Source organism: Dendrobates tinctorius, unplaced genomic scaffold (genome assembly GCF_039654945.1).
Source record: "Dendrobates tinctorius isolate UK_male_01 unplaced genomic scaffold, ASM3965494v1 ptg000020l, whole genome shotgun sequence".
Lineage (NCBI taxonomy): Eukaryota > Metazoa > Chordata > Amphibia > Anura > Dendrobatidae > Dendrobates > Dendrobates tinctorius.
The window spans coordinates 13578312-13688658 of record NW_027361688.1 but is presented as its reverse complement, the minus strand read 5'-3'; the positions used below and the strand labels follow the sequence as shown (position 1 = coordinate 13688658).

The window sequence follows — 110347 nt, the reverse complement described above, 5'->3', positions numbered from 1 at the left end:
GAAGAGAGCTTTCGGAATCTCACTGGCTTGCATCAGGACATTTAGACAATGTACAAAATAACCTGAGATTTTCCCAATATACTTTGCCTGCTATAATGTTTTCCTTGTTACGGCAAACGCCCTAGAAGTCTTAGACTACGGGTGAAAATGTGAAGCATGCAAACTTCTTTTCAGATGACGATAGCCTGCTAAAAAGCTTGTTAAATTCCACCTGCAAAACAATGGTTTACATTGAAATGAAAGTCATCCGAACACTCTTGATTTTGTTCTTAGGACAGGCCAAACATCTAATGTTAATAGTGGCCTTTATGATTCTGATGTTGGGGAATTTTTCCCTAACAGATGATGTTTGGAAACTGTAGCATTGGATATTAAGTGTGCCCTGTAATTAGCTTCAGAGGTGTTTAAAAACATGTAATCAATCAGTTTGCCTATTTAAAGGGTGAAAAGTAGTCAATGTGCTGTTTGGCATCATGGTGGGTAGAACACTGAATATGAACCAAAGAAAGGTAAGGAGACATCTCAGTAGTTTAGAAGGGAAATTATAGACAAACATGTTAAAAGTAAAGGCTATAAGACCATCTTCAAATAGCCTGATGTTCCTGTTACTATAGTTGCTTATATTATTCAACAGATTATGGTCTGTGAGACTGTAGCCAACCTCCCTGGACGTGGTCAGAAGCGGAAAATTGATGATAAATGGAAGAGATGGATAATTTGACATGTAACCAGAGAGCCCTGAAAAACATCCAAAGAGATTAGAGGTCAAGGTACATCAGTATCAGATCGCAACATCCCTCGCTATCTTGACCAAAGTGGACTTCGTGAAAGACGACTTAGGAGGGAACCACTGTTGAAAGCAAATTATAAAGTAAAAAGCAAGATGAAATTTGCCAAGATGCATATTGACAAGCCACAGAGCTTCTTTCTAGGAGAATATCCTTTGGATGGATGAGACAAAACAGGAGCTTTTTGGTAAGTCACATCAGCTCTATGTTTTCAGAATCCAAAATTCGAAGAAAACATTGTACCTACTGTAAGACATAGAGGAGGCTGGGTTATGTTTCGGGGCTGCATTTGGCACAGGGTGTGTTGAATCTGTGCAGTTTACAATGAGATATCAGGGTTATCAAGGCAATTTGGAGAAAAATATGCTGCCCAATGTCAGAAAGCTTGGTATGAGTCACAGTTTATGGGTCCTCGAACATGATAATGACCCAAAACCAAGCTCAGAGCAAAGCATTGGACTCTTCCGAAGCGCCTTCTATGAATCCTGACCTAAATCCTATTGAACATGTGTGGAACAATCCTAAACCTCAGGTCTGGAGAAGGCGCCTTCACACCTGAGACTCAAGGAGCAATTTGCTTACGAGGAGTGGACAAAATATATGTGGACGGGTGCAGAAGTCTCATTGGGACTTACAGAAATCGTTTGTGATTCTCAGGTAATGAAGAAAATCTTTCATTCTACTTCCGGCAATTTAGTGTCCTAAAAGGAGAAGGCCAAGAAGAAACTTTTTTACCAATTAAGTAAACACAATGATATCGGTTTCTATACTGAATGTGCGCAGTGTATAGTATCACTAGAACGGCTCTTGAAAGCTTTCAGACTGAGGTCAGTGGTCATTTCAGCTTTTATTGCAGTTAAACAGCGGCCTTGGATCGAATCCGAGGTCCTGTCGCCCGGGATAAGTGACGGTTAAAGTGAATTACTTTATTTTCAACAAACGTCATTCAATTGTTGTCCTACATTGACCGGAAAGAAAATCGGTAATGGTTTATTGTTTCTGTGATGATCTGAGACCGTGAAGCTGCCGGATAGAATAGAAAAAATTATACAGACACAATTCTACCCCGTTCTACCCTCACTTTACATACAGAGGTAATTTAATGGTCAAGGTAGTAAGTCTACATTAGCCTACAAGTGCCTCTTTCTAGCGAGAGATTAAAAAAGTGATTAACAAGAACTCCATTGAGACCATACTTATGCAGAGAACATCGTCGTTAGTGGAAATCAGTCCAAGTGCAAAACAACAAAAAAGCAGATGTTTTGTAAGGTAAAAAAGTAATGAAGGTAGATGCAAGGCCATATCGGCAAAGTTAAATGGGTTGTTCAAGTTTGTGGAGAAAGTCTACAGTTGCTCTATGTGACTGCATGCTTACATACTATGTAGGTGTGAGGAGCTGGGCATACTGCCCATGTTCCCTCATGAAGAAAGAAGTATTTGGTTTTATTGTGTAATGTGAATAGTGATATGCGTTGATGATATTTGTATGTGTAGTGATTTGTGTTGTTGGTGACGATGCTGTATTCTGCCCAGTAACAGTTGACAAGGAAAGTGATAGTTAATGTTTGGGACTAGCCCAGAATGGGAAGGGGCTAAGTTGAAGGAAATTGACAGTTTCCTGTTAGAATGTCAGATAGTGTCTGAAGTGCATAAAATGATGACTTAATGTCCATTGTGAGCAGTGCCTCATTCTGGAGTATCCCTAAAGTGAGAGAAGCCTAAAGCAAAGAAATAGTGTGATCCGGAGGAGAAGTGACTAACAGATGAGTGATCTACTGGAGATGGGTCCTGGAAGAGGACGCCTATGAGAAAGGCCTCTGAGTGGCTTACAGCTCTTGAAGGTAATGGGCCTAAACAGGACTGAGTAGGTGAGATGAGTAGACGGTCCTGGGCGGGAGTAACAAAGCATCAGCACTAGAGAAGATAAGTACCGGCCATACTGGCACCTTGAAGGGGAAGAAGCCGCAGAACCGCAGGTCAAGTAAAGGACTCTTGCGAGACTGCACTGTAGTGGCGAGCTGGATTGTGGTGAAGTACTGAGAAACAGTGGATACTGAGGACAAGTAGAAAGACTAAAGAGGATAGGTGAATATAGAGAAAAGAAGGAAGGAAACTGTGTGGAAAAGACTTCGAGTTGTAAAGCAAACATTCAGAAGATTGTGTACCTGCTTTCTCTTGTATATATTCCCTTTCATGTTCCCGTTCAGTAAAAAGTTTATTTTGACTAGTTGTCTCCCTCATTGAGCAGCGCTTGCACAGTAGACTCTATCGGTAAGAGATAGATGCTACTACGCAGGCTCCGCCGCCATTTTGCTAGAGGAAATAAATTTTGGCTGCAGCAAAATGGCGCCGGTGGCGCCTGCACAGTATAATCAGTAAGAGATAGATGCTAATGTCAGGCATACATTTTTTTTGTAAGCTAACAAAGTTATATGCATTATGCAAAATAGGAGGTCTGTCACTGAAAGATCAGTGACCTATCATAAGCCCAAAAAGATGAATGTGTAAGCAGAGCACCACATGAAGCACTGCCCACAGGCCGCCCTGGAGCTCCAGAATCTCATTAAACAAAAACTACAAGTACAGATTAAACAACAACCACAAGACGGATTTCATCACCCAGGTATCATTTTAATCATTGCAATGGCACCAACCTGACAATGTCTGTAGTTTACTTAGAAAAATCCTGATTACAGGTTTGCTTTAATTGAGGGTGTGGTTGCTAATGATCCTGCTGTGTGTTCCTGAGCTCTGAGAACCAAGACCTCTCCATCTGGGGGTCTGCTCTCTCATTTTACCCAAAGAGGGAGTAAGTTTCCCTGGATATGCGATGGAGCCAAGACCAAGTCTTCTGTTCCCCGAACCAAGCCGGCGGGGGGACAGGCGAATCCAGCAACAGGCCTGCACATTGGAGGACTCGGGTGAGGCGCTCTACAAGGAGCTGCAGCAATGTGGCTCCTACTCCCCCCAGGTCTGTGGAGACCCAGAGAAGCCGCAAGACTTCCAACACAGAGGAAAAGCCTGCCAGCGTGCATGATAGCAGTCCTTCCGGGGGAAAGCTGAGTGCTCATAGAGGTGAGGATGACCTCTCTGAAGAAGACTGGGGCTGCAAAGACCCAAGAGTCTGTTTCCATCAATGGCTCCCGGGTCATGATCCACCTCCGTGAGTAAGAAGAGGAGAATAAGGCCATAAGAAGACTCCGGGAGGAGCCGAGCTGCACATGCGTCAAAGCTGCAGATGCCTCCAAACTGAGGAAGACACAACTTCAGATGTAGGTAAAGAGATATAAGCTTGAAATTAATGAGCTGGAAGTCAGAAAGGCTTTTATTAGAGAGAAGGGTGGTTCTTTCATGGAAAAACTGGTGAACGAGGACCGATTTAGAGATATGGCTGATAACAGAGAACAAAGGCAGATGGTGCTGCAGCCTAAAGGTACTGTCACACTTAGCGATGTACCAGCGATCCCGACCAGCGATATGACGCTGTCAGGATCGCTGGTACATCGCTAAGTGGTCGCTAGTGAGCTGCCACACAGGCAGATCTCACTAGCGACATTGCTGGGGACGGGGGTCGCTACTTACCTGTCAGACGAGGCTATCCTGCGTCCTCCCGCCCGGCTCCACGCGTCGCTCGTTGTCACAGCAGGAAGCGTCGCAAGAAGCAGACGACGAGAAACAGTCCAGCCTGTTCTCGCACGATCAGCGATAACCAGCGGGGGAGCCGGTCGTAGGTAAGTATCAGACACAGCGATATCGCTAGCAATATCGCTATAACGTCACTAGTTATAGCGATATTGATAGCGATATCTCTTAAGGTACTGTCACACTTAGCGATGTACCAGCGATCCCGACCAGCGATATGACGCGGTCAGGATCGCTGGTACATCGCTAAGTGGTCACTAGTGAGCTGCCACTCAGGCAGATCTCACTAGCGACATCGCTGGGGACGGGGATCGCTACTTACCTGTCACACCAGGCGATCCTGCGTCCTCCCGCCCGGCTCCACGCGTCCAGGACGTTCTCGCGCGATCAGCGATAACCAGCGGGGGAGCCGGTCGTAGGTAAGTATCAGACACAGCGATATCGCTAGCAATATCGCTATAACGTCACAAGTTATAGCGATATTGCTAGCGATATCTCTTAGTGTGACATGCCCTTTAGTGTGACATGCCCTTAAGAGCCAGGAGGATGATGAGAGTGATAATAACCAGCAGAAAGCCCCACCTGACAGCCTGCAAAGACACGTGCAGCAAGCTCCTTGCAAGACAGGCGACATTGGTTCTGGGGAAGACAGTGACAACAGCCGCCAAGGAGGGGCACTAATGTCAGAGATAAAGCTCCTGGAGTCCCCAGTGTGTCTTCTGATTTTCGATCTTGGTGACGATTTACCAGAGGAGGCACCTGGGGGCCAGAAGAAAAAGGCAAAGACCACCAAGCCAAAGCTACAGGAAGCGGTAAGCTATGTATATGTCCCCCTCCCTGTACACCCTGAGTCGTCTGCACCATATAAGCCCCGTTGCCCAGCCCAGCTCGGGTTCTGCTGTGACTCCATTGCAAAGGTACGGGGAGATCACAAAGCGTGTTAGTGAGACACAGAGCTCTGTCGCTGCTTGTAGTAAAAGTAACCTTGGAGCCTCTGAATGCTGTTGTCACTGATAACTTAGTTGATAAGGGGCAACAGTGTAAAGGGGTTGCCGGGAATGGGAGGTACGGTCGTTCCACCAAAGTGCTATTCTGCGTTTTCACCACTGGTCAGCAAGGTCCTGATGCTAAAGATCACTGGCACTTCATAGCAGCTAAGGATTAGCAGCACCTGGTATCAAATGTTAAGCAACGCAAATTATCAACTGATGACACAGAGTGCACACGTAAAACCAGAGGTGAGGTTGCCTCCTGTTCTTTGGAGGCGGCCAAGCCCTTTGTGCCTAATGATGCTGAGGTCAAAATGTCACTCACTGTTGTTACTGGTCCAGAAGGATTGAATGTGTAACTGAGTGTGAATGAGGCAAATTCATTGTCTAGTGGAGTGGTTGCTGGCTTGGTGGAGGGTGAGGTTGGTGATGGAAGTGCATAATAGTGATGCTGTTGGGGTTGATGTCATTATTCTGGTTGTCCCCTGGCGGTGGCAGTGCCTGTTGGGAGTTATGCCAGTGTCACCTCCGGAGGAAATAGGACATCATCCTCGTTCTGGGCTCTGGAGACAGCATGTTGCAGCAGCTTCTCCTGGAGGTGCTAAAGAAGGGGGAGAGATCACTAATGGTAGACGGTGGAGAGGTTGATTATCCTTTCTGGATAGAGAGGCATGGCCTCAGGGCCTTCAGAGAACATAAAATGGGGGATACGGTATGGTCCCGTCCAACAGCTGGGCCAGGCAGTGTACGTAGGAATGTTGTCCATTTGCGGTGGAGGGGCAGTGATGCGTGTCCTCCAAAGTCTAAGGTTGTGGAGCTCTTGCTAAGGATGGTGGGCTTCAAGGTAATTGACATAAATGCCTTGATTCATCCCTATTCCACACCTGAGTTTGATGTCAGGTTTGTTAGGCCAGAGGGGCTTGAGCTCTTCTGGTTGAAGTATGAGTTGGCAAAAATTTATCTGGTAACACTTAGGCATTCAGGCAGTGTCTCGCCAAAACCAAGTCAACAAAGTAATCCATGATAACGTGTAATGAGTCGCTCTCTTCTTATGACATAATGACGTGGCTTGGCTGTTAGAGAGGTGGTGGAAATGCAAAAGAAAAACCGCAGCAAGTTGGGTATCTGGTCAGGAGCCTAGACATTTATCATAAACTAAAGTGTTCAGGTGGTATGGTTGCCCACATTCCATCATCTGCCTTCCTGGGTAGGGTTTGTATCCTGATCTTCTAGCAGGGGCAAACGAAGCTCTATCACAGGTGCTACTACCCCACACACTTCAGTCCAAACTGCAGCGCACAGAAATGTGCATTGTGTGGGAAAGGGACTAGCAGAGGTGAGGGAGCTGAGGGATCAGCGAGGAAAAGCAATAAAAAGATGCCTGCCCAGCTGGACAAGTGGAGACAGGAGAAGGAGCTGGGTGAGCCCCGGGCTAATGGGGCGGCCCCTGTCCTGGATGCCAGTCTTGCTGCTGAGGCCCCAAGGGATGAAGAGTTGGACGAGATCAGGCAGATCCACATGGAGGAAATGCGCCTCTTAATCAGAATCCTCCCATTGTGAAAGTATGGATGAGGATTATAAGCAGTGGTTAGAGTACAAGCATAAGCTCGGCACCAAAAAGAAAAGATACACACGAAATGAAACACCTTCTCCCGCTCTGTCAAAGGTACCTAAGGAAGGTAAAACTGACTCCCCTCTGGTTGGTCTTTCTAACCGGTTACAAGCCTTTGAGAACATCTTTTCCTCTGAGGAGGAGGCTGAGGGTGAGGTTCCAGCTTCTGTGGGGCTTACAGGGGGCGCCAAGTCTCCTTCTGGGGTTGCAAGGTTTTTGGGGGAGGGACTGGCCCAGAGTTGGGAGACGAGGCAATAAAAGTGGGAGTGGACACCTCTGTGTCATTAAAGGAGATTCCTCCTCTGAGGTGGTGGATAAGAAAGGGAGTGGGAAGAAGAAAGCCATCTAACTCAATCACCAATGATGGCGGTACCCACTCCGTTGACGCTGGTTTTCCATTATTGTCGCCAGAATTAAGTCAAATACAGCTAGATTTGCGACCTTTGATTTTTTTCAGCTGGGTTGTAGCTGTCATTCTCATTTTGCAAGAGACCAGGCTGCCAAACCTACCAGACGTATTTAAAGCTAAGAGGGAGTGGAGACTGGGGCCCTCCTATTGGTCTCTTGCGGCCGAGCTGTATAACGGTGTGGTGGTCCTTTTTACAGAACCAGTAGAATGCCGATGAGTTATTGAGTTAGAAATGGGGAGGTGCCTGATCTTAGATGTTCTCATGAAGGGACAAGAGCTCTGGCTCATTAACATTTATGGAGAAACCAAAAGTGGGACCAAAAGTGTTTCTTTATGAGGATCAAGCCCTACCTTTTTCTAGTCGGCAGGTCGTCTTTGGAGAGCCTTTCAACACTTTTAAAAGGCCCTTATTTAAAGGAAGAAGCTGTCTCTTAAGCAGTTTCTGTTGTTGAGGTGGAGTTCTATGACCACTGTTTGACTTTGTTTTCTCTGTTACAGAGTTCCCCCCCTCCGGATGGGAAGAGGCTTTTGGAAGCTCAATATGTTTCTCTTGGAAGAAGAGGAGATAAGACAATCCTTTCAGGATTCTCTTCAGAGCCAAGTACTGTTATCAAATCTTTAAACAATGTAGAATTGATCTTCAGCTCACCTGGTTCAGCCTGCCCAGTCCTCCTTTCCATAATCTCGGTGCACGGAGTGGATCCATCCCCATCTGGGAGAAATGCTCAATGAAAAAAAGTTTTTTATGGTTCCAGCACACGATGAGAAAAAATTAAGAAAAGCCTTTATTTAATCCATAATTAAAAAATGCAATTCCAGTGATGATAAAAGCATGTGTAGGCTTACGCGTTTCGGATCATATTTGACCCTTAATCATGATTAAGGGTCAAATATGATCCGAAACGCGTAAGCCTACACATGCTTTTATCATCACTGGAATTGCATTTTTTAATTATGGATTAAATAAAGGCTTTTCTTAATTTTTTCTCATCGTGTGCTGGAACCATAAAAAACTTTTTTTCATTGTTATCAAATCTTTGTAGTAGTAAGTCAGAGTAGTGGGAAATGTTCAAGAAAAGGGTGGCAAGATTATTACACCAACTCTCGAGCCTCCAGAGTCTGGACAGGTACTGCCTGTATCAGGGCCTGAGGAGCAAACTCGAGCATCTTGTCTCAACTGGAGGTAACCGCGAGATATCCAGAGTGAAATATTTGCTAATAAAGTGTCAGTATGATAGACACGCATCTTTGGTTTTTGAGAGGGATTTTGAGAAATACCACTTACCCGACCCTTATAGAAGCCGCAAGATGTCAATGAATAGTAAAGTAGTTACAGAACTAGTTGACACTGCGGGGTCTCTGAAAAGATCCAGCTCAGAGAACTTGGAGGCTGTCAGATCATTCTACTCACATCTCTTGGGAAAGTGGGATTTGGTTTGAGTTATGATGTCACCTTTCCTGGGTGAAACTGTCCATGATTTAGGGTAGACCCCTATTTTGATTATTCAAGAAGAGGTTATTGAAGTGCATGCCATAAAATAATAGCCAACTCCAGATGGCTTAACATCTGAATTCTAAAGACCTTTTAAGCGCTCCTTGGTTCCACTCTTGACTGAGATATTCAATGATTGTCTTACCTCGCGCACTCTGTCGACGTCAGTGAGGAGGTCAGACCTGATCATCCTTTCAAAGGATAAGGACCCATCTTGAATTCAGAAATTGAGTCCTATAGTGCTTCTTAATATGGATAGAAAGATTTTGGCAAAAGTGCTGGAGGAGGGCAAGTAAAGGATCTTCACACACCTCTTGGACAACTTCCGGCTTACGCTACTGCGGTTCTGAATATAATAAACCTGTGAGTCTCGAAACGCAGGAGATCAGAACTTTGTTAAAGAAGCTTGACAAAATGGTTCTCTTGACCTATTTCAGATGCCCTTGTTGCTCAAGGATTGCACAAGTTGGAATCTTCAGGGAGATAGACATACTAATAGAAATCAAAAGTAAGCGTATATATTGCTTATAGTCTATAGACATATATGTGGTGGAAAAAAGGAGGAGGTGAGTACTCCTTGTAAGACTTTAGGATATCGGGATGTTTGGGTAAAAAAACAGAACAGGTCTATGAATGTTGGGCATGGACTGAGGCAGTAAACAAAGAACCAGCTTTCAGGTCAATGAGGGGGTTGGAGTTTGTGGGCTCAGGAGTGGAGAGTGAAGTTTATAGTTTAGTCCTGGATTGTATGTATTTATATTGTTAGTATCACAAAATTATGTGTATGTATGTACGGTATATGTTTTCTAGGTACGATATTGTTTGTTTCTTTTTACATTGGTTGTTTTTATTATTTTTGATACTTCGGCAACTGAATCAGAATTAGCATATATAATTAGTTATATAGATTTGTCTGTATATATTTGGTTTATGGTGTGTGTGTGTATATGTATATTAATAATATGTGTGTATGCTTTTAGAATGAGTGGCTGCACTAACTTTTGTTTTATTGATGGTTACTTTTCTAATTGATATGTTTGCTATGTTTCTGCAGTTATGTTTTTCATTTTTATAATAAATGATCTATAGAATGTAACTCCGGATCAGTACAATATTAGTAATTTTTTTCCATAGTGACTCACCTACATTAGGCATATTCACTCTTCATCGTTCAAATTTCAACACCAGAGGAGCATGCATGGCTTATAAGTCTCCTCACTCTGACATGTCAGGCTTGGTTTGATACTCTCCACGAGGAGAAAGGTTAGCCCTTAGACCCCAGTCCAGAGCCTCTCACCTAGCCAAATCAGATCTCATACTTTGCACTAGGCATCACCCCGAAACACCGTGTCTGCAAATTGAAATTCTTATTTTGTCTTTTATCCTAAGTCATATTACAAGGTGCCTTAAAGAGTCAATATTGAGTTTTAGGAAAGCTGCTTCCAATAGCTGGCACTAGAGTTCTAGTCCTCTTCCTCTCTAAAGAGACAATTTGCATATTTTATTTCCCAGAGGAGCATGCATGACTTATAATTCTCCTCACTCTGACATGCCACTCTTGGCTTGTCACTCTCCACAAGGAGAAACGTAACCCCTTAGATCCCAACACCAAGAAGTAAAAGTCATGGAACTATGAAAATCACAGGATTGCTAGACATGTTAACAATCTGCAAATGAAAAAAAAAAATAGTTAACATTTTCAAAACATCTCGATTTATTCAGTATAGAGTCTGAGTACCACTTGCAGAAACCCCCCAGATTGAAGATTACAGCCTTGGCTTGTATCAATGAAGTAATTACTAATTGTGTGAGGAATGTTCTGCCATGCTGAATGTACTTGGGGAAATCATCAAGATCCACTGGTAGCAGCTCCCTGTGCAATTTCCGTCCAATGATGTCTCTGACGTGCTCGATTGCGCTTGTGGCATGGCTTTTAAGTGTTTACTACATATCCTGTGATATTTATATGCACTTTTGATTTTTACTTATGTGATGAAACAGCATTTATTCTTAATTACCCAGACATAAATTCAGTAATACAGGAGGCATAGACTGTTATCTTTATGTTGACTCTGCTTGTAGGTTGAAGTGATATTTGTAAATTGATGAATGGTTGTAATTTATCTCTTATATCAGCTCCTCCAATTTATTGTACGGTTATCTTTGCAAAACAGGGACGCAAGGTAACTGAACAATGTTTACTAATATGTTGATTACACATTATACTAGGCACGGTGGCTCAGTGGTTAGCGCTGCAGCCTTGCAGCGCTGGGGTCCTGGGTTTGAATCCCACCAAGGACAACATCTGCAAGGAGTTTGTATGTTCTCCCCGTGTTTGCGTGGGTTTCCTCCGGGCACTCCGGTTTCCTCCCACATTCTAAAGACATACTGATAGGGAATTTAGATTGTGAGCCCCATCGGGGACAGTGATGATAATGTGTGCAAATTGTAAAGCGCTGCGGAATATGTTAGCGCTATATAAAAATAAAGATTATTATTATTATTATTATTAGGCGATGCAGTTTGTTGACTTTCAAACATTGAAGGATAGACTATAAATAATCAAACAATGTTGGTTAACCTCATCACCCCTTCCACTTGACCTGTGGATGATGGCTTGAAGGACTACAGTTATGAACTATAAAATTGCGATATGCCTCTGTAACAGGCTATTCCAGGGATCCAAAGAACCAGAGACTCTTTACAAAACTACAGCCAGGAACACTCTACAGGATAGCTGCCAGATCATGGCTCCATCATGAGGGACATAGATTTGACATTCTACAGGATGCCAGCTTAGGTGACCATGGCCAGAGCTGAAAGGCTACAGAACTGCTCCATTGACCATCACTGAACCCATGGATACGTTTGGGGTATTCAGGATTTGGACCCACCGGTCACCTGAGTCCCATGGATATGTTTGGGAAAGCCAAGACTTGGACCCACCGGTCACCTGGCTCCATGGAGATGTTCGGAGAAGCCAGGTTGTGACCCTCCGATCACTTAGTCTTGTACCTCAATGGATTGTCAGCTTCTTAAGCTTGTCTTTACTTCCTCTGTGCGTGCCACTGGTGGGGGTAGTCTGCCCTGGAAGCTCTGAAGTAACAGCTGCTCTTATCCTGGTGAATCAGCGAAAGGGTTAAACTCTGTAATTTTGCACCATCTTGGGTATTTTGCTAGGAGTGTTCAATATTGCCACACTGTTTTACCCTCACCCTGTGTTGTCTGAGTAGTATTACGCTCACGATAAAAGGAGAGCGGATGTTCCCTGGGATGTTCCCTGGTCCATGCTGTTTCAGGCTACTAGACTAGACTAGAGCACTCGCTGACCCCCGTGTCTCCACAACTTAATTATAGTGGGGTATATGTTTATTTTGTTTCCATTTTAGGTTTTGTTTGATGTTCCAATTGTAATGTAAATTGCACAATAGTGCCATGAAATTGCCCTTTATTAGGAAATTGCCCAATTAATACTGAATTAAATGCCGAACCATCAATCATTGTTAAGATCTCATTTATAATGTTTAACTTACTATTAATCAGAATTTCTTCTGCAATTGCAGATTTTTTTTTATTTATATACAGAAGAAAAAAAACAAAAGATAACAAACAAAAAAAAAGTTTTTCTTTTTTGCATTCAGAATGAAAGAATAATTCAGCCCAACACGACTAACGAGAACTGTGCTTGCAAAACAGGCACCAGCAGCACCGGAGCTACCAGTGAGAGATGGAAAGGAAGGGGAGTCAACATATATAAAACAGTCTCACTAGAGTTAAACCCTTAGCAGCCAGTAAGGAGAATGTAAGAGGTCCTCAGCATTTTTTTGGCATTTAATGTCCATTTCATTGATTCTTGCTTATTCTAAAGTATACAAAAAGGTTTTTTTAAGCTTTTTTTAATCTCAGTTTACTGTGCTTTTAAATAACCATAGCAGCAGCATGGAAATCCATTGACTTATGTGCAGCCTGATGACATCATTATGACATCACAGTTCTCTCAATAGCAATGTCCGAGTGGTTGATGTCAGGTTTAGCTTGGTAATGATTTTTCATGCTATGGGCTTGCGCAAGAACTAGCCACCTGAAAATCCCATAGAAGTAGTCCATATTCAGCGCTATGTAAGGTTTAGCTTGGTAATGATTTTTCATGCTATGGGCTCGCGCAAGAACTAGCCACCTGAAAATCCCATAGAAGTAGTCAGTATTCAGCGCTGGTATTTACAACACGCGTGTAAGCAGCTTCCATGGACCAGCTGATGAGAAGGATGATGAAGATGTAGACAATGCATGAATCACGTGTTCCTTGGGTTTGGCAAGTCAATAACTATGGGTGGATTTACCGGCTGGTAATTGACAGTACATACTGAGGAGTTGACGTATGTCGTGGTTCCATCTGCCATGACGCCATAACCTAAAACAACAGAAATAAATTACAATTTATAGTGTTTCATTAGTAAGGGGCCTATGGCCATGTCAAAATGTGATATAGATTTTTTGTAATTTGCTTCTGAAAAATGGTGACCTTATGCAGAACCGTCCCGGCTGAGCTTGAGAGGCCTGGGGATTCCAGCATGAGTGGTGGGGAATCAGAAGATGTGGCAAGGACAGGACGGGTGATGGTGGCGCTGCCGTTGGAGGCCCCTAACCTCTCATGCTCAGCTGGGACTCCCGACTTTCATAGGGCCCGGTAGAGTTGTGTGCATGAGCACGGACGGTCATGAAGCTGTGACCTTCCCCAAACTTACATAGAACCGTCCCGGCTGAGCGAGAGCTACAGGGAATCAGAAGATGTGGCATGGCAAGGACTGAATGGGTGACCATGAGGTGGAGACGGGCCAAAGAGGTGAACGTTAAGGTAAGTATAGGGATTTTCCTTATATTTTTTTTTACATATTATGTTTATTATTTTCTGGGGTCTGTGGAGATCTAAGAGTATAACATGGGACATCAAATGCCAGAGAATAACTTCACCGCACATCGAAATTCCTGGGGAAAAAAAGCGCCAACAGGCGAATTCGAATTTTGACTGATCCGCTCATCTCTATTTTGGTCCTAAACCACTTTTACTTTATTATGTGGTCACTCTATGTATAGGTTCTATTTTTTAAATAGGGTTTAACATGATCATACCTTCATGTATGTGACCAAACACATGTAACCTAGGCTGGACCCTCCTCTGCACCGTGTTTAATAATTCTACGCATCCCACTCTCTGTAATTTCTTCGGCACCCAATCCAAAAATCCTGCAATGAAAATGTAATATGTTAATGCTGCATATTACCAACAACATACCGGAGATGTACTAAGATGTCAGAAGAAATGTTACAATGAACACCGTGTCCTATCTGCAAGCATATCAAATAAACTTAAGTTTCAGCTGTCAAACCCCTTAAATGCTGCAGTGATTGGTGACTGTGGGATCTTAAGTGGTTAGAATGAGGGACAGAGCTCACTTGGTCATCCCATCATAATTTCATCATTTTTAAGGTTAAAGGTAGCTGCCTTGGTCATCCCATCATAGTTTCATTGTTTTTAAGGTTGAAGGTAGCTGCCTTGGTCATCCCATCATAGTTTCATAGTTTTTAAGGCTGACCGTAGCTCACTTGGTCTTCCCATCATAGTTTCATCGTTTTTCAGGTTGAGGGTAGCTCACTTGGTCATCCCATCATTGTTTCATTGTTTTTAAGGTTGAAGGTAGCTGCCTTGGCCATCACATCATAGTTTCATTGTTTTTAAGGTTGAAGGTAGACTTAAGTCCATCTAGTTCAACCTATGGCCTAACATGTTGATCCAGAGGAAGGGAAAAAAAAACATGGGGTGGACATTAGTAACTTCATATTAGGGGTAAAATTCCTTCCAGACTCCACAATACAATAGCCAATATTTTTCACTACGGTAGTTGGAGACCTTACAACGCCCCCCTGAGTCTGCCATCTTAGTACAGGTATTAGGAGAATCCATTGTCAGTCCTAAAAGGCAATGAAAGGAGCGAAAAAACGCATCTCATGCATTGAGGCAAGATTAGCACTAGTCAGGGTCACCAGAGCCTGGCTGTAAAGATGGTCCTACCAGTACCACGTTGACTGCATCCTTTTGTTCTACAAAGTTGCAAAATGTGGGTTGGATTCTGGTAAATCCAAAATTTCAGGGATTTGACTCAATGGATACTTTCAAGACCTGGGAAGACATTAAAATAATAAGATCCATTATACTCACCTTCTAGATCCACACCGGTCTTCAATTCTTCCAGTGCTGAGGTCAGTAATTGGCCTCACGTGGTCATATGGTTGAGACGCAAGGAAGAGCAGAAGACCAGTTCAAAAGACTGAGGAGTTGTGGTGGGAGGGGGAAGACTGGTGAGGGTCTAGGACAGGTGAGTAATTTTTTTACCCCTTATCTCTTCTTCATTTATTATTCCTGGAGAGACCTGAGATCTTAAACATCTTTTACGGCAATCTGAACATTCTTGAGACGGATCGAAGTGAATCTGACCACCAAGAATTTCTCAATATTCGCTCATCTCTAAATAGGTCACACGACTAAGACGATTCCACGCCGCAAAGTTATGTGACCAACTCATATGAAATTACTATACAATTTATATGGAAGTTCATTGTCACAGTCTGCGTCAGCACCGTATAGGTTAAACTGGGACAATATGCCGGATGACAGTCAATCAACGCCGAGCAATTTCATCAGCGTCATTTACATCCTGTAAATACGAGGATAATTGTTCCCTGACAGTCTCGTCCTATAGAACGAATCTCATTGGTTTTCTTTCTGCGCTTCCAAATTTATCATCAGTTTCAAAAGCAGCTGCCATCAAGAGGAAGACAAAAAAGATAAAACCGCCTCCTAAATGCAACATCCCAGTTTCACTAAATCAAAATGTCCGGGGGGGATTGTAAAGCTCTGAGGCCAGGAAAAATGATCAGATAGATTTATTTTAATATGGCATCCCACTGAATATGACAAAAAAAAATAGCAGGATGTGTTAAAGGGGACTCCAGAAGCAATGCCACTTTTGATCTTAGGCACGCGGCCATATTTATAGAAAATGCTACCTTAATTCACCTCTATTAAAGGCCCTTTTACATTGCCACTTATGGCACTATTGTGCTGCAAGTCTGTGGCGTGCACTAACACCATGTAGGCTGCTGACTTGAGAAGCTAGTAGATAGCGGGGCTGGAAACCAAAGGCTCTCTTGGTCCGACCAAAATTCACCTCTAGAGCTTCCCCCTCCTGGATCAAATCAATCCTGCGAGAGGCAAGGTCTGTAAAAAAAAAAAACACCTTTTTTATGTGAGGTCACACCGCCCCTGATAAATCGTCGCCCTAGGCACTGGCCATCCAAGGCTTAGGAAGTAACCAGAAATACTATGAGAGACACTTGCTGTAAAAAAAAAAAAAAAAAAGCCCTTTTATTATGTGAGGTCACACCACCCCTCATAAAGTGCCGCCCATTAATGACCTAGGGCAGAAGTCCTGAGAGAGGCAGGGGCTGAAAAATAGCATCCCTTCTTAGGTGAGGTCAGCCCTCAAAGTGCCGCCCTAGACACTAGCAATCAAAGGTATAAGGAGTAATCAGAAGTCCTACAAGAGGGAGAGGCTGCAAAAAGCCCTATTTTATGTGAGGTCACCCCGCCCATCATAAAGCGCTGCCCTAGGTACTGGCCTTCCAGCACCTAAGGAGAAATGTATCCCTTCATTGGAAATTTATCTCACTGGCATTCAGTGAAAGGTGAAGAGCTACAAGATTGATGTTTTAGGAGAATAACCAGACCATTTTTTTTTTCTTTAAAAGCTCCTAGGCCACAATGCAAAATGTGTAACGGCCCTAATTTATATTAGAGGGACTAAATGCGACTGCTACTTCTGACCCTTTATGGCTTTAAAATGTTGAAATTTTAGGGTTTCTATATCTTTCTATTTAAGTTATTTTTTTTTGTATACCTTACCAAGAGGCGGTCCGTGCGTTATAAGGATGTCTGTAGCCTCTGGAATGAGGTTCCACTTGTCTAATAAAGCCTGCCCACGAGGGAGGTTAAATCCCCATCCATAAAACCATGGTTGCCTGTAAAAGAAAAGAACATATCGTCAGAAAGCGCCCCCATCACATTAGTTGGTCTGAACTTCCATACCAGACACATTCTGTAGATAGGTGTGGTGCTGTTTTTAGTAGAATGCATGTTTTTTTTTAAATCCTGTACCATCTCTTTAACCACAATGGTGGTGTATGATTGCCTGGTTCATGCTTTGTAAAATGTGTCTTAAAAGTTGGTGATGATTAAGCCATGGGCTTACGTAGAAATGTTTGGGTCCCATAGTGAAGGGACGAATTTTGGTTTACAGCAGATGTTCAACAACTCGATGGATTCCCTCAATCACGAGTTGAGGTCTCCAGGAGGGTGATAGAGGGACACTTCAAATTTGGGGCCTCCTGCCATCATCAGACAAAGCATTGGGTAGAGGTCACAAAGGGCTCCCTCATCTAACCACTTAGATGCCATGGTCTCTTTTTGTTGCAGATATCTGCCCACCCCATATAAATCCTCCTAGCTCCTCACATGTATGCCGGATGTAATGCGAAGTTGATAGACACCATGCTTGGGGTAGGGCCGTTCAGCACCAGGCCCACCTTGTTGCCGAGCCCCAATGGCCTAGTCATGTGGCCTACCACCAATGGCGGTACCCTACTGGGCTACTCATATGTTACCCCAATATGGCCATTTCTGGTAAATATTGGGCATGTGTTAGAAGGGAAAATCAGGGTGGAGCTTAAAATGTCTCGTAAGCGGTAAATCAAATGTTGAGAGACACGATCTGTGTCACTAAAATGGTCTATTACGGCCAAAGGGACGTTTGTAAGGTTTCATATATAGGGATCATCCATGACTTTAGATCTTGAGGAAAAAAAAAAAAAACAACTACTCAGTCCTGACTACAAACAAAAACAAATGTAGTCAGCAGTGTCCATAGCAACATCCAATTAGATTTTGGTTTCTCATTTCTGTACTCCATAGCTTTAACATGAAAGCAGCGACCTGATTGAAAAAAGCATATATAGAATGGGAGGAATAGGGCTAAGTGACAGCACATGTGAAAAAGACTTGGGTATACTAATAGTTCACAGACTGAATATGAGTCAACAGTGTGATGCAGCAGCAAAAAAGGCAAATGCAATTCTAGGATGTATTAACAGAAGCATACAGTCTAGATCACGTTAAGTCATTATTTCCCTCTACTCCTCTTTGGTCAGACCTCATCTGGAATATTGTGTCCAGTTTTGGGCACCACATTTTAAAAAAGACATCAACAAACTGGAGCAAGTTCAGAAAAGAGCGACCAGAATGGTGACCGGTCTGCAAACCCTGTCTTATGAGGAAAGGTTGCAGGATTTGGGAATGTTTAGTTTGCAAAAGAGAAGACTGAGAGGAGCCTTAATAGCTGTCTACAAATATCTAAAGGGCTGTCACATTGTAGAAGGATCAACTTTATTCTCATTTGCACAAGGAAAGACTAGAAGCAATGGGATGAAACTGAATGGGAGGAGACACAGATTAGATATTAGAAAAAACTTTTTGACAGAGTGATCAATGAGTGGAACAGGCTGCCACGAGAAGTGGTGAGTTCTCCTTCAATGGAAGTCTTCAAACAGAGGCTGGACAGACATCTGACTGGGATGATTTAGCGAATCCTGCCTTGAGCAGGGGGTTGGACCCGATGGCCCAGGAGGTCCCTTCCAACTCTACGATTCTATGATTCTAATTGCCTCGATCCACACAGCAAAAATGACGTCTAATTAGTCGTCTCGTTCACAAATATTTTAAGATTTGGCTAAGGAGAAAGCGACACAAAGGCTAATACTAATATTCACAGGCTCCCGCTAAGATTCTGAGGTAACCATTCAACTACACTTCATACGCAGAATGATGGTTACCATGGAAACCATCGAAATTTCTCTTCTCAGAACAGATGTCTCATTTAGTGGAAAATTAGAATGTAAAAAAACCAAACCCAGGGGAAAATTAATGCAAACTTTACCTATACTCCGACGGCTCCTATAAAAGCGTTCGCGACAGAGCGCAAAACTAGTCCGACCGTGGAGTGATATCTGTTATTTTCCCGGTAACCTTCATATTTATTGCTTATTAACCCCAATAATGGCTCCTAGGAAACCGCTATTATCCTACATGGCCTACAGCACGGAATTAGTAATCCCTATTTACTCCTTTATGCTCTTACAATCGACTCGATTAATTGCATGGAGGTCATTCCGAGGAAATCTGGCAGGTTCAGGACACCCTCACGGCACTGCCTTATATCCAATGTCACTAGGCCCTGTTATGGGGAATCTGTAGATGACACTGATACAGGGGTCTGTGGATGATGCACTATTATGGGGGATCTGTAGATGATGCACTATTATGGGGGATCTGTAGATGACACTGATAGGGATCTGTGGATGACACACTTATGGGGATCTGTGGATGATGCACTGTTATGGGGGATCTGTGGATGGTGCACTGATTTGGGGGATCTGTGGATGGCACACTGTTATGGGGATCTGTGGATGATGCACTGTTATGGGGATCTGTATATGACACACTGCTATGGGGGATCTGTGGATGGTGTACAGTTATGGGGATCTGTATATGACACACTGCTATGGGGGATCTGTGGATGTGTACTGTTATGGGTGATCTGTGGATAACGCACTGTTACCTGGGAGCTGTGGATTACGCACTGTTATGGGGATCTGTGGATGACGCACTGTTTTGGGGATCTGTATATGACACACTGCTATGGGGGATCTGTGGATGGTGTACTGTTATGGGTGATCTGTGGATAACGCACTGTTACCTGGGAGCTGTGGATTACGCACTGTTATAGGGATCTGTGGATGACGCACTGTTTTGGGGATCTGTGGATGACGCACTGTTATGGGGGATCTGTGGATGACGCACTGTTATGGGGGATCTGTGGATGATGCACTGTTATGGGGATCTGTTATGACACACTGCTATGGGGGATCTGTGGATGGTGTACTGTTATGGGTGATCTGTGGATAACGCACTGTTACCTGGGAGCTGTGGGTGACGCACTGTTATGGGGATCTGTGGATGACGCACTGTTTTGGAGGATCTGTGGATGGCACACTGTTATGGGGATCTGTATATGACACGATGCTATGGGGGATCTGTGGATAACGCACTGTTACCAAGGAGCTTTGGATGACGCACTGTTATGGGGGATCTGTGGATAACACACTGTTACCAGGGAGCTTTGGATGACGCACTGTTATGGGGGATCTGTGGATAACGCACTGTTACCTGGGAGCTGTGGATGACGCACTGTTATGGGGATCTGTGGATGGAACACTGTTATGGGGATCTGTATATGACACACTGCTATGGGGGATCTGTGGATGACGCACTGTTATGGGGGATCTGTGGATGACGCACTGTTATGGGGGATCTGAGGATGACGCACTGTTATGGGGGATCTGTGGATGACGCACTGTTATGGGGATCTGTGGATGACGCACTGTTATGGGGGATCTGTGGATAACACACTGTTATGGGGGATCTGTGGATAACGCACTGTTACCTGGGAGCTGTGGATAACACACTGTTATGGGGATCTGTGGATGACGCACTGTTATGGGGGATCTGTGGATGGTGCACTGTTTTGGAGGATCTGTGGATGGCACACTGTTATGGGGATCTGTGGATAACACACTGTTACCGGGGAGCTGTGGATGACGCACTGTTATGGGGGATCTGTGGATGGTGTACTGTTATGGGGGATATGTGGATGGTGTACTGTTATGGGGAGCTGTGGATGGTGTACTGTTATGGGGGATCTGTGGATGGTGTACTGTTATGGGGGATCTGTGGATAACACACTGTTACCGGGGAGCTGTGGATGACGCACTGTTATGGGGGATCTGTGGATGGTGTACTGTTATGGGGGATCTGTGGATGGTGTACTGTTATGGGGGAGCTGTGGATGGTGTACTGTTATAGGGGATATGTGGATGACACAATGAGCGATATGTGGATGTAGTATTATAAGAGATCTGTAGATGACGCACTGTTATGGGAGCTGTGGGTAATACATTAACATGGGGGTAACTGTAACTAATAGGCTGTTATTGAGGTATGTTTTGCTCAAATGTAAAATCTGTAACAGCCCCCCAACAATCTGTGCTTTCTATAATACCATAATCTTTATATGATGGAGCGGCTTACGGGTATGTTCCCACGGTCAGTAATCGCTGCGGGTGTGCAGCGTCCAGATGTTCCAGCATAGTGGATGGGATTTCAAGTAACCCCATGCCCACTATGCGTCCACATACATCCGCTGAGACGGACATGGGGTGCATCTTTCCAGACCACAGCATGTCTATTCCAGCCTCCGCAAGATAAATCTCACTCGTACAATGTATTGGACGCGGTGATTCCGCACGGTTCAGTGATCACATGCGGATTCACCTGCGTCCAATAGCCGGCAGCGGACATGTGCTGCGTCCAAAGCGCTGCCAATTATTGACCGTGTGCACCCGGCCTTAGGTTCCTCTTGGGGTCTGTACAAAAAGATGAAACATTTTGGTGGCACGTTGCATGTATGTTGTACATGTGCATTGGATTTTACCACATATTAGCGGGTTTAAGATTGCGCCCAACTCATGATTCACTTCTATGGAGTGAGTGGACCATCGTCAATCATTTTGCCATTTTTCCTTAAAAAAAAAAGTGCTTCCAAAGGTGAAGGTGGGCTTTGCCATATGAAAACTATTTCCTCCATGTTTTTTTTTGGAAGGCACAGCATCTGAAAAAAATTCACCCGCAGTGTGAAGCATGGGGGAGAAGCTCTAAGAGCGAATCTAGCTAAGCTTCCCAGAGCTAAAACAAATCAGGAAAAAAAAAGATTATCTAATTTCGCCCGACTACTCGACTATTTTATACGTTTTCTGAATTGACTTCCACTTTGATAATTGCACATAATGAGCTCAGGACACAGGACGCACGTGGCAGACATTGCCGTCTTACCGCACATATGTCAGCGAGCGTCACGGTTATTCCCACTTGTAGCGGATAAAACCACAGTAATCATGACATAATTCCTGCTGTGTGCGGCTGGCTGCAGGCAGCGCTCAGAATAAATGAGATTTGTCATTCTCTCAGAAGGAACGGCAGCCTTAGTACTGAACGCTTTCACCGCCGACCTCTTAAGGCTTCAATCTGAAAACTATTTTGTGGAACTCTAAAACTTTTCCCAGGGAGTTAAAAAAAAATGTGCCAAACAAACTATATAAAGGTGGAGATGGGCGAACCTGAATATAAAAGTCCAGGGTTCGTACCGGACAATTAGTGTCCGGTACTAAACGCTGAACACGAAATTCTCCCGATAGTCCGGTGCAGTGTTTGGAGTTGCAGGGGGAGTCCGGGAAGAGAGAGAAAGAAAGAAATAGGGAGAGAGAAAGAGAGGAAAAAGAAAGAGGAGAAAGGTAGAGAGAGAGATAAAGAAAAAAAAAGAGAGGAGAAAGGTAGAGAGAGAGGAGAAAGAAATAGAGAGAGATAAAGAAAAAAGAGAGAGGAGAAAGGTAGAGAGAGAGGATAAAGATAGAAAAAGAAAGAAAGATGAGAAAGGTAGACAGAGAGAGAGAGAGAGAAATAGAAAGGTAAATAGAAAAAAGAAAGGAGAAAGAGAGAAATAGAGAGAAAGAGAAAAAGAGAGAAAAAGAAAGAGTGAGAGAGTAAGAGAGAGAGAGACAGAATAACTTAAACAGATCAGCTCATCCCTGTACAAAAGTTAAAAAAAAAGTTTAAAAAAAAAAAGTATTGTAAAAAGCAAAAGTTATTAACTACAGTGCCTTCCCTCATGGCGTTGACTTTGACAGTGTCCACATAAGAAATAAAATAGGGTTAAACAATGAAATTGTCAGACAGCTAAGACCCAGTGCCCCCACCACAATAGCAGCCGTTACGGCCAGTTGACACTCCTCAAAAAGCACAACAGTACCAGTTATGGTGCCCCCAGTACCAGAGCCAGTCACAATTCTTTAAAGATAGTGTTAGGCACAGCGTCCCCGTAATAAACTAGACAGGGAGCAATGCCCTCACAAGTAGCAGCCACGGCTTACCCCGTAACAGAGCCAGTCACAGCGCTCCCATAGTAGTACCACAAACCAAACCAGACTCAGCTAACCAATGATAATGTCATGCACCTACAGTAAAGCTACTCAACAGTATTATTATTATTATTAACAGTACCATATATCTACTTCTACCCATGATTCTACACCTCCCTCCAAAGATCCATGATGGAATCAGTTTGACAGTGCCCCCATAAGAGAGCCAGCCATAGTGCCCACTGAACCAGTGATGCTAGAGTGTCCCAGGGGGCAACCACAGCTCACTCCACAACAGAGATAGTCACAGTTCTCCCAAATTAGCGCCATTTAATGGCCACCGTAACAAACTTGACTTAACAGTGTCCCCAATCCGACTTATGAACCGATCAAAATATCTGACACCTAAACCCGAATAACAGTACTATATACCAAGTTTCATCTACACCTCCGTCTATAAAAGAATCCGTACACTAACCTATATAGTTTTAGATGCGGCAAAAGAAAACCTATAATCGTGCCCCAAACAAAAAGAGCCACTCTCTTAAGAAAGACAGTCTCTGAGCTCCCAAGGTACAGCCAACCACAGTGCCTCATGTAACAAGCTAGACTTGTCAATCAACGCTATCACACACCTAAAACCACATAACACTACCATACTTTGACATCTTCCCACAAGTGGTCCCCACCTCTTAACATAGACCGATAATAAAATTGGTACAATTGACAGTGCTGCCAAACACAGCCATAATACACCTCCTTTCTACCTTAAAGGGGCTGTCCACTGTGAAACTCCTCTTTCTATTGGTCAGCTCTCCCTAACGGAGACTCTGTCTGTATATGAATGAACATTCCCAACGATCATGCCATTTAGAATCCTGTGACAGATGGGCAATAGTGTCCTTTTAAACACCAGAGATGAGTATGATTGCCAACCCTGCCTTTCTCATAGTAAAGGGCAGCAAGGAACTCTTTATTTTTAAAAATTATTTTGGAAAATTGGAGTTTTCAGAACGTAGGTTGAGCTGACATTTCCTGTTGGCTGTAGTGCACTTATCAGCTTTGCTGTGTAGACTGAGACAGGTTGACCGGAGTCACTTCCTTATTATTAGAGAATGGAGGAACTAAGGGTCTCTATTGTACCGAGGAGGCCCAGATAAGACCGGTTGGTAACATAATATACACAGACTAGGTTTTCGGGGAGAGTGACTTTACTTTTCATCTTGGACCCTGTATTTGTCCATTAACTCTTATTTATTTCAGCTGCCATAAAGCACACACACCCTGCTGTACTGTCTCTGCAGACAACACAGGAAGGAAGGCCTCGACTACATTTACCGTAATGAAAATCCACAGGGATTTGTATAAAGCCGAGAGAGATTTTCAATTGAGAACTTTCGAAAAAAAAAAAAAAAAGAAGAAAAAAAAATCAAGGCTTTGCCAAGGAACGTAATAAGTCACAGATCAACTCCATCAGATTGTAAATCTACAATGAAATTCTTCTTAACGGGAATAAAAAAAAATAATCTACATTTCCATATTTATTTGTCATGTTCTCAACTTGTTGCCGGGGCCATTGTACATCCTGCAGAAACAGATTCCTTCTTGAAGTAAGTAAGTAATCTGGAAAACAATTTACTTCCAGACAGCTGAATCCTTTCTTTATTAAGCTCGCACTCCGGGTGGCTTATATCCTTCCCGAATTTACAGTACACAGGGACGAGCTTGTCTGAACAGAGACTGCCTCTTGAATTGAGTTTTTGTCATTTTTCTTCCTAATACACAATTTTATTGACAAAGAGATAGACATATTCGACCAAATTTTGTAAATCAATTTTCTGGGTGAAAACCGAAGCGATTTAAGAAATCTCATTTCAAGAGGTTGTATCCTGATGACAACCTCTGTCCATATGAATTTCATTTCAGGGAGGTCCCTTATATGCACCACCCGTGAGCCAGAATGGACAGCCCCTCTGTAAGAGAGTCCCCTGCTCTGGCCAACTCAAGACATTTATGTGTTGACCCTGAAGTGGGCAATACAAGTAAAAATGTCTGGCCTGGAGACAGCTTCCTTTGGAAAAATTATCTGTTTGCTGGGGTTTTTAGGACCTTAAAAGGGGTTGTACAGTTTTAAAAATATAATAAAAAGTGTAAGAACTCACCAATCCATCACCACTCATCTGTAGTGCTACCTAAGTCTCCTGCCGATTTCCAGGCTTCCTCTTCTAGGAGTGTGACCATCCGATACAGGAAGCTTGGAGATGGACATTTTGCACTAATTTGTTGAACAAAAAGGGCTTCAAAACCCTTCCTGACAAGTTGCAAAAATTATCATTTTGACCAATTTTGTAGTTTTTTCTTAATTCTAAACAAAAACAGGCCAAAAATCAACATGGCCACCATCACAACTCACATAGAGGTGGTCATCTCCCAACTGGACTCCTTCAAAAAAGTTTAGACTAGTCCTGACCTGCAATCCACAGACAATCTTTCGATTTGAACGGGAAGGGTGTGATTCCCCCCCCCCAGATGATTGGAAGAGAGCTACTTTGTGATCAGCTTATTGTCGAGGGATCTTTTCTAATTCCAATAAGTAAGGCTTTTCCAAAGTAGAGAACCTCTTTAATGACAAATGTGTCACAACGCCTCTAAGAGTTATAGTAATGTCTATATTGTCATCCTACTTCCCCAGAAACAGGCATTTTATTTAAAGGGGTTCTTTTCTAAAGCAAGCACGTAGAAACAGTGTCGAATGTCATTAAAATGTCAGGCGTTGACTTATAAGGCGGCTACCTCCAATAGGCACCTGGAAAATAGTTGATTTTCTTTCTGAAAGAGAGCTAATTTGTCCTCTTTTCTCATGTAGTATTTCAAGACTCCATATACACCTGGACTCCTTAAATAGGATCTGCCACTTTCCATAAATATGTAATTTTATTTACCTACTGTAAATGCCGCTATTCTCCTGAATCCGACTTTGTTTTTCTTTTGTTCCTGCGCCACTCCATTCCTTCTAGTCTTGTTAGCCATGCGGGTGTGGTTCTCAACTCTTGACTACAGGAGTCTACTTGAGGACCACGCCCAGCTGCCTAACAAAATTAGATTTATATACTGGGAAGGGATGGTCGTATCTCAGGAACGGAGAGGCGCAGGAACAAAAGAAAAACAGAATCATAGAATGTTAGAGTTTGAAGGGGACCTCAAGAGTCAAAGTGTCTGACCCTCCCCCACCCCGCTCAATGCAGGATTCACTAAACATCTCAGACAGATGCCTCTCCAGCCTCTGTTTGAAGACTTTCATTAAAGGAGAACTCACCACTTCTCGTGGCAGCCTGTTCCACTCCTTGATCACCCTCACTGTCAAAAAGTTTTTTTTCTAATATCTAATCTGTATCTTCTCCCTTTCAGTTTAATTCCATTGCTTCTCATGTTTCCATGTGCAAATTAAAATAAGGATGATCCCTCTACACTGTGAGAACCCTTCAGATATTTGTAGACAGCTATTAAGTCTCCTCTTCGCTTTCTTTTTTGCAAGATAAACATTCCCATATCAATTTAACCGTTCCTTGTAGGACATACTTTGCAGTCCGCTCACCATCCTGGTAGCTCTGCTCTGAACTTGCTCCAGTTTTTCAATGTCTTTTTTTATAATGTGGTGCCCAGAACTGGACATGTTATTCCAGATGAGGCTTGACCAAGGAGGAGTAGAGAGGGATAATTACTTCACGTGATATAGACTCTGCTTCTCTTAAGACATCCTAGAACTGTTTGTCTTTTTTCCTGCCGCATCACACTGTTGACTCGTGTGCAGTCTTTAATCTACTACTATACCCAAGTCTTTTTCACACGTGCTGTTGCTTAGTTCTATTCCTCCCATTTTATAGATGTAATTTTTGTTTTTCTTGCCCAGATGTAGAATCTTGCATTTTCCCGTTAAAGGGAACCTGTCGGCAGGATTGTGCACAGTAACCTACACACAGTGTCAGGTCGGCGCCGTTATACTGAATAAAATGATACCTTGGTTGATGAAATCCGTCTTGTGGCTGTTCCTTAATCTTTGTTTTCAGTTTTGTGTTAATTATATACTCGTGTCCTGAGGCGGGGCTGGGGTATGTGGTGCTCTGATTATATATTCATAATGCAGATTGCTGACAGGTCACTGATCCCTCACTGACCTGCCCCTAGTTTGCATAATGACATCACACAAAGAGTAAAAAAAAAAAACTTCTGCAGGCAGATGTTGGCCGTGGCACCTGCGCTGCAGCATAATCGCGCAGCTACTGAGCACTTTTGCAGATATACTTGAGCGAGGAAAAAAAAAGTCATTTTGAAAATGGCGCCCGCTGCGCCTGTGCAGTAGCAGCTATCGGTTTGTATAGAGATTCGATAGCTGCTGTTGCGCAGGCACTTGTGGCGCCATCTTGCTGGAGAAGAACAACAAAATTGTCCTCCACCAAGATGACGTCGCATGCACAATAGCAGCTGTTGGCGATCTTAGAGAGCTGCTACTGCGCAGGCGCCCCAGTGCCATTTTCAAAGTGACTTTTTTTTTTTCCTCGCTCAAGTACCGTATATACTCGAATATAAGCCGAGATTTTCAGCCCGTTTTTTTGGGCTGAAAGTCCCCCTCTCGGCTTATATTCGAGTCATATACACCGGGGGTCAGAGGGGGAGGGGGGCGGGGGTGTCAGGTCATACTTACCCGTCCTGACGCTGTGTCTTGAGCCCCCAGCTTCTCCCCGTGCTCTCTCTTCCTGCCTTCAGCGGTCACGTGGTGCCGCTCATTAAAACTCATGAATATGCGCATATTCATGAGTTTTAATGAGCAGCACCACGTGACCGCTGAAGGCAGGAAGAGAGAGCGCGGAGAAACTGGGGGCTCAAGACACAGCGTCAGGACGGGTAAGTATAGCGATACTCACCTGTCCTGCGTCCATGGCTGCTTGCTGCTGTCTGTCATCGGTCAGTGACTTCAGACAGCAGAGGGCGCGGTGACGTGGTTAGTGCGCGCCGCGCCCCCTGCAGTCTGAACGTCACTGACCGATGACGTGGCAGATAGCGGTGAGCAGCCATGGACGCAGGACAGGTGAGAATCTGACACCCAGCGACGGAGAGGTGAGTATGTCATTTTTTTTATTTTTACATGCAGCAGCAGCAGCACATGGGGGCATAATCTAAGGAGCTTCTTATGGGGGCAGCATATGGGGGAATAATATGGAGCTTCTAATGGGGGCAGTATATGGGGGAACAATATGGAGCTTCTAATGGGGGCAGTTTATGGAGCTTCTAATGGGGGCAGTATATGGGGGAACAATATGGAGCTTCTAATGGGGGCAGTATATGGGGGCACAATATGGAGCTTCTAATGGGGGCAGCATATGGGGGAACAATATGGAGCTTCTAATGGGGGCAGTATATGGAGCTTCTAATGGGGGCAGTATCTGGGGGAACAATATGGAGCTTCTAATGGGGGCAGCATATGGGGGAACAATCTATGGAGCTTCTTATGGGGGCAGTATATGGGGGAATAATCTATGGAGCTTCTTATGAGGGCAGCATATGGGGGAATAATCTATGGAGCATTTCCCACCCTAGGCTTATACTCGGGTCAATAAGTTTTCCCATTTTTTTGTGGCAAAATTAGGGGGGGTCGGCTTATACTCGAGTATATACGGTAAATCTGCAAAACGGATGAAAGTACACAGTAACCATGCGATTACGCTGCAGCGCAGGTGCCATGGCCGGCACCTGCCTACAGAAGCGGGTTTTTTTTTTACTCAGTATGTGATGGTATTCATTATGCAAACTAGGGGACAGGTCAGTGAGGGATCAGTGACCTGTCAGAGGTCTGCATTATGAATATATAATCAGAGCACCACATACACGAACCCCTCCTTAGGACACAAGCATATCATTAACATAAAACTGAAAATAAAGATTAAGAAACAGCCAGAAGAAGGATTTCATCAACCAAGATATCATTTTATTCAGTATAACGGTGCCGACCTGCCACTGTCTGTAGGTTACTGTGCACAACCCTGCTGATAGGTTGTCTTTAAATATCATTCTGTTAGTCGCTGCCCATTGTTCAAGCTTATATACAGTGTGCTCTTAGGAACCGTGAGTACTGCAGAAATTCTTTTGTAACCTTGGCCAGATCTGTGCCTTGCCACAATTCTGTCTCTGAGCTCCTTGGCCAGTTCCTTTGATCTCATGATTCTCATTTGGTCTGACATGCGCTGTGAGCTGTGAGCTCTTATATAGACAGGTGTGCGCCTTTACAGATCAAGTCCTATCAGTATAATTAAACACAGCTGGACTCCAATGAAGGAGTAGAACCATCTCAAGGAGGATCACAAGGAAATGGACAGCATGTGACTTAAATAAGAGTGTCTGAGCAAAGGGTCTGAATACTTATGACCATGTGATATTTCAGTTTTTCGCTTTTAATAAATTTGCACAAATTTCTACATTTCTGGGGTCTAAAGGTTTCTCCTTGTGGAGAGTGACAAACCATCTCTGGCTTGTCAAGGTAAGGAGGCTTATTCGCCGTGCAATGCTCCTCTGGGAAATTTAATATGCAAATTGCCTCTTCAAAGAGGAAGAGGACTTGAACTCTATAGCGCCACCTGCTGGTAGTAGCGATCCTACAAGTCACAATCAACCCTTTAACGAGTCTTGTAATATGACTTCGGATAAAAGCCAAATCAGTATCTCAATTTGCAGACACGGTGTTTCGGGCTATTGGCCCTCATCAGTGCAAAATATGAGAACTGATTTGGCTAGGTGAGAGACTCTGGACTGAGGTCTAAGGGGTAAGGTTTCTGGGGGGGGGTTTCAGTCAAGATGGGGTGTACATTAATGAGAAAAAAAAATGAATTTACCAAATGGCTGCAATGAAACAAAGAGTAAAAAATTTAAAGGGGTCTGAATACTTTCCGTACCCACTGTAGATGCTTCTGAATCCTTTCTCTGAAACATCGCCTGATTCAGGAGAACAGCAGCATTTATAACAGGCAAATAAATAGTCTATTCATGGCAGATGACAAGTCCCCTTCAAGGAACGTTTTGTGACAGATTTATAGATACTTCAACAATGAGGGTCTTACAAAAAAACTTAAAGAAAAATGGAGAACACCTTTATTAAACCCCTATGTTAATTGGCTCCAAGTTCCATCCTACTACATATATTAGCCATCAGTGATGTGTAAGAGCTTTATCTCCCTTCCACTACATGATGAGAGTGGAGTATATACTGGTTATATACATCCCATGGCCATAGTTGCACCAGCCTCGCGGGGATGTAGCATTTTTACGATGCCGTACATTAAGATAACAAAATGTGTTAAACATCAGCGCCTCTACCCCTGCTCCTCGTTTGCTGGATTCTTACCTTACGGGAAACCTCAGTATGTAATACATCAGGTTTTGCCTGTTTTAATAAGTTGTTCTTACCACGGGGAGCCGTATATCCGGAAACCTCGCACGGTCACTTCAGAGTCTTGGAGATAGATGCAGTTTGTGAGCAGAGACTGAACATTTTCATAATTCTCCGGCTTCAGTTTTGACACGGAGGGAAAATAATAGAAATCTTGTTTGATTAAGTCTGCCATGAACTCGTGGTCAAATGTCAACTCGTGATTGCCGGCAATTACTATTTTATACTCATACGGGAGGCCTCCTAGGAGAGAACACATTATACATCGTTAGATACCGAAGGCCGATGTATAAAAATAGCTGTATACTGATGGCGAGATTACAGGACTCATCGTTATACACTAGAAAACAGCAAAATTATCTCGGTATGTCACATAGAAGACGTATCGGGTCACTGAATACGAAGGGGTGAGTTATGGAGGGGAATAATAGTTAGAGGGTCCTCATTAGTAGTAATGGGCCTAGTGCCACAGTCATTTCCAAAAATGGTGGGTTGACATGATCAAGATGATCGGTGATCAGATAACCATCTTTCTTTTATTAGAATGGGTCATGTGCACAGATAAACATGGAGGACATATGGCCTTCAGAAAGCACCACTAAGGTGTTTTGTGAAGGTCCGGGTCATCCTGCACTTTAGGTCTAAAACATCAGTATGTGTATATTACTGAAAATGGGTTTAAGTTTCTCCCAAGTAGGACTTAATAGGAAGGGAGTTGGGGTTTGTATAGGGAATTTTTTCAGGGATAGTCCCTAGGAGGGAAGTAGAATTGGTAATCCCTACACCATTGAGGGTAGACATTAGTGGCGTAATGTAAAGCTCATGTGCCCTAATGCAAAATCTTCAATATGGCACCCATATTTTTGTAGGATTCCAACAAAATCCATTTTAAAAAGCTTCCAAGTAGAAGCTGTCCAAGTGACTTCATAGAATGTTAGAGTTGGAAGGGACCTCAAGGGTCATCGTGTCCAACTTCCGACTTGTATGGAAGGTGGTCAGTTTTTGGTTTTCACCTTGGTCTAGCGCATGGCTCTACCTTTATACATCCACACAGCTCAAGCGCTATATCATCCGTCCCTCCTATAAATTTTAGGATGTATAGGAGCATCTCACCCAATACATGACATGGTGACGGAAACCATCCAACATGTGACATTCTGACTCTTCTTCTATGTGGACACCTGATCTTTTAAGATGGCAACTTTACTCCCGCACTTGGATGTGGTGGTTCCTCAGGCTACATTTGACATTGCATCTCCTATATACATCCCAAAAATCTGGTGACCATACAATAATCTAGAGTGCTAAAATACAGAGCCTAGTTTACGAAGCTCTAGGGTTCCTCGCTACTTACCGAGCCAATCATTAAACTTCTTCACTTCACTTGGTAGCCCGAGCTCTGTAAAATCTCCGGCGTGGATTAAGACATCTCCGTATGGCATTTGGATGAGATCAGTCCTTGAATGGGTGTCGGAAATGCAGACAAATCGGGTGTAGCCAGGTGGTTTTGGGGCATCATGGGGTACGGGATCTACCCTGGAGGAATATACAGTATACGGTAACATATGGTAATACATTCATACAAAAGTCTGGAAAAGTTATAGGAGTCAAAACCGAGAAATGGTAACTCTACGATTAAACTATAACCTCAACCCTACCTCAAGAAACTGCAAAGGCTAAGACAGGATCATGGATTTTGGCAGAAGCTCGTGTCCCCATTACAAAATCTCCCAACAGGGGCGCCAATTATCACTTTTTGGATCCAGTGCCAGGTGCAACTTCTGCGCCCCCTATAGTAACGCCCGTTTTTGTGCACCTCCTCGCTGTCCATTTTTATAGGCAGAATACAGCTCTAATTTGATAAAAACGCTTTCGATCTAATTTTTATTCAATTTTCACTTCTCTCTGGGAGCGAAGTGTCCCTTTAATAACAGCTCCACATCCTAATACTTTAATTCTTCCCCTTTGAGTTTGTCATGGAGCCTCGGAGACAGCGGCTTCTTTCTCAGTCTGCTGCTATTAATATTTGTTTCAAGCCGAAATCCTTGTGAAGATTCCCTCGATGTCGCGGATTAAAATAGCTTCGGTACAGAATGTGTTCTACCTTGTGATGGAAGAGGCTGCTCTGCATATTTTATTGGCAGATACCGTCCCCTTCATGGCAGAAGATTTATAGCGAGTGGATATATACATCTCGGGAAAAGAAACAGATTCTTTATAGCCTGTCTGTTTCTATGACGGTAGATATAGTTGCAAGAAAAAGTAAGTGAACCCTTTGGGATGACCTGGATTTCTTACTAACTACTAGTGATGAGCGTTATCGGAGCATGCTCGTGTGCTAACCGAGCGACTTCGGCGGGCTCGAATAGTATGTTCGAGTCCCCGCGGTTGCATGTCTCGCAGTTGTTCGACAGCCGCAACACATTTAGGGATTGCCTAAAAAAAAGGTCATCCCCTGCCTGGCAGCTCCTCAGTGTGCCTCCTCCCTGCTGACATACCACATTGCTCAGTATAAGCTGCAGCCATCAGTCAGGCTGGATGGGCAGAGTGTGTACAACTTGAACTCATGAACTCTAGGTAGACTAATCGAATGCTCATTTTAATATCAGGAGTATATAGCCAATATAACAAAGATTTTCAAAGTGAGTAAACCAGGCTCATCAGGTGTAAAGATCTATTTAATTTTAGTATACACTCTGTAATGTGAAATCCGGTGACAAATTCGATAAAATAAGTAACAATCACCTCCAGCAAATATTTCCTACTCTTTTAAATAAAATATCTACAGTGTTTTAGACTGTTCCTTATTGCAAATGTGTTTTCTGGCTCATCAATATTTCTGGGATGCCTCTAGGACAAACTTGAGAGAGCGTAGTCCTACCGGTAGTATTGCTATTTTTCTAATTCCATTTTTAGACAATTTGTCTAACTATGGATTTGAGGTCTTGAAAGGGGTACGTTTCTCCATGTTGAAATTGCCATCCCTACATAAGGAGACTTATAGGCCATGCAATGCTCCTCTGGGAATTTAAATATGCAAGAGATAGAGGAAAAGGACTAGAACTCCAGTGCCTCTTATTGGGTATAACAGTCCTAAAAGTTAATATCGACCCTTTAACGAGTCTTGCCACTTGACTTAGGATAAGTCAATTTTAACCTTTAAGATTGCTACATCGAATAGAGTTCTAGAGTTCAGGTCCTCTTCATCACACTATGCTCGGACGTGGCTCCTGGTTCTCTGTGAGAGCGTCGTTACCAGACTTCTTTGGTGGCGGCACACCTCCAGGTAGAGCAAAAGAATTGGCTGCTAAAATTCAGCAGGCTGGATCCTTCTCTCCCCCAACATCATCTGACGGAGGAGAATCGGGAGGCCTCCAAACATAAACGGCCCATGTGTATGGGGCCTTTTATACTTCTCTATTACACATCTTTTGGAATTAATTTGCATTGAGACATAATTCACCATCTCCTGAGAAGAACAGCTTTGTCAGTAACCAGGCTTAGTGTGCCTTTATGCCTTTATTTATGGGCAAATCTCCATCAAAACCCACTTTTACAATGTCATCCCTTAGGTGAAACACATATTTTGCTCCTACAGGAATTATTATTAACTCAAGAGGGTTCACTTACTTCTCCCTGCACTGTATTGAATAAAAGACATGAATGATAGAGAACGTTTGTGTGTCATTAGGTTGGCTAGATCGAGATGCAAACCTCCTCCAGTACGCTTCCTGCTCTGGGCTTACGATAGATCATATTTGCCAACTTTTGGAAATAGTCTTCTTAAAGATTTTACATATTATTCTTTTACATAAATTATGCTTCTTTTTACAGGACAAACCTTTTTTTTTTACAGCCCCTCCTCTCTCAAATTATGGCTGTATAGCAGATTTGATGGCACAGCATTTTATCCTAATTAACCAGACGTCAATTTTCAGTAAGCCAGGAAGAATAGACTGTTATCTATATGTTGACTTTTGAATTTGTGTTTTTTTTTTCTTTTGATTGGTCAAGAGTCTGAAATGTTGACTCTTGTAGGTTAAATTGATATTTGTAAATTGATGAATAGTTGTTATTTACCTCTTATATCAGCTCCTACAGTTTACTGTACTGTTATCTTTGGAAAACAGGGATGCAGGGGCATTGAACAATGATATTTGCTGAGATGTTGATTACACATTATACCAGGCCATGCAGATTGTTGACTTGGAAACATTGAAGGATAAACTAAATAATTAAACAATGCAAGTTAGTCTGATAACCCCTTCCTCTTGACCTGAGAATAATGGATTGAAGAACAGTTGTGAGATATAAGAAGGAATATGCCTCTGTAACAAGATACATCCAGACATCAAGAGATCCAAAGAACCAAAGACAAAACCACAGCTAGGAACACTGTACAAGACAGCAGCAAAGACATCATGGCTCCATCAAGAAGGACACATATTTGACATTTTACAGGATGCCAGCTTAAGAGACCAAGGCTCTGGTTGAAAGAATACAGATCTGCTCCATTTACCATCACTGAACCCATGGATATGATTGGGGTAGTCAGGATTTGGACCCACCAGTCATCTGAACCCATGGATACATTTGGGGTAGTCATGATTTGGACCCACCGGTCACCCAAGCAGCATGCATACATTTGAGAAAGCCAGAAATGGGACACACCGGTCACGTGGCTCCATGGAGATGTTCGGAGAAACTAGGTTGTAACTCTCTGGCACCTGGCCTCATACCTCAATGGACTGTCAGCCTCCTAAGCTTGTCGTTACCTCCTCTCTGTGCATGCCACAGGTGTGGGTAGTCGGTCCTGGAAGCGGGACTAATCCCGGCGAGTCAGCAGAAGGGTATCACACTGTTTTACTCTCAACCCTGTGTTGTCTGAGTAGTATTATGCCCACGGTAAAAGGAGAGCGGGCATTCGGTAGGATGCAGTTTCAGGCTTGCGGACTAAAGCACCTGCTGACCCCCGTGTCTCCATAGCAGAGTATAACTTGCTGATGGCCCTCGGCTCAGATCATGGAAGTGACTGATCTCCCTATATAATATGTATGAGCGTCATGTGTCAGTTCTGGGGAGTCCCAGACAGGGAGACTAATCCTGTAATATTGGGCCGGGCCGGCCAATGGTGTGCGTTTAGATGCCACAGCAAAAGAAAGTTTGGGGAGTCCTACATCTCAGAAGAGAGATGGATAGATAGAAAAATAGATAGAAGATTGTCTCATACTCATTTGAAGTTTCTCAACAAATTTTAAACAAAAAGCCACATATAAAGCCTTATCAGCCTCCCAATGTCTGTCACTGCCTCCTCCATTTTATACAGTAGATATACATTGGTAATAATTAGCTCCTCTGGGATTGCAGGGGATAGAATTGCAGAGCAGCAGGGAAGCGTCGCAGGGGAATAGTCGGCTTGTCAGAGGAACACTTCCATTTGTAGTCTGACAATAGTGAAGTTTAACATATTTTTTTAAAGTGCAGCATTCAGCAGTCTGTCTCCATGAGGGTGCAGAGAGTTGAGATGTTACTTACTAAAGTTTAAATTGGCGTCAGATTTATTGTAGATCCACAAGACATGAGGACAGCCATAGCGTGGTTAGGAATAGAGGTCCAGGGCCGGTTTTAGACAAAGTGGGGCCCATGTCAAAAGTGTAAAGTGGGGCCCCAAATGCTCACATATGGCACCATCACACAGAAACATTTCGGTTACATTTACATGCGCTAAGTTCAGGCCACAAAACGAGTGTGAACTACAATATTTATGTCATTCAACGCTTGTTCCCGAGTCTCTTTATACCGGTTGAGGAAGAATGATGCAGATAAAGCGGTAACTATTAGATCAATCTGGCCCCATACAGTATCATGTTATCAGCAGCGCATCTGTAGATTACATCGGGCGATGTGCTGCTGAGAACAATGATTTATGTTCCAGCATAAACAATCCATTCACTTAATGAATATGCAACAGTTTGCTTGTTTAGTACAATACACCCCATAGTCATCTGCATAGTATAATGCAACCCATAGTCCTTCCTGCAGTATAATGTGCACCATAGTCCTCCATATTGTATAATGCACACTTCCTAGTCCTCCATATAGTATACTGTGCCACATAGTCCTCTATATAGTATAATGTACCCCATAGTCCTCCATATAGTATAATACACTTCCAATAGTCCTCCATATAGCATAGTACACTTCCTATTGTCCTCTATATAGTATAATACACTCCTCAGTCCTCCATATAGTATACTACACTCCTGATATTGCTCCATATTTATAATGCACCTCCCATAGTCCCCAATGTAGTACAATGCACTCTCCATAGTATAATGCACCCCATAGTTCTTCATATAGTATAATGCATTCAACATAGTTCTCAATACAGTATAATGCAGTCACCATATACCGTAGTATAATGCACCCCATAATCCTTGATAGAGTATAATGCAGCGCTCTCATAGAGTATAATGCAGCCCTCTCAGACTATAATGCAGACACCACATAGAGTATAATGCAGCTGCTACCCCATAGAGTATAATGCAGCCCCCTCATGGAGTATACTGCAGCCCCTTCCTAGGGTATAATGCAGCCCTCTCAAGAGTATAATTCAGCCACCCCATAGAGTATAATGCAGCCACCTAATAGAGTATAACAGCATATATATCTTGAACTGTCCTCCCACCTCTCCTCCTGTTCCCTCTTTGGCCGGTTACAATCTGGCTTCCGACCACATCACTCAACTGAAACTGCCCTAACTAAAGTCACTAACGACTTACTAACCGCCACGAGCAAGCGACACTACTCTGTCCTCCTCCTGGACCTGTCCTCTGCCTTCAACACCGTAGACCATTCCCTCCTGCTACAGACTCTCTCATCTCTTGGCATCACAGACTTGGCCCTATCATGGATCTCATCATACCTAACAGACCGAACATTTAGTGTCTCCCTCTCACACCACCTCCTCACCTCACTCCCTGTCTGTCGGTGTTCCCCAAGGCTCTGTACTAGGACCACTACTATTCTCCATCTATACCTTCGGCTTGGGACAGCTCATAGAATCACATGGTTTGCAGTATCACCTCTATGCCGATGACACGCAGATCTACCTATGTGGACCCGACCTCGCCTCCTTACTGACTGAAATCCCACAATGTCTGTCTGCTATCTCAGCCTTCTCTGCTCGCTTTCTCAAACTGAACATGAACAAAACAGAATTCATCATCTTTCCCCCATCTCACTCTACCCCTCCACCAGACCTATCCATCAATGTCAACGGCTGCTGTCTTTCCCCAGTCCCACACGCTCGGAGCCTTGGGGTGATCCTCGACTCTGCGCTCTCTTTCAAACCACATATCCACGCCCTCGCCTCCTCCTGCCACCTCAAACTCAAAAATATTTTCCGGATCCGCTCAATCCTCAACCACAAAACCACAAAAACACTAGTGCATACTCTTCATCTCCCGCCTCGACTACTGCAACCTCCTACTCTCTGGCCTCCCCTCTAGCACTCTGGCTCCGCTCCAGTCCATCCTACACTCTGCTGCCCGACTAATCCACCTGTCTCCCCGCTATTCCCCAGCCTCCCCCCTATGCCAGGCCCTTCACTGGCTTTCTATTGCCCAGAGGCTACAATTCAAAACCCTAACCATGACATACAAAGCCATCCACAACCTGTCTTCTCCATACATCTGTGACATGGTCTCTAGGTACCTACCCGCACGCAACCTTCGATCATCTCAAGATCTCCTTCTCTACTCCCCCCTTATCTCTTCTTCCCACAACCGCATACAAGACTTCTCCTGTGCTTCCCCCATACTCTGGAACTCCCTGCCGCAACACATCAGACTCTCACCATCAACGGAAACCTTCGAGAAGAACCTGAAGACCCACCTGTTCCGACAAGCCTACAGCCTGCAATGATCCTCGGTCTACTGAACCACCGCACGACCTGCTCTACCCTCTCCTACTGTATCCTCACCCATCCCTGTAGACTATGAGCCCTCGCGGGCAGAGTCCTCTCTCCTTATGTACTTGTGTGTCCCTTATCTTACACATGTTTATTATACTTGTCTATATTTCCCCTTTTCACATGTAAAGCGCCATGGAATAAATGGCGCTATGTAAATGCATAATAATAATAATAATGCAACCACCCCATTGAGGATAATGCAGCCACACCACCTCATAGAGTGTTATGCAGCCTCATCATTAAGCATAATGCAGCCCCCTCATTACGTATAATGCAACCCCAAAGTCCTGTAGTATTATGGCCACCATGTACTCACTGATATATATAGTTGTGCTCAAAAGTTTACCTACTCCAGCACAATTTTTGCTTTCTTGTCCTTTTTTCAGAGAATATGAAATGATAACACCAAAACTTTTTCTCCGCTCATGGTTAGTGGTTGGGTGAAGCCATTTATTGCCAAACAACTGTGTTTTCGCTTTTAAATCATAATGACAACCCAAAACATCCAAATGACCCTGATCAAAAGTTCACATCCCCTGGAGATTTTGGCCTGATAACATGCTCAGAAGTTGACACAAATTTGTTTGAATGACTACTAAAGGAAACATCCTCACCTGTGACCTAATTTGCTTGTAATCAGTGTGTGCATAAAAGCTGAGTGACGCCCCCCCCACCCAATCATTCCCCACTTCCTCTGACATAGTGAGTGCGCAATGATGTCAATTCATCGCACATCGTGCAGTAGAGCTGCTGAGGAGCGAGGAGGAGGAGAGGTGAGTATTGCATTATATATATAGTTCTGCCGGGGTATGAAAGCTTTTGAGCACAACTGTGTGTGTGTGTGTGTATGTGTATATATATACACTCACTGGCCACTTTATTAGGTACACCATGCTAGTAACGGGTTGGACCCCCTTTTGCCTTCAGAACTGCCTCAATTCTTCGTGGCAGAGATTCAACAAGGTGCTGGAAGCATTCCTCAGAGATTTTGGACCATATTGACATGATGGCATCACACAGTTGGCGCAGATTTGTCGGCTGCACATCCCTGATGCGAATCTCCCGTTCCACCACATCCCAAAGATGCTCTATTGGATTGAGATCTGGTGACTGAGGAGGCCATTTGAGTACAGTGAACTCATTGTCATGTTCAAGAAACCAATCTGAGATGATTCGAGCTTTATGACATGGCGCATTATCCTGCTGAAAGTAGCCATCAGATGTTGGGTACATTGTGGTCATAAAGGGATGGACATGGTCAGCAACAATACTCAGGTAGGCTGTGGCGTTGCAACGATGCTCAATTGGTACCAAGGGGCCCAAAGAGTGCCCAGAAAAAATTCCCCACACCATGACACCACCACCACCAGCCTGAACCGTTGATACAAGGCAGGATGGATCCATGCTTTCATGTTGTTTACGCCAAATTCTGACCCTACCATCCGAATGTCGCAGCAGAAATCGAGACTCATCAGACCAGGCAACGTTTTTCCAATCTTCTACTGTCCAATTTCGATGAGCTTGTGCAAATTGTAGCCTCAGTTTCCTGTTCTTAGCTGAGAGGAGTGGTACCCAGTGTGGTCTTCTGCTGCTGTAGCCCATCTGCCTCAAAGTTCGACGCACTGTGCGTTCAGAGATGCTCTTCTGCCTACCTTGGTTGTAACGGGTGGCAATTTGAGTCACTGTTGCCTTTCTATCAGCTCGAACCAGTCTGCCCATTCTCCTCTGACCTCTGGCATCAACAAGGCATTTCCGGCCACAGAACTGCCGCTCACTGGATTTTTTTTCTTTTTCGGACCATTCTCTGTAAACCCTAGAGATGGTTGTGCGTGAAAATCCCAGTAGATCAGCAGTTTCTGAAATACTCAGACCAGCCCTTCTGGCACCAACAATCATGCCACGTTCAAAGGCACTCAAATCACCTTTCTTCCCCATACTGATGCTCGGTTTGAACTGCAGGAGATTGTCTTGACCATGTCTACATGCCTAAATGCACTGAGTTGCCGCCATGTGATTGGCTGATTAGAAATTAAGTCTTAACACACAGTTGGACAGGTGTACCTAATAAAGTGGCCAGTGAGTGTATATATACAGTGGGGCAAAAAAAGTATTTAGTCAGTCAGCAAAAGTGCAAGTTCCATCACTTAAAAAGATGAGAGGCGTCTGTAATTTACATCATAGGTAGACCTCAACTATGGGAGACAAACTGAGAAAAAGAAATCCAGAAAATCACATTGTTTGTTTTTTTTTCATTTTATTTGCATATTATGGTGGAAGATAAGTATTTGGTCAGAAACAAGCAATCAAGATTTCTGGCTCTCACAGACCTGTAACTTCTTCTTTAAGAGTCTCCTCTTTCCTCCACTCATTACCTGTAGTAATGGCACCTGTTTAAACTTGTTATCAGTATAAAAAGACACCTGTGCACACCCTCAAACAGTCTGACTCCAAACTCCACTATGGTGAAGACCAAAGAGCTGTCAAAGGACACCAGAAACAAAATTGTAGCCCTGCACCAGGCTGGGAAGACTGAATCTGCAATAGCCAACCAGCTTGGAGTGAAGAAATCAAGTGTGGGAGCAATAATTAGAAAATGGAAGACATACAAGACCACTGATAATCTCCCTCGATCTGGTGCTCCATGCAAAATCCCACCCCGTGGGGTCAGAATGATCACAAGAACGGTGAGCAAAAATTCCAGAACCACGCGGGGGGACCTAGTGAATGAACTGCAGAGAGCTGGGACCAATGTAACAAGGCCTACCATAAGTAACACACTACGCCACCATGGACTCAGATCCTGCAGTGCCAGACGTGTCCCACTGCTTAAGCCTGTACATGTCCGGGCCCGTCTGAAGTTTGCTAGAGAGCATTTGGATGATCCAGAGGAGTTTTGGGAGAATGTCCTATGGTCTGATGAAACCAAACTGGAACTGTTTGGTAGAAACACAACTTGTTGTGTTTGGAGGAAAAAGAATACTGAGTTGCATCCATCAAACACCATACCTACTGTAAAGCATGGTGGTGGAAACATCATGCTTTGGGGCTGTTTCTCTGCAAAGGGGCCAGGACGACTGATCCGGGTACATGAAAGAATGAATGGGGCCATGTATCGTGAGATTTTGAGTGCAAACCTCCTTCCATCAGCAAGGGCATTGAATATGAAACGTGGCTGGGTCTTTCAACATGACAATGATCCAAAGCACACCGCCAGGGCAACGAAGGAGTGGCTTCGTAAGAAGCATTCAAGGTCCTGGAGTGGCCTAGCCAGTCTCCAGATCTCAACCTTATAGAAAACCTTTGGAGGGAGTTGAAAGTCCGTGTTGCCAAGCGAAAAGCCAAAAACATCACTGCTCTAGAGGAGATCTGCATGGAGGAATGGGCCAACATACCAACAACAGTGTGTGGCAACCTTGTGAAGACTTACAGAAAACGTTTGACCTCTGTCATTGCCAACAAAGGATATATCACAAAGTATTGAGATGAAATTTTGTTTCTGACCAAATACTTATTTTCCACCATAATATGCAAATAAAATGAAAAAAAAACAGACAATGTGATTTTCTGGATTTTTTTTTCTCAGTTTGTCTCCCATAGTTGAGGTCTACCTATGATGTAAATTACAGACGCCTCTCATCTTTTTAAGTGGTGGAACTTGCACTATTGCTGACTGACTAAATACTTTTTTGCCCCACTGTATATATATATACAGTTGTGCTCAAAAGTTTACATACCCCGGCAGAACTCTTTCTGGTTGGTAGGGGATGAAATACTTATTTCTCACTGCAAAATGCAAATAACTTTATATAATTTACACAATGTGATTTTCTGGATTTTATTTTTGACATTTTATCTCTCAATGTTAAAACTAACCTACCCTTAACATTATAGACTGTTCATGTCTTTGTCAGTGGGCAAACTTACAAAATCAGCAAGGGATCAAATACTTATTTCCCCCACTGTATATATACAGTAGATATCACAGGATCCACCATTTAAAATAGGTGATGTCACAGCTCACCTCCTCCTCCTCCTGTACAATGACTGATAACATCTCTATATACAGTGGATAACACAGGATCCACCATTCACAATAGATGATGTCACAGCTCACCTCCTCCTCCTGTACAATGACTGATAACACCTCTATATACAGTAGATAACACAGGATCCATCATTCACAATAGGTGATGTCACAGTTCACCTCCTCCTCCTGTACAATGACTGATAACATCTCTATATACAGTGGATAACACAGGATCCACCATTCACAATAGATGATGTCACAGCTCACCTCCTCCTCCTGTACAATGACTGATAACACCTCTATATACAGTAGATAACACAGGATCCACCATTCACAATAGGTGATGTCACAGCTCACCTCCTCCTCTCTCTGTAATAGATATCAGCTCTCTCTAGGGTGCCTTTCAGGAGCCAATCAAGAGAGGCAGAGTTACAATTAGGTGGGGAAAAAACAGCCTCCTGAGCCAATGAAGATAAAGGGGGCGTGTCCTGACCACATAAGACTTCCTGTAGACTGTGGATGAGCTGTAGACACTGATCACAGCTCTGACCTCACAATTCTAAACTAGAAAGCAGCAAACAAGCAAGATCTGAGAAAAATAAGAAGCGGGTTACTATCCCCTCTAATAAGGGACTCATATGTCACTTTTGAACTCCTAACTGGACAGTCCCAGCTCATGTTTCTCAATCTTTGGTCGTTGGTGGGGAGACATTTATCACCTGGCCTGTGGATTGGCGATTAATGTTTTTTAAGAGGAGACGCCTCCATTTTTTGCAAAACAGCAGGAAAATATTACTGGTCGACTTTGCTTCTTCTGTCATGCTGAGAAGACACGATCCCAGCTGCTGTTACATCATGTAAAGATATAACTCAGCTTTTCCAGCTTCTTGAATGATAGATCTTCCTAGTTGGGGTAAACGCTCTCAGAGACTATTGTCTGCGGATGTTCTGCGGCGTTGTGTCTCATCTACATGTGCGGAGACTTTCTTCACGTGAAATGATTTCAGCTCTGCAGCACAACAATTGTTCCTGCAGATTTTCATTGCGTATTTTACCTTTTGCAAAGGATGAAATCCATAAAGCACTGCAGAATATACACAGTACATCTGCTACATGTTCCAGCACTGCCGGGCTACTGGCACACACGGGTTTATGAGGTTTCGCTACATTAATAGCATAGAGCATCTCGTCAATTAGTCTGCAGCATGCTACATCTCTATCTCCTATCTATGGACTCGCTTCTATTATCTATCTATCCATCTCTCTCTCGTATCATAGAATGTTAGAATTGAGAGGAACCTCCAGAGTCATCGTGTCCAACCCCTTGCTCAATGCAGGATTCACTGAACCATCTTAGACAGAGGCAGGCTCTGTTTGAAGACTTCCACTGAAGGGGAACTCACCACTTCTCGTGGCAGCCTGTTCCACTCATTGATCACCCTCACTGTCAAAAAGTTTTTTCTAATATCTAATGTGTATCTTCTCCCTTTCAGTTTCATTCCATTGCTTCTTGTGTTTTCATGTGCAAATGGGAATAATGATGATCCCTCTACACTGTGACATCCCTTCAGATACTTGTAGACAGCTATTAAGTCTCCTCTAAGCTTTCTTTTTTGCAAGCTAAACATTCCCAGATCCTTTAACTGTTCCTCGTAGGACATACTTTGCAGTCTACTCACTATCCTGGTAGGTCTCCTCTGAAATTGCTCCAGTTCTGACCAGGGAGGAGTAGAGGGGGATAATTACTTCACATGATTTAGACTCTATGTTTTTCTAAATACATCCTAGAACCGTGTTTGCTTTTTGCTGCTGCATCACACTGGTGACTCATGTGCAGTCTTTGATCTATTAGTATACCCAAATCTTTTTCACACGTGTCTTTTTCACACATGCTATTGCTTACTTCTATTCTTCCCATTCTGTAGATGTAATTTTTTTTTTTCTTGCCAAGATGTAGAATCTTGCATTTCTCCGTTAAATACCGTACTATTAGTCGCTGCCCATTGTTCAAGCGTATCTAGATCCTTCTGAATCCGTTCTGTCTTCTCTAGTGTTAACTATCCCTCATAGCTTTGCATCATCTGTAAATTTGATTAGTTTACCTTCAGTTTCCTTATCAAGATCATTTATAAAAATGTTCAACAACACTAGGGCCAGGACAGAGCCTTGTGGTACCCCAGTTGAAATATTTTTCCAGTTGGACGTGCAACCATTTATTACCACTCTTTGAGTACGATCAGTGAGCCAGTTATGAATCCACCTAATCGTAGCCTTGTCAATCCCATACTTGGTCATTTTTTCAATAAGGATAGTATGAAATACTTTATCACATGCTTTGCTAAAGTCTAGATATACTATATCTACCGCATTTCCCTGATCCACCCAGTCAGTGTATCTAATATAATTCTATGTAATATTTATCTATTTTCTATCTATCTGTAAGAGGAAGCAGTGACACCCTTGAAGAGCCCTTGCGGAATGTGAGCATAGTGAGGAAAGCTAGCCGGGTGCAATCAGGTGAAACCAATTTGTACCAGAAGAATTTCAAGGGTAGCAGCTTCATGTGCTTGACCTGATCAGGTGATTCGCGGGGCAGAGCCCCAGGATATAAAGGCCCTGCATGCCAAACCACAACTGGATTTGGCACCAAGCATAAGAGAGGAGCACACGCAGACTAGGGATGGCGTTGAGGCCAGCGTGACAGGCCTCAGCGGAAAGTCTGCACCACTCAAGTGCTGGAATTAAGGGTCAGACCACTGTTGGGAAGATCCAGAGTTCCGACTTCACCAGTCAAGACGAGGACCTGTGCTCTACGGTGGGGAATACCCAAAGACCAGATTTCGCCTGTGAAAAGCCGAGTCTTAGTCCTCTCTGCTACAGGCCCAGCAGATATTCGTCGATGGTCAAGCAGTGAAGATCCATGGGGAGATGAAGAAGGCATGCCTGTGAAGACCACAGAGGGATGGAGTGAGCGAGCAGGGCCATCACTTCCAGTTTTGACATACGGTACTTGGATTGGACAGCGTCAGGACGACAGGTTGGGAGGAGGCCGGTTGTTGCGTGGGAGGCTCAGCGTACTTTTAATACACTTAGTCAGAGAGAGACTTATGGCCAAGTGGGAGAACCCCATGACCCCCGCTAGGGACATAATTTCAGAGAGAGCAAGAAAACCTATGTGGTAACTCCTGTGGACGGGCACACAACTTTCGCGAAGAGAACTTTAGTATTGCATAGTGGAGAACTTCCATTTTTAATTCATTCGTAACAGTATCTGGTTTATTGTTTGATCTATCCCATAGATCATATCTATTTATCCATCTATCTATTATCTATCCATCTATCTACTATCTATTTATCTGTAATCTATATATTTTCTATTATCTATTATCTATTTATCTGTAATCTATATATTTTCTATTATCTATCTATTATCTATGTATTATCTATTATCTATCTATCATCTATGCATTATCCATCTATCTATCCCATAGATCATGTCTATCTACATCTTATATAAAAGGCTGTTTCTACCAGCAGAATTAATGAGACATGGCCCCTTTAAGAAAAATAATTAGTCTGGCAGCATATGAAAGCCTCGCTTCCTGAATAATGACTGAATTCTGCGTCTAACAAGAGCCCGCTGATGAAGATGCTCCAAATCGCGGTATAATTGGTGATAATTTACTCCCGTTACCACAAAGAGCACTGGGTTTTAATTAGTGTGAATCCCCAGTATCAGAGGCCGCTGCACTGACGAGGTTAATTACAGCTTCTTCGAGAAGATTAACCTTTTTTCTTACATTGCACCTAGAAGGAATTCAATAAAACCTCTACAGGGCTTTTATTAATAAGAGTGGGAAGGAAATCTGCCAGAGATGGAGAAAACCAGAGGGAAATGCAACATAGAGGTTAGAAGGTAAATTTATACTGAGCTCAGTGAGCCGTAGGTTAAAGGGGATTATCAGTAAAATAAAATATGAGATCGGTGGGTGACTATTAGAACGAAGGGACCATGGTGGTCTAGAGAGCGTCATTGTTTCCATTATAGTACAGCTACCTTCCCGTACGTGTGATTATGCCTGCCCCTGATATACAGATACCTTATTGTAGGTGTGACTGTGCCTGGTCCTGCCATACAGCTGCTTTCCTGAAGGTGTGACTGTGCCTGGTCCTGCTATACAGATACCTTACAGTAGGTGTGACTGTGCTTGGTCCTGCTGTACAGCTACTTTCTTCTAGATGTGACTGTGCCTGCCCCTGCTGTACAGCTGCTTTCTGTTGGTGTGACTGTGTGTGATTCTGCTGTACAGCTGCTGTCCTGTAGTTGTGACTGTGCCTGGTCCTGCTGTACAGCTGCTGTCCTGTAGATGTGACTGTGCCTGGTCCTGCTGTACAGCTGCTTTCTGTAGATGTGACTGTGCCTGGTCCTGCTGTACAGCTGCTGTCCTGTAGATGTGACTGTGCCTGGTCCTGCTGTACAGCTGCTTTCTGTAGATGTGACTGTACCTGGCCTTGTTATACAGCTGCTTTCTGAAGGTGTGACTGTGACTGGTCCAGTTGTACAGCTGCTATCCTGTAGATGTGACTGTGCCTGGTACTGCTGTACAGCTGCTTTGTGAGGGTGTGACTGTGCCTGGTCCTGCTGTACAGCTGCTTTCCTGTAGGTGTGACTGTGCCTGGTCTTGCTGTATAGCTGCTTTCCTGTAGGTGTGACTGTACCTGGTCCTGCTGTACAGCTGCTTTCCTGTATGTGTGACTGTGCCTGGTCCTGCTGAACAGCTGCTTTCCTGTATGTGTGACTGTGCTGGTCCTGCTGTAAAGCTGCTTTCCTGTATGTGTGACTGTGCCTGGTCTTGCTGTACAACTGCTTCCTTCTAGATGTGACTGTGCCTGCCCCTGCTGTACAGCTGCTTTCTGTTGGTGTGACTGTGCCTGCCCCTGCTGTACAGCTGCTTTCTGCTAGTGTGACTGTGTGTGGTCCTGCTATACAGCTGCTTTCTGTTGGTGTGACTGTGCCTGCCCCTGCTGTACAGCTGCTTTCTGCTAGTGTGACTGTGTGTGGTCCTGCTATACAGCTGCTTTCTGTTGGTGTGACTGTGTGTGATTCTGCTGTACAGCTGCTTTCCTGTAGATGTGACTATGCCTGGTCCTGCTGTACAGCTGCTTTCTGAAGATGTGACTGTGACTGGTTCAGTTCTACAGCTGCTATCCTGTATGTGTGACTGTGCCTGGTCCTGCTGTACAGCTGCTTTCTGAAGGTGTGACTGTGACTAGTCCAGTTGTATAGCTGCTTTCCTGTAGATGTGACTGTGCCTGGTCCTGCTGTACAGCTGCTTTCTTGTAGGTGTGACTGTGCCTGGTCCTGCTGTACAGCTGCTTTCTGAAGGTGTGACTGTGACTAGTCCAGTTGTACAGCTGCTTTCCTGTAGATGTGACTGTGCCTGGCCCTGCTGTACAGCTCATTTCAGAAGGTGTGACTGTGCCTGGTCCTGCTGTACAGCTGCTTTCCTGTAAGTGTGACTGTGCCTGGTCCTGCTGTACAGCTGCTATCTTGTAGGTGTGACTGTGCCTGGTCCTGCTGTACAGCTGCTTCCTAGCAGCTGAACCCCTAAGATGCCACAGTAATTAGTTATCTTGGCATCTAAGGTGTTTTATAGCCACAATTTTGTAATCTTTAATTCCAGACACTTACGGTTTGCATTGTTTTGTCCTCTATTTTATGCACAGCTAGGGCACATTTTAGAAATTTGTCAGGTAAGGACCCTTTGGACCCTTTAACCACCTCTTATTTCTATTTGCATTGATCAAGTTCCACCGCACTGGCTATGTTTGGTGAAAGGAAAGCTGCCCTATTATTTCTCAGGCCCGATAAGCCCCAATTTGGATTTGTGGGGGAATATTATGATCTATGTACAGATCCTCAGGGTCATAACATAGTAGATCCACTGGGGATGGGGGGATAGAATACTAATTGGGCATTTACACTTATGTGAAATGTAAGACACCACATTGGGAACAAAGTTTGCCAATGAAGATAAGCTTCAATCATTGTATGTTGTTCACCTGTTCCGGCTTCATCTCTGCTGTTCCACAATGTTCCGGGCATCATCCGACATTTCCAAATCTGCTGTTCTATGGTACTCTAGGTGTAATCTGGCATATCCAGCTCTGCTATTCCACACTGCTCCAGGTACCATCCAGCATTTCCAGCTCTACTGTTCCACGTAATTCCACTGGTGCTGTCCAGTATTTCCATCTCTGCTATCCCGCATTGCTCCAGGTGTCATCCAACATTCCCAGCTCTTCTGTTCCATGGTACTCCAGATTCAATCTGTCATATCCAGCTCTGCTATTCCACATTGCTCCAAGTGCCATCTGACATTTTCAGCTCTGCTGAAAAAAATCATGCTTCCGGTACTGTCCATAATTTCCAGTTCTGCTGTTACATACCGCTCCAGGTACCATCCAGTATTTCCAGCTCTGCTGTTCCACATTGGTCCGGGTATCATCCATCATTTCTAGCTTTGTTGTTCCATGCCACTCTAGGTACTATCTAGCATTTCCAGCTCTGCTGATTTACGTAGCTCCAGGTGCCGCCCAACATTTCCAGCTCTCCTGTTCCATGTTACTCCTGGTGCCATCCAGCATATCCAGCTCTGCTGCTCAACGTCGCTAGAGGTGATGTCCAGCATTTTCAGCTCTCCTGTTCTATGCTGCTCCAGGTGGTGTCCAGCATTTTCAGCTCTTCTGTTCTATGCTGCTCCATGTGGTGTCCAACATTTTCAGCTCTCCTGTTCTATGCTGCTCCAGGTGGTGTCCAACATTTTCAGCTCTTCTGTTCTATGCTGTTCCAGGTGGTGTCCAGCATTTTCAGCTCTCCTGTTCTACGCTACTCCAGGTGGTGTCCAGCATTTTCAGCTCTCCTGTTCTATGCTGCTCCAGGTGATGTTCAGCATCTTCAGCTCTTCTGTTCTATGCTGCTCCAGGTGGTGTCCAGCATGTTCAGCTCTCCTGTGCTATGCTGCTCCAGGTGGTGTCCAGCATTTTCAGCTCTCCTGTTCTATGCTGCCCCAGGTAGTGTCCAGCATGTTCAGCTCTCCTGTGCTATGCTGCTCCAGGTGGTGTCCAGCATCTTCAGCTCTCCTGTTCTATGCTGCTCCAGGTGGTGTCCAGCATATTCAGCTCTCCTGTTCTATGCTGCTCCAGGTGGTGTCCAGCATCTTCAGCTCTCCTGTTCTATGCTGCTCCAGATGGTGTCCAGCATCTTCAGCTCTCCTGTTCTATGCTGCTCCAGGTGGTGTCCAGCATCTTCAGCTCTCCTGTTCTATGCTGCTCCAGGTGGTGTCCAGCATCTTCAGCTCTCCTGTTCTATGCTGCTCCAGGTGGTGTCCAGCATCTTCAGCTCTCCTGTTCTATGCTGCTCCAGGTGGTGTCCAGCATCTTTAGCTCTCGTGTGCTATGCTGCTCCAGGTGGTGTCCAACATCTTCAGCTCTCCTGTGCTATGCTGCTCCAGGTGGTGTCCAGCATTTTCAGCTCTCCTGTGCTATGCTGCTTCAGGTGGTGTCCAGCATTTTCAGCTCTCCTGTGCTATGCTGCTCCAGGTGGGGTCCAGCATTTTCAGCTCTCCTGTTCTATGCTGCTCCAGGTGGTGTCCACTGTCCAGCATCTTCAGCTCTCCTGTTCTATGCTGCTCCAGGTGGTGTCCAGCATGTTCAGCTCTCCTGTACTATGCTGCTCCAGGTGGTGTCCATTGTCCAGCATCTTCAGCTCTCCTGTTCTATGCTGCTCCAGGTGGTGTCCAGCATGTTCAGCTCTCCTGTGCTATGCTGCTCAAGGTGGTGTCCAGCATTTTCAGCTCTCCTGTTCTATGCTGCTCCAGGTGGTGTCCAGCATGTTCAGCTCTCCTGTGCTATGCTGCTCCAGGTGGTGTCCAGCATTTTCAGCTCTCCTGTTCTATGCTGCTCCAGGTGGTGTCCACTGTCCAGCATCTTCAGCTCTCCTGTTCTATGCTGCTCCAGGTGGTGTCCAGCATGTTCAGCTCTCCTGTGCTATGCTGCTCCAGGTGGTGTCCACTGTCCAGCATCTTCAGCTCTCCTGTTCTATGCTGCTCCAGGTGGTGTCCAGCATGTTCAGCTCTCCTGTGCTATGCTGCTCAAGGTGGTGTCCAGCATTTTCAGCTCTCCTGTTCTATGCTGCTCCAGGTGGTGTCCAGCATGTTCAGCTCTCCTGTGCTATGCTGCTCCAGGTGGTGTCCAGCATTTTCAGCTCTCCTGTTCTATGCTGCTCCAGGTGGTGTCCAGCATCTTTACCTCTCCTGTTCTATGCTGCTCCAGGTGGTGTCCACTGTCCAGCATCTTCAGCTCTCCTGTTCTATGCTGCTCCAGGTGGTGTCCAGCATGTTCAGCTCTCCTGTTCTATGCTGCTCCAGGTGGTGTCCACTGTCCAGCATCTTCAGCTTTCCTGTTCTATGCTGCTCAAGGTGGTGTCCAGCATTTTCAGCTCTCCTGTTCTATGCTGCTCCAGGTGGTGTCCAGCATGTTCAGCTCTCCTGTGCTATGCTGCTCCAGGTGGTGTCCAGCATTTTCAGCTCTCCTGTTCTATGCTGCTCCAGGTGGTGTCCAGCATCTTTACCTCTCCTGTTCTATGCTGCTCCAGGTGGTGTCCACTGTCCAGCATGTTCAGCTCTCCTGTTCTATGCTGCTCCAGGTGGTGTCCAGCATGTTCAGCTCTCCTGTTCTATGCTGCTCAAGGTGGTGTCCAGCATTTTCAGCTCTCCTGTGCTATGCTGCTCAAGGTGGTGTCCAGCATTTTCAGCTCTCCTGTGCTATGCTGCTCCAGGTGGTGTCCAGCATTTTCAGCTCTCCTGTTCTATGCTGCTCCAGGTGGTGTCCAGCATCTTCAGCTCTCCTGTTCTATGCTGCTCCAGGTGGTGTCCAGCATCTTCAGCTCTCCTGTTCTATGCTGCTCCAGGTGGTGTCCAGCATCTTCAGCTCTCCTGTTCTATGCTGCTCCAGGTGGTGTCCAGCATCTTCAGCTCTCCTGTTCTATGCTGCTCCAGGTGGTGTCCAGCATCTTCAGCTCTCCTGTTCTATGCTGCTCCAGGTGGTGTCCAGCATCTTCAGCTCTCCTGTTCTATGCTGCTCCAGGTGGTGTCCAGCATCTTTAGCTCTCTTGTGCTATGCTGCTCCAGGTGGGTGTCCAGCATTTTCAGCTCTCCTGTGCTATGCTGCTCCAGGTGGTGTCCAGCATTTTCAGCTCTCCTGTGCTATGCTGCTCAAGGTGGTGTCCAGCATTTTCAGCTCTCCTGTTCTATGCTGCTCCAGGTGGTGTCCACTGTCCAGCATCTTCAGCTCTCCTGTTCTATGCTGCTCCAGGTGGTGTCCAGCGTTTTCAGCTCTCCTGTTCTATGCTGCTCCAGGTGGTGTCCAGCATTTTCAGCTCTCCTCTTCTATGCTGCTCCAGGTGGTGTCCAGCATTTTCAGCTCTCCTGTTCTATGCTGCTCCAGGTGGTGTCCAGCATTTTCAGCTCTCCTGTTCTATGCTGCTCCAGGTGGTGTCCAGCATCTTCAGCTCTCCTGTTCTATGCTGCTCCAGGTGGTGTCCAGCATCTTCAGCTCTCCTCGTCTATGCTGCTCCAGGTGGTGTCCAGCATCTTCAGCTCTCCTGTTCTATGCTGTTCCAGGTGGTGTCAAGCATTTTCACCTCTCCTGTTCTATGCTGCTCCAGGTGGTGTCCAGCATTTTCAGCTCTCCTCTTCTATGCTGCTCCAGGTGGTGTCCAGCATCTTCAGCTCTTCTGTTCTATGCTGCTCCAGGTGGTGTCCAGCATTTTCAGCTCTCCTGTTCTATGCTGCTCCAGGTGGTGTCCACTGTCCAGCATCTTCAGCTCTCCTGTTCTATGCTGCTCCAGGTGGTGTCCAGCATGTTCAGCTCTCCTGTGCTATGCTGCTCCAGGTGGTGTCCACTGTCCAGCATCTTCAGCTCTCCTGTTCTATGCTGCTCCAGGTGGTGTCCAGCATGTTCAGCTCTCCTGTGCTATGCTGCTCAAGGTGGTGTCCAGCATTTTCAGCTCTCCTGTTCTATGCTGCTCCAGGTGGTGTCCAGCATGTTCAGCTCTCCTGTGCTATGCTGCTCCAGGTGGTGTCCAGCATTTTCAGCTCTCCTGTTCTATGCTGCTCCAGGTGGTGTCCAGCATCTTTAGCTCTCCTGTTCTATGCTGCTCCAGGTGGTGTCCACTGTCCAGCATCTTCAGCTCTCCTGTTCTATGCTGCTCCAGGTGGTGTCCAGCATGTTCAGCTCTCCTGTTCTATGCTGCTCCAGGTGGTGTCCACTGTCCAGCATCTTCAGCTCTCCTGTTCTATGCTGCTCCAGGTGGTGTCCAGCATGTTCAGCTCTCCTGTGCTATGCTGCTCAAGGTGGTGTCCAGCATTTTCAGCTCTCCTGTGCTATGCTGCTCAAGGTGGTGTCCAGCATTTTCAGCTCTCCTGTGCTATGCTGCTCCAGGTGGTGTCCAGCATTTTCAGCTCTCCTGTTCTATGCTGCTCCAGGTGGTGTCCAGCATCTTCAGCTCTCCTGTTCTATGCTGCTCCAGGTGGTGTCCAGCATCTTCAGCTCTCCTGTTCTATGCTGCTCCAGGTGGTGTCCAGCATCTTCAGCTCTCCTGTTCTATGCTGCTCCAGGTGGTGTCCAGCATCTTCAGCTCTCCTGTTCTATGCTGCTCCAGGTGGTGTCCAGCATCTTCAGCTCTCCTGTTCTATGCTGCTCCAGGTGGTGTCCAGCATCTTCAGCTCTCCTGTTCTATGCTGCTCCAGGTGGTGTCCAGCATCTTTAGCTCTCTTGTGCTATGCTGCTCCAGGTGGTGTCCAGCATTTTCAGCTCTCCTGTGCTATGCTGCTCCAGGTGGTGTCCAGCATTTTCAGCTCTCCTGTGCTATGCTGCTCCAGGTGGTGTCCAGCATTTTCAGCTCTCCTGTTCTATGCTGCTCCAGGTGGTGTCCACTGTCCAGCATCTTCAGCTCTCCTGTTCTATGCTGCTCCAGGTGGTGTCCAGCATTTTCAGCTCTCCTCTTCTATGCTGCTCCAGGTGGTGTCCAGCATTTTCAGCTCTCCTCTTCTATGCTGCTCCCCCGGTGGTGTCCAGCATTTTCAGCTCTCCTGTTCTATGCTGCTCCAGGTGGTGTCCAGCATCTTCAGCTCTCCTGTTCTATGCTGCTCCAGGTGGTGTCCAGCATCTTCAGCTCTCCTCGTCTATGCTGCTCCAGGTGGTGTCCAGCATCTTCAGCTCTCCTGTTCTATGCTGTTCCAGGTGGTGTCAAGCATTTTCACCTCTCCTGTTCTATGCTGCTCCAGGTGGTGTCCAGCATTTTCAGCTCTCCTCTTCTATGCTGCTCCAGGTGGTGTCCAGCATCTTCAGCTCTCCTCTTCTATGCTGCTCCAGGTGGTGTCCAGCATTTTCAGTTCTCCTGTTCTATGCTGTTCCAGGTGGTGTCCAGTATGTTCAGCTCTCCTGTTCTATGCTGCTCCAGGTGGTGTCCAGCATCTTCAGCTCTCCTCTTCTATGCTGCTCCAGATGGTGTCCAGCATGTTCAGCTCTCCTCTTCTATGTTGCTCCAGGTGGTGTCCAGCATTTTCAGCTCTCCTGTTCTATGCTGCTCCAGGTGGCATCCAGCAAATCCAGCTCTGCTGTTCCACAGTGCTCTACGTGCCGGACAGCATTTCCAGTCTTGCTGTTCCTTGCAGCACCAATGCTTCTGGTCCCTTTTGCACATCCTCACCTGCGAATTGAGCCTTAACGTTGTACATGAAGCTTCAAACCTCCCATGTCATATCTGGTGGCTAAGTGGAAGTCCCCAGGTGAGTTTGGGCCTTGTGACACCAGTTCTACCCTAATGGGAGCTCTGTGTTCTCCCTTGGATGTGACACCCAGAAGGGAACTTCAATGTCCATGTAGTTGGGCTTTAACTTGCCAAACTATGGCCCATGGCTACAGTAGGTGCAATGGTCGCAGTCGCTTCTGAGCCCTTTGCCTAAAGAGACCCCCAAAGCCTTTCTATCACATATATATTGTATGTGGTAGGTGGGGACCCTGTTATATTTTGCACTGGGGCCCAGAAGCTTCAAGTTAACCCTCTGACTGCTGAAATGGCAAACTTGAAGTGAGAATTTGGAGTTTATAATTTGGTTTGTGTCATCTTCTAAAAATGTATTTATTTATTTTCCCCATTCTTGGAAATAAATAAAAGAAATGTTAAAAAAAGAAATAAATAAAAGGTTTGACCTTTTCGGTATAATAAATAATATAAATAAAATCGTACTAACTCTCTAGTTTGCTGTGATTTCACGCAGCCCCATCCTTCTCCTCTCTATCCTCGCTGACAGGTGAGCATCCGTTCTGCTTTATTCCGTATTTATCGCCGCAGCGCTCACTGATATTTATGGAACATAATAAATACTTTCTCTGAGCCTCCATAACAATCATTCCTCGGTGTCAGGTGATGATTTTACATTTCACCATTCAGACAGCCGAACAAATGATGGCAGAAGCGCAAGATAGAAACTTTCATTTCTGTCTCCCTACGTTGCTGAGATCGAGCGGCCGCGGTGTATGATCATAATACTGCACAGTTCTCCTGATTAGCAATCACGGATTACACGGGAAAGATAAAAAAAAGGGTAGAATATTCTGCATCATATTCAGCCTGTCGGAGGAATATAGCAATAAGTGATAAGTCTGTAAATAGCATCATCTATTATCTATCTATTATCTATATCTATTATCTATATATTATCTATCATCTATCTATCATCTATATATCTATTATCTATCTATCTATCTATTTATCTATCATCTATTATCTATCTATTATCTATATCTATTTATTATCTATTATTTATCTATTATCCATCTATTATCTATCTATTATCTATCTATTATCTATCTATCATCTATTATCTATCTATCTTTTCTATCTATTATCTATGTATCATCTATTATCTATTATCTATCTATCTATCTTTTCTATCTATTATCTATATATCTATTATCTATCTATCATCTATATCTATTATCTATCTATATATCTATCATCTATATCTATTATCTATCTATATATATCTATCATCTATCTATTATCTATATATTATCTATATATATCTATTATCTATATATCTATTATCTATCTATTATCTATCTATCTATCATCTATATCTATTATCTATATATATATATATATCTATTATCTATTATCTATTATCTATATATCTATCATCTATAGCTATTATCTATCTATCTATTTATCATCTATATCTATCATCTATCTATTATCTGTCTATATATTATCTATCTATCTATTATCTATCTATCTATCTCTCTATATATCTATTATCTATATATCTATCATCTATATCTATCATCGATCATCTATATCTATCATCTATCTATTATCTATCTATATACTATCTATTATCTATATATATATCTATTATCTATCTATTATCTATCTATCATCTATATCTATCTATCTATCTATCTATCATCTATCTATTTATCTATCTTTCTATCATCCTCACTAAACCACTTTTACACTTTTAGGTTCCTAAATATATAATCATCATGAAACAATGGTAGAAAAAGTAAAAGAACTTCTCCATAAAGATTCATAGTGTAATAGGTCTACCTGCAGTCCTATGTAAAACCTGCGCGTCAGTGCGTGCAATCACTCGGCTCATTAAGAATCCCCTTCTGCGATGGGTGTACTCACATTTGCACATGGGGCGGCTGGAATCGTCCCTGGTTGATGTTGTAGAAGGTGAACGCCTGGGTGGGATTGGAGCTGTACTCGTCTAGCTCAATAATGACTCGACTCGGCGGGTGCCTTCTCGATGCCATGATGTGCGAGTGGGTGTACGCCATCGTCGCAGTGTGGTCCTGGATTTATTTTCATACGATCGTCCCTGCTATCTTCCCACCCCGATGAGAGACGAGTCTGTCATCTTCTCCGTCTCCCCTCCTAGAAATCCTAAAAAAAAAAAAAGGCAGAAGATGTAAGTGTTTCACACATGAGCCATGTGCGAAATCCCCGGCGGGGAGGGGGGTGTATATTTATGAAGGCTTGTCATAGTCCGTTATTATCCCCCCCAACATTTTTAACCCTTCATTCGCAAATTGAGAACCATTTTTAGAAAACAAAGGGTTAACGCATCTTTAAAAAGTAAAATAAATATACCATCGATTTCTGAGGATTTTTTTTTTTTTTTTTTTCAATCTGGATCTAACGCCGCCAACTCCAAACAACCCATTTTTTTCTCTCCCGTCCTTTGTATTAATTTTTTTTTCTTCCAGGAAAGATAAAAAAGAAAATTAATTTTACATTCCCGCACATGACAGGCGACAAGCCTTTAAATGTTGCTAAAAAGCAGCCATTAAAATGACAGAGCTTTGTGTTTTTTTTTTGTTTTTTTTTTAACAGAAGGTAAGTTTTTTGTTGTTTTTTTTTCTCCCGCCACGCAGGAAGATATAATTACCGTCAGACACTGGAAACAGGAGCAGATTTCTAATTGAGGCTTTATTTTACCCAATCTTTACATCGTAAATGGTTACGAGAGCAGGCGGAGGGCAGGAGAACGTGATATGGAGCCTAGAAGGCCACAGTGTTCCTAAATAATACCGCCATCGCGTGCTGACGTAATACTGCTATACGTGGTCTATGTAATAATGCCAAAAACGGACCATGCAGAACACAAAAAAGCATAAAAAAATAGATGGATTGGACCATAGAGGACTGGAGTAAGGTCATCTTCTCTGATGAGTCTAGTTTTCAGCTTTGCCCAACACCTGGTCGTCTAATGGTTAGACGGAGACCTGGAGAGGCGTAAAAGCCACTGTGTCTCTTATTGTGCAGAATTAATGTCAGCCTGTTGGCTCGGCCTCCACAATAGTCACGGTCTGTCTTGCGGAAAAATCAGTCTCCCACCCCGGTAGAATTGAGCATCCTACAAAAATTTTCTAAAATACATTTCTTTACGTAGCCTCTGGGAGGTTGCCAAGAGGCCTACAGTAACATTAAAGGAGCTGCAGGAATTTCTGGCAAGTTTTGGTTGTGTACTGCATGTGACAACAATCTCCCATATCATTCATATATTTGGGCTGTGGGGTAGGGTGGCAAGGCGGAAACGCTTTTTCACAAAGAAAAGCATCCAAGCCTGGATATGTTTTTCCAAAGACTACATCAGTTCTACCAAAAGCATGAGGGAAAATGTGTTTTGGTCCGGTGAGACAAAAGGTTGAACTTTTTGGCCATAATTTCAAAAGGTATGTCAACACTGCGCATTATCAAAAGAACACCATACCCACAGTGAAGCATGATGGAGACAGCATTGTGATTTGAGGCTGTTCATCGGCAACTCGAATTAGGTTCTTAGTAAAGATGGAAGGAATTATAAACTGTTCCAAATATCAGTATATTTTGCAACAAAACCTTTAGGCCTCTGCTAAAAATCTGAAGTTGAAGAGAAATTATATCTTTCCTTATGATAGTGACCCTAAACAACGTCCTAATCAGCAAAATAATGGCTTCACCAGAAGAAGAAATCTGAAGTTGAAGAGGTATTTCACCTTTCCGCACGACAGCGACCTACAAATCAGAAAAATAATGGCTTCACCAGAAGAAGAAATCTGAAGTTGATGCGGAATTTCATCTTACCGCAAGACAGCGACCTCCAAATCAGAAAAATAATGGCTTCACCAGAAGAAGATCAAGGTTTTGGAATAGCCCAAACTTGAATTTGTGTTAAAATCTGTGGGTGACCTAAAGATGGCACTATACACAACAGATGCCCTCGCAATTCGAGAGATGTGGAGCTACTGCAAGGAAAAGGGGGCAAAGATTGACAATTCTAGATGTGCCATGAGGATAGACTCCTACCCAAAAAGACCCAAGTGCCATCACACAGCTGTGAGTGGTCTGTGACTGCAGAGGACTGGGTGGTAGACGCCACTAAGTAGTGGTGGCTTTATAGTAGTAGATATACCAGTGGCATAATTTGGGGGTGGAGAGGATCAGAGGTGTTCAACTTCTTCAACGCTTCTTCTTCAAGCCCAAAGTGAGGACCTCTCCGTCAAAGAAATAAGACCCTTTCTCCTCCATGATCTGGCCATCCTTCCTACCCCTTTTAGGTTTTTATGAACATTCCTTTTAAGACTGTAGGACGTTTCCTACTGACATCTAATAGGAAGAATGAAGGTAGAGGAAAAAATGAGGGATTATTGCCGATGTGACGGTTTCGGCAGGCTCCTGCTCCTGACCTGTGCGGCTCCGCTCCTGATTATGCGGTGGCTGGCGTTCTGTTGTGCGCCGTGATCGAAGAAGCAGACAGCCCCCAGACCTCATTAACTGCAGCATATGTTAGTGAGATTTTAATAGCGGGATGTCACCGCGCGATATTTATGGCTGGGAATTCTTACTTCTGTGGTAGGAACCCGCTGAGCCGCTCAGACAGTAATCACACTCACTTTTCAATATCAGATCATCCGCAGTACCTGACAACGTCAGCCGAGCGCCCACCGACCCGCCTGTCAACCAGAAGCCTCCTCCCATCTTCCCGCCTCGCGTGACTTCGACAAGACCTAAATTAACCTCAATTAATCAAAAATTATCGTAAAAAATTGGTGTAACCCCTAATTCTTGCCGGTTACACTTCTGGGATCTATTTTGCCGTTGCTCCTCAGCGCGAAAGTTGATTATGATCAATGTACTGTAATTCTTAAAGGAACTGTCCATTTTTGTCAGAAGGGTCCTCAAAAACAGAAAAGAAAAACTTCTGCTAATTGACCATCAACTGTTGAAGAAACGAGCAACAAGTGTTTCATTTACCTGCAGCTCCCCCGCAGGAGAAATAAGGAATTACACTCTCAATTAAATTGTCCTGCTCTCTGTAGGGGCACTGTGGCTTTGTTTCTTATTTTTGGGCACAGACCACTTAGTCTTATGGTCACATGATCATGAACTGTTTAGGGGCATATTTTAATCTTAAAGATAATTAGAAAAAAAAGAAAAGAAATGGTTGTTTTCTTTTAGAAACAGCGCCACCCCTGACAAAGGGTTGAAAGTGCTGCTGTGATCTATTGAAGTAGATAGGAATGAATTGCAATACCACACGCAACCTGTAGACAGGTGTGGCGTTGTTTTGGAAAAAAAAAAAGCTATTCTTTTTAAATATAAGTTTTCTAACCTGTAAAATATGCGGCAATGTTACTGAAAGAAAGCGTCTGTAATATTCTAACCGTGGACAATTCCGTTATATGAAATGTACTATGTTGTGAGTATGGAGTGTGTCCTGGTAGTCAGTGCAGCCTGGAGGAGGACAGCAGCGGCACAGCAGGGACACATGGAGGTTGTTTAAGGTCACTGTCATAAGGAAAGATGAAATTCCTCTTCAACTTCAGATTTTTAGCAGAGGTCTAAAGGTTTTGATGCAAAATTCACTGATATTTGGAACAGTTTATAATTCCTTCCATCTCGACTAAGACTCTTGTTCGAGTTGCTAATGAACAGCCCCAAATCACAATGCTGTCTCCACCATGCTTCACTGTGGGTATGGTGTTCTTTGGTAATGTGCAGTGTTGACTTTGAATCAAACATACCTTTTGAAATTATGGCCAAAAGATTCAACCTTTTGTCTCACTGGACCAAAACACACACAGTTATATATACAAACATCTTCCATTGAAGCTAAGAGACTGCACCTATGAGCTCTATTATTAGTAGCCATCACTCGGCTTTCCCCAGTTCCTGAATATCACATAAATCAGCATTAGTTTTGATAAAGTAATGCTACATCTAACCTTATAAAATAAAGTGCCGCCATTCGTGAGTTTGTGGAAAAATGGGTAACAGCCATTAATGACTATCATTATGGTGCTTATAGAAGCTCTCCCTAGACCCCGAGTCAGACAACGTTTGTAAAAATCCAGGTTTAGATGTCATTCAGGGTCTGTAGAAAGCTGGGTTGCCACACCACGAGGTTTAATAATGGGTAACATTTGAAGCTGGTCTCCAGCTTTCCCCACATTCTGAATGACAAATCTGGATTGGTGACGATATATATCATTCAGGGTATGAGGAAAGCTGTGTGACACCACTTGTGAGCATTGCAATATCTATCATCACCGACTCTTCAAGCTTCACCTGGATTCAGAGTGACGTAAAGCTGCATTTTTAACCACCATATCAGTATAAAGTAATATTTCACTCAGGGTCTGTAGAAAGCTGGGTGACAGTTCCTTAAAGTATCAAATTGACTACCATATAGGGCTAGTCTCCAGTTTTCCACAAATTGTAACTGTCGTATATTTGAATTTTTATATTTAAATCTACATAACAGTATAAAATAAAGTCAGGATCCGTGGCGAGCTGGGTGACAAAGCCAACATAATGGCACCCATTAGTGCCACTCACATCACTTTCCCACCACCACCTGAATGGCATGTAATGTTATACTGTTATGTACTGTAGAGTGACAATTTTTCTAAAAGCAGGTAGCCATACCAGTCAGAGTCTGCGGAAAGCTGGGTGATGGCCCAAATAGTCACCATATAGGGCTATTCTTCAGCTTTCCACAAATTCTGAGCAACAAAAATCTGGATTTTATCATTTATAAATCTAAAATGCTACATAACAGTATAAAGTAACTAACCCATCCGGTTCTGTGGAAAGCTGGGTGACAAACCCTAATAAATAGTCATGACAGCCTCTAAAATAAAATTGGTGTAGTCAACCCCTATATGGTGATGATTACTGACTGTCACCCATCTTTTCACGGAAGAACAAAATATTAATGCCATTCAGGGTGCGCAGAAAGCTGGGTGACTCTGGAAGTGGTGACAACCCATAATTAGCGCTGACAACCCTTAGATGATAATGGCTGTCCGTCACCCATCTTTTCCCAGAAGGACAAATAACAAAAGTGAATCGATCATGATAGTAAATGCCACTCAGGAACTTTGGAAAGCTGGGTGACAACCCATAATGGCCATTACCGGTGCCACAAATCCCATTTCCAGGTCATTTTTATAAATCAGGGTGATGGGTCTTTAAGATATATTAGTGGCCCGTTTGCAGGCGGCTTCTCTCCCAGCAGACGCTGCGCCAATGTAAAGACAATAACCCCAGACACAAACTAGGGAAGTTACCGGAGGGCGCTGCACTTTTTTTGCCCACGGTCACATAAGCCGTCATTTTGCAGCGGTTTTGCACTTTGTGGCGTTAGATCCGATGATCGTCCCCCCCAGTGCTGGAATGCACCGCTGCTCGCATACAATGGGGTGAAATCCTATGTAGATCTACGCAGCCCCCCAAACCCACCCGAAACAGACCCCGGACACAATGGGACAAGTGACGCCTTCCCCAGGGCACTGACCTCCGCACAATGCCGGATCTCAGACGCTTTTGTCCGGGCTCCGCTCCTCGCTGACAGACACCAAAGCTCCGCTAATCTCATGTGCGCGCTGGAGAGGACGCGGCTGCTGGATGTCTGCGTACGGCGGGGGGTGTGGAGGCTGCGATGATTGACACCGGTCCCAGCACCCCCCTATAATTGTACACAGCGGCCCCTCCACATGCCGCCCGCTTATTAGCGCTCCCCGCCGTACGGATAAGAGGGAAGGGGTATAGAAAACACGGAGGCGCCAGGCGTCACCAAGTGCAACAGATGCAGCAGAGGCGTGTTTGTCACTGAGCAAAATAACACAATGATGAGTACCAAATGACCGACTCAGCTCTGCTGTACCCTGCTTGAAATGTCCATCGCTCCGTGGCCAACTCAGCTCAGCTGTACCATGCTTGAAACGTCCATCGCTCCATGACCAATTCAGCTCTGCTATACTGTGCTTGAAACGTCAATCACTTCATGACCAACTGAGCCCTGCTATACCGTGCTTGATACGTCCATCGCTCCCTGACCAACTCAGCTCTGCTATACTGTGCTTGAAACGTCATTCGCTCCCATGACCAACTCAGCTCTGCTCTATCGTGCTTGAAACGTCATTCGCTCCCATGACCAACTCAGCTCTGCTCTATCGTGCTTGAAACGTCATTGCTTCACAAACAATTTCCACCCTGCTATACTGTGCTCAAAACATCATTGCTTCTTGAACAACTCAGCTCTGCTGTACCGTGCTCAAAATATCATCGCTCTGTGACCAACTCAGCTCTGTTATATTGTGCTTGACTCATCATCGTGTCGTGACCAAATCAGCTCTGCTATACCATAGTTGAAACATCATAGCTGCACTACCAACACAGCTGTGCTACACTGTGCTTGAAACGTCATCGCTTCATGACCAACTCAGCTCAGCTGTACCATGCTTGAAACTTCATGGCTAATTCAGATTTGCTATAATGTGCTTGAAACATCTTTTCTTAGTGACCAACTCAGCTCTGCCATTCTTTGCTTGAAACAACTCTTTGTGACCGACTCAGCCCTGCTATACTGTGCTTGGAAAGTCTTAGCTTCATTACCAACTCAGCACTGCCATATCGTGCTTGACACCTCATCGCTTCACGACCAACTCATCCCTGCTATACCGTGCTAGAAATATCACAGCTACACGACCAACACAGCCCTGCTATAACATGCTTTAAAAGTCATTGTTTCATGACGAATTCAGCCCTGCTATTCGGTGCTGGGAAATGTCATTATTTAGTGACCAACTCAGCTCTGCTGTACCCTGTTTGAAATGTCATTGCTTCACAACCAACTGAGCTCTACTATTCCGTGCTTGAAACATCATCTCTTTGTGACCGACTCAGCTCTGCTATTCTGTGCTTGATACATCATGGATTTATGGCTAACTAAGCTCGGCTATACCGTGCTTGAAACATAATCTCTTTGTGACCGACTCAGCTCTGCTGTACCGTTCCTGAAACGTGAAGGCTTAGTGGCAAACTCAGCTCTGCTAAACACTATACCTATGCTTCAATGAAAATGTTTCATTACACATTTACTGTAAGTCGCCATGAGTTCTGCCAACTCAGCTCTGCTAGATCTACATAAATGCTTCCATGAAGAATTAAATTGCATTACTGCATCCCTATGACCAACTCACCCCTGCTATGTCTGTGCCTAAGCGAAACGGTTTCATCTGATCCCAGTAGATCACCGAGTTCTGATCAGTGATCAAACTCAACCCTGCAACATCTGCATATACTGCACGCTTCCAAGTATTGTCAAAATAAGTTATGCCAAATTACACACTCGGCACTGCTACATCTGCTTAATAAAAGTAAGTTTTGTCTCAAGTTTTGAAAAACGAGTCTGTATATAACTTTCTATGAAAACTTTTCATCAGATGACATCTCTATTTGCTGTTCTATATCTCCTTAATGCTTTACACTGCAGCTTTGCTTCCTCAGAACATCTTGTATGATAGCAAAATTTTACCAGAAATTCGCTAAATATTAATAAATAATAAAAAAAAATTGCAATGAAGCAGTAAGTGCCCCCCATAGACTGAGGCTGAAGGGATACAATGGGGACCCAGGTATAATTCAGTCTTTTGTTCTCTGTTATCAGTCATTTCCGGCTAAAATTACACGTAAAATTGACCGGCGTTGCAGTACCAGTCACAGCCTGCAGACCGGGGAGGCGCTGTTACTTTTTCCAAGTCCTATACCGATTTATATATGTTGAAGGTCGAGATCTGACACAACGAGCAGAAGTTCTGTAAGATTGTAAGAAATAATACAAACAGCGCCTCTCTTGTACTTAGGTTGTGTCCGGTATTGCAGCTTTGATCTATTCAAGTAAACAGCTACAATACCAGACACAGCCTGTGGACAGGAGTGGCGCTGTTTCCCAGCTCAGACCATGAGATGAATATTGTTTGATAAAGTGGTGAAGGAATGAGGCAGCAAAAAGGATCAAACAGTCATAATCCAACTGCCTCACCGGTTACCCCACCAGAGGGGAGTCAGGACACCGCCAGCCGGCCATATCCTACTGAGATCTGTGATAACACATCGATCAGCGCTCTTTTCAAGTTTTGTGTTATAGTCCCGGATACAAAGTGATCCTGCCGGTTGGTCCCCGGAAAATGGACAAGATTGCAAAAAAAAAAATTAAAAAAATATTTTTTTTCACTAAAAAGAGGAACATTTACATTATTCTCTCTTCTTTGCTGCCCTCTTCTGCTAAAGCCTGGTAATGCACCTTCAAAATTGATCATCTGTGGTCTACACACTGCAAACTATATATAAGCAATACCAAAGTCAGGGGAGGGCGGCACATGCAGCGCAGGCAATAGGTTATATTTTACCTTAATCCACTTCCCTAACATCGCCAACACATTTATATGCACCCACACAGAAATATTACTCCTAGGGAATCGCATTAGTGTTTCTACACAGTGCAGTACTGCTCTCATGGACCCTACAGTGCTCCCTACACAGTGCTATGCCCCCACATAGCCCCTCCTTCCTTCCCACTCTGCGCACGCACACAGTCTGCTGCCCCCACAGTACTTTCACAAACACACAGTATGATATCTCCATAGCCCTTTCTTCCCACACACACAATGTTGCCCCACAGCCCTTCACACGGTAGGTTGCCCCCCACAGTACATATGCCCACGCACAGTATGATATTCCCATAGCCCCTCTTTCCCTCCCACTCTGAACACATGTAACAAGGTGGCACGAGGTGGTAGTTATGGCCGAATACGTTAAACAACAGTCAGTGAGCACCCCAGCACCTTGTACATAGAAAAGGCAGGTGAAGTCCCAGTCGTGTGTCGCAGTCTTTTACCTTAATCACACACTCACGTCAGTCGCTAGGGATGAACACTCAGGAAAACACCACAGGCCACAGTTCTGTTCCAACAGGAAAACTTTACTGTAAACAATACAATGCTTCATACTCTGTCCCTGCAATTTCTGGAGACTACACAGCATCAATGACTCCCATGCATATTTGAGACCCACAACAGTCCTTCTGGAGATGGTCCCACAGTACCAGGACCTATCCACACTGCCTGAGCAGCTTTCATCCCCTTGACCGACGCCCCTTCTGTTCTAGGTTGAGGAGAGCGTCCTGTCCCAGGCAAGCCTGCTCGAACTCTGCTGCAGGAACAGGAAATCCTCCTGTAAGCCGGTTGGACCATCCCCCTTCTTAACTCCTTCTATCCCTAAGCTAACTATGTACAAATGCAGTTACCTAGCATATACATCACAGCAATGTAAAACATGAGGGAACCATAGGGATGCCACATGGGCTCGGTCTGTAGGAGAGGAGGCAATTGAGGGTACCCGCCACCTCCTTACACTCCTCCCTCCTAAAACATGGTCATCCCCGACCATGATGGCTCCTGTAAACATAAAACGTGTAAAATGTTCATAAAACTGACACAGTCTTTATTTGATGTCGCCGATGGGTCAAACATGACCTCGGCTTCACAGGGTTGGAGCCCCAGAATGAAAGAGTTCTAGTTGCTCGTAGAGTGGGTCCGACTGACCCTGGTCCCTTGGCTCCTAGGACCTGTAAGCAAACACTCTGGCCCGACGGCCAACTGAACAATGGTCCGTGTAGTCCTGACCCGGCTCGCTCCTCGGGTCCTCCTGCACAATTTCTTACCCCTCCCTCCTTTGAGCTGATCATAACATCATCATAACACAAGTAGGCTGCTTTTAACAGAGGTACAGTACAGGGTTGAAATGGGTAAAGTTCAGGGTTAAAACAGTTCAGTTCTTAAAGCAGCCACACATACAGTCCATAGGGAATAACCCTTTTAGCGTTCCAGTCCTGTGATCCAGCAGGAGATGCGCAAAGAAACTTGGAAGAGGGGAAAAACAAAATCATTCAACTGTGACCGTGATGGTCACCAATGACACCTAGTCCTCGGTGCCATATAGAGCCCACTGCCCTCTCAGGGACACGGAACATTCCCTTTTATTCCTCAGGTGCAATCAGCACATTTTTTCAAGACAGGGCCACATCAGTCTATACTCGGCCGCTGATTGGTGTAGTGGGCCTCATGCGGGCCCTGCACAATGATGTATGTATGGGTCAAGGATCCGCTAGACGAGAAGTCTCTGTTATTTCTCCTGCTCTGTGCCTCCTCCAGCGGTGGCCCCGTGGCTCCCAAGGTCACCTGCTCTGATGACTCAGCTGTGGCCGCACCATCCTGTACAGGCTCTGCTCCCTCCTGGACGCACAACATCAGGCCTCGCACGGTCGTCCTTCCTCCCGACTTAAGGTCATCCTTACAGCCACTGCATATGGCCCTCGGGGCCCTTGTTCTTTCACAAAGGTGACGCGGTCCCAAAATTGAAAGGGACCCTTAAAGGCAATGGATCCAGCATTTACATACACTTTATCTCCAGTGCCGGTCTCCAGAATGAATCCATAACCCCCCCAAGGGGTTAATGTGCCTAATGACACCGCAGGTCACCCGGATGGACATAGCTCCTCCGCCAGGCGCTGCAGTTCCTTTACAATGCGGCGTTCTCACCACTTCTTGTTGATTACACCCCAGATCCACTGGATTTCCTCGGGTGAGCGGGCTCTGGACTCCTCCAGACACACACTGGGAGGGGCAGCGAGGGTCGACGACGATGGCGGGGCCGAGGGAGGTGAGGGGGTACGAGTTCGTGTGGCAGTCTGGTCAGGCGTGGGCTCTCTACTCCCCGCCGCTACATCCGGTGCTGATCTTTTCACGCAGCCGCGGGAGCCAGTGACCACGGTCGCAACGACCCCTCTCAGAACAGCCTCCAATGTCTTCCAGGCCTTTTCCGGTTCCAGTGCAGCCGGCCTCGCGATCTCCTCATCTTCGGCTGGCTGCTTTTCTAACCGTTGGAAAGGGCACCACTCCTCCCACTCGTTCATCCACCCGAACTCAAAACGCAGGGAGCCCGTCTCCGCCCGGGCCACAGAGCACTTCCAGTCCTGACGCCCGATGCCACTGCGAAAGTACATGCTTTACCTCTGCATGTTGTCCGGCAATGGCGTCTCTCTTGCAGACACGCTGCTCCACCTGTTTTGTCACATTCGGCTGGGAAGGCTGAAGCTTCTTCTTCGCCCGCACCCATTTTGGGCGGGCCTTTATTAACGGGGGATGTGGCCCTCTCCATTTTGGCGCCCATTTCTCTTCCGGACGCCCACGAAGGGCGGCCTCTCCCCCAATTTTCACGCCACTTGCCAACATCTTCTTGGCAGCATTCGGCGCCATCTTTAAGTCACTAGCAGGCGACATCTTTAACTCTTTCACGGCAGTCATCTTCAAAAGTCTGTTCACTTTCTGTACACACGGTATCGGGATCCTGTCGACTACGCCAAATGTAACAAGGTAGCACTGGGTGGTAGTCATGACTGAGTCCATTAAAGAACATTCAGTAAGCACTCCGGAACCTTGAACATATAAAAGACAAGTGAAGTCCCAGTCCTGTGTTGCAGTCTTTTACCTTCATAACACGCTCACTTAAGTTGCTGGGGATGAGTTCTCAGGAAAACACCACAGGCCACAGTTCTGTTCTAATGGGAAAACTTTACTGTAAACAACACAATGCTTCCTGCTCTGTCCCTGCAACTTCTGGAGGCCACTCAGCATAAATGACTCCCATCCAGATTTGAGAACCATAACAGTCCTTCTGGAGACGGTCCCACAGTACCAGGGCCCGTCAACACTGCCCAATAGCCCGTAGCAGCTTTCATCCCCTTGACCCGCGCCCCTTCCGTTCCTGGCTGTGGAGAGTGTCCTGTCTCCCTGCCCTGGCTCTGCTGCAGGAACAGGAAATCCTTCTCCTGTAAGCCGGTTGGACCGGCCCCCTTCTTAACTCCTTCTATCCCTAAGCTAACTATGTACTAATGCAGTTAAATAGCATAAACAGCACATTACACATTAATACATATCATAACAACGTAAATCAGAAGGGAACCATAGGGATGCCGCATGGGCTCGGTGTGTAGGAGAGAGGAGGCAATTGAGGGTTCCCACCATCTCCTTACACACAGTAAGCTGCCCCACAGCCCCTCACACATTAGGATGCCCCCCCCCCCACAGTGCACCCATGCACAGTAAGATATTCCATAGCCCTTATTCCCCCCCCACACTCTACCTTGTCATGGTGGCGTCTTAAATAATCTATTGGCCAAAACAAAAGCTGCTGGCTATATGTGTGATCTGGTGATGGTGTGGGAAAGAGGGTCCCCATCGAGTGTCCGGGTCGGAACCAAGGGGACTGTCACCTGGGTTCCGGGGGAAACTGTTTCCGGGGGACAGAGTTCAGGGACGGACCGTGGAGACTGACAGGTGGACTGGGGGAGGAGCCAATATAAAAGGGGCGGGGAACGGGAGTCACAGTGAGTCAGCAGAACGAGACAGAAGGAGCAATAGATCGTGGGAGCGACTGAGAGCAAGATCGACTCACCAAGCCAGGAAGGAGGCCAGAGACAGGAGAGATACTTCCCCTGGATATCAGTGGGTCGGCGCCCAGACGACCGTCTGAGAACCGCTGCCCTGCAACGACCAGCGGCCGCCGCTGCCTTCCTCCTGCCCGCGGCTGCGGCCTGCCCGCGGTCACCAGCGGCCGTTGCCGCCCCGCTCCTGCCCGCGGCTGCGGCCTGTCCACGGACCCCAGCGGCCGTTGCTGCCTCTCTCCAGCCCACGGCTGCAGCCTGTCTCCCGCCACCCACAGCCGCTCTGCCCTCACCTGTGGTTGCGACAAGTCCAGTACCGTCGGCGGCCACCACTGTCCCGCTCCAGTCCGCGGCAGGGGCCGAGCCTCTGCTTGCCGCCGATTCTCCGTCGCAGCTGTTAGCTGCGCATGTGACCTGCCCCTCGACACCCCACATCGCTGCCGCTTGCCCCAGTCCGGGGGCTGTGGCCCATCCAAGGACTCCGCCGGGGCCTGTGGTGCTCCAGTGTCATCAGAGCGCCGGAGCGCTCGAAGACTTTGTCAACGCTTCAGCAACTGGGCCCAGCGACTGCTACGCCGAAAGACCATCATCCCGAACGGCGAGGGACGTCTGGACGGCTAAGTTGACTATATAATTAAGGACCCGTTGTCGGCCATACCGCGGCCCTATAGTGACCGGCTATTGCCGGACGTAATCGTGTTCTACCCCATATGTGTTTGCTTGTATAGAGCCCCTGCGAGGGCAACCCTTGTTACCCCTTTTTGTTGGTCAGGCTGTGACTGAGGATAGTTACCTCTAGGCCTATAAACGTTATTATAAAAAGTACCAAACCGTCTCGCGACTCGTCACTGCATCCTGCGTACCTGCAAGTACCACATTTGGCGTAGTCGGCAGGATGCAGTCTCCGAGCGCGGACAACGAGGGCCACCAGCCCAGCATTTCTTTGGGGGCTATGCTAAGCAATCTACCCAGGTTCTCCGGCAGCAATACTATGCTGTGGAACTGGACGGAGCGAATGTGTGGGTTATTTAGGATGCATTCGCTTACCCCTGACCTAGAGGCAGAAGTGGCCCTGATGACGTTGGACGGGGAAGCCCGGGATACCGTAATGTTGAGGCCCCGGGGGCAGCGAAACACCTTCGTCAGGGTGTTACAGATCTTAGAAGAGACCTATGGGGATCCGAACGATGTGGGAGGAACTGAGAACCCAGATGTTTGGACGCATGCAGAAAGAGGGGCAAACAGTGACCCAGTATATGAATGTTTTGCTGGAACTGTTTTTAGCCATTGAAAGGAAGGATGGAGTCAGCGTGGGGACTGTGAACGTAACATTACGTGACCTGTTAGTGACCGGGTCTCGAGACACCCTGACAAGACAGGCTTTGCAGGAGCGGGTGCGAGTGGACTCACATCTGACCTTTTCAGAAATAGGGAAGGAGGTACGGGTTCGGGAACAGGAGCAAGAGGTGACGGTCCCCGTGGGGATGGCTCAGAGTATCGAAGCATCCGTAAGCGCCCTGAGCGAACCCCACTGGGTACAAGAGGTGAAGCAAGAGATACAGAGTATTAAAGGTGAACTGTCCGAAGCCAAAAAAGCGGCCACAAGGAGTTGGCCGGGGCTGGGTAAAGGAGGCATGAACCATCGCGGCCCTCACCCAAGTCGGTCCCCACGACTATTCACCTGTTACGATTGTGGAGAATTGGGACACTCCGCCCAAGAGTGCCCACGTTCCAGGTGAAACCCGCACCGCTGGCCAAGAAGAGCAGAGGACCCTGAGCCGTGGAGACGCCGCCCGGAGCCGGAGCCCATCACACGGGGTGGAGGAAGGCACGAAGACCTGGTCGCGCGGTGCCCAGTGGTATGGGCAGAGATCGAAGGCCGTGCCGTGCGATGCCTAGTAGATACGGGATCGCAAGTGACGACCATGCCAGAGACTTATTTTCGGCAGCATTTTCCCGAAGCAGTGAGACCTCAGTGGGGGACAGTGATAAAGTTGGTAGCCGCCATCCAGCTACCAGTTCCTGTCGTCGGAGTAGCCTGGATGCAGATTTCGATAAGCGGCAAATCACTCGGCCGCCGGGGAGTGGTCCTGACCCAGGGAGACACAGACAGCAATCATCCGGTTACTCTGGGTATGAACATACTAAGAGAGTTCGGCAACCTCCTCCTCAATGAGCCCACGCAAGAGACTCTGAGCCACTGCGGTTCTCGCACGGCCCAAGGGCAGGTCTTCCAGCGGTTGGTGCGGGAGGCGCGAGTGCTCCAGGAGTGCCAGGAGGGTGAGGCGCTGGGCAAGGTAATCGCGCCGGCGGCCCCCCCGCTCGTGCTTCCTCCAGGGCAGATGGTGGTAGCCCTGCCGATCCGCGCCCTGATGCCACTGGAGGGCGTGGAGGTGCAGGTGGAACCATGTTACTCGGAGCGCCTGCACCCTGGCATACTGGTAGCCCGCTCCCTGGCCACGGTGCGGGAGGGGACCATCCTGGTGCATTGTGTCAACCTGGAAGACCAAGATATCGCCCTGAAGCCCCGGGCCGAAATGGCCAAACTAGTGAGGCCTTTGGAGGAGATGCTGCCGGACCCCGCGGTCCAGTTGAAGGTGCAGCCCGAAGATCCTTGGGCAGTAACGGTATGAACCCAACAGACTGCCATATCCTCGACCCAGGAGAAAGGTCGAGCCATCCTGGAGAGAATGCGGGCCGAACTTTCCGGCCTAGCACCAGCCCAACTCCTCCAGGTAGAGACACTTCTTGGACAATATTATAGTGTCTTCGCCAGTCATGAGGATGACTTCGGATGTACCACAGCCATCACGCATGGGATCCCCACGGCAGGAGCGGCCCCCATCCGGGAACGATATCAGCAAATACCACCGCAGCTATACCAGGAAGTGAAAACCCTCTTAGCCCAAATGCTTCGGAAGGGGGTCATACGAGAAAGCCAGAGCTCTTGGGCGGCCCCAATTGTCCTGGTTCATAAAAAAGATGGCACTCTGCGTTTTAGCGTGGACTATCGAAAGTTGAACGCCTGCACCATCAAGAATTCGTATCCGCTGCCCCGCATAGAAGAATCTCTGTCCGCCTTGGGGAATGCGACGTACTTTTCAACTCTAGACCTGGCCAGTGGGTACTGGCAGGTGCCGATGTCAGAGGAAGACAGAGCAAAGATGGCATATATCCTTCACATGGGACTGTTTGAGTTTAATCGGATGCCGTTCGGGTGGGCCAACGCCCCAGGAACCTTCCAGCGGTTGATAGAGCGGTGTCTAGGAGACCTCAACTTTGAAGCCACGTTGATATACCTGGACGATATTATCACCTATTCCGCCACGTTCGAGGACCACCTGCGGCGGTTGGGGCAGGTGCTCGGCCGGCTGCAGAAGTACGGGTTAAAGGTGAAGCCCCAGGAATGCCACCTGTTCCACACCCAGAACGAATATCTGGGGCATACCGTCTCGGCGGAGGGTGTCAGACCATCCCTGGAAAAGGTTGCTGCCATCCAGGGGTGGCCTACCCCCGAGACGGTGAAAGACGTGCAGGTCTTCCTGGGGTTGGCCGGCTACTATCGTCAGTTCGTGAAGAATTTTGCACGCCGAGCCCGAGCCCTGCTGGACCTGCTGAAGGGGGCTCCAGCCAGGGCGAATGGACGGAAGATCCAGTGGCAGCAATCGCAAGAGGATGCGTTTCAAGATCTCAAAGCTGCACTCTCGGACGCCCCGGTATTTGCATATGCGGATTTCTCGCAACCGTTCATCCTGCATACCGACGGGAGCCTCCAGGGACTAGGAGCTGTGTTGTCGCAGGTGCAGGACGGCCGGGAGAAAGTGATCGTCTATGGTAGTCGGTCACTGCACGACTCCGAACGCAACCCGGACAATTACAGCTCCATTAAGCTCGAGCTCCTCACGGTGGTGTGGGCAATGATGGAGCAGTTCGCAGAGTACCTGGTGGGCTCCGAAGTCGTGATGCGGACGGATAACAACCCGTTAGCCCATTTGGAGAATGCCAAACCGGGGGACCTAGAGCAGCGGTGGGTGGCTCGGATGGCCAAGTTCAACTACAAGATCATCTACAAACGAGGAGCTGAAAACGTGCACGCCGATGCACTCTCTAGAATCCGACACACCACCCCAGGGAGGAATCGAGACGACGAATTAGAGGGGGAGGAGACGCTGTTTGCCCTCACCACCGCCGCACTTACAGTCAACGCGCAAGAAGCGCCTCATCCAGAGCTTTCAGGAGGAATACTGGAACAGCCACGCGACAAATGGATTCAGCAGCAACAGGAAGATAGAGAAATTGGACTCCTGCGCCGATGGATGGACACAGGCAAGTTGCCCACTGGCTCACAGAGGCAGACTTTGACCCAGGATATGCTGCTGATGCTGCGCCAGTGGGAAAAGCTAGTCATCAAAAAGGGACTTTTATATCGAAAAGCCGTGTCACGAACAACGTCAGCTACAATATGGCAGGTAATCATGCCCAGAACCCATCTCAGCCAACTGGCTCGGGAAGCCCATGAGAAGGGGGCTCACTTTGGTGCTCAAAAGACTTTGCAATGGCTGCAGCAGATAGTGTACCATCCACGCTTGCACGCTGCTGTGGACGAAGTTTGACGAACCTGCCGCCCGTGCGAGCTCGCTTAACCTCCCGCGCAACGAGCCCCGGTGCAGACAATTGTAACATCAGCTTCCCTGGAGCTCCTCACGGTGGACTATCTGACCATAGGTCCGGCCTATCAGGGGTACGAACATTGTCTCGTTATGGTGGACCATTTCACCAAGTTCACCGTGGTCACCCCCACCCGAGACCAGACAGCGGAGTCGGCCACCTATGCGATTTGTAAAAACTTTATCCTAGTGTATGGCTGCCCGCAACGAATACATTCGGACCAAGGAGCGTGCTTCCTACGAAGAGTCATGGAAGAACTAAATCATCTCTACGGTATCGATAAGTCTCGGACTACACCATACCACCCGCAGGGAAACGGAGCCTGCGAACGATTCAATCGGACACTAAACCGAATGCCGCTTACCCTGGAGAACGACCAAAAGGCCCGCTGGCCTGAATACGTCCCTGAGCTGGTGTGGGTATATAATAACCGGGTGCACCGGGTAACTAGTTACACCCCCTACTCATTGCTGTTTGGACGGGAAAGCAAAGGAATCACAGAAGTGGAGTTAAACCCAGAGGAACCTCTACCCTGGACCGGAGTATCCTCGTGGGTCCGAAACCACCGGCACCGGCTGCAGACCCTCCACCGAATCGTCCATACGAAGCTCCAGGATCTAGAACACCCGGGGGGAACGCTGCCCCCACCAATTGACTTCCAGGCTGGGGATTGGGTACTCGTACTAGATCATCACCCCCCAAAACAAGTTAGAACCACGGTGGGAGGAGAACCCGTACCGAGTGTTGCGCCGGATAAGCCCCGACGGGCCGGTGTATGAAATACAAATCGGAAAGAGACGGTGTACCTCTCACTCATACAGTGCACCGAAATATGTTGCGCCGCTGTGCGTCCACTGATCCCATGCGACCCGAGCCAATCACTCTGGTCCCCGACCCCCCGTCAACGGTGTGGGACCTGGATGACGAAGAGGACTTCCCAGCCACATCCGCGGGCCCTCCTAGTAATGACATTGCAGCAGACCTAGTTAGCCTGCCAGAATCGATCAACCCACCACCATCCACCACCCCAGAAAGCTCCACCGCGGTCGAACTTAGACGCTCCGTGCGGTCAACAGCTGGCAAACCCACTGAATGTTACGAACAGGACCAGTTCGTATGGCGACAAGAACTGTCATCTCCAAAGAATAACTCGAGTCTACTAAAGCCCTCGGCCGAGGACTGGTGAGCATACAGGGTGGGGGAGTGTGGGAGAGAGGGTCAAGTGTCCGGGTCGGAACCAAGGGGACCGTCACCTGGGTTCCGGGGGAAACTGTTTCCGGGGGACAGAGTTCAGGGACGGACCGTGGAGATGGACAGGTGGACTGGGGGATGAGCCAATATAAAAGGGGCGGGGAACGGGAGTCACACTGAGTCAGCAGAACGAGACAGAAGGAGCAGGAGATCGTGGGAGTGACTGAGAGCAAGAGCGACTCACCCGAGCCAGGAAGGAGGCCAGAGACAGGAGAAATACTTCCCCTGGACATCAGTGGGTCAGCGCCTAGACGACCATCTGAGAACCGCTGCCTCGCGATGACCAGCGGCCGCCGCCGCCTTCCTCCTGCCCACAGCTGCAGCCTGCCCGCGGACCCCAGCGGCCGCTGCCGCCTCGCTCCAGCCCATGGCTGCGGCCTGTCTCCCTCCGCCCATAGCCGCTCTGCCCTCACCTGTGGTTGCGGCAAGTCCAGTGCCGTCGGCGGCCACCACTGTCCCGCTCCGGTCAGCGGCAGGGGCCGAGCCTCTGCTTGCCGTGGATTGCCCGTCGCAGCTGTTAGCTGCGCAGGTGGCCTGCCCCTCGCCACCCCACATCGCTGCCTCTTGCCCCAGTCCGGGGGCTGTGGCCCATCCGTCCAAGGACTCCGCCGGGGCCTGTGGTGCTCCAGTGTCATCAGAGCGCCGGAGCGCTCGAAGACTTTGTCAACGCTTCAGCAACTGGGCCCAGCGACTGCTACGCCGAAAGACCACCATCCCGTACGGCGAGGGACGTCTGGACGGCTAAGTTGACTATATAATTAAAGACCCGTAGTTGGCCATACCGCGGCCCTCTAGTGACCGGCTATTGCCGGACGTAGTCGTGTTCTACCCTGTTTGTGTTTGCTTGCATAGAGCCCCTGCGAGGGCAAGCCTTGTTACCCCTTTTTGTTGGTCAGGCTGTGACTGAGGATAGTTACCTCTAGTCTTATAAACGTTATTATAAAAAGCACCAAACCGTCTCACGACTCGTCACTGCATCCTGCGTACCTGCAAGTACTATAATGGGAACTGTTAATGTGTGATTGGTGAGAAGTGGAGTTTTTCTAAGAGAGAGTTGTGGGACGGTGAACATTTCGAGGGGTGGAGGCAGGGCTGGGGTGGAGGCTGGACGGAGTCTCAAGGGGGCACCGAAAATTTTGCCAGTATGGGGCCCGGAAATTCCTAGTGGCCGCCCACTTTCCAAGAGTACGAAAATCAAAAACTCATCTAACATCTCTAGACCGGTTGTCCCTAAACTTCTCAACAAAAAAATTCACCACATTATAGTAACAGAACCACAAGTTGTGCCAAAGGCGTCCTGTCTTCTGCTGGGATGCAACAAGGAGGAATCTCTTCTGAGCCACAACGAGATACAGACATTCCCCGTATACAGTCACTAGACTTGCAACTAAATGGACAACCCTCAGCTAACTTTACATAAGGTGCAGTAGTGAGAGACATACCTAGCACGCACTCTCTCCATTACCTGCAAGCTTCTTCTCTGGGCCTTTGTATACGCCATTGAGGATGCCTCCCTTTGGATCAACCAAAACTCTAACCTCTTCTACCCTTCCACTTATACTGCAAAAAATAAATACCAGAAATACTCTGCCACCCAACAACAATCAGCTCATAAAGGAGAACTAGGAAAAAAAAAAATCAAAGAGCCTGGTTGGACCCCCGATACGGAGTTGGGGGCAACCTCATTACTAAATGCTCTACTTTATCTTCAAGACGCGGAAGGAGGCTCTCAGGATTCCCCCTCATACACTTAATTAGGAGAAATGGCTTTACCCTCATTAAACAAGTTACTGGAAAAATACCTCAGTCACTTCACTACTAAACATGACTTTAAATCCCTTGTCTCTGAGGTAAAGGATGCCTGAAGAGCAGAAATTATATCCATGTGTCAGGATGTCAAACTTCTCATGCACAGAGTGGACTTCATGGAAGCAGAGCATGACGTTACCAGACAATACACCTCCAAGCTACAGAGTCATGTCACCTCTCACACTAAGGCCTTAAATGAGACAAATAAGCTCCTTGAAGACCTAGACAACAATATCAGAGAGATATTCCTGAAGCAACAGTTTCAGAGAATCTTTATGCTCAACTTGAATCGTTATTCAATTCCATCCTGGACCAACCTTCCTTTCATAAATTAACCCCTTCATGACCCAGCCTATTTTGACCTTAATGACCTGGCCATTTTTTGCAATTCTGGCCAGTGTCCCTTTATGAGGTAATAACTCTGGAACGCTTCAACGCATCCTAGCGATTCTGAGATTGTTTTTTCATGACATATTGGGCTTCATGTTAGTGGTAAATTTAGGTCGATAATTTTTGCGTTTATTTGTGAAAAAAATCAGAAATTTGGCGAAAATGTTGAAAATTTCGCAATTTTCAAATTTTGAATTTTTATTCTGTTAAACTAGAGAGTTATGTGACACAAAATAGTTACTAAATAACATTTCCCACATGTCTACTTGACATCAGCACAATTTTGGAAGCAAAATATTTTTTTGTTAGGAAGTTATAAGGGTTAAAAGTTGACCAGCGATTTCTCATTTTTACAACAAAATTTACAAAACCATTTTTTTTAGGGACCACCTCACATTTGAAGTCACTTTGAGGGGTCTATATGGCAGAAAATACACAAAAGTGACACCATTCTAAAAACTGCACCCCTCAAGCTACTCAAAACCACATTCAAGAAGATTATTAACCCTTCAGGTGTTTCACAACAGCTAAGGCAATGTGGAAGGAAAAAATAGACATTTTAATTTTTCCAACACAAATTTCCTTTCAGCATCAATTTTTTCATTTTCACATGGGCAACAGGATAAAATGGATCCTAAAATTTGTTGGGCAATTTCCCCTGAGTACACCGATACCTCATATGTGGTCATAAACCACTGTTTGGGCGTACGGCAGGGCTCAGAAGGGAAGGAGCACCATTTGACTTTTTGAATGGAAAATATGCTGGAATATTTAGCGCTTGCCATGTCGCGTTTGGAGAGTCGCTGTGTGCCTAAACACTGGAGCTCCCCCACAAGTGACCCCATTTTGGAAACTAGACCCCCCAAGGAACTTATCTAGATGCATAGTGATCACTTTGAACCCCCAGGTGCTTCTCAAATTGATCTGTAAAAAAAAAAAAGTACTTTTTTTTCACAAAAATTATCTTTTAGCCTCAGTTTTTTCATTTTCACATGGGCAACAGGATAAAATGGATCCTAAAATTTGTTGGGCAATTTCTCCTGAGCACACCAATACCTCATATGTGGTCATAAACCACTGTTTGGGTGCACGGCAGGGCCCGGAAGGGAAGGAGCGCCATTTGACTTTTTGAATGGAAAATTAGCTCCAATCATTATCGGACACCATGTCGCGTTTGGAGAGCCCCTGTGTGCCTAAACATTGGAGCTCCCCCACAAGTGACACCATTTTGGTAACTAGACCCCTTAAGGAACTTATCTAGATGTGTAGTGAGCACTTTGAACCCCCAAGTGCCTCACAAAAGTTTATAACATAGAGCAGTGAAAATAAAAAAATCATTTTTTTTCCTCAAAAATGATTTTTTAGCACGCTATTTTTTATTTTCACAAGGGTAACAGATGAAATTGGACCACAAAAGTTGTTGTCCAGATTGTCCTGAGTACGCTGGTACCCCATATGTGGGGGCACTGTTTGGGTGCACGGCAGGGCGCAGAAGGGAATGAGCGCCATTTGACTTTTTGAAATGAAAATTAGCTCCAATCGTTAGCGGACACCATGTCGTGTTTGGAGATCCCCTGTGTGCCTAAACTTTGGAGCTCCCCCACAAATGACCCCATTTTGGAAACTAGACCCCCTAAGGAACTTATCTAGATGCATAGTGAGCACTTTGAACCCCCAGGTGATTCACAGAAGTTTATAATGCAGAGCAGTGAAAATAAAAAATCTTTTTTTTTCCTAAAAAAAAATTCTTTAGTCTGCAATTTTTTATTTTCACAAGGGTACCAGGATAAATTGGACCCCAAAAGTTGTTTTCCAGTTTGTCCTGAGTACGCTGGTACCCCATATGTGGGGGGGACCACTGTTTGGGCACACGTCGGGGCTCGGAAGGGAAGTAGTGACGTTTTGGTATGCTGACTTTGATGGAATGGTCTGCGGGCATCATGTTACATTTGCAGAGCCCTTGATGTTCCTAAACTGTGGAAACCCCCCACAAGTGACCCCATTTTGGAAACTAGACCCCATAAGGAACTTGCCTAGATGTGTGGTGAGCACCTTGAACCCCGAAGTGCTTCACAGAAGATTGTAACGCAGAGCCATGAAAATAAAAAATCTTTTTTTTCCTCAAAAAATGAATTTTTAGCTCGCAATTTTTTATTTTCACAAGGGTAACAGGAGAAATTGGACCCCAAAAGTTGTTGTCCAGTTTGTCCTGAGTACGCTGGTACCCCATATGTGGGGGGAAACCACTGTTTGGGCACACGTTGGGTCTCAGCAGGGAAGTAGTGACATTTTGAAATGCTGACTTTGATGGTATGGTCTGCGGGCGTCATGTTACATTTGCTGAGCCCCTGTGTGCCTAAACAGTAGAAACCTCCCACAAGTGACCCCATTTTGGAAACTAGACCCCCCAGGGAACTTATCTAGATGTATGGTGAGCACCTTGAACCCCCAAGTGCTTCATAGAAGTTTATAACGCAGAGCCGTGAAAATAAAAAATCATTTTTTTCCCTCAAAAAAAATGATTTTTAGACCGCAATTTTTTTTTTCACAAGGGTAACAGGATAAATTGGACCCCAAAAGTTGTTGTCCAGTTTGTCCTGAGTACGCTGATACCCCATATGTGTGGGGGAACCATTGTTTGAGCACACGTCAGGGCTCGGAATGGAAGTAGTGACGTTTTGAAATGCAGACTTTGATGGAATAGTCTGCAGTCGTCATTACGTTTGCAGAGCCCCTGATGTGCCTAAACAGTGGAAACCCCCCACAAGTGACCCCATTTTGGAAACTAGACCTTCCAAGGAACTTATGTAGATGTATGGTGAGCACTTTCAACCCCTAAGTGCTTCACAGAAGTTTGTAATGCAGAGACATGAAAATGAAAAAAACATTTTTTTTCCACAAAAATAATTTTTTAGCCCCCAATTTTTTATTTTCCCAAGGGTAACAGGAGAAATTAGACCCCAAAAGTTGTTGTGCAATTTTTCCTGAGTACGCTGATACCCAATATGTGGGGGTAAAACACTGTTTGGGCACACGTCGGGGCTTGGAAGGGAGTGAGCACCGTTTGACTTTTTGAATGCAAAATTGGCTGGAATCAAAGGTTGCACCATGTCGCGTTTGGAGACCCCCTGATGTGCCTAAACAGTGGAAACCCCACAATTCTAACTTCAACCCTAACCGCAACACACCCCTAACCACAACCCTAACCCCAACACATCCCTAACCCTAATCCCAACCCTAACCCTAACCCCAACACACCCCTAACCCCAACACTAACCTTAACACTAACCACAAGCCTAACCCTAATTCTAACCCTAACCCTCTTTTCAACCCTAACCCTCTTTCCAACCCTAACCCTCTTTCCAACCCTAACCCTAATTCCAACCCTAACCCTAATTCCAACCCTAACCCTCTTTCAAACCCTAACCCTCTTCTCAACCCTAACCCTCTTTCCAACCCTAACCCTAACCCTCTTTCCAACCCTAACCCTCTTTCCAACCCTAACCCTAACCCTCTTTCCAACCCTAACCCTCTTTCCAACCCTAACCCTAACCCTCTTTCCAACCCTAACCCTAACCATAACCCTCTTTCCAACCCTAACCCTGATGGAAAAATAAAAATAAAAATATTTTCTTTATTTTATTAGTTCTGCCTACCTATGGGGGTGATAATCGGGGGGTTCATTTACTTTTTATTTCATTTGATCACTCTGAGAGTGATCAAAATGAAATAATGGAATCTGCACCCGGCAGATTCGGGCGGGCGCACTGCGCATGCGCCCGCCATTTTCCAAGATGGCGGCGCCCATGAACCGGACGCGCCGGACACCGGGAGCGACGGGGGGACTTGGAAGGTGCCGGGGGCGGTGAGAGTGGGTGAGGGGGGATCGGAAGCTGGCGGGGAGCGAAGGGAATGGGAGGGGGGGCAGATGATGACAGCGGCGGCAGATCGCCGCTGTCATTCAGTGGCGGGTGGGTGATCGCCGGTGGGGGGGGTCAAATCGGTGTCTCCAGCCATGTCCGATGCTACTGCAGCATCGGCCGTGGCTGGATTGTAATATTTCATCAATTTTCATTGATGAAATATTACTATCGCTCTGATTGGCTGTTTCACTTTTAACAGCCAATCAGAGCGATCGTAGCCACGTGGGGGCGAAGCCACGCCCCCTGTGGTGAATTACAAAGCCCCCTGTATCTGCGGGTCAGGTGACCTTTCATTGACCCCGGTCACCCGACCCGCAGGGGGGCTTTGAATTCATGACACAGGGTATGCGTCATAGGTCGGATTGGCACCGACTTTCATGACGCATACGCTGTGTCACAGGTCGGGAAGGGGTTAAAGATGGACAGAGCACACAGAGCCCTCCACACCAAAGGCTGTCAGTCTCAACCAGATATGATCTGCTGCGTCCACGACTTTCAATTAAAATAGTCCATATTGTCCAAAGCTCATACGCTCCACAAGATCTAATTTGAAGGAACTCTTATTTAGCTATTCCCGATCTCTCCTGGATTACCCTTCAAAGAAGAAGGCTCCTAAGATCCCTCCTTCTTGCCGTGAGGAACAAAAACTTCCAATATAGGTGGATCTTCTCATTTGCCCTTTACAGATATAAAATATGGGCGACCAGTGACTCTACTCTCACCCAAAGATCATGGTAACATTTTGTACTGAACTGGACATTCCACCTCCTCGTCTACCAGATTGGGAGTTGTAACTTCCTTTCACCGCACCTTCACCGATCTGGCAACGAGTAGCATCCAGGAAAAACTGTTCCTCACCATGAGAAGCAACACAGCCTGAGCAGAGCTGAGGAATTGTGCTTTTACTTAATCTCAGGACATTGGTGACACTATCCTTCACCTATATATTCGTTTCTCTTGTTTTCCAGTGTTGGATTTCTGACTGTGATTTTTTTGCATAGAAATTCTATAAAGGGAATCTGTCACCCCATTTTTCGAGTGTTAGCAGCCGGCACCACCATCAGGGGCTTATCTACAGCATTTTGTAATGCTGTAGATAAGCCCCTGATGTAACCTGAAGATAAGAAAAATGAGTTAGATTATACTTACCCAGGGGCGGTCCGGGTCCGGTTTTGGTCCGATGGGTGTCGCTGTCCGGTTTGGCGCCTCCCATATTCTAACCTCAACAGGGCAGAGCAGTGCGCCTGCGCATGAGCCACAACAGGCAGCAAAGAAGAGGACGTCACCGTTAGAAGATGGGAGGCGCCGGACCGCAACACCCATCGGACCAAGACCGGACCGTCCCCCCGGGTGAGTATAATATAACTCATTTTTCTTATCTTTCAGGTTACATCGGGGGCTTATCTACAGCATTACAGAATGCTGTAGATAAGCCCCTGATGGCGGTCCCGGCAGCTGATACTCAAAAAATGGGGTGACAGATTCCCTTTAAGATAACGTACATTTATCTTCTCTCATGCACTATTTTAATCTCATTATTTTTGGGCGGTGACCGATGGACAATGTGATTCCCCTCCTCTAATACAGTGTGGGAAGAAGGGCCCCCGCCGAGTGTCTGGGCCGGAACCAAGGGGACTGTCACCTAGGTTCCGGGGGAAACTGTTCAGGGATGGACCGTTGAGATGGACAGATGGGCTGGGGGAGGTGCCAGTATAAAAGGGGCGGGGAAAGCTGGTCACGATGAGTCAGCAGACCGAGACAGAAGCGGCAGGAGATCGTGGGAGCGACTGAGAGCCAAAGCGACTCACCAGAGCCAGGAGAGACGAACACCCAGGACATCAGAGGGACGGCGCCCAGACGACTGTCCTAGAGCCGCTGCCCCACTTCAACCCGCAGCCGCTGCCCTGCTCCAGCCTGCGGCTGAGGCCTGCCCGCGGCCACTGCCACCTCCCTCCAGCTTGCGGCTGCGGCCTGCCCGCGGTCGCTCGCGGCCGTTGCCGCCTCGCTCCAGCCCGCGGCTGGGGCCTGTCTCCCGCCACCCGCAGCCGCCCTGCTCCCACCTGTGGCCGCGGCAAGTCCAGTGCCGTCGGCGGCCACCGCTGTCCCGCTCCGGTCCGCGGCAAGGGCTGGGCCGTAGCTCGCCGCTGATTCCCCGTTGCAGCTGTTAGCTGCACAGGTGGCCTGCCAATCGCCACCCCGCATCGCTGCCGCTTGCCCCAGACCGGGGCTTGCGGCCCATCCGTCCAAGGACTTTTCCGGGGCTTGTGGTGCCCCGGTGTCACTCTTCAGCAGCTAGGCCCAGCGGATGCCACGCTGAAGAACCCCCGTTCAGAACGCCGAGGGACGTCAGGACGGCTAAGTTGACTATATAGTTAAGGACCCGTAGTCGGCCATACCGCGGCCCTATAGTGACCGGCTTTCGCCGGATGTAGTCGTGTTCTACCTTGTTCGTGTTTGCTTGTATTGAGCCCCTGCGAGGGCAACTCTTGTTACCCCTTTGGTTGATCGGGCTACGAATGAGGACAATTACCTCTAGGCCTATAAACGTTAGTACTAAAAGCACTAAACCGTCTCGCGCCTCGTCACTGCGTCCTGCGTACCTGCTAGTACCACATTGGCACTTAATTTCTTCCCTACTTTTTCTTTCCTTCCCTAAAGGTGACAGCAAACTCTGATCCTGGATGTTTCCCTTCTTAAATGCTGTAGTTAAGACACTGCCAACGTTAAATAAGTTTTATATGGGTATTCTGGGTTTTAGACAAATTTCTGCAGTCACTTTATGTGACATCAGACTCTCAAATTGTGACAGTGATTCCAACAATTAGGCATAAAACCTCTCCTTACTTCATAGGAATTATTAGAGAGGGTACTGACTTGTCAGATATAGGAGAATGCGCGCAGAGAGAACCGTATGTATTGTTACTTTGCCCTCCTGTAACTTGATGGAGCTTTTATGAATTATTATCCCACTTGTTCTGGCTGAGAACAAGCTAACCGATTGGAAGATTTCCTTTGCTCCCCACCAGAACCCGATGGGAAAGAAAATTGTTCAGGACTGGATTCAAACTTGAAGAGGAGGATGAGATGCTGTCCGGATGCAGGACTCTGCTGTGAGGGTGCTACGGATTTTGCCACTGTTTTTTTTTTTTTTTTGCTCCAGCACCCCGTCCAAGATAACTCTCGGTTATTTTCCATCTTTTTGGGAGTGAACCTTGGAACTGCCCTGAGCTGGCATTTACCTGCGGTCTAGGACTGACCATTCAGGCGTTTCACTGCCTGACTAGCCTGGCCTTTGGCCTAGTGGCTGCATGACGTTGTGTTTAGAATTTTTTTTACTTTTCTCTATGTTTTGTTTCCCTTGTCTCCTGTTTTTTAGGTGCACCTCCGAGATGGGTCTTTTTAATATGGTTACTGTGGTTCTCTATGTTGCCAACACACGAGCCCAGATGCGGGTGATGTGGGTTCATGAAGATGTATGTGTGATAGCAAGTTTTATAATGAATAATTATGAGTGTTACCATTATGTCTTTAAATGTTAGGGGGTTGAACTCCCCCTGTAAGAGGTCCATCCTATGGAAAGAGGTGAAAAAAATCAGGTGCAGAGATTATCTGCCTGCAGGAGACGCATCTGATAGAAGCTGATAATTTTAGGCTGCGTCACCCACAGTTCTCTTTTACTTTGCTAATAATAACACTAAAAAGGCTGGGGTGTGCATCATCTTTAAAAATACATTAGCCATCAATTGTATTCGGAAGGTAGCGGAACCTGCGGGCAGATTTCTGTCCCTCATATGCACATTGAATGGCGAGTTGCACACTATCACAGTCATCTACGCCCCAAATCATTCGCAACAGACATTTATCCTCAAAGTACTACATAGAGTGGATGGCCTGGCGCAGGGTGAAAAGATATACTGTGGAGACTTTAATCTTCCCATGGACAGGGATCTAGACTGCTCACGAGGTGGCATTCGGCCTAGGGGGGAGTTGAAAGGCATAGCCAAAGAATATCATCTACACGATTCCTGGAGGTACTCCCACGCGAGTGAAAAAGATTATACCTTTTATTCCTTCCGACACCGTACATATACTCGGATAGACCATATTCTGGTGGATACTTCGGTTCTTCCTAGGTGCGTCTCCTCCAGCATAGGATTAATTACCTGGTCTGACCATGCTCCCATTGTGTTACAGTTAGCGTTAAAACATCATGCGAACCCTGCTTTTCGGTGGCGTCTGAACCCGTCTCTTTTACTAAATGAGAAGGTGACGTGTGGTATCTCTACTGAGTTGACTCACTACTTCCATGTTAACGATAATGGGGAAGTTTCAGATGAAACACTATGGGCTGCGCATAAAGTGGTTATACGGGGATATCTCATACAACAAGCCTCCATACTGAAGCGTAATAGAGGGATTCGGGATGACCTCTTAGCTAGACTTGACCAGTTGGAATCACTGAATAAGGCTAGTTTCACACTAGCACTTTTGAGCACAGCGACGGCCTGCGCACGGCCGCCGCTAAGCCCCTCCCCCTGCCGCGCCTCCGCCGGTAGCTCCGCCTACCGGCGCATGACGCTGCATGCGTCCTGCGTCCCCTATCTTTATCACTGGGGGAGCAGGCCGTGCGCAGTATGCGTTTGGCGGCGCATGCGTCCTTTTAACGGTGCGCCGACCTGCGCCAAATGCAACCTGATGCAGTTTGGTTGCGCTCGGTGCACCGTCAAAAAGGCGCATGCGCTGCCAAACGCATACTGCGCACGGCCTGCGCCCCCAGTGACAAAGATAGGGGACGCAGGACGCATGCAGCGCCATGCGCCGGTAGGCGGAGCTACCGGCAGAGGCGCGGCAGGGGGCGGGGCTTGGCGGCGGCCGTGCGCAGGCCGTCGCTGTGCTCAAAAGCGCTAGTGTGAAACTAGCCTAAAACTTCACCCTCGCAGGCGGTGTCGGATGAGATATACGGGGTTCGCTTTCAGTTGCGGGAGGTTTTGCTTTCTGCCTATGCCCGTAATTTACGTAAGCTTAAAACTCACTTTTACGCCACTGGAGATAGGGCGGGAGCAATACTGGCACGTAGGGTACGTAAACGAGAGGCTGAATCCAGAATAGATGGTTTACAAGATCAGAATGGGTGTCTGGTTAGGAATCCGATTGACATCGCGGAGACATTTGTAAAGTACTACTCCCATTTATATAACTTACATTCTGACCCGCAGAACCGTCAACCTACTCAGGTAGCAATCGATTCATATCTGCAATCAGTTAATTTACCGCGTGTATCCCAAGAACAATTATTATTGTTAAACGCCCCATTTACAGAAGAGGAGATCAAAAAAACTATTAAAAGCAGTAAGCTACACACCGCGCCTGGTCCGGATGGACTTTCAAATGAATATAATCGCACTTTTCAGGAACTTCTGGCCCCATATCTATTGAGGTTGTTTTCAAGTTGGCGGGATTCAGGCAAAGTTGCTGCCCCTAATTTGGAAGCTACTATTACCACTCTCCCTAAGCCAGGTAAGACCCCTGATAGTCCTGGGAATTTTAGACCCATTGATTTATTGAATTGTGATTTAAAGATATATACCAAATTGCTAGCCTCCCGCCTTCATTTGATAATCCCCTCTCTTGTCTCTCCTGACCAGGTCGGTTTTGTGGCTGGCCGGGAAACCAAGGATGGTACCTGCCGAATGTTGAATCTCATTAGGGTGGCGGAAACTGTCGGGCCTTCCCAGTGCATTCCTGTCGTTGGACGCTGAGAAGGCCTTTGATAGGGTGCACTGGGGATATTTGGGAAGTGTTCTTAGGAAGTTTGGTATGGAGGGCCCCATCCTTTCGGCGATTTTAGCCATATATTCCACCCCATCTGCCAGAGTCCTAGCCTCTGGGTTTGTATCTACCCCCTTTTTGATCACTAATGGGACGCGACAGGGATGCTCACTATCCCCCATTATATTTGCATTATGCATGGAGCCACTGGCGGTGAAAATCTGTCTTAACTCTGATATCTTAGGTCTGATGGTGGGCCCGGCTGCTCACAAGATCGGTCTTTACGCGGACGACGTCATCATAGCCTGTGTGGACCTGGAGCGGTCGTTTTCGGCCGCCATGGTTGAACTAGAGGAGTTTGCGTCAGTATCCTATTACAAACTGAATGCATCCAAATCACTGGTATTCCCTGTCGCGGTCCCTTTGGTCACCAAAGCTGAATTAGAGAATAAGTTTCCCTTTCGTTGGACTGATCAGGGTATCCCTTACCTTGGTATAACGCTTACACACTCTCAACATATCATAGAGGCGAACTATACTGCTTTATTCAGACAGATAAAGACTGAGCTGGACACCTTACATCTGTTTATGACCTCCTGGGTGGCTAGAATTAATATTTTCAAGATGAAAATTCTCCCCAAGATATTGCCTGGGTGCGCTGGGTGCTGACGCCGGCCCTGGAGATGAATATTCCAAAACAAGTCTTGCAAAAAGAAAAAATGATAGAATTTCTGCTCTTTCATTTAATGACGCACCACCCCCAACAAAGAACAATCAGACAATACAGTAAAGAGGCAGCAAAATTGTGTATTTAACACATACAATCTTCTTACTAAACCAAATCTTCATATGGCTATATTGATTGGAGAATTAAAAAGTTATCGCTTTAGGAAAGAAGGAAAAGGGTTAAGTGACTGGGTGTAACTACAACATTGCTAAGTATTGAGTAATAGAATAGACACTTCCAGTTTCGTTTCTTCCTTCTTCTGTCAGCCATGGTGTCTGCTGATCTGAGAGACGAGCTGCTCTGCTCCATCTGTTTATCTACATTTATGGACCCTGTAACGCTGAGATGTGGACACAACTTCTGCCGGGTCTGTATTGGTCGTGTGCTGGATACACAGGACGAGTCTGGAGTTTATTCCTGTCCTGACTGCAGAGAAGAGTTTCAGGAGCGGCCGACACTGATGAGGAACATAAATCTCCATAATATCACGCCAGCCTTTCTAGAAAACACCGGCGATTGTCTAAACGCTGTGTCTAATATCATGTCCTCACTATATCTGAAACTGAACCTGTCAAAGACTGAACTCCTGGTGTTTCCTCCCGCTACTAATGTACCTATACCCGACATTGCCATTTCTGTGTGTGGTTCCACTATTACTCCCCAGCAACATGCCCGCTGTCTTGGGGTCATACTTGATTCCGAGCTTTCCTTTGCCCCCCACATTCGATCACTGGCTCGCTCTTGTCATCTGCACCTCAAAAACATTTCTAGAATTCGACCTTTTCTTACCTTTGACTCTGCAAAAACTCTTACTGTTTCTCTTATTCATTCTCGTCTTGACTATTGTAACTCTCTTCTAATCGGTCTCCCTCTTACCAAACTCTCCCTCCTCCAATCTGTCTTGAATGCTGCAGCCAGGATCATATTCCTCACCAATCGTTACACTGATGCCTCTACCTTGTGCCAGTCATTACACTGGCTACCCATCCACTCCAGAATTCAGTATAAACTTATTACCCTCACTCACAAAGCCCTCCATGGCTCAGCACCACCCTACATCTCCTCCCTTGTTTCAGTATACCACCCTACCCGCGCCCTCCGTTCTGCTGATGACCTGAGATTAGCATCCTCAATAGTCAGAACCTCCCACTCCCGTCTCCAAGACTTTACACGTGCCGCACCAATTCTTTGGAATGCACTTCCCAGGTCAATACGATTAGTCCCCAATCCCCACAATTTTAAGCGTGTCCTGAAAACGCATTTATTCAGACTGGCCTATCGCCTCAACACATTGACCTAATCTATCCCTGTGTGGCAGAACCAAAAGTTTTACCATAACCAGGTTCCCCGCATCATGTTCCCACATGCTTTATGCCTCCATTAGCCCTCTGTGTCTGTACTGTTACACACTTAACATTATGACTGGTCCATACAATTCAGGGTAACTGTTACCACCCACCTTTCGTGTCTCCCTCTTTCCTCATAGACTGTAAGCTTGCGAGCAGGGCCCTCACTCCTCTTGGTATGTGTTATAATCTACTGTATGTGATTATTGTTATGCTGTAATGTCTATTGTCTGTACAAATCCCCTCTGAAATGTAAAGTGCTGCGGAATATGTCGGCGCTATAAAAATAAAATTTATTATTATTATATTATTATTATAATGTCGCAGAACGTTTCCTGATTACTCAGCAAGAACAAGAGGAGATCACCGGGATCTGCTGCACTTACTGTGTGGACTCTCCGGTACCTGCTGTTAGATCCTGTCTACACTGTGAGGCTTCTCTGTGTGATAAACACCTGAGGTCTCACCCCAAATCAGTAGAACACGTCTTATCTGATCCCAGCACTTCTCTGGAGAAAAGGAAATGTTCTGTCCATAAGGAACTTATAAAGTATTATTGTACTCGGGATGCCATCTGTATCTGTGTGTCCTGCAGTTTGGCTGGAGAACATTGGGGACATCGGGTGGAGATGCTGGATGAGGCCTCAAAGAAGAAGAAGGAGAAACTGACAAATGTTCTCCAGAAACTGATCACAAAGAGAAAGGAGACTGAGGAAAGAGTCTAGAGTCTGGAGGAACACAGGAGAAAAGCTCAAGAAAAAGCAGCTGGAGAAGCCGAGAGAGTCACTGCCCTGTGTACAGACATCAGGAGACGGGTGGACGACCTGGAGAAGAAGGTCCTGAGTGAGATCTCCAGGCAGGAAAAGGAAGAGTCACTGCCACTGTCTGCTCTGATCCATCAGCTGGAAATAAAGAAGGACGAGCTGTCCAGGAAGATGAGACACATTGAGGAGCTGTGTAACATGACGGATCCACTGACTGTCCTACAGGAACCAGACTCCGGTGACTTGTGTGATCCTGAGGAGGAGGGAGGTGATGAGGACACAGGGGGATGTGATAAACAGCCCCATGATGGAGATGACCTGGATGTGGCTGTGATCTCACACACATTACACACATTATGTGACGTAATATCAGGTATAAGGAGCGGGATCTATGTGGAGGGTCCTGCAGACATATTACTGGATGTAACCACAGCTGCTAATAATCTCCTTATATCAGACGACCTGAAAACTGCAACCTGGACACGAGAGGAGCAGAATCGTCCAGAAACAGCAGAGAGATTCCAGGGTTATAATCAGGTGATGAGCAGGAGGGGATTTACCTCAGGACGACATTACTGGGATGTGGAGAGCAGTAGATCAGGGAGGTGGATGGTGGGGATGTGTTACCCCAGTATAGACAGGAGGGGGCAGCAGTCAGAGATTGGAAATAATAACAAGTCCTGGAGTTTGTGGAAATATTATAATCAGTATTCAGTGAGACATGACAGTAAAGTGATCCGGTTACCTGACAAGATCTCCAGTGATAGAGTCAGGATATGTCTGGATTATGAGGTCGGGCAGTTGTCCTTTTATGAGCTGCGTGACCCCATCAGACACTTACACACCTTCACTGCCACCTTCTCCGAGCCCCTTCATCCTGCATTACTTGTAAATATCCCATCATATATTGCTGATGCCTGGATTAGAATCTGCAGCTGAATAATAATTGCTGTAAGATATTTGCCCTGAGACCGGTGATATCACAGGGAGGGGAATCTGATTGGCTGAACAGTTAATATTACAGGTCATGTGATCTGTGGACCCCATTATGGACGACCCCCCAGGATCATTACTGTTATTAGTTTTAGCGGAGCTTCACAAAACCGTATAAAAAATCATCCAGAAAAGTGGGACGATCTTTTTCTCACTTTCCTCCCTGTACAATTTGTTTTTTTACAGCAATTATTAACCATTTACAGTTTCCTGTGTTACTGAATTATAATGTATCCGTACAAATCAGATCCTATACCGTGGCACTGTATGGCAGCACATTTTATTTTTATTTTTTTACTCACCCATAGACTTGAACAGATGAGTCTCACCCGATTTCCACAAGATACTCGCACATGCTGGGATATTTTTCACCAGCCGACATTGTTCCTGGCGCCGTCTGTTATTTTTCACCAGTATCACTCATACCAAAAAGACCGTCTGGAGAACGACCCTCAGGGCTCCTGCACACGACCTTATATTTCACCCAACCACACTTGGGCCAATGTTATTCCATGGCGCAGAGACTCCCCCGTTCATGTCTATGGGTGTGCAAGAAAAAAAAATCACGTCACAATATAGCGTCCGATCTGCAGAGGCGTAACTACCACGGCCACAGCAGTCGCCAATGCGACCAGGCCCGGGGGGAGTCAGGGGCCCGGCAGGCATATCTCCCAACCGTCCCGATTCTCGCGGGACAGTACCGTTTTTGACCCCCTGCGTCCTGCCCAGGAGTCTATTTTTCCGCACTGCACTGAGCTGTCACGCCCCCCATGCACCCCATCCTCGCCCTCCCGCAGAGACCCACTGCACTGACAGCAGACACTCACAGCCTGCAATGACGTCACTAGGCTGTTTTCTCTAATGTGCGCACAAGACCTGTGATGAGGTCACAGGAGGGGAGGAGTCAGGGGTCACATGATCAGGGGCCTTGGTGTCTGCAGGACTCTGCTGTGCTGGTTGTCATGGTGCTGGATGAGGGGAAGTGTATGTGTGGGGTCAGGAGGGGTTTACAGGGTGGATGTAGCAGAGCCGCGTGTGTACGGAGCGGAGCTGCGTGTGTACGGAGCGGAGCCGCGTGTGAACGGAGCGGAGCCGCGTGTGAACGAGGTGTATGGAGCGGAGCCGCGTGTGTACGAGGTGTACGGAGCGGAGCCGTGTGTGTACGGAGCGGAGCCGCGTGTGAACGAGGTGTACGGAGCGGAGCCGTGTGTGTACGGAGCGGAGCTGCGTGTGTACGGAACGGAGCCGCGTGTGTACGAGGTGTATGGAGCGGAGCCGCGTGTGTACGAGGTGTATGGAGCGGAGCCGCGTGTGTACGAGGTGTACGGAGCAGAGCCGTGTGTGTACGGGTTGTACGGAGTGGAGCTGTATGTGTATTTTGGCATGGGGAGGCCCCATTTGAAAGTTCGCACCTGGGCCCATAACGTTGTAGTTACGCCACTGCTGTAACAGGAAACTAAATGGTTAATAGCTGCTGCTGTAAAAACGAATTGCAGACGGATGATAAGTGAGAAAATAATGGTTCTACTTTTCTGGATGAAACTGACGATTTTTTATATTCTCGTCTGAACCTCCCCTTAGGCCACGATCACACGATCAGTATTTGGTCAGTATTTTACCTCAGTGTTTATAAACCAAAACCAGGAGTGGGTGATAATACAGAAGTGGTGACGGGTTTCTATTAGACTTTTCCTCTGATTGTTCCTCTCCTGGTTTTGGTCACAAATACTGAGGTAAAAAAAACCTCACCAAATACTCAACGTGTGAACATGGCCTGAAAATAAATTGCTTGGTGTCCCCCTTATTTAGAGATCGGCTTTACTTTTCAGGGCTTGTTTTCTACATAATGTAGTTTTATAGCTGCCATTTTTGGGTCTATATAATATTGTGATCACTTTTTGACTGATTTTTTCAGGGAATTGTGGTGACGGAAAAAAATTTGATTTATTTCCTTTTTTTCTTCATGATGTTCACCGTACGGGTGAAATTATTTTATTTTTTCAACAGTTTGGATTTTTGTGGACGCGGGAATACGAAATATTTTATATTTTAAATTGTCATTGTTTGTAACTGGGAGGATACAATATGTTAATTGTTTTTTGTTCCTATTTTTTATATCTTTTGTTTAGTTTTTCCTTCTTTTTCAGTCTTGCAGCCGTTTGCTCGCTTGTACTATATACGGTATAATCTCAGGATTGCTGTATACCGTCACTGGCAGTTTCCTATGACGCTCATCACAGTCTGGGCCTTACAATAGGACCGAGGGTGCAGAGACGCGGCCTATACATATCGCACCTAGTGAGGAATTGATAAAGTGTAACAGGAGAATGTATAACTGCTCATCATACAATAATCTGTGTGACAGCCTTATTCCACCTTTCTGTCTCACAGGACAAGGGTTGTCGTTATGTCCCGTGTTGTCACTTCTGGGATATTTCAGGTTTTCTTTCATTTTGGAGATTGTGTTTTTCCTGTAATCCTCACACTGTATTATATCTAATGTAACCGCTCGGTATAATAAACTGTCCTCCCCTCCTGTAATATTACTACTCTGTCACGTGTCTCCTTGTGATATAGTGGGGGCTGGAGGCGTAGATGTAGGGGGCTCACAGGCAGCCATCGCACCAGGGCCAGAAGAAGAAGAGACGATCCGGACTCATGGAAGAGTCAGCAAATCCCATCCGCCCCCGATCTTGCCTGAAACTTCCCAGAAACTTTACAGTTCTCTCTATTAGGACCATCTCTTATTGGCCATTGCCCACTATGGAGGCCATAGTACAATGATATGGTAATGATATTATGGCAGGTGCTCCACCCTCCCCCGATATTATAATGGTGACCTATCCTAAGGGTATGTGATCATTATAAAAGTAGTGGACAACTCTTTATATCCAACGTTTCTTTCTATAAATCCTCTTATGCTCTATTCATGGCGTTTGTCTCCCATTGACGTCAGTGGAAAAAAACATGTACAGAACCGCAACGATTATTTATCAGAAAACTGTTCATTGGCCATTATAGAGGTATTCTCATCTTACACATGATGGCGTTGTCACCGTCAGGGCTGAGGTGGTCACACATGTAATTCTCTCTGGTGACTTCTATGGGAGCTCTGGATACAGATGATTACACCTGCCGGGCTCCCATAGAAGTTTCCACAGAGAGGCAAATTCACACTCATCTCTCCACTGAGATGTAACATGCAGTGACGGACAGGAGGCAGAGCAAGGGTTAACAATTTTAATTAACAATGGTAGATAAACAGTTAAATGAGGGAATAAACAGTTCAATTTGCAAAGGATATGCAGAGTTAAGGAACAATGAATCAGGTAACGGCAGTTCTTGTGAACCATTTAACATGTCAGAAGTTCCTCATACTGTGAATTCTGCTGGAAAGTCAATAGCGCCAACAACGGCTGGCACGGTGCATATCCAAGAAGGTCCTGTAGGCAACAAGGATCCATCTTCTGGCAGCAGCGGTCGGTCTCCGGTACCTTCTGCTGATCCCCTAGTCCATAAGTTGATGTGGCCGACAAAATTAAGGCTGCAGCGTTGTCCGAGTCCAACGTAGACCGGCAAGTATAAACTGGCAAAACAGGGCACAAGTGTCTGTCCCGTGTCTGGTCTCTCTTATATGGCATGTGCGCTGTACTCACAGACATGGAGCGTACGGCACCTTTGGTAGCCACCAGGCACACTGCACTTCTCTTTCTCAAATCCCCGCTGGTGACGGTGGAAGTAACCGAATGCAGGCCTGCATGGCACAGGTGCTCTAGGGACAGAGCACTCCCCTCAGCCTGCTGCATGCCGCCTGCTGCAATCCATCGCAGCATCGGCGGTTCAGAGTGCGCTGCCTGCCTTGCTGCTCACGGGGGCCTTTGCACTTTTGCACGCTTTTTCCCCCAGCTTCTGGCCGGGTTCCCTGACTAAACACACCCCCTCTTCCTGGATCATGGGGCCTGTCCGGTCCCCTATTTCTTCCCCCGGAAATGGGATGCAGCCTCGACAGTTCCGGACCCGGCGCAGCACAGGTACCCGCAGCCCGGTCTTCCTCCTTACAGAGACACAAAGGGCCGCCATCAGGGTATTACTAGGTATTGCAATGTGATGGTTTATCAGATAGCACTCGCTCCAATGTTATACTATGGGGCAGCACATATCTGTGATTTTTTTTCCACAGACCAAATTGGTCTGTGGAAAAATAGTCTGCAGTAGGCCGGAGTCACACATAACATAAAAAATTGGTACGGGGGGCGTGGCCTAGCTCACAGACATGTGATACAGGTTTCTTGGGAGCTCTGAAGGGACACCTCAAAATCCGACTTTTAACTCAACTTCAGCAAGCCATCCTGTCTCCAAATATCTCTCAGAGTCCTTCTGGCACTTTGAAGATACTTTTGGCTCCAAAAGTTATCATCTAAATCAACTTTTGAGAGAAGATAGGTATTGAGGCCCACATCCTCACCAGACCTCACTTCTGGGCCTGCCAGTACTTACACCACAGGATTTCTACCTTAAGGTCCCCTCAAATTCTGCAAGGCATCACCGATGAGGCACCCATCTGCAACCCCCAGGACCCCCTAATCTTCATCTGGGCTCCAACAGAAGGAGAAAGCCACAAAAAGAGAGAATTAGGCCACCGCCAGCCGCAGATCGCAGCTGTGACCCTGCGTCGGAAGACCGGGACAACAGACCCTCACAGCGGTTCTACAACGATTCAGTGGTGAAGAGGACGAGTGACATCTCAGCTGTGACCCCTTCTCAGGAACTGGGACGGCGACTCAGACTGTGGCTCCTTTGAGAGAATGGGGCGCGATTGTGAGTATAGCGCTCACCGACTTCAGCCCTTGCCACCCCCTTGGGCGACTTCTCCAGCGGTTTGACTACCTCCATCAGCTCCCGGAGCTTTGCCGTGCGGGGCTCTGTGGTCGCAGCTGCGGCGCCTCCAGTACGAGATAAACCCCTCCCACCTCTACCGCAGCCGGCCCTTGTTCTCCCCGGCGACCCCGCTGCGTCTCTATAACTCACGCAGCCTGCTCGTCCCTTCTGGAGCTGCAAGGACATCTCCAACTCCCTGCGGCAGCGGCGGAGAGGCTCACTAGATGATTACAGGCGACCGTCTTCAGCTTTTAGGGGAGAGCTTCCTTTACATGCAAGCTGCGATCTCTGCCTATAAAACGTGACGCAGCTGCGGCATCTCCGGGAGCGCGGGGGAAACTCCTACTTTTGCTTTCGGTTTCACTGTAGCCGACTCCCGCTCTCCCCGGCGATCCACGCTGCGTACTTAGAACTCTCGCTGCCTGCTCATCCCTTCTGGAGCTGCGGGGACTTATCCATCCCCCTGTAGCAGTGGTGGAGAGGCCCACAGAGTATATACAATTTACAGTCTTCAGTCCCATATAAGGGATCTCTTTCTGCATCAAAGTTGCGACCTCCAATCACAGCACCTACATCCCCTGCATCTCCTAAGCTGTTTACATATACTTTAACAGTAAATTGATTCACAGGTGATTGCTCCTGGGTCACAACTAGTTCTTAGGACCTCATTGTTCCGAGCGACGCTAGGTCCAACTGTGATAAGGACCTACTTACATTAGCCTAACAGCGCCTGGTGATCTCTGTTGCGACATCCTTTGGGATCCTATTTTAGTTCGCAGCTGCGATCTCAATGATAATTAAAGAACCTACTACAAGCTTAGAAGAGACCCCAAATTCTGCATTGGCATCCCTTCTGGACCTAATCCTAGTGTCTCTGAGATTAAAGCACTTAAGTTGTTGCACCTAGTAGCCTGAACTATTATACTGAAAGTTTTGTTTAAACACCTCTTGGGTCAACTCAGATACTTTGTGGATCAATATTGACTTTCTTGTGGAATTTACCTTAATTCTAGTATATTCCGTGATTGATTCTAGTAACTGCTACATCCGTATATGATGTGAATAATTCTGGTAACCTTTAGTGATTCTAGTGTTTTCTAACCCGAATTTTACTCTAGTATATTTCCTCATATTGTTATCACTCTGTAGAATTGTACTGCAGGAATCACTTCTCTTCTTGTTCTGCCATCAATCCAGCCAAGACGAGTAACCTAAGACAAAGAGGTAATTTTGTTAAAATTTAGAGGGGAGTACACGAATTTTACTTATCATACACACAATGAAAAATTCCAGGTCACTCGTAAAGTCTAATACCTCATCTTCCCATAAACCATGTAGAAAAAATTACCATTCAAACGACCAAGCTAATGTCCTTAGTCCACTCAAATCTAGGTCTCCGCTAAAAAGATACGATATTCTTTTGGGATCTAAACTCCCGAGTCAAAATAGGCCTGAAACCACCCACTCTAAAAAGAATCTACTATCCGATGAGATGGACTTATCACTCAATTCCAAAAGACAGACCCCAGGGTCTTGGGGAGAGAAACACTCTGCCTTATCTAGAGAAGCCTCAGAAGAGGTTGAGGATTCAAGCGATTACTCCCCTAATATTAGTCCAGCTAAAAATAAGCCTAGACTGGACGCTCCCCAACAAGACTATAACTCTAATTTCCCTCCTCTCTCTGCGTCCAAAGCTGGTCAAACCCTCTCTATTGATAACATTGAACATCTCCTAAATAAACTAACGGATAATATTGATAAGAAATTTGAGCTTCATTTTCATAAACATTAAAACAAAATGGATAGAGCATTGGACAAATTCGAAATGACACTTGCAGAACAAGAAAAACGAATTGTAAGACTAGAACACAAAGCCACAGACTCTACAGTTGACATTGAATACCTGTCCTCAGAAATGCAAAAACTTAGAACGAAACTGGCGGACTTAGAGGACAGAAGTCGCCGCAATAATCTTAAAATACGTGGCATACCTGAGGACATTGCACAAGAAAATCTAGCTGCCCATGTAAAATCCATTTTTCAAAAAGCTATACCATCACTCACGGAATCTGAATTGATAATAGATAGGATCCATAGGCTGCCACGTCCATCAGGGATCCCAATTGAATCTCCTAGGGATACAATCCTTCGGATTCATTTCTTTAAAACAAAAGAGAAAATTCAGCAATACCTAAAGTCAGAGAAGACCTTCCCAGAACCCTTTCAAGGTCTAAAGACTTTTGCAGATTTATCCAAGGAAACATTGGATCTACGGAGGTCCTTCCACAAAATCACTGCAGCCCTTAGGGATAAAGAGATCCATTACACATGGGGTTTTCCCCTTAAGCTACTAATCCACTTCAGGGGTAAACTATACCAATATTCTCCCCGGAAGAAGGGGCAAACTTCCTGAGATCTCTGGCTGAGCCTTCCCACTCCAGGGACCATAGATGAATAGTTTACTCGCTTAGAAAGGTTTTGCTTACATCAAGCACACCTGGCTTGCTTTACCTCAACAACAGTCATCTACGCCCCAAATCATTCGCAACAGACATTTATCCGCAAAGTACTACATAGAGTGGATGGTCTGGCGCAGGGTGAAAAGATATACTGTGGAGACTTTAATCTTCCCATGGACAGGGATCTAGACTGCTCACGAGGTGGCATTCGGCCTTGGGGGGAGTTGAAAGGCATAGCCAAAGAATATCATCTACACGATTTCTGGAGATACTCCCACGCGAGTGAAAAAGATTATACCTTTTATTCCTTCCGACACCGTAAATATACTCGGATAGACCATATTCTGGTGGATACTTCGGTTCTTCCTAGGTGCGTCTCCTCCAGCATAGGATTAATTACCTGGTCTGACCATGCTCCCATTGTGTTACAGTTAGCGTTAAAACATCAAGCGAACCCTGCTTTTCGGTGACGTCTGAACCCGTCTCTTTTACTAAATGAGAAGGTGACGTGTGGTATCTCTACTGAGTTGACTCACTACTTCCATGTTAACGATAATGGGGAAGTTTCAGATGAAACGCTATTGGCTGCGCATAAAGTGGTTATACGGGGATATCTCATACAACAAGCCTCCATACTGAAGCGTAATAGAGGGATTCGGGATGACCTCTTAGCTAGACTTGACCAGTTGGAATCACTGAATAAGGCTAGTTTCACACTAGCACTTTTGAGCGCAGCGACGGCCTGCGCACGGCCGCCGCTAAGCCCCGCCCCCTGCCACGCCTCCGCCGGTAGCTCCGCCTACCGGCGCACGACGCTGCATGCGTCCTGCGTCCCCTATCTTTATCACTGGGGGAGCAGGCCGTGTGCAGTATGCGTTTGGCGGCGCATGCGTTCTTTTAACGGTGCGCTGACCTGCGCCAAACGCAACCTGCTGCAGTTTGGTTGCGCTCGGTGCACCGTCAAAAAGGCGCATGCGCTGCCAAACGCATACTGCGCATGGCCTGCGCCCCCATTGACAAAGATAGGGGACGCAGGACGCATGCAGCGTCATGCGCCAGTAGGCGGAGCTACCGGCGGAGGCGCGGCAGGGGCGGGGCTTAGCGGATGCTGTGCGCAGGCCGTCGCTGCATGCGTCCTGCGTCCCCTATCTTTTTCACTGGGGGAGCAGGCGTGCTGCAGTTTGGTTGCGCTCGGTGCACCATCAAAAAGGCGCATGCGCTGCCAAACACATACTGCGCACGGCCTGCACCCGGAGCTACCGGCGGAGGCACGGCAGGGGGCGGGGCTTAGCGGCGGCCGTGCGCAGGCCGTCGCTGCGCTCAAAAGCGCTAGTGTGAAACTAGCCTAAAACTTCACCCTCGCAGGCGGTGTCGGATGAGATATACGGGGTTCGCTTTCAGTTGCAGGAGGTTTTGCTTTCTGCCTATGCCCGTAATTTACGTAAGCTTAAAACTCACTTTTACGCCACTGGAGATAGGGCGGGAGCAATACTGGCACGTAGGGTACGTAAACGAGAGGCTAAATCCAGAATAGATGGTTTACAAGATCAGAATGGGTGTCTGGTTAGGAATCCGATTGACATCGCGGAGACATTTGTAAAGTACTACTCCCATTTATATAACTTACATTCTGACCCGCAGACCCGTCAACCTACTCAGGTAGCAATCGATTCATATCTGCAATCAGTTAATTTACCACGTGTATCCCAAGAACAATTATTATTGTTAAACGCCCCATTTACAGAAGAGGAGATCAAAAAAACTATTAAAAGCAGTAAGCTACACACCGCGCCTGGTCCGGATGGACTTTCAAATGAATGTTATCGCACTTTTCAGGAACTTCTGGCCCCATATCTATTGAGGTTGTTTTCAAGTTGGCGGGATTCAGGCAAAGTTGCTGCCCCTAATTTGGAAGCTACTATTACCACTCTCCCTAAGCCAGGTAAGACCCCTGATAGTACTGGGAATTTTAGACCCATTGATTTATTGAATTGTGATTTAAAGATATATACCAAATTGCTAGCCTCCCGCCTTCATTTGATAATCCCCTCTCTTGTCTCTCCTGACCAGGTCGGTTTTGTGGCTGGCCGGGAAACCAAGGATGGTACCTGCCGAATGTTGAATCTCATTAGGGTGGCGGAAACTGTCGGGCCTTCCCAGTGCATTCCTGTCGTTGGACGCTGAGAAGGCCTTTGATAGGGTACACTGGGGATATTTGGGAAGTGTTCTTAGGAAGTTTGGTATGGAGGGCCCTATCCTTTTGGCGATTTTAGCCATATATTCCACCCCATCTGCCAGAGTCCTAGCCTCTGGGTTTGTATCTACCCCCTTTTTGATCACTAATGGGACGCGACAGGGATGCCCACTATCCCCCATTATATTTGCATTATGCATGGAGCCACTGGCGGAGAAAATCCGTCTTAACTCTGATATCTTAGGTCTGATGGTGGGCCCGGCTGCTCACAAGATCGGTCTTTACGCGGACGACGTCATCATAGCCTGTGTGGACCTGGAGCGGTCGTTTTCGGCCGCCATGGTTGAACTAGAGGAGTTTGCGTCAGTATCCTATTACAAACTGAATGCATCCAAATCACTGGTATTCCCTGTCGCGGTCCCTTTGGTCACCAAAGCTGAATTAGAGAATAAGTTTCCCTTTCGTTGGACTGATCAGGGTATCCCTTACCTTGGTATAACGCTTACACACTCTCAACATATCATAGAGGCGAACTATACTGCTTTATTCAGACAGATAAAGACTGAGCTGGACACCTTACATCTGTTTATGACCTCCTGGGTGGCTAGAATTAATATTTTCAAGATGAAAATTCTCCCCAAGATATTGCCTGGGTGCGCTGGGTGCTGACGCCGGCCCTGGAGATGAATATTCCAAAACAAGTCTTGCAAAAAGAAAAAATGATAGAATTTCTGCTCTTTCATTTAATGACGCACCACCCCCAACAAAGAACAATCAGACAATACAGTAAAGAGGCAGCAAAATTGTGTATTTAACACATACAATCTTCTTACTAAACCAAATCTTCATATGGCTATATTGATTGGAGAATTAAAAAGTTATCGCTTTAGGAAAGAAGGAAAAGGGTTAAGTGACTGGGTGTAACTACAACATTGCTAAGTATTGAGTAATAGAATAGACACTTCCAGTTTCGTTTCTTCCTTCTTCTGTCAGCCATGGTGTCTGCTGATCTGAGAGACGAGCTGCTCTGCTCCATCTGTTTATCTACATTTATGGACCCTGTAACGCTGAGATGTGGACATAACTTCTGCCGGGTCTGTATTGGTCGTGTGCTGGATACACAGGACAAGTCTGGAGTTTATTCCTGTCCTGACTGCAGAGAAGAGTTTCAGGAGCGGCCGACACTGATGAGGAACATAAATCTCCATAATATCACGCCAGCCTTTCTAGAAAACACCGGCGATTGTCTAAACGCTGTGTCTAACATCATGTCCTCACTATATCTGAAACTGAACCTGTCAAAGACTGAACTCCTGGTGTTTCCTCCCGCTACTAATGTACCTATACCCGACATTGCCATTTCTGTGTGTGGTTCCACTATTACTCCCCAGCAACAGGCCCGCTGTCTTGGGGTCATACTTGATTCCGAGCTTTCCTTTGCCCCCCACATTCGATCACTGGCTCGCTCTTGTCATCTGCACCTCAAAAACATTTCTAGAATTCGACCTTTTCTTACCTTTGACTCTGCAAAAACTCTTACTGTTTCTCTTATTCATTCTCGTCTTGACTATTGTAACTCTCTTCTAATCAGTCTCCCTCTTACCAAACTCTCCCTCCTCCAATCTGTCTTGAATGCTGCAGCCAGGATCATATTCCTCACCAATCGTTACACTGATGCCTCTACCTTGTGCCAGTCATTACACTGGCTACCCATCCACTCCAGAATTCAGTATAAACTTATTACCCTCACCCACAAAGCCCTCCATGGCTCAGCACCACCCTACATCTCCTCCCTTGTTTCAGTATACCACCCTACCCGCGCCCTCCGTTCTGCTGATGACCTGAGATTAGCATCCTCAATAGTCAGAACCTCCCACTCCCGTCTCCAAGACTTTACACGTGAAGCACCAATTCTTTGGAATGCACTTCCCAGGTCAATACGATTAGTCCCCAATCCCCACAATTTTAAGCGTGTCCTGAAAACGCATTTATTCAGACTGGCCTATCGCCTCAACACATTGACCTAATCTATCCCTGTGTGGCAGAGCCAAAAGTTTTACCATAACCAGGTTCCCCGCATCATGTTCCCACATGCTTTATGCCTCCATTAGCCCTCTGTGTCTGTACTGTTACACACTTAACATTATGACTGGTCCATACAATTCAGGGTAACTGTTACCACCCACCTTTCGTGTCTCCCTCTTTCCTCATAGACTGTAAGCTTGCGAGCAGGGCCCTCACTCCTCTTGGTATTTGTTATAATCTACTGTATGTGATTATTGTTATGCTGTAATGTCTATTGTCTGTACAAATCCCCTCTGAAATGTAAAGTGCTGCGGAATATGTCGGCGCTATAAAAATAAAATTTATTATTATTATATTATTATTATAATGTCGCAGAACGTTTCCTGATTACTCAGCAAGAACAAGAGGAGATCACCGGGATCTGCTGCACTTACTGTGTGGACTCTCCGGTACCTGCTGTTAGATCCTGTCTACACTGTGAGGCTTCTCTGTGTGATAAACACCTGAGGTCTCACCCCAAATCAGTAGAACACGTCTTATCTGATCCCAGCACTTCTCTGGAGAAAAGGAAATGTTCTGTCCATAAGGAACTTATAAAGTATTATTGTACTCAGGATGCCATCTGTATCTGTGTGTCCTGCAGTTTGGCTGGAGAACATTGGGGACATCGGGTGGAGATGCTGGATGAGGCCTCAAAGAAGAAGAAGGAGAAACTGAGAAATGTTCTCCAGAAACTGATCACAAAGAGAAAGGAGACTGAGGAAAGAGTCCGGAGTCTGGAGGAACGCAGGAGAAAAGCTCAAGAAAAAGCAGCTGGAGAAGCCGAGAGAGTCACTGCCCTGTGTACAGACATCAGGAGACGGGTGGACGACCTGGAGAAGAAGGTCCTGAGTGAGATCTCCAGGCAGGAAAAGGAAGAGTCACTGCCACTGTCTGCTCTGATCCATCAGCTGGAAATAAAGAAGGACGAGCTGTCCAGGAAGATGAGACACATTGAGGAGCTGTGTAACATGACGGATCCACTGACTATCCTACAGGAACCAGACACCGGTGACTTGTGTGATCCTGAGGAGGAGGGAGGTGGTGAGGACACAGGGGATGTGATAAACAGCCCCATGATGGAGGTGACCTGGATGTGGCTGTGATCTCACACACATTACACACATTATGTGAGGTAATATCAGGTATAAGGAGCGGGATCTATGTGGAGGGTCCTGCAGACATATTACTGGATGTAACCACAGCTGCTAATAATCTCCTTATATCAGACGACCTGAAAACTGCAACCTGGACACGAGAGGAGCAGAATCGTCCAGAAACAGCAGAGAGATTCCAGGGTTATAATCAGGTGATGAGCAGGAGGGGATTTACCTCAGGACGACATTACTGGGATGTGGAGAGCAGTAGATCAGGGAGGTGGATGGTGGGGATGTGTTACCCCAGTATAGACAGGAGGGGGCAGCAGTCAGAGATTGGAAATAATAACAAGTCCTGGGGTTTGTGGAAATATTATAATCAGTATTCAGTGAGACATGACAGTAAAGAGATCCGGTTACCTGACAAGATCTCCAGTGATAGAGTCAGGATCTGTCTGGATTATGAGGTCGGGCAGTTGTCCTTTTATGAGCTGTGTGACCCCATCAGACACTTACACACCTTCACTGCCACCTTCTCCCAGCCCCTTCATGCTGCATTACTTGTAAATATCCCATCATTTTTTGGTGATACCTGGCTTAGAATCTGCAGCTGAAGAATAATTGCTGTAAGATATTTGCCCTGAGACCGGTGATATCACAGGGAGGGGAATCTGATTGGCTGAACAGCAGTTAATATAACAGGTCATGTGATCTGTGGACCCCATTATGGACGACCCCCCAGGATCATTACTGTTATTAGTTTTAGGGGAGGTTCACAAAACCGTATAAAAAATCATCCAGAAAAGTGGGACGATCTTTTTCTCACTTTCCTCCCTGTACAATTTGTTTTTTTACAGCAATTATTAACCATTTACAGTTTCCTGTGTTACTGAATTATAATGTATCCGTACAAATCAGATCCTATACCGTGGCGCTGTATGGCATCACATTTTATTTTTATTTTTTTACTCACCCATAGACTTGAACAGATGAGTCTCACCCGATTTCCACAAGATACTCGCACATGCTGGGATATTTTTCACCTGCCGACATTGTTCCTGGCGCCATCTGTTATTTTTCACCAATATAACTTATACCAAAAAGACCGTCTGGAGAACGACCCTCAGGGCTCCTGCACACGACCTTATACTTCACCCGACCACACTTGGGCCAATGTTATTCCATGGCGCAGAGACTCCCCGTTCATGTCTATGGGTGTGCAAGAAAAAAAAATCACACGTCACAATATAGCGTCCGATCTGCAGGGGCGTAACTACCACGGCCACAGCAGTCGCCAATGCGACCAGGCCCGGGGGGAGTCAGGGGCCCGGCAGGCATATCTCCCAACCGTCCCGATTCTCGCGGGACAGTACCGTTTTTGACCCCCTGCGTCCTGCCCAGGAGTCTATTTTTCCGCACTGCACTGAGCTGTCACGCCCCCCATGCACCCCATCCTCGCCCTCCCGCAGAGACCCACTGCACTGACAGCAGACGCTCACAGCCTGCAATGATGTCGCTAGGCTGTTTTCTCTAATGTGCGCACAAGACCTGTGATGAGGTCACAGGAGGGGAGGAGTCAGGGGTCACATGATCAGGGGCCTTGGTGTCTGCAGGACTCTGCTGTGCTGGTTGTCATGGTGCTGGATGAGGGGAAGTGTATGTGTGGGGTCAGGAGGGGTTTACAGGGTGGATGTAGCAGAGCCGCGTGTGTACGGAGCGGAGCCGCGTGTGAACGAGGTGTATGGAGCGGAGCCGTGTGTGTACGGAGCGGAGCCGCGTGTGAACGAGGTGTACGGAGCGGAGCCGTGTGTGTACGGAACGGAGCCGCGTGTGTACAAGGTGTATGGAGCGGAGCCGCGTGTGTACGAGGTGTATGGAGCGGAGCCGCGTGTGTACGAGGTGTACGGAGCAGAGCCGTGTGTGTACGGGTTGTACGGAGTGGAGCTGTATGTGTATTTTGGCATGGGGAGGCCCCATTTGAAAGTTCGCACCTGGGCCCATAACGTTGTAGTTACGCCACTGCTGTAACAGGAAACTAAATGGTTAATAGCTGCTGCTGTAAAAACGAATTGCAGACGGATGATAAGTGAGAAAATAATGGTTCTACTTTTCTGGATGAAACTGACGATTTTTTATACTCTGGTGTGAACCTCCCCTTAGGCCACGATCACACGATCAGTATTTGGTCAGTATTTTACCTCAGTGTTTATAAACCAAAACCAGGAGTGGGTGATAATACAGAAGTGGTGACGGGTTTCTATTAGACTTTTCCTCTGATTGTTTCTCTCCTGGTTTTGGTCACAAATACTGAGGTAAAAAACCTCACTGAATACTCTACGTGTGAACGTGGCCTGAAAATAAATTGCTCTGTGTCCCCCTTATTTAGAGATCTGCTTTACTTTTCAGGGCTTGTTTTCTACATAATGTAGTTTTATAGCTGCCATTTTCGGGTCTATACAATATTGTGATCACTTTTTGACTGATTTTTTCAGGGAATTGGGTGACGGGAAAAAATTTGATTTAATTCCTTTTTTTCTTCATGATGTTCACCGTACGGGTGAAATTATTTTATTTTTTCAACAGGTTGGATTTTTGTGGACGCGGGAATACGAAATATTTTATATTTTAAATTGTCATTGTTTGTAACTGGGAGGATACAATATGTTAATTGTTTTTTGTTCCTATTTTTTATATCTTTTGTTTAGTTTTTCCTTCTTTTTCAGTCTTGCAGCCGTTTGCTCGCTTGTACTATATACGGTATAATCTCAGGATTGCTGTATACCGTCACTGGCAGTTTCCTATGAAGCTCAGTCACAGTCTGGGCCTTACAATAGGACCGAGGGTGCAGAGACGCGGCCTATACATATCGCACCTAGTGAGGAATTGATAAAGTGTAACAGGAGAATGTATAACTGCTCATCATACAATAATCTGTGTGACGGCCTTATTCCACCTTTCTGTCTCACAGGACAAGGGTTGTCGTTATGTCCCGTGTTGTCACTTCTGGGATATTTCTGGTTTTCTATCATTTTGGAGATTGTGTTTTTCCTGTAATCCTCACACTGTATTATATCTAATGTAACCGCTCGGTATAATAAACTGTCCTCCCCTCCTGTAATATTACTACTCTGTCACGTGTCTCCTTGTGATATAGTGGGGGCTGGAGGCGTAGATGTAGGGGGCTCACGGGCAGCCATCGCACCAGTGCCAGAAGAAGAAGAGACGATCCGGACTCATGGAAGAGTCAGCAAATCCCATCCGCCCCTGATCTTGCCTGAAACTTCCCGGAAACTGGCGATTCCTAAAGGTTTTGTTTATCCAGGAGGCCGGGAACAGGTCGTGTCTCCTGACTTTACAGTTCTCTCTATTAGGATCATCTCTTATTGGCCACTGCCCACTATGGAGGCCATAGTACAATGATATGGTAATGATATTATGGCAGGTGCTCCACCCTCCCCCGATATTATAATGGCGACCTATCCTAAGGGTATGTGATCATTATAAACATACAGTAGTGGACAACTCTTTATACCCAACGTTTCTTTCTATAAATCCCCACATGCTCTATTCATGGCGTTTGTCTCCCATTGACGTCAGTGGAAAATAACATGTACAGAACCGCAACGATTATTTATCAAAAAACTGTTCAGTGGCCATTATAGAGATATTCTCATCTTACACATGAGGAGGCAGAGCAAGGGTTAACAATTTTAATTAACAATGGTAGATAAACCGTTAAATGAGGGAATAAACAGTTCAATTTGCAAAGGATATGCAGAGTTAAGGAACAATGAATCAGGTAACGGCAGTTCTTGTGAACCATTTAACGTGTCAGAAGTTCCTCATACTGTGAATTCTGCTGGAAAGTCAATAGCGCCAACAACGGCTGGCACGGTGCATATCCAAGAAGGTCCTGTAGGCAACAAGGATCCATCTTCTGGCAGCAGCGGTCGGTCTCCGGTACCTTCTGCTGATCCCCTAGTCCATAAGTTGATGTGGCCGACAAAATTAAGGCTGCAGCGTTGTCCGAGTCCAACGTAGACCGGCAAGTATAAACTGGCAAAACAGGGCACAAGTGTCTGTCCCGTGTCTGGTCTCTCTTATATGGCATGTGCGCTGTACTCACAGACATGGAGCGTACGGCACCTTTGGTAGCCACCAGGCACACTGCACTTCTCTTTCTCAAATCCCCGCTGGTGACGGTGGAAGTAACCGAATGCAGGCCTGCATGGCACAGGTGCTCTAGGGACAGAGCACTCCCCTCAGCCTGCTGCATGCCGCCTGCTGCAATCCATCGCAGCATCGGCGGTTCAGAGTGCGCTGCCTGCCTTGCTGCTCACGGGGGCCTCTGCAGCTTCGCACGCTTTTTCTCTCAGCTTCTGGCCGGGTTCCTGACTAAACAGACCCCCTCTTCCTGGGTCATGGGGCCTGTCCGGTCCCCTATTTCTTCCTCCAGGAAACGGGACGCAGCCTCGACAGTTCCGGACCCAGCGCAGCACAGGTACCCGCAGCCCGGTCTTCCTTACAGAGACACACAGGGCCGCCATCAGGGTAATACTAGGTATTGCAATGTGATGGTTTATCAGATAGCACTCGACCCAATGTTATACTATGGGGCAGCACATATCTGTGATTTTTTTTCCACAGACCAAAATGGTCTGTGGAAAAATAGTCTGCAGTGGGCCGGAGTCACACATAACATATGAAAAATTGGTCCGTATTTCACAGCCGAGAATCGCAGAAATGTTCCCTGAAAAGTGATCTGTATGTCATCCGTGTGACATCCGTATGGCGAGATTTTCTCGCCGGCTTGCAAAATGGATATCTAATGAAACCCATCCCTTAGAAAAGCCAGCAATTCAGTGCGCTATACTGTAAAATCACACTGACAGGTTAAAATAGAATAGATAGAATACATGTATACACATAGTATAGGTGTATATATATATATATATATATATATATATATGTCATTGACACACACACATATATATACAGTATATTTATATTTCATGCAGAATTAGGTAGCAGAATAGCCGATAATTCAATTGTCGGCTTCTGTAAAATCAGTACAGAACCCAACAGGATATGAGACTTAGTTTACATACAGTAAACCATTGTATATCAGTTATATTTACAGTTAGGTCCATATATATTTGGACAGAGACAACATTTTTCTAATTTTGGTTCTAGACATTACCACAATGAATTTTAAACAAAACAATTCAGATGCAGTTGAAGTTCAGACTTTCAGCTTTCATTTGAGGGTATCCACATTAAAATTGGATGAAGGGTTTAGGAGTTTCAGCTCCTTAACATGGGCCACCCTGTTTATAAAGGGACCAAAAGTAATTGGACAATTGACTCCAAGGCTGTTTCATGGACAGGTGTGGGCAATCCCTTTGTTATGTCATTCTCAGTTAAGCAGATAAAAGGCCTGGAGTTGATTTGAGGTGTGGTGCTTGCATTTGGAAGGTTTTGCTGTGAAGGAAACAAGCGGTCAAAGGAGCTCTCCATGCAGGTGAAACAAGCCATCCTTAAACTGCAAAAACAGAAAAAACCCTCCGAGAAATTGCTACAACATTAGGAGTGGCAAAATCTACAGTTTGGTACATCCTGAGAAAGAAAAAAGCACTGGTGAACTCATCAATGCAAAAAGACCTGGGCGCCCACGGAAGACAACAGTGGTGGATGATTGCAGAATAGTCTCCATGGTGAAGAGAAACCCTTCACAACAGCCAACCAAGTGACCAACACTCTCCAGGAGGTAGGCGTATCAATATCCAGCAGTTATACTTGGCATGGAATTAACATTCATCCTCTCTTTCTTCACACAGGTAATGAACTGACCCACCCTGCATGTATTTACTCCATTCACTGCCAGCAAGCAGCCTGAATGGTAATGAACTGACCCACCCTGCATGTATTTACTCCATTCACTGCCAGCAAGCAGCCTGAATGGTAATAAACTGACCCACCTTGCATGTATTTACTCCATTCACTGCCAGCAAGCAGCCTGAATGATACAACTTCCCACCTCTGTTGCCTCTACTTCTCTGCTGCAATATATCCAAATGGTACAACTCCATACTTCTGCTGCTTTACCATTTTGCTGCATATTTTAATGTGCTTGCTAAAGCTTTGGTATAACTCATTTGTTGCACTGTATGTAATACTTACTGCTTTAGATCCATGACTGGGGCCTCTGTAGATCTTATCAGGTGAAAGGTGCTATAGCAAATTGACACATCTTGGTCTAGTGCCTTTGATCATCTAACCATCCCCTGGTGTGCTGGCCCCAGCTGCCAAATTATACCCAACCAGCTCCAACAATCCCTCTCTCCTGACCCTGTAGTGTGGCCTATATATGTTGTAGTTGCTAAGGGGAAGCACGCAGTGTGGGGTACAGCACGCAAGCATCCCATAAGCAAAGCATCACAGAAGCTAAGCATCATGAAAACGGCAGTTATACTTGGCAGTCAGTCAGGGCAGGAGTCAGGTAACCCACACTTTGCTCTCCCCCTCAACCATGTGCTTTATTTTTATCCTCCTGTGTTCCTTTGCCATCCACATTCACCACCCTATCCCCCCTCCATCACGACTCATACACATCAGCCCCTCTATACTTCCCTCTCCCATGTACAGCTCCCATGCACTCCTCACCTTCCTGAGAAAACCTCAGCCCATCTTGCCCCAACACATTGCAGACAAAAACTACTTACAATTCCAACAACTATTTGCTCTTTATCTTCCTACTCCTACTGATTTCAGGGGACATCTCCCCCAACCCTGGTCCACCATCCCCCAACCTCAACCCTACCTCATATCGAAACCATAATAATCTTATTTACATTACTTGCACTCCCTCATCTCCATCTTTTAATTGTGCCCTCTGGAATCCACGGTCTGCTTGTAACAAGCTTCCTTTCCTACACAACTACTTTCTGAACAACTCTCTTAATCTGTTGGCCCTCACTGAAACCTGGATTCAGGATTCTGACACTGTCTCTCCAGCTGCCATTTCCTACGGTGGTGTCATGATCCAGTGTTGGATCTGGCGGTATTAAAAGCACAAAGTGAACTTTTTTTACTTTGGTTA

At 46.1% G+C, this 110347-nt stretch overlaps 1 protein-coding gene and 2 pseudogenes across 4 annotated transcripts; 2 read left to right on the top strand and 1 right to left on the bottom strand.

Annotated features, from left to right (window-relative positions):
- Nucleotides 1-12363: 12363 nt before the first annotated feature.
- Nucleotides 12364-91486, bottom strand: MPPED1 (metallophosphoesterase domain containing 1). Of its 4 annotated transcripts, none has more exons than XM_073567727.1 (7): nt 91384-91486; nt 56271-56528; nt 31864-32045; nt 30527-30752; nt 16893-17008; nt 14063-14176; nt 12364-13343 (listed from the first exon to the last, which is right to left on the bottom strand). In XM_073567727.1, the coding sequence occupies exons 2-7, from the start codon at nt 56420-56422 to the stop codon at nt 13225-13227; spliced, it is 909 nt and encodes a 302-aa protein (XP_073423828.1). In that variant the 5' UTR covers nt 56423-56528; nt 91384-91486; the 3' UTR covers nt 12364-13224. The 4 variants fall into 4 exon arrangements, with proteins under 4 accessions (XP_073423828.1, XP_073423827.1, XP_073423825.1 ...); XM_073567726.1 differs by lacking the exon at nt 91384-91486 and adding an exon at nt 90859-90987; XM_073567724.1 differs by lacking the exon at nt 91384-91486 and adding an exon at nt 61927-62198.
- On the top strand, nt 87504-90502 carry LOC141083454 (E3 ubiquitin/ISG15 ligase TRIM25-like; annotated as a pseudogene).
- Nucleotides 91487-101014: 9528 nt separating the features above from the next.
- Nucleotides 101015-103862, top strand: LOC141083452 (E3 ubiquitin/ISG15 ligase TRIM25-like; annotated as a pseudogene).
- Nucleotides 103863-110347: the final 6485 nt, after the last annotated feature.

Coding starts and splice junctions, on each gene's coding strand:
- MPPED1 (XM_073567727.1), bottom strand. CDS start 56,422: ATGGCGTACACCCACTCGCACATCATGGCATCGAGAAGGCACCCGCCG. Junction 30,753..31,863: donor GAAGTTTAATGATTGGCTCG/GTAAGTAGCGAG, acceptor GTTCTCTCCTAG/GAGGCCTCCCGTATGAGTAT. Junction 17,009..30,526: donor CGGATATACGGCTCCCCGTG/GTAAGAACAACT, acceptor TTTCTTTTACAG/GCAACCATGGTTTTATGGAT.